Source organism: Cololabis saira, chromosome 24 (genome assembly GCF_033807715.1).
Source record: "Cololabis saira isolate AMF1-May2022 chromosome 24, fColSai1.1, whole genome shotgun sequence".
Lineage (NCBI taxonomy): Eukaryota > Metazoa > Chordata > Actinopteri > Beloniformes > Belonidae > Cololabis > Cololabis saira.
The window spans coordinates 1,733,253-1,877,431 of record NC_084610.1 but is presented as its reverse complement, the minus strand read 5'-3'; the positions used below and the strand labels follow the sequence as shown (position 1 = coordinate 1,877,431).

Here is a 144,179-nt window from a genome sequence, read left to right as displayed (position 1 = left end):
CTAGCGGAGAGTAAACGAGGACTAGCGGAGGGTAAACGAGGACTAGCGGAGAGTAAACGAGGACTAGCGGAGAGTAAACGAGGACTAGCGGAGAGTAAACCAGGACTAGCGGAGAGTAAACGAAGTCTAGCGGAGAGTAAACGAGGACTAGCGGAGAGTAAACGAGGACTAGCGGAGAGTAAACGAGGACTAGCGGAGGGTAAACGAGGACTAGCGGAGAGTAAACAAGGACTAGCGGAGGGTAAACGAGGACTAGCGGAGAGTAAACGAGGACTAGCGGAGAGTAAACGAGGACTAGCGGAGAGTAAACCAGGACTAGCGGAGAGTAAACGAAGTCTAGCGGAGAGTAAACGAGGACTAGCGGAGAGTAAACGAGGACTAGCGGAGAGTAAACGAGGACTAGCGGAGAGTAAACGAGGACTAGCAGAGAGTAAACGAGGACTAGCGGAGAGTAAACCAGGACTAGCGGAGAGTAAACGAAGTCTAGCGGAGAGTAAACGAGGACTAGCGGAGAGTAAACGAGGACTAGCGGAGAGTAAACGAGGACTAGCAGAGAGTAAACGAGGACTAGCGGAGAGTAAACGAGGACTAGCGGAGAGTAAACGAGGACTAGCGGAGAGTAAACGAGGACTAGCGGAGAGTAAACGAGGACTAGCAGAGGGTAAACTAGGACTAGCGGAGAGTAAACGAAGTCTAGCGGAGAGTAAACGAGGACTAGCGGAGGGTAAACGAAGTCTAGCGGAGGGTAAACCAGGACTAGCGGAGGGTAAACGAGGACTAGCGGAGAGTAAACGAGGACTAGCGGAGAGTAAACAAGGACTAGCGGAGAGTAAACGAGGACTAGCGGAGAGTAAACGAGGACTAGCAGAGGGTAAACTAGGACTAGCGGAGAGTAAACGAAGTCTAGCGGAGAGTAAACGAGGACTAGCGGAGGGTAAACGAAGTCTAGCGGAGGGTAAACGAGGACTAGCGGAGAGTAAACGAGGACTAGCAGAGAGTAAACGAGGACTAGCGGAGAGTAAACGAGGACTAGCGGAGAGTAAACGAGGACTAGCGGAGAGTAAATGAGGACTAGCGGAGAGTAAACGAGGACTAGCGGAGAGTAAACGAGGACTAGCGGAGGGTAAACGAGGACTAGCGGAGAGTAAACGAGGACTAGCGGAGAGTAAACGAGGACTAGCGGAGAGTAAACGAGGACTAGCGGAGAGTAAACGAGGACTAGCGGAGAGTAAACGAGGACTAGCGGAGGGTAAACCAGGACTAGCGGAGGGTATACGAGGACTAGCGGAGAGTAAACGAGGACTAGCAGAGGGTAAGCGAGGACTAGCGGAGAGTAAACGAGGACTAGCGGAGAGTAAACGAGGACTAGCGGAGAGTAAACGAGGACTAGCGGAGAGTAAACGAGGACTAGCGGAGAGTAAACGAGGACTAGCAGAGAGTAAACGAGGACTAGCGGAGAGTAAACGAGGACTAGCAGAGAGTAAACGAGGACTAGCGGAGAGTAAACGAGGACTAGCGGAGAGTAAACGAGGACTAGCGGAGGGTAAACGAGGACTAGCGGAGGGTAAACGAGGACTTGTGGAGAGTAAACGAGGACTAGGGGAGGGTAAACGAGGACTAATGGAGGGTAAACGAGGACTAGCGGAGAGTAAACGAGGACTAGCGGAGAGTAAACGAGGACTAGCGGAGAGTAAACGAGGACTAGCGGAGGGTAAACGAGGACTAGCGGAGGGTAAACGAGGACTAGCGGAGGGTAAACGAGGACTAGCGGAGGGTAAACGAGGACTAGCGGACAGTAAACGAGGACTAGCGGAGAGTAAACGAGGACTAGCGGAGAGTAAACGAGGACTAGCGGAGGGTAAACGAGGACTAGCGGAGAGTAAACGAGGACTAGGGGAGGGTAAACGAGGACTAACGGAGGGTAAACGAGGACTAGCGGAGAGTAAACGAGGACTAGCGGAGAGTAAACGAGGACTAGCAGAGAGTAAACGAGGACTAGCGGAGAGTAAACGAGGACTAGCGGAGAGTAAACGAGGACTAGTGGAGATTAAACGAGGACTAGCGGAGAGTAAACGAGGACTAGCGGAGAGTAAACGAGGACTAGCGGAGAGTAAACGAGGACTAGCAGAGAGTAAACGAGGACTAGCGGAGAGTAAACGAGGACTAGCGGAGAGTAAACGAGGACTAGCAGAGAGTAAACGAGGACTAGCGGAGAGTAAACGAGGACTAGCAGAGAGTAAACGAGGACTAGCGGAGGGTAAACGAGGACTAGCGGAAGGTAAACGAGGACTAGCAGAGAGTAAACGAGGACTAGCGGAGAGTAAACGAGGACTAGCGGAGAGTAAACGAGGACCAGCCAGGACATGCACAATTCCGCTGTGACCCGTGGTCCCTTGGCCTGTGGCTAACCAGGGTAAAACTCAGATATCTACTTGGAAGTGTCCTGAGAGGATCCGTCGTGGGTCCTGGGTCCCCCCAGTCTGGCCCTGGCAGGAGGGTCCCCCCTTATGATCCAGGTCCTGGTCCAGGTTTCTTCCCTCCCCTCCCCAATTGCGTTTTATATAAATAAAACTTTATATAAATAAAACTGAATTGAATTGAATTGAAACTGGGTCTTTCAGCTGTGCCATGTCGGCGGTGGCAGCTCCAGGCAAACATTTACAAGGGGAAAGTCACTGGCAACATCAGGAATGGCCAACACTTGTGCCTCCTTGGTGAGGTTTTTACGGGAACTGAAAAGAGTCCCCGGGGAAAACCCAGGACACCCTGGAGTGACTGTTCCTCATCTGGCCTGGGAACGCCATTTCACCTCCCCAGATGAGATGAATGAAGCGGCTGGGGGCAGGGAAGTCTGGGCCTCCCAGATTCAGGTACTGCCCCAGCGACCCAACCCCGGCTTTACAGTTGTAATCGCTCTATAATCCATCTATGGCGGGGGCCGGCAACCTGCGGCTCTAGAGCCGCATGCGGCTCTTTAGCGCCGCCCTAGTGGCTCCTGGAGCTTTTTCAAAAATGTTTGACCTTTTTTTTCCTTTTTTTTTTTTTTTCTCTTTTTTTTCTTCTTTTTTTCCTTTTTTCTTTTTTTCCTATTTTTCTCTTTTTTTCTTCTTTTTTTCCTTTTTCTTCTTTTTTTTCTTCTTTTTTTCTTTTTTTCTTCCTTTTTCCTTTCCTTTTTAATCTCAACATTTCGACTTTTTTCACAAAATTCAGACTATTTTCTTGACATTTCGACTTTGTTCTAAACATTTTGACTTTTTTCTCTGCATTTTGACTTTTTTCTCTGCATTTCGACTTTTTTCTCGACATTTCGACTTTTTTCTCGAAATTTTGACTTTTTTCTTTAAATTTTGACTTTTTTCTCGACATTTCGACTTTTTTCTCGAGCTTGTACTTCAACATTAATCTCGACATTTCGAATGTTTTCCTTGAAATTTTGACTTTTTTCTCGAAATTTCGACTTTTTTCTCAACATTTCGACTTTTTTTCTCAACATTTCGACTTTTTTTCTCAACATTTCGACTTTTTTTCTCAGCATTTCGAGTTTTTTCTCAACATTTCGACTTTTTTTTCTCAACATTTCGACTTTTTTCTCAACATTTCGACTTTTTTTCTCAACATTTCGACTTTTTTTCTCAACATTTCGACTTTTTTTCTCAACATTTCGACTTTTTTTCTCAACATTTCGACTTTTTTCTCAACATTTCGACTTTTTTTTCTCAACATTTCGACTTTTTTCTCAACATTTCGACTTTTTTTCTCAACATTTCGACTTTTTTTCTCAACATTTCGACTTTTTTTCTCAACATTTCGACTTTTTTTCTCAACATTTCGACTTTTTTCTCAACATTTCGACTTTTTTCTCAACATTTCGATTTTTTTTCTCAACATTTCGACTTTTTTCTCAACATTTCGCCTTTCGCCATTTGCCTTCATTCTAAGGCTTATATACAAGACTTTTCATTTTTTGCGGCTCCAGACATATTTGTTTTTTGTGTTTTTGGTCCAATATGGCTCTTTCAACATTTTGGGTTGCAGACCCCTGGTCTATGGACACCAAAACCGTCCATCTGAACCAGACAGTTAATAAATTTGTTTCTGCTGTAAAGCTCGAACATGGAGACCGACTCTCTTTTGGAACAAGCCTCCAGTGGTCAGTCGAGGAAATGCAGTTCTTCTTACTCGTCAACCAAGAAGTTTACGATTGACAAATGTGTTTGTAGAAATTACAATATTATCTCATGAAAAATGTTTGACAGGAAGTACAGACATGTACTTAAGCACATGACTTTAGAAGCAACTGTATCACCGAGGACTCCACCAATCACACACCTGCAGCAGCTGAAGACGAACGCTATTAATCGTTTACAGCTTCCACTTCACTCCGTTCTCGATCTCCAGTGTGTTTATTTGAAGTGAAAGGGTGGAGCAAAAGGCGGGTTAATCAAACCCAGCTGCACGCCGCTAAAAGGAAGAAGGACGGCCAGAGACAGGGGCCGAGTTGGAGCATAACACAACAAGAAAATCAAAAAAAATACAAACAAAACCAGCGATTTGCACACAAAAGAAAACTGAATCAGGGATGTTCTTGTAAACAAGTGGCCGCGCTAAAACAATACAGCTGGATTTCCTTTCGGGACGCGACGATAATCATCACTCGCTGTTTACACCAGCGGAGAGGAGTTGCAGCCCCAAACAACCTCAGGTTCCTCGCTAACACAAACCAAGCTGGATCCACTAACTCCATCTCTGTGGTGGCGCATTTAAACACACAGATTTGGCAGCGGGCACCTCGCTACTGTCCAAGCACATCAGGAAAAATGTGAATCATGTGTCCTCTCGGTGCAGAAAGACGAGGAAAGTTCGGCTTCAGTGGTTTTTTTTTTAAATCTGAAAACCTGAATTTAAACATTTTGGCATAACTTGTTCATAACTATGACAAAATTTCTCCAATTTTCGCTAATGTATTCTAAATGTCCTTAATATCCGAGAGTCCAAAACACTTCTTCCCCAACCGTTCCGCTGCTAATCATTTCTCTTTATGGAGAAAGAGCTTATCATATGCAAAGTACTCAACATCAATGTCTTCATATTCTCGTTTGAGAAATTCATTGCGCGGTGAATTCCCTCGGGAACGCCGCTGCCAAGTTTCTGCCTCGCAAAACTTTTTTTTTCTCCCCCCCTCCTCCCCTTATATATATATTTTTTTATTCTCTCGCTTTAATTCAACTTGGCACATTATTTCTCAGAAATACCGTCGGGCTCCGGGGAGAAACGTAGCCGTGGTCTCACTTGTTAGCGCGGGTTTTAGTGCTGAATGAGGATCAGACAATGGCTGAGGGGAGAGGCGCTGCAGTCTGGCGAGGTATTGACACAGGAGATATCGCCTGAACAAAGTGGATCCGTGAGAAAAGAGAGCCAGCGAGCGTGAAGGGAGGAAAAAAAAGAAAAGAAAGAAAGAAAGATTATCTTAATTATCATTCAGGAGCTGCTTAGTGCAGCACCTGTGCATGAATAATGTCATTTATAGGCACATTGAGATGTGCATAATTCCCTCTTAAATCATACACATTAGCGGCATAACAAGGGATGAACAAGTCGGCCTCTCGCAGGCTCGACGAGGAGCGAGGGGCTTCATTGTCAGCCCTTCACCTCCACAATGAGAATGTATTTCTCTATTCAAAGACTCCGCTCCTCTCTCATTTAACACTTGCCGTTTGGTCCAGGGGAGCTGTGAGGTTACACTTCCTGCTTCATATTACTGTGCTGCGCCGCCCGACTTCAAACCCGACGCCCTTTCAGGGCGTACCAGGCAGCAAGGAGCCCTGTCGTACATGCGGAGGCCGTGGATGAAAGAGGGGCGGCTCTCGTGCTTGACAAAGTGGATGTTAAAGATGTTTTCCACAGTTATATCCCAACAACGACAAGGTAAGATTGATTGTACTGAATTTAAAGGGGACCTATTATGGCATCTAATCCCTATTTTAAACAGGTCTTGAATGTCTTAAAAACAAGCTTTTGATTGTTTTTGCTCAATAAATTAGAAATTCAGCCTCTGATCCATGTCTTTATCTTCCCATTCTCTAACCTCATTATCTATGCAGGATTCTGAGTGGGCGGGGCTATGGTAAAGAGGCTCTGTGTTGATTGGCTGCGTTAATGACGCAATACACTGCAAAGAAAAAATGGCTGAAGCTCCGGCCGGTGGAGTTAGTTGTGGGCGTGGTTTCACGCATCGGAGGCCAAACTATGTAAATCGCTCCTGTCGTGACGTCACGACGGGAGCAGAATCTTATTGGCTCGTAGATCCACATCACACTGGACGGCTCATCCGGGCGGCTGTACAGACACTGCAGAATCTGGTTGTTTTCCTCCTTCTCTGAGTTGGCAGGCTGAGGGGAGACCACTTTATATATGATAAAGCAAGAAAAAACCTGTTTTTCATAATAGGTCCCCTTTAAATATCCTTTTTTCATCATTTCCTGAGCTGTCCGCCAGTCAGAGGTTTACTCGGATCTGAAGCATCCCTCAACTCTTAAATATTGTATCTTAAATGTCGCAAAGAAAAAACTTTTTTGCATTTTCACATCTCCGGCATCACCGGATACGATAGTAGTCGTATATAGATAGCTAGGTGGTCACATGACCAGATCAGGTGACCATTATTTTCCCAACAGGCAGTACTGGCAGTCACAATACCTCAATCTTTCCAAAACTGAAGACGTTTCCATCAACATCGTGTTCTTAATGTCTCGCAGGACGAGATCCCGCCAACCAGTGGAAACACCGGCCCCACAGCAGTGGAGGTGGATTTTCTCTTTTTTGCACGTTATCATACGTCACTGAATTCAACTTCTAGCACAGAAAACAATGAGGACCAGATTTAACTGCCACCTGAAAGTTTAAAGGAAGACTCCTTTGTTCAACTTTTTCATTTTAGTCCCCAAACAAACGCTTGTTATTATCCAACAATAAACCAAGGCTTGTTTTGAGTCCAAATGTTCCTTTAACTAAACAAAAACTAGTACCATGTTCACATGGACTGTATGAATTTTGGGTAACTAGTAGTTTAACCACGATTTGGTCGACGAAACCCGCTTGGACCGAATGGCAACAACAACATAATCCGTGCCTCCCTCCACAGCGTCGGTAATACCACCCGGCCAGGGTTTACCCAGCCCTCACAACTGTGTCCTGCGTCTTTTCTAGTTTCCCTCTGCTTTCTGCAGCCAAGTTGTCAAGGTTACAGATAATTTCATATGTGATCTCCTGTCAGGCTTGTTAACGTCATCTCCAGGGAGTCCAAATGTAAACATCATTTGTGTTAAGTTACAGTTGTGCCAGCGATCTCTGGTGTTTCACAGATGTTGGATTTTAAATCCCACCAGGAGGGGAGGTAATCAACGTGAAGCTCCTGCATCGCATTTTCTCTGAGAATTACTCACAGACGGTGTAAACACAAAAAACCCCTTTGTGATACCAGGAACAGGGTTTCTGTAGGTTTGGGGTCCAACCGTTGAAGGAGTTGATGTTTCATGAAGCATTGAGTGAACGGGCGGAACTAACAAGCCTGTTACCTTACCTTAAATCCCTTCTGGACAAACCATCCGTCAAGCTCTCCAACCTGGCCAGCACGCCCTGTACGGCATTGAGCCTCCCACTTGCACCAAAATCCACTGGTACAGAATGTACCGAACCAATAGGAAGAGGGTGGGAGTGGGCTTTGTTTATGGCGACTCTGCAGGACCCAACCAGGTCTGCTGCAGAACTGCTGACAACATCTCGGATCATCAGAGGAGTTCCTACTAAAAACTGCAACGTCAGAGTTGAAAACTGCAATAAAGATTGCTAGAGATTGCTGTTTCTTTTCCAGCAACACGGTTTTATTTCAAAAAATGAAAAAAGAAAAGAAACTCTCCAGATAATTTAAAATTGATGTTTAGTGCATGAAAAGAAGACGGGATAACAGACGATTATCGGCTTAAATTAAAGTCAGTTGGACTTGACAGTGACCCCAGTTACCCCAAGAACCAGTGGTCCATGGACCTTAATATTTGGTACAGTTACCAAGAACCAGTGGTCCATGGACCTTAATATTTGGTACAGTTACCAAGAACCAGTGGTCCATGGACATTAATATTTGGTACAGTTACCAAGAACCAGTGGTCCATGGACATTAATATTTGGTACAGTTACCAAGAACCAGTGGTCCATGGACATTAATATTTGGTACAGTTACCAAGAACCAGTGGTCCATGGACATTAATATTTGGTACAGTTACCAAGAACCAGTGGTCCATGGACATTAATATTTGGTACAGTTACCAAGAGCCAGTGGTCCATGGACATTAATATTTGGTACAGTTACCCCAAGAACCAGTGGTCCATGGACATTAATATTTGGTACAGTTACCCCAAGAACCAGTGGTCCATGGACATTAATATTTGGTACAGTTACCAAGAACCAGTGGTCCATGGACATTAATATTTGGTACAGTTACCCCAAGAACCAGTGGTCCATGGACATTAATATTTGGTACAGTTACCAAGAACCAGTGGTCCATGGACATTAATATTTGGTAAAGTTACCAAGAACCAGTGGTCCATGGACATTAATATTTGGTACAGTTACCAAGAACCAGTGGTCCATGGACATTAATATTTGGTACAGTTACCAAGAACCAGTGGTCCATGGACATTAATATTTGGTACAGTTACCAAGAGCCAGTGGTCCATGGACATTAATATTTGGTACAGTTACCCCAAGAACCAGTGGTTCATGGACATTAATATTTGGTACAGTTACCAAGAACCAGTGGTCCATGGACATTAATATTTGGTACAGTTACCAAGAACCAGTGGTCCATGGACTTTAATATTTGGCCACGAATCCATTTTCCTGATATTTATTTGTACTTAATTTCTACACCGGGGAAATACACGAAGCAAAGCTTGAAGGCTTACAAAAGTCTTGACTCTTGGTCCGACTTCAAGGCAGGATTTGTTGTAGAAATTAAAGTGATGAGGACACTGAACTTTCCGATTTGACCGTTTAACGTTAGCTACCCAAAAATCCAACATTACCTGATACAAAATGGGAACCGCAAATCCACGTTTCGGTGCCTGGAATCCAGTTGTTTCTGTGAATTGCAGCGATCCATTTGTCTCTCCTAAGCTTATTTTTCGGCAGTCTGTAAAACGATAACTCAGATTTCTTGCTAAATCTATGAGTACAGTCGATCGCACAACAGCTCTTTCCCATTTTAGATGTTTTCCAGTTGCTCAAACTGAAAGTTTACGCTGACACTCAGTCTTTCTGACACTCAGTCTTTCTGACACTCAGTCTTTCTGACACTCAGTCTTTCTGACACTCAGTCTTTCTGACACTCAGTCGTTATTCACTCAGTCTTTCTGACACTCAGTCTTTCTGACACTCAGTCTTTCTGACACTCAGTCTTTCTGACACTCAGTCTTTCTGACACTCAGTGGGCGAAACCTGCTGTGAAGTCGCATCTGTGACATCATGCGTATTCCCTCTATTGGGAAATAATTAACTACAATTTCCATATTCTTTGTATTGTGCGGCCTTGGTTCCTAATTCACCGGATGATTTGTTGAGTCGGGTCCTCGCTCAGCCGATGTCCCACGCTTGGTTTCTCCCTCAAAGGGCGGAGGTAAGACCCACCCGCCCTCCTCTGTTCACCTTTAGATCAACACTGCAGCTCTCACAAACGTCTCACCCAGAGCCTTCCCAGGCCGCTGGATCTCAAACCGAACTCCACACGAAGGCTTGCGGTTCTCCTCGTGCTTTTGACACTTCCAGCCGTGTTCGGCGCGTCCCAGAGGACCGGATTCACGCCCAGTGTGTGTCAAACTGTTCTGCTCGGGCTTCAACTGCACAACGCTGGGTGGAGTCTGCAGAAACAGCCTGAGCCGGAAAGTATTTGTCATCCGAAATCAGATTTCATGTTGCCACTGGAGATCGGCGCGGAGAGCTGAATGCAGCGAGTACACAACGGGAGTAGTAACAAGGCTGTCATCACGGAGAAATGTCAAGTATTCCACCCCGCTGCCGACTCCTCAGCGCAGTCCTCCGTTGCCGAGGCCCGGCCCACGCAGTCAAAAGTTCACAACAACAACAGAGGGCATTGTGGGTTCTCTCTAATCAGAGGGGCCTTCACGTTGCAGCCGAGTACTTGTGAATGCTAAGCATGCCAGCAGAGATATGCAGTAGGATTGAACTCGGAGAGTACGGGCCTCCTCTGTGCCGGGGTCAAACTGCAATTTTAAAACACTTTGAGCGCTGGGTGGAGGACCGGGTGGGTGAGCTTCGGGATTTGGGGAAAAATGTCAGTCGGTCACAGGGAGGGATGCCATTGGACGCAAGGCCGAACTCCGGGGCAGCAGGCATGCATTATCTTCCATGTGATTATCTGAACGGGGCTGCTGCCATCACCGTTACAGATCCAGCAACACTTTATTGAGAACTGGGAGTCTCAATAAAGGTGCTCCTCAGGCAGCACGATTAGAAGTGTCTGATAGTCTTTTGACACCAGTAAATCATCAACATATTCATTTCCAGACAACCACATGCTGACCGCAGCAGACTGGAGGATTTTCCTTTTTTTTAAAGGAAAACGAGCAATCAGTCAAAGATGGGAAATGGAAACAACATAAGACGGTGCTGCGGATTCTCCACTTTAACGACACAGAAGAAGTTAGAAATATTCACAATATGGAGGAAGTGGCAAAAAAACAAGAACATGAATAAAACAAAATAAGGAAACCAACGAAAAACTGCACTTGTTACAGTTAAGATGTGCACACGTTGATGGAAGTTAATAGAAACGAAAAATAAACTGCAAATAAAAAAGGCTTTATACTCAGTACTGGAGTTGAGGGGGGATGATTGGGGATGGCATCCCCCCCTGAAATAAAAACGGTCCAAATCATCCCCCCCTGAAATAAAAATGGTCCAAATCATCCCCCCCTGAAATAAAAACGGTCCAAATCATCCCCCCCTGAAATAAAAACGGTCCAAATCATCCCCCCCTGAAATAAAAACGGTCCAAATCATCCCCCCCTGAAATAAAAACGGTCCAAATCATCCCCCCTGTAAAACTGCCATCCCCCCTTTCCATCCCTTATGTCATTTCATCAATTAATGTGGTTTTACTGCTATTTTACTGCTTATTTGACAATTTTCACCTGTTTCAAGTAAATTTTCACTTGAAATAAGTAGGAAAATCTGCCAGTGGGACAAGATTTATCTTCTTATTACAAGCAAAAAAATCTTGTTCCACTGGCAGATTTTTCTACTTATTTCAAGTGAAAATCTACTTGAAACAGGTGAAAATTGATGTTTTTTCCAGTGATGAGTCTTGTTTTAAGTGTAATGAGATTTCTTTTACTAAAATGAGACATTTTAACTAGAAATAAGACAAATATTCTTGTTAAGATTGTGAGTTTTTGCAGTGATCCATGTTACTTATCCTGTGAAGGACAGAGTCATATTGATAAGTTCAGAAAAGTGTTTTTTATTGTTGTGTTTTGATGTATTTGATGTAAGCCCAGTGGATATTTAAAGCTTACAGAAGGTTGCATTTAACTGCTGCTATGTCATTCCTGCAGTATTTCTGCAGGTGTTTTGGTCACTGCTATTATTTGTAATATATTATATTATTTGTATTCAGCACAAATTATCTGTCCCCATATGATAAAATCCACCACCCCCCTGATATTTTTTACAACTCGAGTACTGTTTATACTACTTTAACAACTGGGCTGCACGTGCAAATACGTGATTTAAGTGACAAAAACCAGCGGCAGACTCCTGATTCCTGCTTTTATGTCTCATCAGATAGTTGAGACGAAGGGAAAATGTAAAAAATACAAGCACTGGGGCCGCTGGATGGTTGAAGCAAGCGGCCCGTGTACTGGGGCTACAGTCCTCCTGCAACGGTTGCAGGTTCCAATCCCGGCCTGCGGCCCTTTGCTGCACGTCATCCCCATTCTCTTTCTCTATCCCCTTCTGTCTACACCTTGAATAAAGGCCAATACAGCCACAATAAAATCTTTAAAAAAAATAAATAAATGCAAACATTCAAACACTTTAAGCCTCAAAAGTCAAATAACGTCAGTCTTTGTCGTTTTCCAAACCAAAGCGCCTGCATACCTTTGACATCTCAAGTTCAAATCTCCTCTCTCAGCTCATTGCCCCGCTTCATCCCCAACCTCAGCAGCAACATAATAATTCATATTCACATCATTATTCTTATTACCTCCGAGTATTCTGGTAATATTTGATAATTGCAGTGGAGTGACCTTAGGACAAATGCCATTATGAGTTTAAAGGATGACGGCTAATCTGAAGGATCTAATTCCCTCTGAATATTTGGAGGGGCCCCGTCAACGCCAGATATGTTTGAACTCAACTTTTATTTATCAAGCGCTATTTGAGATATTTAAGATACTGCAATACAAATAAATTATTCATGTCAATTAGCTTTTCATCTTCCAAGATACAAACTTGTGTGATCTTTTTAACAACTATTTATTTCATACTAAAACAGAGCTCTCCCTGGAAGCCCACTGCTATCGCCCGAGGACATGTCTTTTAAATAAAAGCATCAGAGCTTTGCATACCTACAATTTGCATATTAAAGGCGCTGTGAGACAGATGATAGAAGAATCGGGTGAAGCAGTTTATCATCCCTCAACTCTGACTGGAATCCCAAACTCTTCCAGTTCTGGCCTTCAGAGACGCGGCGGCGGCGGCGAGGAAACATTTGCAAATTAGCAAAAATCTTTTAAAGTCCTTACCGTCGGAGCTTCCTGGTTGTTCCCGGAAGCGATCCGCCGCAGTTGGGCCGCTTTTACTTTGTGTTCGAAAAACGTTTCTGACGACTCAATTGCTTCAGATCCCTCGGCTGTGAAGAATGAGGGTTAAAAAAAAGAAAAGAAGACGGACATGAAACCCATTTCCAGGATTTTTGAGGATACTGTATAGCCACCAAACCCAGTGAAAACTCAGCCATAAAAGCAGCCAATAAAGTAATAAAACTTCATAGATTTGATTATGATGGGTTAAGCAACAATAAAATGCAAGGGTGTGGCCCACGGTCCCAGTTTGGACTTTATCTCGTGATATACTGATCAAAACTTGAGATTGTTTGGAAGCACAAAAAAATGGGTCTGATTTTTTTGTGTCATGAACTAATTAAGATATATACCTATAAAAGCTGGAAATTATACCTGAAACTTTACAGATGGGAATGACTGACGTTTATTAAAAGAATTGATTTATCGGGAGGTCCCCTTAGTTACTGTTGCTAACTCTGACGATCCATCAGCAGTTTTTTACAGTTTCACAAAGATGACTGACTGTGTGAAAACATGTTTTGGACACATTTTTTGGAGAAAAAAAACATTAAAAATCAAGGAGCATTCAAATAAGTCTTAAATGTGCTATGGAGGGATACATAGAAAATATAAAAATAGGTAATAAGGCTAAATTGGGGGAGAGGGTTCACAGATAGCTCTATAATCTGAGGTAAACTCACGATGCTAGCGCTGATTAATGTTAACTAACTTTAGTGTGAGCCAGCTAACTTATCCAAGACCAGGTTTGTGCTGCTACATAACTTATAGCTACATAGCTCTGTTTTCTTTGGATTTTGGTAATTAAATCAAATTAATTCCTGTCATGGTCATTTTAAGTACGGCATACACAAACCTCCATAAAACACATGAGGGTTCAGGGTCCTCAGCGTTTTTCTATGGAAGCTGAAAACTACAGATGTCCAAGTTCTAGTCCCTGTGGAACTGATGGTCCACCGCTATTGGCCCATCTGCATTTTAGGGGTGGGTCTTACTACAATATGTAAAACTATTTCAAAAGTTAACCACCAACAACAGTTCAAAGATGTTAAAAAGTCTCAGAAAACGCCCTCCAAATTAGTGCACATTTCTCCACTGGGTGCAATCTTGGAGCCACTCAGTTGTGGGGGTGTCGTTGCTATAAATCTGCACTCCCAAAGCAGAGGTTGGTAAAGGGTTACATGCTGTTCAAATTTGCTAATTATTCTTCAACGTGCAGAAAAACAGCATGTTAAGTGTAAAAATCAAGTAGATATATCCAATCCTCGCCACATTCCAGACCTTCCTATAGACGGTGCCCTCGCCCACTCCTCCATTGGACATACTGTATTGTTGAGATCCAATACAAGTCTGTTTAATATCGATGGGGAATTAAATCCCAGCATGTTTTCACATCAGACATAAGCCAGAGATGTTCTTATTGTCTCCAGAGGTTGCAGAATTTGAACAGGATATGAGTCCAACTCTGTAACAAAGTAGATCCATGAGTGTGTGTTAATGGTTAGCGAGTGTGTGCGTCTTCTCAGCCCGAATCACGCTGATCACCTCTGATATGCTGCTGCCCCGTGGCCACACATGCCCCGCTTCGGCACAGACCAGAAGACACCAGCTACTAAGATCACAGTCTCAGACTTGCAGCTTTGCAGTTTTGTGGTAATTCCTACAGAAAGAAAGTGATCCTGAACGGATTCAGACGCAGGTTTAATGTTGCTCTGGTCGGTTCTGTTAAGGTGGATGAAGTAGGAATCACATTCAAGGAAACTATAAATGTTGGAGACTAACGAGTATGTCTAAAAGATTTATGTAACAACAGACTAAAGAGTAAACTAAAACAAAGATCAACCCTTCAGAGTCCTTTCCTTTAACCGAATGATGATTTAGGTTTAGCAAGACGAGTGTAGTCCCTTGTTACAAGAGGCGTTATTAATTTTATATGATGTAAGAGAAAGTAATATCACAAATAATATAGCAAATTACTTTTGGAGAGGAGGAATTAGTAGAGCAATAACATTATTATTATGAAGAGTAATGAGGAATATAATACTTTTAAGCCAATATTTGTAATATTATTGCTTAAATTAGGCCCTCTTACAACTTTTAAGGCAAAATACACAAAATGTGAACGCCAACAGTGTCCGTGTCTGAGAAAAAGGCCCGTCTCCTTTAAGAGGGGCGAGTGAGATGAAGGAATACAAAACTAGAAGAGAGAAGAAAGAACAATTATCTGAACAAAAAGTCACATATTTCAGAGAAACCCACAACAATTTGAAGAATGCGAAGCGGAGCTGCAGCGCGGAGCCTCTTCTTGGAGTACAGCGGAGTGCGGGGCAGTAAACTCAGCCAGCGTCACTCCGACTTGCCTTCATTTGTTTGCCCCGTGGCTACCAGCGTCCTGTATTGGCCAAGACGGACAGGACGAGAGCAGCCCCGAGTCCAACCACCCCACTGCTAACGGGTCACATCACACGCCGGTGTCACTCGCATGTCCACTCACTTCGGACCTGACCCACTTCATCCAGTCCACTCCAAGGCCGACGACATCCCCAACCGCCACCGTCGTCGTCATCGTCCCCGCTTCAGCCAATAGACCCTGACACCCTGCAATCTGAGCCTCGCAGCTAATTAAAGCCTTCATACGCGATCAGAGGCAGCAGCTACCGCCACAGACATCATCACCGACAGCAGAGTGATGCTTGGCGAGATCACGCAAATGAGGGTGGAGGGGCGTTTGTGAGAAACAGGCCGATGTAATGAAGAAAACTTTTCTGACTAACTTCCCCGCAGAGGAAGTCCATGTGTTCTGGGCCCCGAACGAGCTTCACTGGTGATTAATGCTCGTGAGGATGGAGACTCGCTAAATATTAATTCTGGAGGTTAATAGTTCTACTTCTCCATCTTTTGTCCCGAGTGACACGCACACTTCCTCAGCACACATGGCGAAGCCGGAGCTGCAAACAGCTCGTCACCACCCTCATTCCTCGGCGTCATCCTCCGCAGATCCAGTTCAGAGCCCCCCCCCTGGACGGTTGCACCTCGCTTCTCCCCGGAGGACAAATGCGAAGCGTTACACAGTCAGACCGGCTTTGTTACAAACACTGCGCTCTCGCTGCTAGCGCGCCGGCTGGGGCCTGCTGATAGCTCGGGCTACTGCCAAGGTGGCTCACACACACACACACACACACACACACACACACACACACACACACACACACACACACACACACACACACACACACACACACACACACACACACACACACACACACACACACACACACACACACACACACACACACACACACACACACACACACACACACACACACACACACACACACACACACACACACGTCGATCCTAACAAGGACCGAGTCGTTCTGGAGAGATGTTTCACTAAAAGAATGCAGGTAGGGTCCGTGGACTTCACGGCCATCCGTTTTTTGTTTTGAAATGACAAAATAAAAATACATCCAAATCCAAAATAATCAGTTTCCCGTTTTTTGTATTGATAATAAAAAACGGGGGCAGTATGTTAGAGTTCAGTACATGTTATTGATTGGACGCTGCTTTTTTTTGGACGCTGCAGCTGAACGGACTGTCACAACATCATGACGGAGTGAAGACAGATTACAGATTAAACTCATGTTTCACTCCCAGGTTTCATATTTGATTTATTTTCTGTTTCAACATTAAAAAAATCTAAAACTGTTCATTTTCAATCTGATCAACAAAAGAACCAGAAACAACTTTCTTCATTTATTACTGCGCATGTGCAATCCCCCCATTTGTCCAATCCTTGTTTTCTGTATCCTTGGAAACGAATAGGAAATAGAGAAAAGAGTTTTCCACTCACTGTTTTAATTCCCAATTTCAATTTTCAAACACATCAATGAAATCGGAGAACGGATAACGGATAACGGATAACAGATAATGGATAATGGATAACGATTCGTTTTCCGTTTTCCGTTTTTTATTATCAAAACAAAAAACGGGAAACTGATTATTTTGGATTATTTCTCTATTTTTATTTTGCCATTTCAAAACAAAAAACGGATGACCGCGAAGTACATGGACATGGTAGCAACAAAGAGAAAAACTGAAAAGCTTTCTTCAAAATAAGTGAACATACGATGTGATCAAACTGGAACCCCTCTTTTACGATTTAAACTAAACTACTTGTCTGACTTTGTTTTGTTAATTGTGTTAAACTCCTACGTGATAAAGGAAACACAAAGTTAAAGACTACACTTTAACACACTGGCAGTGTCATATACGAACATAAGCCTGAGATTAGGCCGGGCTTTTAAACTCCTTTTAAAAACAGGCTAACCAGTCAGATTTAAAGCTGCAGGCTAAATGCTAGGCGCTAACGACACGAGGTGTCTTTTCTATATTTCACATGGGGTTTATTCTTAATTTTGTAGCTGCATTTCCTGTATTTGCTTGATTTTTTGGTGTCATGGTATCATGCTGTCTTTGAATTGTATCAGCAGTTCGTTTTGTTATTTTTGTTGTTTGCAAGTGGCTAACTTAGCTGCCCCCACTGTGATGCTACCTAGACCGCAGCATTTTACAATTCAAGACCAGTTCATCCCGGTCCTGCTACCAACTCGCTTATTTACGGGAACTTAACTTTACATAAATTTAACATCAAATTTACACAATCAATAGTTTGTTATTATGGACATGTAAATAACTGTAAACATTCACAAAATTAGCGTGTAAAATGATCTCATATTATTTGGAAAATGATTAAACTCTTGTTAAGTTAACCTACCAAACCAAGCTAACTTTCAGCTGCAACAGCATTTACAAAGAAAAATCACATTAAACTTTACATGCCTGCCAAGACAGCAAGAGTGTAATGTTATTAGTTTATTTTCTTGTGCAGTTGTTTCGCTTTGTGATGTTACCATGGCTTTTCTTGGTTGTATCTGAAATCTTTCTGGATTTTCTTTTCTTCAAATATGTTTTCTATTTTATTTAGTCTTTTCTGTTTAATGACCCAAACTGTACTAAATGTGGTTTTAAAACTCAGTATGGCACTCTTTACGAGCACATCAAATTTTGTGAAATTCAGTCCGTACAGTATGAACAGTATGTGATGAACCATCTGAAATAAAAATCTAAAATTGTATTTATTTATACAAAGCTTTGGTTGTTTATTTACTTTATTTGCCAATTTACTGACTCCAAAAAACGGCTGCTTAGCAGCCAATCAGAGGATAGAAAATTTGATTTAGCCAGCAGGTTCTGTCTCATACCAACAATCATTCAGGATAAAAATGAAATAAAGTTGTTTTTCCTCTGATTCCTACATCGCTGCCAAATTAAGCCCAAAAGTTTCCATGTACTGTACTTTTGTTGGAAGTGAAGGTAAAACCTACTAATCCGAGGCTGTACGGACGATTTTCCTGAAAAGTGGTATACTTCATCTACATAACATATTGATTAAAAATAAATCTGATCAGACAATTCGTCTCAAACTTACGCTGCAATCAAAAATGTGGATTTGGCCTTGACTGCGAGTATCTTGAAAAGCAAACTAAATTGCCTCCAGGGGAGCTCAAAACCTCATGAACCAATGGAGATAAAAATCTGAACGTTTGTGTGTTATATGAGGCTTAAATTAATTTACGTATAAGATCATCCACCCAGGAGAAACCACTACTGCGTATCTACCGGCTCCCTGGACCAACCCGCACCCCAACCAATTCCACTTATTTTATGTATTTATCAGTTTTAGAGTGGTGCTATCAGTTTGACTTCTTTTATTTAATTTTTTTATTTCTGTTTGCTTTTTCCTTCTATTCTTTTGCTTTCATTGTGGTCTTTTTTCACCCCCTTTTTGAATGTTTTTCCAACACAGCGCCGTAGTTCATCTATAAACTGTATATCAGTAAGAACCAGCTGCTGCAGGATTTCTTCAAATGTTTCTGCAGCTTTTTTTGTGACCCCCACTTCCTGTGGGCTGTTCAACTTGTTGTTTACCAATTACCTACGAGCGAACACAACTCTGCATACTTTATGTACTTGTTACTTGGCAGTTGTAGTCTTTTCTCCTTCCTCGAGCCAATATTCACTTTTTAGTTGAAAGAGGACAGAGAGGAAGCATTTGTGAGGCTTCAGAAAGCTATTTGGATCTTGGGTATCTGAGATGGGCGGTAATCAAGAGCAAGTTTTGTAAGATGAAAAAAGCAAACAAAAAAAACAACAAAAAAAACAGACAACACCCACACAAGTTCACATGGCTCTCCCCTTCCCCCTGCCTTCCTGTGCAAATTTGGACATGATTACAAGTGAGAAAAGCCGAGGGGGGTCTGGCTTCACGGCAGAGATGGAAGATACAGCGAGTGAAGTGTTTTTGTCCATGCATAGTTTTACGTGGAAGCCTGTGAAGGGAAAAAAATCCTTATACACACACACACACACACACACACACACACACACACACACACACACACACACACACACACACACACACACACACACACACACACACACACACACACACACACACACACACACACACACACACACACACACACACACACACACACACAGAACAGACAGTCCCGGCAACGTTGAAATTCCAACTAGATTTAATATGCAGAGTTGCACAAATGGCATGACTTGGAAAGCCTCCAAACCTCCCTCTCTGAGGTGAAAACCCTCCTGTAAGTACTTCAACAATAGCATTTTGCTGGTTTAACATACCAGTTGTGATTGAATAATACCAGTTTGTGAGTCTTTGATCTGGAAAAAGCAAGGCGAACCTAAATTTTGTACAGATTAAGGGTTGTTCAAAGCTGCAAAATTATGGCGGTTCCCTCTCCCTCTCTCTCTCCCCCATCCTTCTTCCCCTCCACCTTTTAAGTTGCCTGAGTGGAGAATCATTACACTTCAAAAAGTACTGGCCCTCCTTGTAAAAGCCAATCATTAAATAAAAACTCAGGGAAGAAATACACCCAATTACGGCGCAGACAAATGGACATAATTCTCCCGCGGAGCTCAGAGATGCTTAAAAAACGCACGTCGTCAACCGTTTGGGGGATTAAAACCTGCAACAGCTCAAGCGCTTTTCACTTTTTTCACCGACTTGAAGAGAAGAAACTAATTCGAGACAGGAGGCGTTTGGAAAAGTGTCTCTGCAACACAGACGGCGGGGATCACTGCGGCGTGGCGTGGTCGACTCATCCCTTCATGCATTCGTGAACGCTGTCACAGAGGATCCAAGTTCTTGACATGAAGGAGGTCTTCTTCCTTCATCGAGTGTACTCCCGCTACCATCGCCCAACCGCAGAAAGAAATAGGCAAAGAAATTGTGACCTAAAGTTCCTTAATGTCAGATTTATTTGTACATCAGTGGTCTTGTAATACGATTTTGCTGCCCTAGATGTGATACGAATCGTCGTAGCGTTCAGAGTAATGTAACGTGTTCAGAGTAATGCCCATTTTGGACGACCTCATTGGCGAAGGGGGCAAGGTCGCCCTAGTAGCTCCAGCGTTCAAGGGCCTTTGTTTTGTTGATTGTAAGGGCCTAACACTTACGATGTGAACGATTCTGTTGCTGCTGAGTACTACGAGTACACTTGGCAAACCTTGGGAATGATGGGAAACACGGCGAACAAATCAGGGTCCATTCTCCTTCATTTATGATAAACAAAACGTCATATCTTGGGAAAATGGTTACGTAGTTCTTCCTGCTTTTGTACATTTATTCACCACGTTCTTGAATTCCCCACAAAAAACTAAATCTTTATATCACATTACTGCCTTTATCCAAGCACCATTAACCGCAGAACCCTTAAAAGTTCCCTTAACCCATTACTCCTGTCCCCACATGTTCATTTTCTTAAGATATTAAGCAATTTAATTACAGTTAAGAGCATTAAGGAGCAATTTTAAGTATAATTTGCAGTTCATGAACTGTTTTTGAAAATTACTCTTAATATAATTAACTTCTGTCATTAGGCCTAATCCCTGCAGGCTACAGAGGGAATGCTTCCTTTAAGAAACCACATACATGTAACGCCACGTTCATTCCTTTCTCAACGTCAAGGTTGGATTGCAAAGGTTCGCCTTCTCAATGGAGTAATTATCTATTTCCAGGGAGAGACTGGGTAAAAAAGTCCATTAATGGCTGGGAGGCTTTCCAGGACGAATAATTGCATCCCAAAATGTGGAATTGTTCGAGAATAAAAAACATTTGATAATCTGGATTCTTTGGAAAAAACGCCCTGAGAATGGAGGGCAAAGGGCGAGGAATCATGGATTTTTTATGACCACATTAACCCGGCGTTGTCTGTTCTTCCTCTGGTGAAGTATACCGATTAATTAGGGCAGATATTTCCTCGTCCACAATGGTGGGGGCCAACGTCTAATTAAATCAAGAGGACAGTGGGGCATTAGTGATGGGAACGCCCAGGCAGCAATCCACCATTGGCCATGATGCCTTCATAAAAAATGCATGCAGCACCCCAAGAAGAAGCTCTCATTTACAAGAAAGGAGACGGAGAGGGCGAGGGCCTCTGCAGGGCGAGCCTCGCACCTTGACGGGTAAGTGATGGTTTGCTTAACGTCTCCTCTGATGAGGTTAAGGACGTGTCACTCTGTCTTTGGCCAGGCTTTAATCAGGCTCCAGCCGGCCCTCTGGCATGAGTCGCGGCTTTGCCAGCGTGTTACTGACCGGTGATTTAGGATGATATGATTACACCTACACTGGCATGCTGTGCTGCACCGTGAATTAGTCCCCCCCCCACAACCCCCCTTACTCCTTCTCTTCAGAAAAATGTGTAATGAACGATGTTCCCTATGCCCAGCTGGGGCCCAGCAGACTCAGCCATGAGCCGGCATCCTAATCAGCCGTCAACTCAAAACGCTGCTGTTGCAGCCGCATTAGGATCTGTGTTTGTGCATATCAAAAGATTTCCACAAACGCATTGGCAAAACACATAATCACTCATCCCTTAGAGGAGGAGAGGGCCGGGAGGGGGGGGGTCTGGACCAGTGACGGGCAGACCGACTGGAATCATTTCCTTTGAATGTTGCAGGAAATCATTGTGGTCACATCACAGTCCTGCAGCTCGACCCGGACCAGTTTCACCCAAAGATTCAAGCTCCAGGAAAGTCTGAAATGATGAGCTGATCTGAGTGTCTCATAGAAACTTCTGGGTGAAAGAGGTAAGGCATAAAAAAAAAAGAAAAAAAAGACATTTGCACCAACAAAAACTGATTTGAAAAAATAAAAACGGTCAATACCAAGTATGGCCTTACTGCTTCCACAGGATTTAAGAGGGTAAATTGAACCCGGTTGTGCTTATCGCGAGTCCCCGGTGAATTAATCATCTATTAAAGCAGGTATTTATGCAGTCTGCTGATCGGGTGTGTGTTAACACAACGCCAAGAGGGTTAGACATAAGCAGTGCTCTAAGAGAAGGGACTGCTGCTGCACATCAGATTAGAAAGGCATTTCAAAACATTGCGGCGTTAATCCTTCTAAATTGAAACATCACAAGTGGAGGCCGTTCAAAACAGTCATCAGTCTTCCCAGGAGTGGAGATCCCAGCAAATTGAGCAGATGCCAGCAAATCGGCAGAACTAATTTCAAATACCATTTTGAGCAATGGTATTTGTCTCAGTGCGCCTCAGCGAACTCTGTTTGTTGCATGAAAGCTCCAAGATCTGGATTCAACCAGACCACCGGGTGCAACTCCACATGTTTGAACCATATAGGCTCCGTAGTCAGATGAACGATGCACTGTGGGTTGCTAGGGAGCACGTAAACAAACATGGCAAACGAAAATCGTGGACAAACGACTTCCAGCCTCATTCAGTTAGCCTATGCTAAATCAAACAATACAGAAAAAAAAGGCTAATTCTGGATGAAATGCACAGTTGTGTGCTATGATTGTCATCTCTTTGCTTCAGCCCAGTTGCCACGGAAACATGACGCTCCACAAACACTGATATTGACCAATGACAGCACTGGCTGTCGTCACATGGCTTGTGGTTCGGTGTCTGGACTGGAATGAGAAGAAAAATCTGATGTACCGTATTTTCCGCACTATAAGGCGCACCTCAAAGCCTTTAATTTTCTCAAAAACCGGCAGTGCGCCCTTATAATGCAGTGCACCTTATATATGATCATTACGGTAATTGTTACTGTAGTCAGGGGGATTGTGGGTAATGTAGTTGGTGTCGCCAATGTAACGGCGCTAAAAACTCGAATCGTCACAGATGTTCAAGACAACAGCAGAGACGCTGACTCGCATAATGGCGACTGTGACGAGACGGAGCAAAGCTGGTTTTTATTTTGTTAATAAAGTTTGACATACGGTACTTTTTTTTTGCATTTGCATTTGCTGATTTCCTGTAGCGCAGCTCCATCAGGTAGATACGTAACTCACCCCCAGCCACTATAGTACGGTATCTTACCGTAAATTCCGTGCGCCTTATAATGGCATATAATTATATATGGAGAGTTTTTTTAATAGGCCATTTATTAAAAGTGCGTCTTATAATAAATATATAAAATACGGTAAACTGGTGCACATGTGAAAACTGCCTTAGTTAGCATCATAGGTTAGCAGGAGCTAAGCTGACTTACCGTAACTGAGTTAACATGGTCTATACCCAACATCAAGCTGCCGTTAATGTCCCACGACTTTTGTGGCCAGTTGGGAGTCCAAGTCCCTGCTTTCCTTACATTAATCCCACAAGCAAAACAATCTCGCAGAGTTTTGGTATGTAGACAGATACGGCCAATGCGGGCAATACGGGTAATATGAGCAATACGGGCACCTCTGATCCACAAAAATCTTCAAAAAAAAAAAAAACAACATCCAGGAGATGTGGTCGGGGACTAACTCCCAAATACAAACCCACAAGGTTTTACTTTTTGCCTCATTTTTATTTTCAGCTGCTTTAAATAAAATTTAGGCAGCAACACTACTTTTCTCCAACTAAATACTTTCTGCCATTTTCACCAGCTGTACAGCATCTTACACATCTTCTGGACTGTCGAAAACTGTATTTATCGGTCTTCAATATTTAATCCACCATCCACCATCAAACACCATCTACCCATCAATTTCTCTTCTATTTTCTATTCCAGACCAGAAGAGGAGGAATATTGACCTGTGCTCCAAACATCTCGGCCTTCCATCTAAACGCACAAACTCGTCTCTAAACCAATGTAACATTTTCTTGGAGGTAATGTTGTGTTTTTCATACTTACAGGAGTTGGGATAGCTACTGTCTTCAGCACCACGGATGTTAACGGATGTTTTCAGCAGACGACCGGAGAAACCGGCCTGGGGATGATAGAAGAAAAACGTTGACGTGCTCAGAGACGACAATTGGGCAGCCAGCCGGGGATTGGGACAGGAACTTCATGAGTTTTTTTTTCTCTATTTGAACCAAAACTAAAACGTATTTAGTCCCGGATGTCCCACTGAAGTGTGGACTACCACCAAGGTGTAGCAAACCCCACCCTGTGGTGGTTTCCTCCTGGTACCCTTCAGAGTAAACGCTACTTTCTCTGATGGTACCAGCAGTTCTGGGATTAATCTCCCTGACGGGGATATATTTATCTCTTCTTTGGGAAAATAAGCAAATGTCCTCAATGCCCTGAACGACCCAAATGCCAGAACATCTGCTTGTACAGAGGTCTGCACATCTGCTCAGTTCAGAACCTGGCTGAAACGTACCCCCTTAAATCCTGTGGAGGCAATAAGGGGAAACTTTATGCTTTTTTTTCCTTTTCTTTTACATTTTTTGACTTAATTCTTTTGGAAAATAAACAATGGCACAATGAGTGATACACATTTCCACTAACACCTGATTAAGAGACGGCATATTCACGTTTGCACCTCACTGTGTGTGTATTTAAGTTGCAATATTTGGTGTAATATCAGAATAAAGCTGCGGTAAAAACCCACATGAGGCAAGGATGGATTTCTTTTATCATCGTCTTCTTCTCAGCCTCCTCTGTAGCACCGCTGGCACCGGGCTGCACCACCTGCTCCGGGGCTCTTTATTGCTCCAGCCAGAATGAACAGCTGGCGGCTCTTCTGACGCTCTGATTGGCTAATCCCTGCTGGTCACTCGCGCTCTTCCTCCCCGCATGTCATTGAACTTTCTCTCGCCGAGTGCCAGGTCCGAGCAGCGCTCCCCCCTGGCTCGCCTCTGCCCGGGCCCGGGCCCGTCCTTCATGTGCCCCCGCCACTGGTCCAGGTGGCATATGGGGATATGTAAATAATTTAATGAGGTCAAAAGTGTGAGGGGTCTCTTCGTCTTTCCCCCCTCATCCCTTTTCTCTGGCACCGGTGGATGCAGCGGGAACGTCCGTGCTGGCCAAACCTACATCCTATATATAGCTGCGTTTGACACCAAATTACTAAATATCTTGATGGCTGGGAGGGGAAGGTGTAAAAAACACATAAAAAGCTGCAGCTGCTGGTTTTCCCAGGTGCAGGAGGTGATGATTTCACAACTTAAAGTAAAAGTCCACAACCCAGAGCTGATTAGCCGGGCGGGTGGATGAGAATCAGCAGGAAAAGCGCAGTAAAACTGGAACCCCTGAAACAATCTGGCTCAAGTAAAGCGAACCACAGGGAGTAAATATACTAAGTAAATTATAAATAATTGAATGCAGGTGTGTGCGCCGGGAACCAGCAAAGAGGGAGGAAACAAACACACACAACGGAGGACTGACCACATATTTCAAAATAAAACAGGAAGTGACGTCCACTCTCCCATCACCCGCTGGCCCCAACCGCTAATTCTTTTGTTATAATTAATCTAATTCAGGGGTCGGCAACCCAAAATGTTTTAGAGCCATATTGGACCAAAAACACAAAAAACAAATATGTCTGGAGCCGCAAAAAATGAAAAGTCTTGTATAAGCCTTAGAATGAAGACAAAACATGCTGCATGTATCTATGTTAGTTAGAACCGGGGGAAGATTTTTTTTTCATTATGCACTTCGAGAAAAAAGTCAAAATGTCGAGAAAAAAGTCAACATTTTGAGAAAAAAAGTCAAAATATCGAGATTAAAAAGGAATGGAAAAAGGAAGAAAAAAAGAGAAAAAAAAGGAAAAAAAGAAAAAGGAAAAAAAGAAAAAAAAAAAGGAAAAAAAAGGAAAAAAAAGGTCAAACATTTTTGAAAAAGCTCCAGGAGCCACTAGGGCGGCGCTAAAGACCTGCGGGTTGCCGACCCCTGATCTAATTAAACATGGACATATTACCGTCCTTTAGCTCTTCTGCTGTTTCACTTGGATTAATTACACAACAGTTCAAACTTAACTGAGAGTCATAAATAGGTTCTCATTAGTGATGGGCGGATCAATACTGAAGTATTGATACTTCCGATACCAGGGGCCTCATGTTCGAAACGTGCGGCGCACAAAAAACGTGCGTACGCCACTTTCTACGCTCACGGTTGGATATACAAAAATTGATTTGAACGTAGAAAGTTGCGGTTCTTCACACCAAGTCTGGCGTACGCACTTTTCTGAGGTTTTGTCCGTTGGCGACACTCACTGGTGATGCAGTGAAGAGGAATATGAGGAAACATAATGTCAACAATAAGTTCACGACCACGAGAAGGACATGACAGTCCCCACATCACCAGATAAGTTACACAAGAGTGGACCTGGACCTGGACCTGGACCTGGACCTGGACCTGGACCTGGACCTGGACCTGGACCTGGACCTGGACCTGGACACGACAGTCCCCACATCACCAGATAAGTTACACAAGAGTGGAGCTGCAACAATCTCACAATCAACCACATGATCTGAACAAACAACTAAAGGAGCTCAACGATGGAACCAGCCAATCCTGATGGAGCTTTGGCTCCGTTAGAGGAACCTGCTGATGATCAGATCACACCGACCTGCTGGTCCAGGACTAAGACTGGACCATCAGCTGGTTTAGTCTGGACCTGCTGGTCCAGGACTAAGACTGGACCATCAGCTGGTTTAGTCTGGATCTGCTGGTCCAGGACTAAGACTGGACCATCAGCTGGTTTAGTCTGGATCTGCTGGTCCAGGACTAAGACTGGACCATCAGCTGGTTTAGTCTGGATCTGCTGGTCCAGGACTAAGACTGGACCATCAGCTGGTTTAGTCTGGACCTGCTGGTCCAGGACTAAGACTGGACCATCAGCTGGTTTAGTCTGGATCTGCTGGTCCAGGACTAAGACTGGACCATCAGCTGGTTTAGTCTGGACCTGCTGGTCCAGGAGTAAGACTGGACCATCAGCTGGTTTAGTCTGGACCTGCTGGTCCAGGACTAAGACTGGACCATCAGCTGGTTTAGTCTGGATCTGCTGGTCCAGGACTAAGACTGGACCATCAGCTGGTTTAGTCTGGATCTGCTGGTCCAGGACTAAGACTGGACCATCAGCTGGTTTAGTCTGGACCTGCTGGTCCAGGACTAAGACTGGACCATCAGCTGGTTTAGTCTGGACCTGCTGGTCCAGGACTAAGACTGGACCATCAGCTGGTTTAGTCTGGATCTGCTGGTCCAGGACTAAGACTGGACCATCAGCTGGTTTAGTCTGGACCTGCTGGTCCAGGACTAAGACTGGACCATCAGCTACAGGTCGGACATCTCTGTCACCATGACGACCGTATGGGACGAGGACTTGAGATAAAAGCCAGATCCTAAAACATCCATAACTGTGTCTGGACCATGGATGTATTATAGAACTGGATGGGACATCAAAAATGGCCGCCCATTCATTTCAATGCATTTTGCTCACTCAGCGCATACGCTGAAAAAGTTCCTGACTTCCGGGTTTACTTCCGCGTTGTGCGGCCCATAGAGCATGCTCAGTTGAGTCACCTCCCATGATGCTCTGGGGCCTCCCATCATGCCCCGGGGCAATGACGCGAATATTAATATAATATGTATTAATATAATATATTAATGAATGTATATAATTACATGTATAGTATTACATATATTATTAATGTATTAATATAATATAATTACATAATATATATTAATATAAAACATCCGTGGAATGCACGGACACGGCTGTGACGTCAGCCGTGTCGTCACGCCCAGAAAGAGACTTTTCTTTTACTTTTCTGGCCGTTATTAAACATTTTTGACGGATATAAAGTCCATGACTTAAAAATATCAAATAAAAAGATTAGTAATTGGCGGTGATTACAGCTGGAGGTGTCCTGTGAACAGTTTTAGAGGCTTCTACTTTTGCGGTCTATGGGAAAAAAGCTTTCTGGGCCACATGGGATTTTTTGTTGCAGTACCGCGGCTGGCCACTGGAAAAAATCGGCGTGCCTTCTGAGCGCGAGATTCGGGGGCTGGTCTGGACAGAAAAACATTAAAATACATTTTGCAGTGAAAAACCGGTTCTGTAAAGTTGTCTTTTAAAATAAAACTAAGATGTCACGGAAAGGTTGGTTGGTACGAACTGATGTGATTCAGCAATGATGAATAAAGTTTTTATTGAATGTTTAGGCAACTTTCAGAGTCTGATATTAGTCAGCTGCAGGTGCTGCAGGTCCAGAAAGTGTTTCTCCGGTGATGGACCGGGATCTAGACCGGTCTCTCCTCCCAGGACCGGGACCTGGACCTGGACCGGGACCTGGACCTGGACCTGGACCTGGACCTGGACCAGGACCTGGACCAGGATCTAGACCTGAACCTGGACCAGGACCTGGACCGGGATCTAGACCTGAACCTGGACCAGGACCTGGACCGGGATCTAGACCAGGACCTGGACCTGGGGTGAGTGTCGCCAACGGACAAAACCTCAGAAAAGTGCGTACAACAGCCTTGGTGTGTGAGTGAAGGACCGTAACTTTCTACGTTCAAGTCATTCTTTGTACATCCGACCGTGAGCATTGAAAGTGGCGAACGCACGTTTTTTGTGCGCCGCACGTTTTGTACATTAGGCCCCAGCTCTGGAAGCACCCATTTCAGATGTCGTTTCACTGCTCGAAACTATGATGTTTGCACAGAATTGATAAGCATGCATGTACGATCACATGAAATGTGATTGACGTGAGGTGGGTGTGTTCCAGCTGGCTTCCTGTTTGCAACATGGCACCACGCAGTATATCGAAAAAGAGGATTCAAAACCACTCTTCAGAAAACCTGTGGGTGACATCACAAAGGTTTTGGCCGGTAATTATACAGTCTATGTGGGCAACATGTAAATACGGTTTCCAGATCCAAATGTGTAAATGTGTGACTAAAGGAATCAAAAAAAATCTCATGTTCTGCCTCAGTATCCCGGGTTTTGTCTACTGGATTGGCTGTAAATATCAGATTACTTTGGTCCTGAGCAGTATATTCTTCCCTTAATTACATGCAAAACTCTTGTTTTAAAGCCTTATCTGTTCTCCGGAGGACCGCGGGCTGGATTCAATGTGGAAAAAACACTTGAAATCCTCAGTCAAAACCAAACCTCAAACCTATTTTCATCCACTGGCCTGCGCCATGTTCTGTCATGCCCTATCGCTCCTATTTTGTGCATTAAAGCAAGATCTTTTTTTCCCCTTACGTTTTCATTTTCTTGGGGATGTTCCATGCTCTGCCTCCCTTTTTCCGTACTCTAACCATCCTGTGCTTGATCCCTTTGTTTTTGTATTTTTTTTTAAACCGCTGCATGACTAATGGTGGCAACCGAGAGCCACTGCGCCTCCAACACTTTCACAATATATTTATTTTTGTCTTCAGGAGGATGAGAGGGCCAGGTAAAGATTAAAGTTAGACAAGATGAGTTAGAGAGAGAGAAAAAAAAGAAGGTGTTTATAAATGGAGTGGATTTTACTACTAAGTGTGTGTGAGGAGGCTGCAGAGGAGCCTGGGGCTAAATGTACACTTAGCTTTGGTGTATACGAGGCCCGGCACTGAATCACCGGAGCTCAGCTGTCCAGAACACACCACCAATCTGGCCCGGGCATATGGCTGCATGACACTCGGATGAATTACTGCTACACGCTCGTGTTGTTGTTTTTCCTGCCTTTTAAATGTTGTACAAGCCGAGCAAACACTCCCAAACTCCGTTTTACATCGGAGCAGATCAACATCACGATGCCTGAGAGGAGAGGCCGGACGGGTCTGCACTCCGGAGCTGCCGGTGCCGTCAGAGGCCTCATCGCCTTTTACCCTGGTACTGTCTTTGGGTCAAAATGAACTAATTCTCCTGTTCCTTCTTTCCTCCTGCTCTCTCCTTCCTTCTTGCTTCCTTCCTTCTTTTCTCCCCTCGTACATTCTTTCCTTGTTTTCTCCTTTCCTTCCTTCATTCTTTTTTCCTTTCCTTCTTTCCCTTTTCCCTTCCTTCTTTTCTCCCTTCCTTCCTTCCTTCCTTCCTTCCTTCCTTCCTTCCTTCCTTCCTTCCTTCCTTCCTTCCTTCCTTCCTTCCTTCCTCCCTTTTCCCTTCCTTCCTTCCTTCCTTCCTTCCTTCCTTCCTTCCTTCCTTCCTTCTTTTCTCCCTTCCTTCCTTCCTTCCTTCCTTCCTTCCTTCCTTCCTTCCTTCCTTCCTTCCTTCCTTCCTTCCTTCCTTCCTTCCTTCCTTCCTTCCTTCCTTCCTTCTTTTCTCCATTCCTTCCTTCCTCCCTCCCTTTTTCCTTCCTTCCTTCTTTCCTCCCTTCCTTCCTCCCTTTTTTTTCCCTTCCTCCCTTCTTTCCTTCCTTCCTTCCTTCTTTCCTCCCTTCCTTCCATTTTCCCTTCCTCCCTTCTTTTCTCCCTTCCTTCCTTCCTTCCTTCCTCCCTCCCTTTTTTCCCTCCCTCCCTTCTTTCCTTCCTTCCTCCCTTCCTTCCTTTCTTTTTTCCCTTCCTCCCTTCCTTCCTTCCTTCCTCCCTCCGTTCTTTCCTTCTTTCCTCCCTTCCTTTCTTTTTTCCCTTCCTCCCTTCTTTCCTTCCTTCCTTCCTTCTTTTCTCCCTTCCTTCCTTCTTTCCTCCCTTCCTTCTTTTCTCCATTCCTTCCTCCCTCCCTTCTTTCGTTCCTTCCTTCTTTCCTCCCTTCCTTCTTTTTTCCCTTCCTCCCTTCTTTACTTCCTTCCTTCCTTCCTTCTTCCCTCCCTTCTTTCCTTCCTTGCTTATTTTCTCCATTCCTTCCTTCCTCCCTCCCTTCTTTCCTTCCTCCCTTCTTTCCTCCCTTCTTTCCTCCCTTCCTTCCTTCCTTCTTTCCTCCCTTCCTTCCTTCCTTCCTTCCTTCCTTCCTTCCTTCCTTCCTTCCTTCCTTCCTTCCTTCCTTCCTTCCTTCCTTCCTTCCTTCCTTCCTTCCTTCCTTCCTTCACCCAAAGACAGCACAAGGGTTAAAGACTCTCTTACCATGTGCTTCGTGGCGGCATATGGGTTTCAAGTCAACTCTCTAACGCATTATTCAGACGGTTTGGTTTAAACGCGTGTCTGAGAAGTTTGAAAAGTCGACATCTGCAGTTTCCAGTCTTACAACAAGCAATTTCAGTCAAAGCGCCACTGAAACATATAGCACTGACACAAAACACAAAAATCAATAGAGGGGAACAGCATGCAGTTTGATTGCAATTAGAAGCCCGCCCTCCTCTCTCCGGCTAATAGTCGGAGACAGTATTGATCAGTAAATGTAAGACTCCAGTGGATCAACATCACAACATCAGCCAACATTTGAGAGTGACAACTGGAATTCAGGCCGACAGCAGAAAACCTGCTTTTCATCATATTTGCATTAAAAAAAACTCTTTATTCCAGACCTTTTTCCCCCCTAGTTTTCTCTGTGCAGTGTGGGGGTTAATAAATATGAATTTCCTCACTCTTTCCTTTCCTCTGTTTCCAAATTCAGCCATCCCTCGTCGGCGTGCTCCACTCAGAGGTTGCAGGAAGGTTTCATCACATCCATCTCCACCTTTGACCTCCCCATTAGTAGCTTGTGAAGTCAGAGAGTCAAAGTCTAACAGATGTAAAATATAAAAGAGGAGGAAGGTGAACATTTCTCACGTAATGATAGCATTAAACACCAGAGGATTCCCCTCCTCGCTCGTCCTGACACTAGCGTTCATTTTGTTTGCATGCTTAATGGTCCAGGCGGTTCACAGCACATTATAAAATTCATCAGCTAATCATTTAAGACCCCCACTTTTTATCTAAGAGTTGGTCCGCGAATGATCCAGAGGCACGCCGATCGATAGGAAAATCGGAATATGCAAAGCGTGTTCTGATGTTTGGCATGGCTCAACCTTTGCTGCTTTCATCTCGGCCCTTTTGATGTTGCTTTTAATCTATGCCGCGCGGTACGAGTGGCTGACGGAGTCGGCACCTCCTTCGACAGAAACGGCAGCTCGGTTGGAGTCCACCTGTCAGGGCTGAGGAACGTTTCCTACCAGGAGATTTGGAAAATGAGACATTGGTCCGTGGGGCTTTGAGATGAGAGCACTACTGACCATTTTAACCAAGTTTTTAGGGGGAAAATGTAGGAAACCTGTGAGCAATAATAATCCAGATCATTCGTCTTCATACTTCATACTTCGTACTTCATAAAGCTTTCATGAGGCCTCAAAATAAAAGCCTCTGGAAAGATTTTTTCCCCCCATGAAACACCTCAGGTTTTAAGAGCCTTTAAACATTTTCATCCTTGCTCTATCTTTTAAGGGAATCAATGTCTAAATCAATGTCTATAAACCTTGACCAGCTACTGACCATTTTAGGCAACTTTCAGAGGTGAAAAAAAATGTAGGAAACCTGTAGCGGGCAAATAAAAACCATAAAGAATTGGTAAAGTGGTCTAACTCCAACGATCTAAAGTAAAGACTGAGATAAAACCCAGCAAACACTCATATTTGACAGAGTCAAACATTTATTTCCCTAAATCCATTTTAACTTCTAAAACTCAAATGGGACTTTAAATATTCATCAAAATAAAAGCACCTTGGTTTTATTTTTGATTTAATACCATAACAATGTTTCCATTCTGCTTAAATTTATACACTGGCGGGTGGTGCATTTCACACTTAATCAATAAATACCTTTCATTATGCCAGCATTTATAACAGCAGGATTGGATAGTAGTTAGAAACACACTTAAGCACTACTAAGCATCGCATCACCTCAGGTGTGTACATTTTAAAATCAACAAACCTGCATCAGCAATTAAAACATAATTATCTGGTATGCTACTGTCAAAACTTAGAAATAAAAGGGTCTTTAAAATTATTTTTCCAAAAAGTTTTATCAAATGAGTCCACAAGGAAAATACAAGCTTTAACAAGATTGTACAATAAACAAGACGGCCATAGCGACACAATAAACAAATCTCTTTGTGAAACAACTTTTTCATGCGAAAACGTGACGTCACGGCTTTCTGCGACCTGCTGCTTTGATTACAACCACACTTTTTCATATTTTATTTATTCACTCGTTTATGTGTCATTCTCCCTACTTCTGTTAATTTCACTGGGATTTTATATTCATTTTTTTGTTACTTATATATATTGGAGCACTTGTCTGATGTTCTTTGTATATAACTTCTTCTCAATAAAAAAAAAAAAGATATTGATTACAGCCAGCTGCGCCGATGCGCCAGATTATTTACTTACAGCGCAAAAGGACGAGATTTTTTTGTTCCATTCTCAGTATATTTTTCATTCTAGTTCGTTATTATTGATTTGATAAGAACTAAATACATTATAAAAACATATTAAACGTGAAAAAAATAAATAAAATGTTTGCACTCACCACCGCCGTGGCTCAAACTAGTAAGTATCGATATCCAATCACAGGACGCGTAAATGTCACATTCACCGTGATCTGATTGGCTATCGCAACTGTCAATCAACTGTATTTACTTGTTCAGTTACAGTGCGCAGGCGCCCGCATTGTTGATTCTGAAGGCAGATTTCATACAGCCTGGCAACACATGAGAGCTGAATTCTGATTGGATAAAAACTAACCTAAAAACAACAGCACTGGAAGGAGCAGAATATGACATGAAGATAATATGAATACTTTGAGATATTTAGGGAAAGTAAATTAAAAATGTAGTTAATTATCATCATGATTTCTGGTTATGTTAGGCCAGAAGAGAAGGCATATATATATATATATATATATATATATATATATATATATATATATATATATATATATATATATATATATATATATATATATATATCAATAATTAAAAGATAAAATCTGACTTTCTTTTTTTACTACCTGACTGTCTGAGACCGAATCACAAATGTATAGAAATACCTGTTCATGATTTGAAAATGTGCCAGGAGGGAAGGAAAACCCGTACTACGGACCATTCAGCCAACTTAAAAAAAAAAAAATGTTCTGGATCAATCACAGACTATTTCTTATAAAGAACATGGAGGCCTATGAATGTTTTGTTTGGTCCAAGATCAAATCCCAAAGATCTTTGATTCAGAATGAGGTAGTGACCAACAAATAGCCACACTTTTTGCCCCATTAAATCTTCTATCAGTTGTAACATTCATCTATCCATGCCTTGGATCGCTTATACAGGGGAGGATGCTTTTACTTTGAAACCTTTTCAAAGCTTCAAAATAAAAGCTTTTTTGATTTACAAACCTTTTAATGTTTCTGTTTTTATGTAGTTATTATTTCAGTGATGAATCAGATGGGTTTTTGTTTCATCATCAGTTTAGAGTGAATGTCTATAAAAACGTTTCTCCGTGGCCGGACATGTGAAGAAATGAGTGGGAAAACTGTGAATAAAAGAAGATCTGGATCAACCGGATCATTTGTGTACCAGCTCACACAGTACACGTGGAGGCCTACGACTGTTTTGATTTGTTCATGCTAAAACTTTAATCTTCTTTCAGGTCTAAAACTCATATCATATATATACATACATCCGTATATATATATATATATATATATATATATATATATATATATATATATATGTATATATATATATATATATATATATATATATATATATATATATGTATATAGATATAGATACATATATAATATATATATCTATATGTAATATGTGTGTATATATATATATATATATATATATATATATATATATATATATATATACACACATATTACATATATATATATATATATATATATATATATATACATATATATATATGTGTGTATATATATCATTTTTATAAATGTTTCCTTTTTTTGCACCTATTAAACTCAAGATTTGCATAACAAATGTACTGATGTGTAAATGTATGTTCAAAGGGCACGGATATTTTGTTAAATCATTTCATAAAGCAGATGGTGAAGCTTACAAATGTTTTACTTTGTTCAAACTTAAATCCCAAAGATCTTCTATTCCGATCCCAGCAAATACTCACATCTGACATTTCTAAGATTTCGTCCAATATATAATTTAATTAAGTAATGTTTTGGGGAGGGAGGATAAAAAGCCCCCAAATTAAAAATCTTTTAAATGTTTCTTTTCTTTTTTATTTCTTGTGGAAATCAATATCTAAATGATGAATCAGGCATTTTTGTTATTATCCACGAAGGATGAAATACGAACGACTATAAATATGTCACATATACGTCCCGTGGCTCCGTTTAAACACTCCAATAATTCTCTAAACAGCTGAACACGGGGGTTTTTAGCAAAATATCTCAAACCGGAGGAAGGAGCACATTTTCACCGCTGAATTACGTCCTAGTTGGATCTGCGGTCCCGTTCTTTAAAACATACATTTATGTGATGGTGTGTGAATGATCCGGTTCACCCATGCAAAAAAAAAAAAGTGTAAAGACAGCAGTTTAATCTAAATGAGACATAATTAGCAGCAGAAGTCATTTCACTTTGATCCGTGTGAAAATGTGGAAACATTTTGTTCACACTAAAAAAAAAAAAAAAAAAAAAGCACATGAGAACAGAAAGATTCAAAGAAATTAAAGCTTCCAGTTCGTGAATAAACACGAAGCGCTGAGGGTTTGGTACTCTGTAATTTGGCTACTTTTATTCGAGCAGGGTCATTTTCAAGAGAAATTACAAATTAAGAATTCAATAATACTTTTACAAAGACATTTCAGGAAAGATTTCTTCTTCAGTCATGATATCATACATAGTATTTAACAGTCCCTCTTCATTTTTTTTAGCTTAAAAAAAGAAACAAAGATGAAGAAAGTGGAATTTTTTTCAGTCGAAAATACAGTGTTTTCACAATTGTATAAAAGTTCCCAAATTTGGAATTTTCTAGTAACTGAAAAATAAAGGAAATAAAATAAAATAAGATTAGACTTCGCATTTCACAATGTCTCAAAACACAATAAATGCTCTCTTTACTTAAAATTTGCCCCTATGATCGACACCATGTTCCTTTTTACTAAAATATATCTATATATTGAAGAACTATAGTACTGTACACAACAGTATGAAATAAATAAAATTAGGAAATATAAAATGGGCCACATAAATAATGTTTTTTTTTCCAACCTACAAATAAATGAATGCAATTTGCTGTTTTCAAAAAAAATGGTTTGGTGTAATACTGACAAGTTAAAAGATAAGAACTGAGAAAACATTGCACAACATAATGTAAACTAAGGAACTGCTGCCTATAAGTCTTAATACTGACACGGGTGCTTCAAAGAACAACTGTGAACCATTTCATAATACTGAAGCTGGTGAAAAAAAAAAAAGTATCCTTCCTTTTACACAATACGAGGGTGGCACTTGCAGAAAACACACAGGTTAAAAGGTTTGCATATAAGGCTTCTTTTTTCTTATCAAAAAACACCTTACAAAGGCTTCATCCTTCATTTTTTTTCCCGCCCTCCCCCAAAACACCATCAGTCCATAAACTGTAGTTTCCCTTAAAATGAAGGTCTCTTTAAAACTTCATCTTCTTAAAAAAAAAACAACAAAAAAACCTTCACACGGTTTAAAATTCCTTCATTTGATTGGAGAGGCCTAAAACAGTGTGGCTGGAGATGGAGGAACTAAAGACGACACTGTAGGTAGTCAGGTGATGACAAAGGGAATATCCAAGGACTGTAGTGCAGGTACTACTGCTCTTTTTCCAACACTGTATAAATATATACATAGGCAATACTTTTTATTATTTTTGTTCGTGATTATAGAAGCGGAGTGCAATTTGTACAAGTCACTAGTTGTGCTATAAATACTATGGAACACTGGGGGGGGTTTATTCGGAGGTTAGCACCACACATATTTTTAGGCCTTAGTACTGTACATTTTTTGAAATGTATTCATTTATTTGTTGTTCGGTTTGCATATTGCAGCTTATTTCACACAAACCCGTGCCTCCCTCCGTCCCTCAATGTCTCCTCCAGATTGATTTTTGAGTTCGAGACCCCCCCCACCCCGAATCCCACCCCCCCCCACCTGCCGAGGAGACCGTCCAAGGAAGCTTCCCGGAAGCTTCAGGCACGTGCAGCTTAAAACACGGCGTTTTAAACCGAGCAGGTAAGAATACTGAACCGAAAGAAACGTAAAAAGTTAAGATGGGAAGCTTCAGAAGTGTCACTGTGTCGCTGATTACATGCCGTCCTCCATCGCGTCCTCGTGCTCCGATTTGGTTTCCGTTTTGCCATCCAGCGAGCTATCGTCCATCGAGTGCTCTCCGTTCTCCTCCTCGTCCCTCAACGTGTCTGGGTCCGTGTCCATGCTCTTGCTCTCCTCCTCTTCCTCCTCGAACTCGTCCCTCCGTCCGATCTTTGCATACGTTCCTTCCACTTCCTTCCGTCCCTCTCTGATGCCGCCGTTGACGGCGTCGTGCCGCATGATGGCCTCGCGCTCCGCCAGCTCCGGGTAGCCCTGAGGAGTCATGCCCTGCAAGTAGGCCCGGCTCATGAGCAGCTCCGTGGGCTCCAGGTGGCCCTTCTCGCGCGCCTCCCGCTCGGCCGCCTCCCGCTCCTCCGCCTCCCGCTTGCAGTAGGAGTAGCGGTGGTTCATGTGCTGCGAGTACGAGCCCGAGTGGGAGAACCTCTTCCCGCACTTGTCGCACTGGTACGGCTTCTCCCCCGAGTGGAGTCTGGAGTGCTCGATGAGATGGTGTTTGTGTTTGAAGGCCTTCTTGCAGATCTGGCACTGGTGCGGCCTCTTCCCTGCGGAGACACAAAAGAAGAGAGCGGGCTCGTGAGTCGCCTGCCTCGATCGCCTTCCAGCCACAAAACAATCACACAAGTCAGAGGAAAGCACAATGTCAAGGAAAAAACTGGATGGCATGGACAAAAAAAACGACATCACAGAGCCTCGGCTCCGTCTCTGCAACTGTCCGATGATTGACGGCGGGAGCGCGACGGGAAAAGTGCGCGCACGCCTTCGCGGGCCTATGCTATGGAAACTCCCTCCTGCGGTGGAAAAGACTCAACCACAGCTACTTATTTCAGGCCTGCGAGCCAAACTGATGAATGCACCAGAAATAAACCTCTGCGAAGCAAACGAGGAGTAAACAAGTCGGAGGTGAGATGGAGGGAGGATCCCAGGGGTCGCCCTGATCGTCTAGCAACACAATTCAAGTTCATGCCGAAGTCAGGCCCTCCTTAAGGTTTGGGCCTGGGTGCCAAGGTTGTCTGGCTGTTCTTGAACTTGTCATGTGGCCGCTGCTCTCAGACCTCAAAACTACCTACATTCCTTTCAAAAAAGGAAAGGAAAAAAAGGACGAATGCGACCGCTCTTTGGAAACACGGCCATGGCCGCCTCCCTCGGATCACACGAGTCCCCTCTGACCCCCCGACCGTCCGACATCTGGCCGCTTCAATAGCACTTCTGAGCCTTGTATTACTGTTAAAAACAACAAGCGGCGACGCTGACATGAAAGAGCCGCGTCGGGTGCGAAGGAGCGGAGATAACGCAGCCGTCTTTTAAAGAATACTGTTCTGACGGTGCGCCCTCCCTCTCTTTTATGTCCGAGCAGATAACATGAAGGCTGCATAAAGCAGCCAGCGCTCTGCGACTGATAGTGGATAAAATAAATGATGCAACCTTGTGAAAGAGGATCTCCGTATAATAACTATAATAAAAGACTTGTTATCAGGCCTCTGAAGCTTCTGACCGCCACTCTGCTGATGGGATCTATCGCCAATAATGGGACCGATAAAGGCATTAGAGGCCTTTTTCTGGCCGTACACATCGAGGTAAATTGATGTGTGTCTTTTAAGATAGTAAAAAAAATATATATATAGTTATTAGAGCTGCGTATGATCGGGTAAATAAAAGGCGATAACTCCACGTTCGTGTGTACCTGCTTCAAAACACGTAACATGTGAACAAAGTCAAAATTTTAAATCAATTTCCATTTCAACCCTGTCAACAAAGAAGCAGGTTAGGCGTTGGGTTACATTACAAATCAAAGAAACAGAGAAGGAAAGAAGAAGGAAAAAGGGGGAAAGGAATTATAAATATTAAATAGAGTCAAACTACTAGGATTTGGCAACACAAAACATTGGAAACATAAAAAGCATGGGGTTTAAAATAATGGTCTAGAACAGTATATACCTGTGTGTTCATATTTGTGTCTTAGAAGGGAACTGCTCTTCTGGAATGTTTTGTCGCACAAGTCACACGCGTACATACCACTTTCGGTCTTCTTAATCTTCTTCCGCGACAGACAGGAGTCGGGGTCTGTCATGTCGTCCAGCCCTGACAAGTAATCGGGTGTACCGTCAAGCAGGTCCCCCTGGGAGAACACAAACGAAAAGAGAGGAGGGGGGAAAAGGAAACGGAAAAGAGAAAAGAGAGAAAAGAATAATCAGGAATGAGGCACATCATGAAACGGCAGCCATCTATTATTCCCAAAGGGGTTTTGTGCACTTAAATGTTCAAATGTTCCTCGTACTGCCTATTGGAAGGCTGTCTCATTATGGCCCCGCCCACCTGAAAGCCCGCCCTGCTGTGATTGGCTCAAAATGGTCAGACTACAAGCTGCTAATCCCAAAGCCAATGACATGGGGTCATTTCACCACTGAACTTCCTACTTATCACAGTGTATAAACCCCCCCTCCCTGCCCCCCCCAAAAAAAAAAAAAAACAACTGGTGCTACGCTGCTAAAATATTAGCAAGTACAGGCTAACATTTTGCCAATGAAGGCTGCCGCCGATCTTGCACCTCGTGGCACTCTTAAGTTCAAAGAGGTTTTCTGAAGGAAGTCCAAGATAAATCCGTTGGAAAATGTCTAACTGTAAACGTATTTAACGTAAAACTTTACTATCAAATCATCCATGAGAGCAGGCTGTGGTCTGAGCCCCTTTACGGACCATAAACCGACTCCTGATCTGTGGCGAAGGATATTTGTTCTGGATTCACCCGGGGAAACCAAAACTGCTGAAACTGAACCGGCTCTCCATAAATATGCTCCCGAATACGACTTACTGGATGTCAGTCGCCATTAAAACAAACAAAAACCAAAGAAGAAGAAGAAGAAAATGCTCTCTTTAGCATGTTTGCGGTGTGTGAGAGGAATCGCTTGGCGTAGATTTTGCTAATGTGTTCCACGTTTCCGTGTTGCAGCGGCTAACAGTGCCGGCTACACTGTGCTAGGCTATCATACATGTTTGTTTTTGTTTTTTCGCTCCGTAAAAACACCAATAAATGCAGGATAAGTAATAATACCTAAAAAAAAAAAAAAAAAAAAAACACATTGCTACCAAGCGGACCAATAGCATTTCTTATGGGGTTTAATTTGTTCTAAACTGAACAAGGAGTTAGCGACTATTTAGCTGATGTGCTACCTGCTAGATAACTGCTGTGACTATTTTTATAACTAATCATAACGGGAATCTTTTTGAGCTGACTTGGACCTTTTCTAACTGGACTTTATTTTAATCGTTTGTGTACTTGCTATGTTGACAGTTATCCCTAAATGAACTGCTAAAAGAAAGAATATTATGTCAGACACAAAATGTGATCCGACATTGTGAAACTATTTTTTCAGGGAGGTGTATAATCTCAAGACCGGCCCTCAGAGTGATCATCTGCTGCCAAGTTGAACAAGTTACTTATGCTAATTGCTAAACAATTGTTACGACTATTTCCAAAACTCAGGAAGCCAAACTGCTCACATCTTTCTTTAATTGGTGCATAAACTGGTTGTTTTTGGGTTGAATTCAACTTTTTTTTTTTAATTGGACTTGAATTTTATTTGTGTACTTTTAACGATTTTAACATACCATTTGTTATGAATTAGCACTATTCAGACAAACTATTTCAGAAATAGAGCTGGTTCCGCGAAGTGTTACCAACAACGTCTTCTTTGACAATTTATGAAGCTGTAAACTCACCACAATGCTACATGTCCTCATGCATTTTTAATTGCCAGCACAGCAGCGTTTATTTCTTATAAAAATTTTAGCCCTGGAATAATATCTCCCATCTATAACTGACAGCCTCCTCATTATGAGACGCAGGCGGTGCCGGCTAATTTTGCACACAAACCCGTGTTAATTCTGCACGTTCCTTTAAAAATTCTCTTTTATGATGAAGACCGGTCTTAAATATGAATTGATGGAGAACAATATTACAACATGAGAGGAAGTGTGATGGACCATTCTTGAAATTGTCGGCTCCTATCATGATTATAATCAGGAGGTGCACATTAATGGGCGATATTGAGCCACCAAAGCCTGTTTTAATGAATATACGCGTGATAATGTGAAGACAGTGCTTCACTGTGTTTTAAGAACGGACCACTATCACTCCACAATCAATTTGAACTAAACGCCTGTAGCTGTATTTTTAAAATCTAATTTAATAACTTAGAATAGGAAACATTATTAATACTTTTTTTCATCAAAATGGTTCCCTCTTTGTTAAACAGCCTTCAGCATTCAGTGGTAATGAACATGGAGACCGTGCATTATTAATCCACATGTACTAGAGAAGCTCATTTTGGCTCTGGCTCTCTTTAAAATGCAGCAAAGTTGCGATGGGGAAATTTCAGAGAAGTGCACAGCTCCGGGGCTCACCTTTGTCATTTTTACAAAGGCCTTCCACCCATATTTAATAACAAAATATGTGAGCGTGGGCCAGCTCCGCGGGAGGACGGGAGTCGGGAGCATTAATGTGCTCCACACACATGAGTGGAAAAAATTTACAGGGCAGTGAGAACGATTAGAGATTCTGTGATATTAAATTTCAGGGCATGTTATTTATTTGACCCTGACGCCTATTGATATGTTGGGGCAGCATTTGAGAGGATAAAAAGGATAAAAAAAATCTACATAGGAAACTCATTTTAGATCCTGTAAACATCTTGTTTCCACCTCCGGGTGGTGTCCAACCTGTTTATCTCCATTCCCTTTGCCAGTTCAGTCTTCCTCAGGTGAGCGTTTCTCTCTCCTGACTCTTTTAATTAGCACAGAAATGAGTTCAGATCATTTTAGAGAATCTAAGTGAGCCTGGGGCTTTTTACAAAACCACAGGTGGCTTATTTACCTGGAAACCCGGTTTCCGCTGGTACTTTCTCCTCTGCTGCATCTCGGCAAAGGTAGCTGCCCCTGCTGCGTAAGTGTAGGCCATGTGTGGTAGGAAGCCCATCTGATCCATGCCCGGATAGGGCCGCAGACCCGGTATGGTGGCCTGCATCGGGGGCATGAATGTGGCCGGTGGGAAAGCGCTCTGAGGTGGAAGTGACGTGTACAAGGGCTTGCCGGCAAATGGGTTAATGCCAAAGATGGGGCTAGTGCTTTTTTCAAGGCTTCCGTTGTTGGTCGAGCCAGAGAACTCCTTCTTGAGATAGGCCAAGTTCAAAGGCTCTTCGAAGTGCTCTCGGGGAGAGGGGACGTTGTTATGCTCTACGGTAATACTGTTGACCTTCGGTCGGCTTCTGACAGTCAGTGCATGCTTGGGTTCCCTCATGAGTCTGGGTAGGGAAAGGTCGAGCGGCTCGGCCTGCAGGTCCTCCGAAGTCAAGCTGTTTGGGGTGTAGGAGCTGCTGTGAGAGTTTTTGGAAGAGGTGGAGGACAGGTTTAGCGGGGAGGGGGTGTTGCTGCGGGAGTGGTCCAATTTTTCACCGGCGGGTTTGGCGCTGCCGCCAAACTGGTGGTTCTTCAGATGCCTCAGCGTGTTGTCACAGTTGTTGGCGTTGTTGTGGAGCTCTGAGATGGAGGGGGGCGTGATGCGGTCAGTAGGTTTGAAAAGAGACACGGGCGACCTAGCTGCCAAAGAGTCTTTTGGTGGAGTGTGGTGGTTGTTGGTTCCGACGACCATGTCTGAGTGGTTCCTGTGCTCCAGTGGGGGGCTCCTGGTGGTGGTGTACTCGTACAGCTTCCGCTGCTCGAACCACTCCTTGACGAATTCCTGAGGGAGGCCGACTGCTATGGAAATCTTGAGCAGCTCCTCCGAGTTGGGCTCCATGTTCATGGCGAAGTACGCCTTCAACACAGACATGTGGTCCCTGTAAGGGTTGATGGGCCCCGCGAATCCCTTCTCAGACAGCATGGAGGGGGGCAAGTGGTTGTTCTTCTCCATGTACATCCCCGGTTTGGGCATCAGATTCTCGCTGGGCTGTAGAACGGCCTTGATCTCCTCGTTCATTTTGCAAAGGTAGCGTTCATGTTGGTGCAGAGGTATTGGCCCGTTGAAGGTTTCTTTGCAATACTGACAAGCATAAGGTGTAAACATGTTGTTTTCCTGCGCCTTCTCGTCAAACCCTCCGTCAAGAATGTGGTTGGGTTTCTCTCGTTTGATATTGCTAATCTGTCTCTTTGAGTCCGTTGTCAAGCTCTGGAGGCAAGCTTTGGCTTCGTTCACCTTCTCTAAGGTGTAGTCAATGATGCTTTTGGTGGCGCCGTTGTGATTGACGAGTGGAAGACCGACCTGGCCCCCCCCTGCTGACGCCAGCCCCCGTTTCTGCTCCTCCACCTGGCTGCCCAGCTCCTTCATGTAGGCCTTGAGCTTGGAGAGCTCCTCCGGCTTGCAGTCCATTTTCTGCCTGCACACAGTGTTGTCAACGATCTGGAGGACCTTCTGGACCTCGCTCAGGTTGTTCCCCAGCGCAGCGGGGAAGCCCAGGAGCTGCGACTCCAGGCTGGCCATGCCCAGGTGCTGCATGGGGCTCTGACCCGTGGAGTTGTGATGGACCCCGAGCGGGCTGTTCCCTCCCACTCCTCCGTTCATAAAGGGCCCCGGAGCGCCGAACCCGTGAGTCGCCATCATCAGCTTGTAGTCGTTGAAGTCGAGCGGCTCCGTCTTGATGTGCAGGTGGTTGTTGTGGTCGGAGAGGCCCAGGGGCTTGCCGTTCTCCAGCTTCTGGCGCAGCTGGGTGATGGCGGTGTTGGTGGGGGAGGCGGAGGCGGAGGTGGGGGAGGAGCCCGGCTTCATGCTTCCCCGCATGCGGCCGTTGACGGCGATCAGGCCGATGCACTTCTTGCTGCTGATGTGGGAGCTATAGGAGCCGGAGTGCGAGAAGCGCTTCTTGCAGTTGGGGCACTCGTACGGTTTTTCACCTGCAGCAGAAAACAGATGTGTGATGAGACAGAGGAATTGGAAACGTAATGGTTTTCAGACCATCGGATTACATTAGCAGTAAAACTAAAGCTCTTGTAACCCTGACCCTATATTAGTTGTGTTAAACAAACATAATAGGTTTTAGCACAACCTCCTTAAGTAGCGCAGTACTGCTTTAGTAGTTTGCTATGGTGGACCATCCAGGTGTGTTAACAAAAAGGCCAATAGGGAAAAACAAAAGGGCTTAGAGAAGAAAGTAGACTGAGGTTTACAAACCAGCAGACTTTACAATGTCGTGGAGACTAAAGTGGAAGAATGTATGTATGGAGAAAACCAATTACAGCAGAATCCCCTCGTACCCAGTGTCAAGCACGGTGGGGGAGGGATGATGATCGGTGCTTGTTTTACAGCTAAAGGGCATCATTTGATCGATAAAGCTCCATCATAATGGCTGTAAAATTGTTGTAAAAAAGCGGTAAATAAGGAAATGTCCCAAATACTGACAACTGAAGCAATGTTGTAAAGAGGAAGGGACCAAAACTGCTCCACAACCACGTAGATCTAGGTTTTTTTTTTCTGGAAGTGTGAAAGATGTTTTTTCATTTGAGGTTTTCTAAAACAAAGATAATATGACTGAATAACACTCTCAAATTCATATTTTTTAATGTATTTCTGTTGATGAAAAAGTGATGAATGCATCAAAAGACCAACACTCCTCATAAAGGAAGTGGCTGGAAGTCTTTCCAACAGCGTCCTCCTCCTGTGAAGGATCCCTGAGATTCAATTCAATTCAATTACATTTTATTTATATAGCGTCTCATACAACAAAAGTTGTCTCTAGACGCTTTCCAGAGATGCCGGCGTGGGGACTCACCGCTGTGGATCCGGAGATGCTCCTTCAGATGGTGCTTGTACTTGAAGGCCTTTCCACACTCGGTGCATTTGAACTTGCGGTTTCCTGCCGCCTGGTTGAGCAGTTGGTGCTGTGACACACAGACAAACAGAGGGATTTAAAAAAGATGTACGACCATCGCGGGGGTGACAGTTCAGTAAATAACCACAACTGGTCGGCATGACAACGGGAGACGAGCCGGGAGAACGGTTTTCTACTCCCACCTAAGAGCAGCGGCGGTGGCGGTGATAACCAGCGGAGTCATATACCTTTTAATTTCCTGGTTTCGCAGCCAAAAGAGGCCTTTACAATCTGGCAGCCCAGAAAATAGAATAAATGAACAGAGGCTTTTTAGAGCTTCATTAAAAGTCTCGATCTTGATCTTCTTTTCATTAATTTGGGCCTAATCAGCCCAACCCTGCATACCTGTATTCACACCGGCTGAATGGATGTTTTTCAGGGAGGATTTTAATGCCTCACTCAGTAATTGGGTCTTTTTCAGGAGCTTCAAATGTCTCTAATAATCTTAGGACGCACAACTGAGCGTACAGGCCCGGCCTTGATTCGCCGTTCAAAGGTAAACATCAGTGGAAATCCATCGAATTTGCAATTCAAACACGGCTTTATTTTCAAAACATAATACAACGACAACAAGTCTGGGTGTGCGAACCTGGCTCGCCGCTCGCTTCAAAATGATTAATTCCAAATGGGAGGTGGGGGATGTTAAACGGTGAGTAAATAAAATGGAAAAAAAAAAAAAAAAAAAAAAAAGGAAGACATTTCCAGCCTTGACAAATGCTGGGGTGTGTGCTGACTCTCCCCACATTCCTGGGGAGACAGATGGTGGCGCGCAGGACACTGGGACGACTGGGAGGAATTGTTCAAACAGCCCCAACCTTCAAAGATCAAGCTGGAGGGGTGGGGGGTGGAGAACCAAGGCCCCGCCAAGCTCCGGAGAGGGACCCCACCGCTCGTATGTTGCTGAGTCGCATAAACAAACAGCAACAGCTGCTCCGGCCCCCCCCAATCCCCCCCATCCCCGCCACCTTCCTCCCACTCCTCCCCCCTCCAGGACCCCTGCCCGCTAAACTTTAGTCCCATCACTGCTAATAAGGCACAATGCAAGCGCACTCTTAATTGTGAATGGCACCGGCAAACGCTTCTCCATCGCGCCTGGTGGGCGGGGACTGTGTCGGACTGGATGTTTGCATATGTATAACCTCTAATTAGTCATATTTCCGCTAATTGGTTAAGAGGAGGAGGAGTATTAAGGCTTGTAAACACATAAGACAGAACAGCGCAGCACATGTTTACCTATCAGGACATTATTCTTTATGTAAATCTGACTGGGTCCTCCTCGGCGTGTTGGTTTAATACAAATGCATGTTTCCTGCATGTCTCCATTAATCAGGCCCATAATTAAGAGAAAGAGCGCCACCACCTCCAGAAGCTGCATCCTCCATCTCATCCGGAGGATTAAAACTTAAACAATCCGGCTCATTTACACATCCAGATAACCGGCTTTGTGGGAGAAGGGCCCGCGCTGAAGCCGAGCGGGCATTGTGGCGCCGGCGGCGGGTCGGCCCATCTGCTCCCGCCCAGCTGGGTCAGGTGAAGACGCCGGCGGCCGATCTGATCGAATCAGCCGCGGCCCGAGAGCACGACACCACGCCCACGAGCCGGGGCCGAGCAGCACGAGCAGCGCGGCGCGTCCGGGAAAGAGAGACGGAGCTAAACTAGGGCTTTCCCAGCGGAGGGGGCTCCGGAGGAAATAAGGAGTGATGAATTATTTTTCTGATTGCTTTTATTGGTTCTCTACCGTCGTGGTGAAGAGAAAAAAAAGCTTCAGCTGTAATGTAATCCAACAGGAACAGGAACTCCCCTGAGATTTTCCAGTTAGCTCTCCCAGAAAAGTTTGCAGTACATTGTTGAGATTAACTTGAAAGGTAATCCCTCCCGAGCACAGAAAACTTTAAACCCCTTACGAAAATGACAAACCTCATTTAAAATAGCTCAGGAGCTACAAGGTGAGGAGGCGAGGAGACGACAGGAGGAGTGGAAAACCTATTTCTACCAAAATCTCTCTGGATTCACGGAGTGAAAACATAAATACTCTGGAAAACCGTTCTTTAACACCTCACCATTGATTGTACCAAGATTGATTCTTCTATTGTCTCACCGGAAAAGAGATTTAAGAGGCTTTTGAAGAGGAATTTTGAGAGCAACTTTTCAAATTGGCCATTTACACACATTTAGCCACACATTTATGGATACCTATGCGACCAAATGTGCTTATCCTGTTCATATAGAACGGTATGAGGGCCATTGGATTTGTTCACCTCCTCTGTATCTGTCCTAAACTGTGGTTGTTTGCGTAAGTGCATATCTCAGGAAGTCTTTCTGAAACTCTCAGAGCCAATAGAAACCACCAAATTCACATCGTCCAATCAGAATGGGTAAAAAAATCACCAGATGGATAAAAATAATTTTCCATCGTCAAATCGAATGGAATCGAGTGGAGTTTATAAAGTTGAGACATCAAAACTAAGACCAAATTCAAGTTTTTTTTTGTTTTCGACATCTTAACAGCTGGTCACGATGGCTTTTCATGTTTCACTGCAAACATGCAGTGGCCGCTTGGTGTCTGAATTTTTTTGTTCAGGTGAAACCGGCCTTTATAAGCCCGAAGCTCATCTTTAAGTCCATAAAAGAAGAAGTCAAATTTACTGCTCCAATTTTACCTCGCTCACAAGTTACAATCCCCTCCCTCGATGCGCAAAAAACTTGAAGCCGTCGAGCGAGTTAAACAGCCGTGACCGGCGGATGCAGGACGTCACGGTGATTCATGCTAACTGCCAGCAGATCCAGTGGTATGTTTCCAGCATATACGGTCCAGTTGGCAGCAGAAACTCCAAGTATACACAGTTGTTTATGCAGTGCATGAAATTAGAAGTGGAGGGGTTTTTTTGGGGGGGGGGGGGTTGATGGACTGCCACCACTGCAGGCTGCACCAGAACAACATTAAAGGCCAGGAGTAAAGTGAAGTCAAGGAGCTGATAAAAATTTCCAAATTGGAAATTAACACAATCATTCGATCGTGAACACGAGACTGGAAAATCATATCAGAGAAGGCCATCAAAAAACCATTTAGGGCCTCAATTAAAGTTATTACCATTAAAGGATCAGCATCTTCAAAATGCCATGAAAAATTAATAATGATTGCCAATCAGAAAAATGATCTCTCTTCTCTGAGGGATCAGAGCACATTAGGAATGAAATGAAACAGGGGACAGCAGAAGGAGGAGGAAAAACAGAAATGAAAGGATGAGAAAGAGGGAAAAAAAAGGCCTCACCTGATCCCGGGCGGGCTTGTGCGTGGCCATATGCCGCTCCAGCTGAGTGCGGTACGCGAACGTGTAGTTGCACAGAGGGCAGGCGAAGTTCTCCTCGTTCTTCTCATGGCGGTACTTGATGTGCTCCTTCAGCGATGTCAAACGCTTGTAGCCGCGGTCGCAGTAGGGGCAGGTCAACAGTTGGGCGAAGGCATCTGGCGTTCCAGGTGGCAGGTCTGCACGGGAGGGAAGGGGAGGAGAAGGGGAAGGGGAAGTGGGCCAAAAGGTCAGCGAATCAATGGCAAGTAGCGGGCGGGCTGCCCAGAGTGGTATGGGAGCTATCTGTGCAATCTGCTCCACATGAGAGCCTCGGTGTCAGCCTGGCATCTCCTCACCCTCACTTTCCCCACAAACACAGACACAAACCTGCTGACACACTCTTCTCCTCCCTCCCTAATTGCTGTAAAGCAGCGCTCGCTCGCCCGCCGACCGACGCCCCTCCCTCCGAGCTCCGAGCCCATCGTCGTGTCTGCCGTATGAATCACGGACGCCCCCCCCCCCCCCCCGGGAGCTTCAGAGGTGAGCTATCTGATTTCAAGCCCCTGGCCAGCTGTTGCTTAAGACTGTAGGTAAACACCCAGGCATCCGGCGAATCCGTGGGACCAACAGCTGCCCGCTCATGTCAGCCCTCTCTACTTTCTTTTTTTCCCCCCCAAACATTCGCAGCAAGCTGTTGCTGCTGCAAAACAAGGCCACATGCACTTTCTTTCTCTGGTGATTTAAAGATTTGCAAAAGCTATTAAGTGCACTTGTGCAGCCGTGGACGGTTCTGCAGCCCTGCAAAGTCATGGTCGTTTAGCGGCGACAGGGTAGAAACCTGAGACAGATATTACCATGTTACCCATGCTTCTAACTCGGTTTTCACCATCATTCTTGCACTGTCGTAAAAATTATTTTCCTATCACAACAGAACATTTGAGAAAAAAAGAAAGGAAAACAGAGAATTAATCCAATTTTTCATTCATATCTGTATTAAAAGTTAAATTTAGGGCTACTGAAGGGATTATTTAATATCAAAGGACTGGAAAAAATAGAAGCTTTTCCAATTATTCGACAAATATCCCAACGAATGCAAGTAAAGGTGACGTCAGACATCACTAGACGAGCGGATGAATGACGCGATGGTGGAAGAAGCTCCTGTCACTCACTTCTTCTTAAATTCAGTTTTGTCGCCGAGCCAGTTCATACTTAAGAGTGTCCGCCCTGCAGTGAATTATTGGAGATTTGGAAAGACGTAATTGTTTCAATACTTCTCGCAGAGGAATGAAGGGAAGAAATAGGTCACCGATGTAAAATTCCAAAGTTTTAATTTAGTCAAGGCGGAAACAAAAGAAACTTTCAGAGAATTTAACTCAATTTTGTGTTTTTGTTTCCCCCCAACGTTTGGTTTCTAAAAAATACAACACTAATCCAGGATCTGCTGCAGCCGGCTCTGGTTGCACTTTTTCCAGCTTTTCCTACAAATCCATGCAGAAAAAACACCTTTTATGTGGTTTTCTGTAGGTTTTATGTAGGAGCTTGAGAATGTTCCTACCGTTCTCCTCCGGCCCCGTGGCCTCCGGCGTGCCCAGGCGGCTCAGCTCCTCCGGGGCTTCTGGGTAGATGATGGCGGTGTCGCCGCGCTGCAGGTACTCGGCGATGCTCACCACGTGGCTGTCGCCCTCGTCCAGCTTCCGCTTGGAGAAGAAGTCCTCCAGCTCCGAAGTGCAATCCATACTCTTGACTGAAGAAGAAGAAGAAGAAGAGGAGGAGGAGGAAGAGGAGAGAGATGGTGCAGGAGAAGGGGTGTAAATTTCATTGACTTCTTTCTCCAGAGAAATGTCTTACAGGAGGATATTGTGGTGGAAATGCGATGAGGATGGCCTCCCCTGAAACATTACAGCATCGCTTTGGGGAGAATATATCTAAATTACCGGGCTTGCTTGTCATGCCATTCCTGCTAAAACAAGAAGCGTAACCTAATCGGGCCAGAAGTCGGAGATAAATGCGCTACTATGAGCTGCAGAAGAGCAATGTGTAAGAAAACTTCTCTGACCTAATTTAGCCCGGGTAGAAAATCCGATTTGAAGTTTATGACTGGAACATAAAAAAAAAAAAAGAGGGGAAGAATAACACCCTCCCTCACATATACATGTGTATATACATGTGTACGTACACAGCTCGGGCTTAATCAGCAGCAGAGCCGGGTTTCTTTGTATCGGCTTTCACGTATAAGGTCAATCAAGAGGCTGCGGCTTTTGTTGATTCTGTGTTGAGGAGATTAGCGGGGCCAAAACCACCAAACTGGCGCCGAAAGAAGAAGAAGAAGAAAACAGAGCGGAGGCAGAGGCGGCGTGTCTTAAGCCGGCCGAAGTGCTGAGGCCACACAAATCTCAAAGTTGTGTCCCGGTCCCCTCTGCTCAGGGAAACTCAGGGAAACTCAGCCCACAAACACACCGTGCAACCCCAAGAGGTTCTGCACACTGTTTGGCAACACGGAACCAAAGAAAAGAAAAGAAAAATGAAAGAAATCAGGGGGTTTCCTCTACTGTTAATGAGGCTTTTAGACGGCGAGCCAAGGTGAGGTTTACGGAGCGATCCGCTCGGCCGTGATGACTCCGCGAGCCAATTTGCGAAAGGTCAAGGTAGCAGATATTTGGATGTCAAAAATGGCACTGAAATGTCATCGGTGCCAATGGATCATTTTTGATAGCAGTGATGGGAGAATTTACAGCCTTCTCATTAGGTGACTGTTTGAGGATTGCTAAGCTAATTGAGAGAGGCTGAATGTTGTGCTGATTGACTGATGATTGACCAGGGTGCGGCTCGCCGCAATCAGTCCCTGGCCTCAAATCTGAAAACACTCATGGTAATGAAATGCTATTTGTCTTCCACTGAACCTACCGAGCGTGGCCTACACGCCACATGTAGATACAAAAGAGCAAAAAGTGTTTCCTGAGGAGAGAAACGAGCAACTTTTGTTCCAGCGAGGGAGGAAATCACCTGGATCAAAGTGTGCTTTGGAACCCGGTACGTGATCAAAATGCTCATGGCCTTTAAACAGAATCACATGTGATCTGGTGGCAAAGGAACTTCCAACGGTATCGTTTCCAAAAGTCCTCCAGGCGGCCGAAATGGAAAACATTTGCAGCGCTGGAATTTTCAGCAGGAGAAGAGAGAAAACACCAGGACGAGCCGAGAGCGATCAGAAGTGAGGAGGCTTTTGAGGGCGGGGCGGCGTGGCGTTCCGTGGGGGGGGTTTGGTTTGCCAGAGCGGCGTCCGAGGCCAATAGTGGAGGTGGCCAGGATGATATCATGGAAGGGAGGGGAGCGTGGCTGCAGAGACGGCCACGCACTTCTAATGAAAACTGGCAGATGGGGTTGGGCTCCACCAGAAGAAACACTCAGCAAACGGGGAGGGCTGAGAGTAGCGTTTGTAATCAAAGGTTATGAAAATTAAAACCACTCTTGACTCCGTGTAAACACGTAAAGTTGTCCCAGTGGACATTGAGTCAGCAGAAGATTTCCTTTTAATTACGCCAAACCAATTTGTGGTTGGATTTGTTTGGCTTTTCCAGGTCAGGACCCACCTATGGGTGGTGAGAAGCTCTCAGATGAATATCTGCTTTACATCTGAGAGAGATGGATGAATTTTGCTTGGAAAAGAGGACGTCCCTCTCTGCTGTGCTTCAGCCCTGCCTCCCTTCTTGGCCCGTTACCATAGAGACTGTAAAAGTGTGAGTCCCTGAACAATCAGACGCTTGCTGGCTCTGATTGGTGGCTAAACATGTTGTACTATTTTCTATTTAAGATTATTTACTATTATCTATTTAAGAAAACGAGGTTTGGATCAGACGTTCTTTGAAAACATTTGAAAATCTGCACCTAACACAGTTTTAATCCCGTTTAGACTCAGATAAATAAAGCAGATGTATCTGCAGATATACAGGACTGTCTCGGAAAATTAGAATATTGTGATAAAGTTCTTTATTTTCTGAAATGCAATTAAAAAAACAAAAATGTCATACATTCTGGATTCATAACAAATCAACTGAAATATTGCAAGCCTTTTATTATTTTAATATTGCTGATTATGGTTTACAGTTTAAGATTAAGATTCCCAGAATATTCTAATTTTTTGAGATAGGATATTTGAGTTTTCTTAAACTGTAAGCCATGATCAGCAATATTAAAATAATAAAAGGCTTGCAATATTTCAGTTGATTTGTAATGAATCCAGAATGTATGACATTTTTGCATTACAGAAAATAAAGGACTTTATCACTATATTCTAATTTTGAGACAGTCCTGTACTGTATATGATTGATCTGAAAGAAAACAAACATGTTAACTCACCTGTACCGTTTCCAACCGCCTGCAAAGTGGCATCAGGCCCCATGACATCAAAATCATCTTTTATTTCATCTGCAGAGAAAGAGAAAAGGAGAAAGGAAGGGAGAGAAGGAGGGGGGGTGGGTGAGTAACGGTGACAATGAGGCCTTTAAGAAGAAGAAGAAGGTACGCAGGAAGCAATAAAGGCACCACTGTGCATGGCAGCGCGCTGCCGCTCACTTCAGCATGCTTAATGAATGCTATCATCGGGGCCAGACAGTGACTTATTTACCTTTAACATGACGACAAGCGGCGGGAGGGGATGAGAAAGCTCCAGTCGCCAAACACAGCGATTAAATACAACACGGAGCACATCCACCTGAGCAATCATAGAGCTCCAGCCAACACGCAGCCTGGGCTTATTACTCCCCGGCTGTGCCGCCGCTGCAATCCTCTGCATGCAGGATCACGCTTGTTTTATCATATGTCATTTGGTGGACGCTTTTATCCCGAGCATTTTTGTGGCAGCGAGTTGCTCCTGGAATGAAACTGAATAAAACCCCGGACCGCAAATGACAAGTTGTAGCTGCGCAAACATTTCTCAGGGGCGGACAATGCATGCATGTAAGTATCTCCGAGTCATGTCCAGGTTTAATTCTTCCACCTCGGCCCTTTTTTTTTTTTACCCGGCGGCTCCACCCACTTCACTCCGGCGGTTCTGCATTGAGCAAGTTCCTCCCGCCTAATCAGGGTAATGGCCCCCCCGCCCTGTGCAGACAGGCAGATATTGCCCTGGCACAGGTGAGGCGGCTGTAAATAAAACGGTGGATTGACAAGCTCATAAACCAGCCCTCTTCTGCCCTCACGGCCGACATTGGACGGGACAATCAGCTTAAGAAGCCGCCCGGTCCCTCCTTCCAGCTTTGTGGGTAAAAATCAAATCAAGGTGCTTCCGAGAACATGTGGAGGAAAAGAAACATAAAAAACAAACGGCATTGTGCCCCCTTGCATGTTTCAAGAGTTGTATTTTTCTGATTGTCCCCCGGGGCGGCCGCATTAAGAGACCTGGCGGAGATAATACAGGAAAGGCCGTGGGTGTACTGTTGATAATAATGCTATCCTGCTTACATTGCTGCACACAAAAGCCAGAAGCAACAAGAATTTTTATTTTCAGTTGAAAACAATGGGCTCAAAAGTGGTGGAATGCTCTCCGAGTCTTGTAATTCGGGGTTTTGCTTGAAATAAAAGATTTGGCCGCTGCGGTGAAATGATAAATACCCCCGTCGATGGCTGCGCGGAATAATGACAGACTCCGTCGGAGGGGTAGGTTAACTACCTCTTTGCCAGGACTCTGTGCATTTGATTGCACGTCTGCCAAGCGGCATCTAAACCACAGTGGCAGTATGGGAAAATAAAGAGTTTTTCAGTGGCATAAATTAAACTGTGACAGAAGAAAACAGGCCTGGATTAAAATATACCCACAAGTATCAGATATCACACTTGTGTGTCCTCGTAGGCACCGTGTTTGCTTTGGGTAATCAAGTTTGACTGCATGCTTTTGGCCTGACGCAAAAAAGGGGGAGGAAGGGAAGGGGGATGACCGGTGGGATTAACTGGCCCTTCACTCTCCCTCCTATTTACCTTGGAAAACTTTTGTTATCTGTGGTCTGGAGGGAGGGAGGGACGGCTGCTTCCAGTAGGAGGTGGACTAACACCGCTAACAACGCGTACACCTCGCTCTGTATGCACATCCATTACTCAGGTAGAAGTATAGATACTACAGTTTAAAAATACTGAAGTATCAACTCAAGTTTTTTACTTAAGTAAAAGTATAAAAGTACTGGTTTCAAAACTACTTAAAGTATAAAAGTAAAAGTAATGTAAGGGGGAAAAAAGCCATTGAAAATGAATGCATCTTAGTATAATGTAAATATATTAAAGAAGCATATATGTGTACTATTGAGCATTAACATGTGTTTCAGAGAGCAGGAGATATGATGACTAGTTGTCTATAAGTATTGTAATGGTGCAAAAAGTCAAACTTCATGTTCATGTTATCATTTATCCTAACCTTTATTGGAATGTACATCCAAGTTTAGTTGCAGGAATCTGAGGGAACGGATGTAAGAACAAAACTGGACAAGAACATCTGAAACAACCACAACCAAATTCACTCTATCCGGATGGAGCAATTTAACTGGATAGTTTTTATTTAAAGGCCCAAATGAAATAGAGTAACGAGGCTGTTTTTAAAATGTAAGGAGTAAAAAGTACAGATAATTGCGTGAAAATGTAAGGAGTAAAAGTAAAAAGTCGTCTGAAAAATAATTACTCCAGTGAAGTATAGATAACCAAAATTTCTACTTAAGTAAGGTAACGAAGTATTTGTACTTTGTTACTTGACACCTCTGCTGGCACGCATGCATGCATGCATGCACGGACCTGGGCAGCTTTCAAATGGGACAAAGTGCCTTTGTGGCTCCCCGGGTCCCCGCTCGCTCCGCGGTTCTGAAGTGGGCGAGGCCGGGCTCTGTTTACGTGCAGGTTTCTGCAGAAAAACGATGCGGCTCCGTCCCCCGTCGTCGCTCATGGGAAGCGTTTCAGAGGTGAGCGTCCAGCGCGCGGCGGGGAAGCGTGTTTTCCCAGCAGTAAATCACAGAGGACCTGAGGCGGTAAGGTACACACCTCCTTGAAGACTGATGTTGAGGTCGGAGTCCAGACTGCCTCGGCCCGACTGTAATTCCACCTATTTTCATAGCGGCTCTGATGCTGTTTATTGTGAAAACATTCCTATTTTTACGGCCGGCCACCGCAGACTCAGACGCTTTAAAGTTCCGCCTTTGTGCTTTTTACCCTCATTTATCCCACATTTATATTGTTTGAGCAACAGTTTCAGAAGATTGGATTAAAAGGTCGTGGAAAGCGGGTCCAGATATTTTTAGACGGGAGCTGTCAATAGGAGATATTCTGTTTTCACAACCGTTTTCCTCTCAATCCGGCTCCTGGCAGCGCCGGCTAACGGATGCAGGAGGTGGCTCGACTGCAACTGCAAAAAAGTTGCAAGATCCTCCGCAGGAGTCAGGAATCCTCCGTAGATAAATCAGAGACGGACAAAGGCAGGTGATTTATTCAAAAGTGTCCGTCAGAGATAGTGATGTCACACTTTCCTAGCACATCGCGTCCAGCTCCTCGTCAAGGACGGAGGCCAGATTGTGCCCTGGAATCAGGAGGAGCCCGGAGATAAACCTCCTCTTTTGTGCAGGAAATACACTCAGATCTTTTCCTTTTTTCCGATTTCGCTTTCAATATGATTAGTTTTGTATCCAAAGTAGAAGTTTGCAGATTTAATTCAAGAGGTTTCACAAAAATATGCAATTTCGCATTTCGACACCTCAATTTTCACATGGCTTAAAAGCATTTAGACAAAGTGACATACAGCAGTAATTGCAGTCAACGACTGAGGGAAGTCTGAAGTTTCCTCTCCGGGGACGCTTTTTCCAGACTTTCACTGTCGCTGCCTGCTTGTGGGTCTTTTTGCCCCCAGTTTCGTCTGCAGTTACTGAAAAAAGCTTGCCCGACTGAGTCCAAACTTTACCCTTAAAATGTCTCGCGCTGCTTCCTCGCTGCGTTCAGGGTCGTTCAGTGCTGCCGCGTTTATCTAAGTACACCCCAGAATCCGTGTGATCTGCTTTGGGTCTTGAGAAGAGGCCGAGCTGAGGACGTCCCTCTCTGCTGTGCTTCAGCTGCACCTCACGCTCTTTTTTTTAAAATGATTTTTAAGCCTAATAATGACCTCTTTCACTCGTATTGAGATCTCCTTGGACTTCATATCCACTCAACACCTGATGTCTGCTCTGGAACTTGCATATCTCTTGAAGTAACGAGGGAATAGACGTCGCCCGAGCCCGTTATGTCCAATCGGCTGAGGTGGGGGGTAAAGGTAAAGGTCGTGCACATGTGGACACAGCTTTACGTCTCAGTCGTCCAGAGTTCACCTCCGGGCTTCGTCTACAATCTTTCCCCTCCGTTCCAAGACCTGTGCAACAACTCCCGATAGTGGGAGTGACGACCGAATCGTGTAGGAAGAAGGGAGGGTGCGAACTTATCTCAGGCCCGAGTTATGTGCTGAGGTATCACTGCAGACACGAAGGCACCGCCGAGGAAAAGGAAAAAAAGAGAAGGAGAGAGAGAGAAAACAGGCTGGGAACACGGCACCCGCAAGATTGGGAAAGAGACTCCCAAACGCTTTAATGAACTTGACTTGCTCTCCGAAATATGTCAGACGCTTTATCACACAAGAAGCGTATTATCTGGAAATTGCAACATAGTTGAATTACAGACATTATGGCACCGCAGGTCTTTATCAAATAAACAATTACCGTATGCAATGACAGCTTGTTTATCCTTTATCTTGATTTATTTACCAAACTGTCTCCTCTTTCTTCCACCCCTTAAAGGATCCGATATGAAGTGTTGTTTAGGAGAAGTGAATGTTGATCCCGGCTCCCTAATAAATGTGCAATTTTCCCCCGTATTAAAATTTAAGACTGCTGAACGTTCCCCCCGTTTTTCGGCGCCGTGCACAGCCAGTTCATTAACAGAAATGAATAGCAAAGCCCGGCTCATTTAAATGGGCTGTCTTACATGACTTCTCGCCGTACTCTGTTCCTGTCACATGCTTCCAAGAATCATTGACTCTTATTATACATGTAAATGGCTATCATAAAAATAAAAATTTCATTTAAGATTGTTAATGACTTTTTGCAGCAGTCTGGCTTCCTTTAATGATTATACCCTGCCCCCTAATTAAAAGTATTTATCTTTCAAGCATCCATGACTGGCGGCTCTGCAATGGGGGGGTTGCTCAGACGAGAAGAGAAGAGAGAGGAGAAAAAAAAAGATAAGCAGTAGTCAAGTTTGAGACTAAATCACCTGCCTGAGTTGCATCTGAGGCTCAGATTCTTGCTTTTAAATGTAAATACATCCCTCTCGGAGTGGGACTTTTCTCTAAGCGTGAACCAAATGGTCGCCGCCGATCGTGGAGAAAGCTGCAGTCTACTCGGGGCTCCACCGCCAGACCAGGCTCCGGCAGTGTTTGCAAAATGCTCCCTGGTATTTGCTCGGAGCGTGCACCGACAGCAGATGGGTGGGGTTTACGGCGTAAGACGGTGCCACGAGTGGCAGCATGCGCACACAAAGTGTCTGAGAGCGAGCTTAGCGGTGGCCGTCGTGATTGGCGGCTCACCTGAATCCCACAAACGAGGAAAAACAGACACAGCCACGTGTAAAAGTTGGTACACCTCGTATAATCCTACCCTGTTTTTTTGTCTTTATCTGTCGAAAATATAAATCAATTGTAGATGAACTTTTAGAAACTCCTAATTGCCTAGAAATTAAAAACTTTTGCAGATTTATGTGCAGCAGCAACTGCTTCTCTAAGACCATTGCTGACGTCTTTCCCTTTTGACATTGTGTTAAAACACACCTGAATGCTGCATGGCTCTGCAAAGCTGCTTTATATCCATTAATCCTGTGAGGGGTACTTAGTATTGCCCTCATGAATAAAGGCACGATGAAAAACTACCATGTTGTTATTCGTCAGATGTTTGTTCACTTGAACTTCTTTGATCAGCTGATTCTTTTCCTTTTAAAGAAGATTTTTTCAAATTTTTATTTTTTAAATTTATAGATAATGGATGGATGGATTTTTGCAAATTTTTTCGCCTGCTCTCAGTAGCCAATGGACAATAACTTGTGCAATAACATAAGATGTGCAATATCATATGTGCAATATCTGCCAGTCTACCTCACAACACTCTACCTGCTTTTTTCGCACTGTTTCTTTTCTTTCAATCTACTGTATATACTGCTCATATTTATGTAATTATACATATTTTATATATATTTTTTACTTTTTAGTCTCTTTTTACCCCTCCCCTGCATGTGTGTGCTAAGTGTACTGCTGCCAACAAAATACGTTTCCCCTCTGAGGGAGAAAATAAAGGATTATCTTATCTGATCTTATCTTATCTTCACCTTATTTCTGAACAAATGTGTCTGTTTTTAGACGACCAGGTCGTATCTGATCAGAGGAACTCACCGGTGCCGTCCACGGAGGCGCTGAGCATGTCGTTGTCGGGCCAGATGTGCTCCACGCCGCTGTCCCGCATCTCGTCGTCCTCCTCCTCCTTGCTGAGCGGGCCGCGGCTCTCGGCGCGCGGCGAGGCCTCGGGGTTGGTGAGGCTGGCCGGGCTGCCCGAGCCGTTGATCAGCGGGTCCTCCTCGGACACCGGCAGCTTGTCCTCCTCCTCGGTCTCCGAGCCCGTCTCCACCACATTCTCGTAGTTGAGGGCTGCAGAAAAGACAAGGAGGGAAGAGAAGCAGGCCGTGAAACTTCAGTGTGACTAAACGCTGGATCCAGGGAGGAATCAGACGTCGCTACATGGCGTAGCTCCTCGTTTTCTTTCTTTTTTTTTTTTTTCTTTGGGCGAGTTACACCCCAATTACAGCATCTGTGACTGGAATTTGTGACTGCACCACAGTGGTGGGCGGGCAGCTGTCGAGGAGATGCGGGCCAAAATAGCCACTAATTTTCAGTGCCGCTCACATGCCTCAGATGCCAACGGGCTGCACCTTTCAGGACGGCTCTGCTCCGGAGGGTTGAGATGCTCCACATAGCACGTGCAACATCGCTAACGCTGTTGCCATGCACACAAAAACACATCACCTATAATACTTTAGATTGTTGACTGCATTTAGCCCAGGGATGCCTCCGCATTTGCATCGGCGGTGTTAGCATGAAGGTAAATATTGGAGGGAAACGGATAGGCCTGTGTTGAAAAAATCGATTTCCCAATTCTAAATCGATTCTCATATTAATTCCTAAAGATCGATTCATATGTCTTAAGATCGATTTTTATTTTTTATTTTTTGTGTTTTTTTCTTCTTTTTTCTTTCTTTTATTTATTTAAGTATGTATTTTTTTCATCATTACATTACAACTTTTGGTTATTTTTTTGTTTATCCCCAAAAAAGGAATGTTTTGTTGGACACGAGAATACCTGGTGCCATGTTTTTGCCTTTAAATATGTTTAAAGGTATGAAAACATTAAAGTGTTAGGTTGTAATTGCATAAATTGTCTATATTTCATTACTTTATAAACTGTCTTGGGGTTACATTTGCAAAAAATGCTAAAAACCAAATGCTCAAAAATTAAAAACCAAAAAAGACCGAAAATGCAACAAATAAAAACGGAATATGGGAAAAAATAAAACTGATTTCCTCCGTCTCTGTTTCTTCCCTGGATCTGTTTGGTAATTCTGACCCACGATGTTTCCTAAAGCAGTTCTATCAGCATTCTGGGAGCTGATTGGTCCTTACAGCATCATTAGCTGCAATACTTGCTGTTTAATCTCAATATAATACTAGTAGTAATATGTTGCAGAACTACAGTCATGTAATTCATGCAACAGCTCAAAAAACAGTTTTAATAACACTAACCCAAATCAATATCGGAATCAAATCTTGATAATCGATTCTGAATCTTAAGAATCGGAATCGAATCGATTCTTGACATTTGAATGGATCCCCAGCCCTCGAAACGGAGCCGTTAGCCTGCCGAGTGAGCACATTCACCGGCATCAGCTTCCACAACACCCAGGTCCCAGACATATGCCTGCCTGGCTTAAAATAGCCGGCCTGTAAATAAGGGCTGTGAACTCAATCAAAGGTGGCTCTCGTGCAAATTAGTCACCGCCATCAGCTGGTTCTCTGTGAATATGCGCCGCCGCGTAAATCACCGGCGATACGGACGTCAGAGGACTTATTGGAGCGGTGCAGACGGAGCGCCGGGCGAGCCAGCCAGGAGCGCGGCATCACATGGGGACACACCTCGCTGGCAGGAATGCTCGTGCAGGAATCTGCAGCGGTGGTGGGAGCCAATCGTTTGGGAAGGGGGGGGGGGTTGTCTTTTGTTTTTGCTTTAGCTCAATTAATTTCTGCGTTTCCATGCATCAATAACCCTTTTAAAACCCGAATATTGACAATAACCAGAAAAAACCTGAATATGAGCCCTGGGTTACTCCTTTTAAAACCTGAATATTGGCAATAACCCGAATTTGCACGGCCATGTAAACACCAATAACCCCTTTGAATAACCGGAATTTGCTCATATTGGGGTTTTTAAAAACCTCAATATGAGCCCTGGGTTACTCCTTTTAAAACCTGAATATTGGGTCATGGAAACACCAAACAGAATATCCCCATCAAACGGAACAGGAATCTGTTTTCTGCACATGCTCTGTTCACAAGGAATCCTGGTCTTTTGAGTCCAGGAAGTTCTTATAAACACGGAGAAACCAAGACCAGGAGGAGACTAATCACTTCATAAATGTAATGAAGGATATGAACATTTCTGCATTTGTAGACGGTAGAAAGTACCGGGATAGAAGATTTACAAGAAAGTGAGAGAAAAGTTGTGCGAAGCAGCATTTGTTTTCAATTTGGATACAGGAAGAAGAAGCAGAAATGACGGGAATTGCGTCATCACGTTCTCCGTGCGTCGCTGGTTTGATCCAGATATCCCAAATGATTAATAACCATGTAAACAGAATATTCCCAATGTTTCAGTAACCAGATTATTAGCAAAAACCCAAATTTTGACTGCATGGAAACGCAGTCATTGTTTCAGGAAGATGATTAAGAAGTGAAAAGATGGGCGTTAAAGCCGTTGCAAGTGCTCCAGTCCCCCGACTCCGTAGTGACCCCGGCCTCTTAAACCCTCCCCGACTCGAGGGTGCCGAGCAGACCAAGTCCGTGTGCGACATTTCTGAAAAACGCCACACAAATCAAAAGATAAGCCTCCCCACACCTCCTCCTGACACGTCTCTGTTCCACTGACTGGCCCGTACTCGCCTTCAGCGAACAACTGCACAACAGGTGCAAATTAAAATGAAAACAGGGCTTTGAGTCGTGGGAGGGGGGGCGGCGGGGGGGGCGGGGGGGCTGGAGGTGGCGGGGGAGGCCGGGGCGGGAGTGGGGGAGAGGGTGGGAGAGCGGTGACCTGCCTCGAATACCAATCGGCGGAGGAAACAAAACCTTTTCAAGAGGTGTGATCACAAGGGTTTAGGCAAGTTCAGACTCAGTAATGCTCTTTATGGACGACAGAAAAGGCAAGCGGGGCTGCAGACCCGGGGGAGAGGGTTCCTGGGTGGTCCTGGGGGGGCCAGCACCGGTCCACCTTGCTGGGGAAGGAGGAGAGGTCTGAACCTCGGTGGCCGAGTCGCTCTCCACTAGGAATGGGTGATATTTTACCGTTCACGATAAACCGCCAAAATAATTCCCCACGGTAAGAATTTGTATCTCACGGTAAAAGTGATAAATTCCTGTTGATGACGTTTTTGTGTAAAACTGATTTATGGATCTGTGTTAAATCCACGCAACGTATGTGAAGGAAGGAAGGAAGGAAGGAAGGAAGGAAGGAAGGAAGGAAGGAAGGAAGGAAGGAAGGAAGGAAGGAAGGAAGGAAGGAAGGAAGGAAGGGAGGAAGGAAGGAAGGTAGGAAGGAAGGAAGGAAGGAAGGAAGGAAGGAAGGAAGGAAGGAAGGAAGTAAAGAAGGAAGGAAGGAAGGAAGGAAGGAAGGAAGGAAGGAAGGAAGGAAGGAAGGAAGGAAGGGAGAAAAGAAGGAAGGAAGGAAGGAAGGAAGGAAGGAAGGAAGGAAGGAAGAAAAGAAGGAAGGAAGGAAGGAAGGAAGGGAGGAAGGAAGTAAAGAAGGAAGGAAGGAAGGAAGGAAGGAAGGAAGGAAGGAAGGAAGGAAGGAAGGAAGGAAGGAAAGAAGGAAGGAAGGAAGGAAGGAAGGAAGGAAGGAAGGAAGGAAGGAAGGAAGGAAGGAAGGAAGGAAGGAACGAAGGAAGGAAGGAAGGAAGGAAGGAAGGAAGGAAGGAAGGAAGGAAGGAAGGAAGGAAGGAAGGAAGGAAGGAAAGGAACGAAGGAAGGAAGGAAGGAAGGAAGGAAGGAGCCTGAAAGAAAGAAAGAAAGAAAGAAAGAAAGAAAGAAAGAAAGAAAGAAAGAAAGAAAGAAAGAAAGAAAGAAAGAAAGAAAGAAGGATAAATTCCCGTTGATGACATTTCTGTATTGGTATTTTTTCATGGTTATCAGGATAAACTCCAGAAATGATGGTGATAATGTTTTAGTCCACACCACCCATCCCTACTCTCCACTTGGTTCACTTAGTGAATTCACCTCCCCGTCCCATCACTCCTGAGGGGGTTTGAACTTTTCTCACCACCATCAGCTCCGTGTCCCCCCCCCCGCCCCCCAACGCCCCCCACCAGCCTCCACTAGAGGAGGGGGACCGGTAGAACAAAAGGCCAAGAGGCTTGGGAAGCTATCAACCCATCCCTGTGAACCTGATCCCTGGATGCAGATTGAATGACGGCGGAGCAAGGGGCCGGCTGAATGAAATTATCTAAGGCTGGACAGGTTTTAAAGGGCCCATTCTTCCCCCATAAAGGCAGCCAGGGCGCTTCTTTTTGTTTCGCAACACATCCACCGCGGCACAAGCACACCGTTCTGACTTCCCACATAGGGAATGAGGGAACGCCGCCTGACGCAGACGCACTCTCACAACCAGAGGTGTAACAAAGTACAAATACTACGTTACCTTACTTAAGTACACATTTTGGTTATCTATACTTCACTGGAGTAATTATTTTTCAGACTTTTTACTTTTACTCCTTACATTTTCACGCAATTATCTGTACTTTTTACTCCTTACATTTTAAAAACAGCCTCGTTACTCTATTTCATTTCGGCCTTTGAAATTCCCCACGAAGGAATTTGTATCTCGCGGTAAAAACGATAAATTCCCGTTGATGACGTTTTTGTGTAAAACTGATTTATGGTTCTGTGTTAAATCTATGGAAGGAAGGAAGGAAGGAAGGAAGGAAGGAAGGAAGGAAGGAAGGAAGGAAGGAAGGAAGGAAGGAAGGAAGGAAGGAAGGAAGGAAGGAAGGAAGGAAGGAAGGAAGGACGGAAGGAAGGAAGGAAGGAAGGAAGGAAGGAAGGAAGGAAGGAAAGAAGGAAGGAAGGAAGGAAGGACGGAAGGAAGGAAGGAAGGAAGGAAAGAAGGAAGGAAGGAAGGAAGGAAGGAAAGAAGGAAGGAAGGAAGGAAGGAAGGAAGGAAAGAAGGAAGGAAGGAAGGAAGGAAGGAAGGAAGGAAGGAAAGAAGGAAGGAAGGAAGGAAGGAAGGAAGGAAGGAAGGAAGGACGGAAGGAAGGAAGGAAGGAAGGAAGGAAGGAAGGAAGGAAGGAAGGAAGGAAAGAAGGAAGGAAGGAAGGAAGGAAGGAAGGAAGGAAGGAAAGAAGGAAGGAAGGAAGGAAGGAAGGAAGGAAGGAAGGAAGGAAGGAAGGAAGGAAGGAAGGAAGGAAGGAAGGAAGGAAGAAATGAGCCTGAAAGAAAGAAAGAAAGAAAGAAAGAAAGAAAGAAAGAAAGAAAGAAAGAAAGAAAGAAAGAAAGAAAGAAAGAAAGAAAGAAAGAAAGAAAGAAAGAAAGAAAGAAAGAAAGAAAGAAAGAAAGAAAGAAAGAAAGAAAGAAAGAAAGAAAGAAATGAGCCTTTCAATGGCTTTTGTCCTTAATGGCTTTTTCCCCCTTACATTACTTTTACTTTTATACTTTAAGTAGTTTTGAAACCAGTACTTTTATACTTTTACTTGAGTAAAAAACTTGAGTTGATACTTCAACTTGTACAGGAGTATTTTTAAACTCTAGTATCTATACTTCTACCTGAGTAATCAATGTGAATACTGAAGACACCTCTGCACAACTAACTGTCTTTTCAGGACGGGACGGAGAATAAACGGCTGCAAAGTTTCAAAGTTTCAAAGTAAAGCCCGGCCCCGGTGCCGGGTTTAAGACACTTTTTTAAAAATAATTCTTGTAAAAATCTTGTCCTGAAGTTAGTGAATATATTGGAGCGCGGGGGCGTCGGAGCTGTCTGCGGCAGACGCAGCCTTCTCTCCGAGCGTCAGCTGTCAGGCGTATACCTCCAAGGAGGCAAGAAATGACAGCGGGGTGCTCGTCAAGTCAAATACGTAGCATTAACGTGGAGAAAGCCGGCATTGTTGAGGTGCCACCGCTGACAAGAGCCTCTCCCTCCCCGAGCACGAGGCATCTTCTGGTATTGTGTCATCCAACAAAGTAATTCTAACCTACTAATATTTCGCAGGCAGCCATTTCATCCCCCTAAACCTCACTCTTAATCAGCCTTTTGTGTTTGTGAGGGGAGAAGGGAGACAAAGAGGAGATAATGTTTACTCCTCAAATGCCTCCTCCATCCTGCTCGTACCTTGAGTGTCATCCTCCACAAAAGCAATTACCACGTTTTAGTCGACCGCTGCTACCTGTTTCGCTGTTCGCTGTCTTCTTCTTCTTTGCAGATAGCTAAATTGACACATGTAACGGCTGCGATTCTTGTCTAATATCGGGTTTTAACCGCCTGACGTAACCCTTTCATGGGCCCGGCTTTATTCTGTCACTCACCGGCGAGAACAGAGCAAAGACTATACGAAAAGACTAGATCGTATATTGATTAGGGCGGCCGGGAGCCTCAACTAAAGTCATCTATTTTTATAAAGATAAAGAAGAAGAAACAGAAAACAATGGCACAAGCAATACTTCAGATGTGACAGTCGTACTGCAAGTGGAATCAATCTGGTGACGGGAACCAACCCCAAATCTGCAGAGATTGGACAGTGGACCAACAGCAACCGTGATCAAAAGTGTTTTTAATGCCACAGTTATCATCCACTGCCTCAAAACCCAACCATTAGTCCTTTTTGGTGACAATAATCGCTGGACCGCAGGCGTTTGAAGACGTGCAGTCGTATTTATCTATTGACAAGGCTTGTTTGGCGACATAACTGAGATGTAAATGTTTGGCAACAGACTGCTAACGGAGGTAAAAGTTCAACTTCAACTTCTGCTGACGACGGCTCGTGTTCGGTTCAAAGTCGCCCTGAGGTTCATCAGGGGAATAAACTACCGGTTTCTGGCTCTAATGAAGACCAGCGATACCTGGAATGTTCCAAACCAAATCTTCAAATACCGTCTCGTTTCTGTCGTGCACCAGAGGTGTCTTCAGTATTCACATCCATTACTCAGGTAGAAGTATAGATACTAGAGTTTAAAATACTCCTGTAGAAGTTGAAGTATCAACTCAAGTTTTTTACTCAAGTAAAAGTATAAAAGTACTGGTTTCAAAACTACTTAAAGTATAAAAGTAAAAGTAATGTAAGGGGGAAAAAGCCATTAAGGACAAAAGCCATTGAAAATGAATGTATCTTAGTATAATGTAAATATATTAAAGAAGCATATATGTGTACTATTGAGCATTAACATGTGTTTCAGAGAGCAGCAGATATGATGACTAGTTGCCTATAAGTATTGTAATGGTGCAAAAAGTCAAACTTCATGTTCATGTTATCATTTATCCTAACCTTTATTGGAATGTACATCCAAGTTTAGTTGCAGGAATCTGAGGGAACGGATGTAAGAACAAAACTGGACAAGAACATCTGAAACAACCACAACCAAATTCACTCTATCCGGATGGAGCAATTTAACTGGATAGTTTTATTTAAAGGCCCAAATGAAATAGAGTAACGAGGCTGTTTTTAAAATGTAAGGAGTAAAAAGTACAGATAATTGTGTGAAAATGTAAGGAGTAAAAGTAAAAAGTCGTCTGGAAAATAATTACTCCAGTGAAGTATAGATAACCAAAATTTCTACTTAAGTAAGGTAACAAAGTATTTGTACTTCGTTACTTGACACCTCTGTCGTGCGGATGGTTTTTCTTCTCCTTAGAAGAGTTCAGCGCTGCAACAAATGCTCGGAGACAACCCGCGTTTGAGAGAAAAAGGGACGTTTTCTCCATACTTTACATAAAAATCCTTCCGTCTGAACTTGAAAACCCGAGTTCAGAGGTGCTACACCTGCAGGCTGCCGGGGAAAACAGCAGGTATAATCACATTTACTCAACAATCCCCAAGTATCCGTGCAGCACCCACAGGAGTCTGCAGGAAAAGGCCTTTCCTGCGTGAGCAGAGAGAGAACCAGAGCTGCTCGGGCTGCTCCGGTGGAGGTGATGGCTGCAGGGGGGGATGACTAACACCCACGTCGGCGCCTCCACGCTAACCCTGGCTGACTCTTGTAGTCAAGTGTCGAGGCTTTAGCTCCAGGTGACACGCTCGGCCTCCTACGCCGATAATGAGCCGGGACATTCTCCCTATTGGACGGTAACTGCTCGCGCTCGCTCCCTGTCTCATGAATGTGAGGCTGGCGGATCACCTGGATGGCTGCGAGGGAGCCGGGGGAGCCGGGGAAGCTGTTGGTGAGTGTTTGTGTGTTGGTGTGTGTCTGAGTGTGTGTTTGTGTGTGTCTGAGTGTGGGAGGGCATTAAGGTGGAAGCGAGGTCGCTGCCTCGTGGCTACGGACGCCGGTAGCCGATTCTCATCCTGACCTTTTGTCTGCCATTGTTCCCGTCTGCAGCAGTTTAAGCACTTCCCCGGGTAAGTCTGATAGAAACCTCAACACCAGTTCCCTCATTTACACCCAGTCCTAGTCCACCTTGATGTCCCATTTATCACTTATCCACTAATTCAACGTTTAAAAACCGAGAAAAGACTCGTTTTAAAAGCGACCACTTCCTATTTTCTTGAGGAAAAAGAGTTATTTTTTTGGGGGGGCTTATAAATATGAATCTAAATAAAGCATCTTAAGGAAATCATTTCTCTGAAAAGGCTCCGGCAGAGTCGCCCCGGCAGACAAAAGGAGAAAAAAAAGCAGACGTGTTTGGACATTTTGCGCTATCTTGTCTGGGTATAATGGCGTGATGGAGCACAAGGGGCCAAATCGGGGCCAAGTCGGTGAAAGGACGGTGGCAGAGGGCAAACAAAAGCTCTGAAAAGAGACAGAGCGAGAGTGAGGGGTGAGGGCTGGGAGGACGGGGGGAGGGACGATGAATGGTGAAGACTCAGTGAAGTGTAAACGCAACCTGGATATGTATGTGTGTCTGTCTGGGCAGAGTGTGTGTGTGTGTGTGTGTGTGTGGGGGGGGGGGGGGGGGTGTTGCTGAAAAGTGAAGTGAATAAGTGTTTGTTTGACAGATATAAGTTGTTGAGGGCAACACTTTGTCCTTTTTCCTGGTTTAGGTGCTTAAACACCAACCTGCCTGCAAGGCTCGACGGGGAAATCAGTCATAAAAATCTGAAATTAAAAGCTCAGCAGAACCCCGAAAAAGAGGAGAAAGTTCTGCAGGAACATGGTGAAAACTCTGCATGCAACTTCAGAGCTCAACGAGGTTTGACTTTTCAAAATAAAAGTCCCATGCACAAATTACACGATCAAATGAAGCTAGAGCACCAGTTATCAAACTTTAAAACCTTTTTAAATGAACTAAATCCTGTAAAATGTTACGTCCGTGCGGCGTTTGCAGCAGCCGACCGGGGCCGTATCTCAGGAACAGTTGGACGGATTTGGCCGGTTGAAACCTCTCTGGAAGCTTCACAGCCACAACAATCCAATCCAACCAATAGAAAAAGGTAACGGCTGAATCTAGAGGAAGGTAAGACCACAGAAAGGTCTTGGTCTGCACCTTTGGATGACAGCATGCTTTCATTCCTGTCATTTCTCATTCGTTCGGTTTAGCTTCAAATGAGAAAAAGGTTTGGAAAGGCTGCTCATTAGGGAGCTTAATTTCAAACCTATACACATAGATGTTTCTCTTTAATCCACCGGGGGCCGGCGTGAGAAAAAACCACATCACAGAGAAAGAGGTTGTTCCCATAATGTGAGAAAAAAAAAAACTGCAAAGAATGAAACAAAATCATGTTTATTTAATTTCCTGAATCTAATTTTGGGGCTTAATATCATTAAAAAAAAACAAAACAGGAAGAAGTTCAGATTGGGAATCATTGGCCGTCGTTTAGGGCCGATGGGAAACTTCCAGCTCGTCGCCGCGCATCCGTCATGTCGCCGGCTGGTTTTGTCCGAGAGGAGACCCCCGCCGCAGCGCTGACTCTAATTCAATTAAAGTCCCATTTATTTGCAGAGGAGGCCCGAGCAACAGGCTGACGTGGGCCGGCGGGGGGGACGGGGGGGGGGGACGGGGGGGACGGAGGTTCACCACACCGCTCAGGGGTCCCACCTTCGCCGGGTCCTGCACGGATCCACCATCTGGGCCCCCTCCTCCTCCTCCTCTTCCTCCCCCAGCTCACACATGTTCCTGCCTCCAACAAATGTTCGGAGTAAACCCTCCTTCCTCCTCCTCCTCCTCCTCCTCCTCCTCCTCCTCGTCACACAAGCCAAAGAAGAAGAATAAAAAAGACACACAAAAGCTTCCCCTGGCTGCCCTCAGGACTCCCAGGCCAGGAGAGAGGGAGGGAGGACTCGCAGACGAAGAAGAGGAGGGGAAGTGAGGCCGGGGAGGAAGAAGAGGAGGGGAAGTGAGGGGAGGAAGAAGAGGAGGGGGTTACGGAGCATATATGTTTTTATCCAGGTTTTACTCAGGTGAGCTTCCCAACGCCACCCTGGCACACGTCAAGCAACAGAAACCAGGGTGGGGGGGTGGGGAGAAAACGGTTAAAATTAGAAAATTTAATTTATTTGATAATTTCCCAGAATAATTAGAGTTAATATGGGTTAATTAATATGCAAATCTCTCAGCAGATGTTCAGCAGAGAGGCTGCGCGAAGCCGAGGAAAAACAGCCCCCTTCTACTTTCTCCTGCCTGGTTTTGGCTGTCAGTTATTGGGCCGTAATTACTGTAACTAACCAAACACACACACTCTCTCTCAAACACACGGAGGTGAAGGGAAAAAAAAAAGGGAGAGAAACATAAAGAAGCGCTGGCTGGATGAACTGCTTCCAGTCGGGGAGTCGTCGCAGGAAAAGCCAGGCTTCTCGCTCACATAAAGGGAGACCATCGCTAATTTCCCCCCCTGCTACAAAAGGCCCTTTTTACGCCGCCAGCTAAGCGAATGCAGCAAGTGCTTTAAAGTATGCGACATTTGCGAGGCTTTGTCTCCGCGCGTGCGTCTGTGTGCAGAAATGGAAATGGTGAAGAAGAAAATGCGGCGACTTCTGCGACGCGACTGCACCTGCAGGTTTAGGTGCAGTCGTCCCCGGAAAGAGAGACAAAAACGCCTGCTTGAGTTTGCATGTGTGCCCTCCAGATCAATATAGATTTAATACAATTATTATTTAAATTAACAAAATGTTTGTGACAGAGATAAAGTAGCAAAGCTCCATTTTCAATCGTGTCTTTACAGCTATGTTCAAAGCAGGCAGTTTATTTAGTAGCTGCACTTGAGACTCCTTACAAAAATTAATCATCTATCAGGTCATTTAACGTCTCAACATTCAGCCAAAGTTATCTTCAAATTACACCAAAATGCTCCAAATTGTGCAGAAACTTTAAAAAAGAACAAAGAATTACAGGATTGGCTGTAAATTCAGATATTCAGTTAAATGCTTTCGATTGCAGAAATGTGTTTTTTTCTCATTTTGGATCAATTTCTGGCTACGTATTCTGCTTATTTAATTTAAAACCAGAATAGCGAGTGTGGAAGAGGAAGAGGTTAGTGTTAATAAAATAAAATATATATTGACAGAAAGACATTTAATTCATGAGTTGTTCCCCGGGGATGGAGGAGAGTATCAGAGCCGGGTTCTCCTGTGGTCAGATCTCTCTACAACAGCAGAGCTGTGTGTGTGTGTGTGTGTGTGAGACGGTTATCTAAATCATTCCTCTTTCTCTAGTTTCTCTCTCTTCATCTCACCCTCCTCCTCTGAGCCGGTCTCAGAGGGACACGGTGGCTCAATGCCATCAGTCCACGCCCCGGCCGACCAAACACACACACTCACACACACACACACCTGCACGTAGCCCTCGGCAACACGCATCCTCAAACACAGATGACAAAGTGGCGTGTGGAAGATTTTTATAAATAGTTTTGTGTATTTAAAAACACACAGGTGGAGGAATCTGCTGACGTGGCCTTGTGGGTAGAAGTGGAGGTGGTGGGGGCATTAGGGGCCGTTATCAGGTCTGACTGTTTAATATGGATCCTGACTGTGTGTGTGTGTGTGTGTGTGTGTGTGTGTGTGAGGGCCCCAGAGAGCTGGTGTGGCCTTGCAGCACTTTGTGCGCAGCGCCACCGTGATAACACATCTGCTTTGGGTTCATCTGTTTATGAATCATTCTTATCTGCCTTGGAAGCGCTACACCACTCCTGTCTGTGTGTGTGTGTGTGTGTGTGTGTGTGTGTGTGCTATGTACCTCAGTATGTGCTTCTCTGTGGGCTTGTGTTGTATTTACAAGGGAGGCTAAAAAACAGAGCCGGTGATGAGGAGGAGGAGGAGGAGGAGGAAGGTGGTACGGGGGGGGCTGAGCTTTGATCACAGATGAAGATCTAATCACCGCACAGCTAAAATAAACCCACATTTACACTTCTATTCCTCTGCATAAACAGGTCAGTTAGCACACAGTTAGTCACAAACTCTCTCCAAATCAGAGCGGCCGAGTCACAAGTTCAGCCTTAAACGTCCCATAATATGAAAACTCGTCAAAAACGAGTAGAAAAACTATTAAATTTCATTCGTCATCATCTTCATCCACACCCAATGTCATATGGCACCACCCAACCTCAATAGCAGCTAATGTTTTAGGGGGTGGAGCCAATTGGCCGACTCCGCCCCCTAAAACTGGCTGCTATTAACTGCTGTAAATGTATAACTGAAAAGAGAGCTTTTTAAAAGTGGAAGAACTTATCTCGCTTACAACTTTTTCCACAGTTTAACCCACACAATTGAACTTGTGCATCACCACATGGTTTAATCCCAGAGAATCCCAGGATTTACTGATCTGACATTGAACAGAGGAATTTTACCCCCCACTTCCTGGCTGTTGCATCACTTCAGCATTCCCATCTGCAGTAAAAACTCTGCCACCAAATAGAAACAGCACATGAAAGTATTATCTATCCTGTAGACAAACCGAGAATATTACTGTCTGGATATTAACTTTAAACCTAAGAAACTCACGATAGTAAACTAAAGAAATGGACTTAAATCAAAGGGAACAGCTCTGGTCCGACACCTTTCCCACCATCTCGGGTGATTTAGTGACGGTAAAAGCCGACTAAAGGAGTCCAGGTGGGGAAACGCCTAAAAACTCCCTCCTTTTGCAGCACAGAGAAGCAAAATCCTGCAATTCCTCATCTCTGACGGCCCCCGTGTGCCTCGATTTAATAAAAAAAGAATCTATAAAAATAAATTACTCGTGCTAAGTATATGCAAATTCAAATGTAAGCAATCATTGCAAAATTAATTTTGCCAGAACTGATTAAAAGCTTTAATAAATCTATATACAGTATTGCGCCAATCTGATATTGTAAATTTATTACGCTCCCTGTAAGATTAATTAGAAAGCGACGGTAACATATTGCACTGCCAGGCCAGATTACAGTACTTTTTTTTGTGTGAGTAACAGTTTAAGCAGAACCTGAGCTGTAATTACCAGCTAACGGCGGCGTGTGACGCGGGGCTCCTTCACCAGGAGGAGACCCGGAAGAAGTGGAAGATTAATCACTGCCTGACGAATCCCTAAAAACACCAGCAAAACAAGCATTTCAGGACTTCCTTCGGCCCCGGAGTTGAGAAAGACGCCACCGTCGCCGTGGTTACGCTCCCACTTAAGCAACTCTAGACACTTTGGGTTACTTGGGTAACACTCGCCGCCGTTAAAAAAAGCATCACAGAGGTTACAGGCATTTATCCCAGACTCTTTCACCTTTTTCTTTCTTTTTTTTTTCCCTCCCCTCTCAGACGCACAAGCCGAGCAGGACGGCAGATAGCAGAGAAAACAACCGGTTTGATCTGGCCAAGGTTGTTTTGCATTCTTGTCCGCAGTGATGGGGCCATGGCCACGTTTATCTGGGAAAAACAGCACCTGAGAGTTAAAACAACCCAATCCTCCGCCCTCAGAACTACTCAACAGCAACGGAGGGGGAGGTTTGGCGCCTCTGACGTCATCCCTGGTGACCGCGTGATGAGCTGCCCATGTTCCCCTCCGTACGTTCGTTTTACACTTAAAAGCGGTCAAAAAAAAAAAAATGTAGGAGACCTCCTGCTGTTATAAAACCCCACCAGCTGCTTAAAGGTCGATGTGTGTGTGAGTGTGTGAGTGTGTGTGTGTGTGTGTGTGTGATCAGGGGGTCCAGGTGAAGGGCCACTGGAGGATGAGGATGAGGAGGAGGGCTGGTTCCTCGTCTTCCTCCTCTCTGGTCTGAGCCAATCTGGGGGTCTGGGGCCTCATTCAAATGCTAATGAGGGTGTAAAAATCACATCTGTTCCCCCGCCGACACACCCACCCACACACACACACACACACACACACACACACTGATCTTTGCCACCTGAATAGCATCCCCATCAGGTATCAAACAAGAACCAGACAACCACCAGTGTGTAAATCACACACACACATTAGAGGAAAAGCATCTATCTCCCGCTGGAGGAGAGGGGTCTTCCTGGACCGATTGGGGGCGGGGGGGTGTCTTATTGTCACGGCAACGACCTGAGTGTCCAAAACCAGCTCGGTGCAATTTTTTGGCCACCGACTCCCACGTAAGCTGCTTTAACGCCACTGAGAAGTGCGCGGGTGCAGCGCTCACATTGGGAGGTAAGACACGCAGGATTAGAGGGGACGGAGGTTTCCATGGATGTAAATGTGTGTTTCACCCCCCTCCCCCCCGACTGATTTCAGCTCACGTTCTGGTCTGGACTCTCAGACGTGTCAGACGGAGCCGGCAGCAAGGTGGGCCAGGTGTGAGGGAGCAGCGAGGTGACGTAACTTAACCCCTGGCTGGGTGTCTGTAAACGGGCAGCGCTGCAGTCGGAGGCCCCGGAGCCCGTGGCTTATACACGGCGTGGGAGGGACACTTGTTTGGTCTTTTCTTCCTCGTTTCTTTATTTTTTTCACACCGTACCTGCCTTTCTTTTCCAGCCGCAGGTGGGCGAAAGCTACACTTGTAATTACGTGGTAGGAGTTGATAGCGGGAGTGGGAGCTGACTGAAACTCCGCAGTCGGACGACCTTTAGTCGAGAAGCAGCATCCTACACGGTTTACGTCGTATCAGTTTAACCTTTGGCCTCGTAATAAACTGTAATTATGCAGCTCGGAATCCTCTCCCAACATCAGATTTTTCTTTATTCACTTGTGAAGACTCCCACAATGTCATCCAGTCCCAACCTTAAACCTTTACCGCCAGACGTGCAATAGACAACTCTGCCAAAACTTTAGAGATAAAGATTTGTTGTTAAAGTGCTAAAGTCGTCCAGCCAGACGGACACGTTTGGGCCCCACTTGGGCTACTATTGGCTCAGCTACGGCACGGTGGCCCACATGTGTCCCCACGTCCGTGAGCTGCCTCATACTTGGGTTTTTGAGCCAGAAGAAATGTCAGAAGCTAGTTTTGACCCGGAATACGACAAATGTTACGAGGGCCAGACTGGACCAAAAAGGACCAAAGAGAAGGAGGTTAAGGAGGCCACTCCCTCCATGAGCGGATGTTGTAGGTCAAACTACAACCACAGGGTCAAAGGTGGGTCGCTCGGTGGCTCCAGATACATCACAGAACGACAGAGTCTGCATGAGACAAGACAAGACTCATTTTGCTTGAATTGGGGTCTTAGGTAAAAAAAATGGCAATCAGAGGCAGTCAGATATTCTTGTAAGTCTTTAAGGGTTATCTCATGTAAACTGGGCCCCAATTTACTCTTAAAAAATCCCTTCCAGTCACATACATATCTACCGGTACAGAACGTACCGAGCCAATCACGACAAGGTGGTGGCAGGCTTTTGAACTTTGACTCGTTCTCGTCCAAAAACGACTATCTTGAATGATTTTTGTTGAAAAATCTGTCACTCTGACTGAGATCAAGTGCTTATCTCCTCTCATTGGTCGTATGTCTATCCAACGGCATCCAAGGGGAGTTTATTCTGCGTCAGCAGGTACCGCCACCTCCAAATCAGAGTGGACTCCGGAGGAACCAGATGAATTATTTGTGTCAGAACTGCTGACCAGGCTATAAAGGTCCATACTCTCTTTATCTTTAAGTGTGTTTTGGTCTCTTAAAGAGGTTTTTTCGGTCGTTTTTTAGCACTTCCTGCCGCGGCGACCGGGTATTTTGTACGTGTACTTCTTGAATTTGTGAAACAGTACCGCGTCACTGGAAAGAGTTTGTGCGACTCTTCACTTCAAGCCAGAAATTCAGATTTCTCTCTACAGACGGCTTACATAATTGAGCGTCTCCATCAGCATGACGCGAGCGGCTGCAACACAGACTCTCCACATACAGTAAAAAGTAAAAAGGAAATTTTGATCTAAGGCTCCCAGCCCTCCTCCCCCGTACCACCCACCCACCCCTGGGTTCTGCCTCCCAGTGTTTCTGTCAGTCCTCTCCCCTCTCTTTTTTTTGATCAGTGGCATGAAAGAGCGGAGCATGTGTGAGTGCTCAGGTACCTGGGGTATGCAGAGGTGCTAATTAGCTCGGCAGGATAATTGATGTGTAGATTACACCGCCGAACAAATGCTCCGACTTGTTTGTTCTTTGCACTTCTTCCAGGAAAAAAAAAAAAAAGAAATACCTCGACAGCACCTCCCACCCCCCTCTTTCTACCTCGACCCTAATGAACAATTTACCTGGCTTGTAAAGGAGGTGGTTGAGCTTGCCAAGGCGGGGGGAAAACAAAGAGGGGGTTGCGCTGGAGTTCATTTCCCACAGGTGGAACGAGCGTCTCCCGCCTCAGCTCCCCGGTGTTAGCCATGCTGCCTGTGCAACACGAGTATGTGTATATACACTTTGCCAAACCCTGAAGGAGAGGATGGCGAGCATACATAATTCCAAAAGGGAAACAATTTTCAAAATGAAAGAGCATGCCATTAAGTGTGCCGGTAGGCCTCCATTGTTCTGTCTCTACCCCCCCCCCCCCCCTCTCTTCCTATAATGCTATTTCCTCAATCTTTTGTCTTTGGGACGCTATTATTAGCCAAGCACGCATGCGAATAACCTCCCCCTCCCACCGGCGTCCGTTCAATAGGGTTTGAATTTGCTCATTAACGGCTAACAATCCGCAAACACATTCGCCGGAGCTTTTGCTACTGCTAATAAACTAATCATGCCCTCTCGTCTAATTGGGAAATAGAATGAGGGGAGGAATGAGAGCTTCGCCTGAGGATTTGGGGAGCCGGGTTTCTAACGCGCCGGAGCCCATTAGGAGGACAGATGTAGAGGCAAAAGGTGAACGGCGGAGACGTGGGCTCCTCGCGACGCTCCTGGACCGCTCGTAATCCGTCACCCGCACTAGTTTACAAGTTAAACACATTATTGTGTTTATTGAGTCTCATTTCGAGGATGCATAGCTCCGGCGGGCTCCTTCCTCCCTCCCTTCGGAGCACTTACGAACCTGCCAGGGCACTGTCACTGCATGAAAGCTATTAGCATTTTTTCCTAGCGGCCCTGGTGAGTGGAGCAGGCGGGGGAACGTGGAGGTAGGGCCGCTCAGCCAAGACGGCTCGGATCTCTCAGGGAGGCTCGCCACTCATTGTTTCCCGATACTTCCGTGTTGCTGAACGAGCCTCCCGGAGGACTTCACAGGTCTGCAATCCTCATAGTTCCCGGAAGTCATATCACTTTTATTTTCCAGTGTAAAGGGCAAATGATTTGCAGGGTGTAAGTGGAAGGAAACGCGCGTTGCCAGCTCCGTATTTAGCGGTGAATTGAAGCCTACTCGGACATAGTTCAGCCATGATAAATGTACTCAATACAGCCCTGCTCAAGAACATCTTTTTATTTAGTTGTTATTGCGTTAGTGGCCTCAGGCACCTCCAGTCCGCCATGTCGATGTGATAAGAGCGGAAAGAGATGAGTTCTCTGTTTTAGATCAACACTGAAGCAGATAACCGTGTCATCGAAAACCAGCGGCGCATGTTTGGACTACACCGGATTGGGAGTCTTGCTGACTAACTGGCAGTTTCCGTCGCCAACACGATAACTCTCCTCCAACATCCCTCACCCCGGCTCGGCGGGCCGGCCAGCCCGCTCGGGAGGCATGTAGCTTTTTCTTTGCTTTTTTTTGCTTTTTTGTTTTTCCTCCCTGCCTTCTTCCTGTCGCCATCTCGGTATTTAATCTAACACCGGCAGGCGGCAAGAAGGGTTTACTTTTCCCCCTCTCAAAGACAGCTTGGTTGAGGCACAGAAGGCAAAAGTGGGAGGAAGAGAGCCGAGCACTCAGGCGGGGAGGGACAGGGGAGTCTCGGCAAGGCACAGGAAACCTGGGCCCAGCGTCACTTTTAACAAAAGCCTTTCATCTTCCTCTCTGCTTTCCCCCAAGACAGTGCGCTTCCAGCACTGGGATCCTTTTAAGTACATACCTGATAAGGAAACTTTTCCCCCCTCGTCTTTCAAGAGAGCATGAAGGAAAAGTATCCCTCTCCCACACACAAATACACACCCCAGTGTGGTGAAAACTCTCTGATCGCTTTGAACGCCAGATACCGTCCCTTTTATCCCCGTTAAACGGGTTTCCTACGGCTATTAGCTCATTCAAAACAGGTAATTACGGCGGGCGGACTGAGACGCCGCGGATCAGAGCCAGCCACTCCACCTTTTGCCATCAGACCTCGGCAGAGAGGTACTGAAGGATCCATTTGTGGATAACTGCAGCTAATCCATTTCAGCCAGGAGTCGCTGCGGCAGGGACCCATGGGATGTATCTGATGGAGAGGTCATAAATCACGGGGAAGAAGTTGGAAAAGTCGGGCTCCCACAGAGGCAGCGTGAAGACAGGGTGGGGGTGGGAACGACCAAACCAGGGCTATCATCACCTCCGTTAAAACATCAGCAAGGGTGGGGCGACCATACAATACCCTCACCCCGGTGGTTGCAGAGGAGAAAGATTCATGGAGAACCTCTGGCGGGGGGATGTTTGTGCAGGACAATGCAACTCAACTGCAGAAGCTCGTTGGTGCACTTTTTTATTAAAAGCACTTTGGCTGCAGACATTTTTAGCAAAGCTTATCTTAGTGGGAGTTGGACCGGGGGGGAACTGACCCTCTAAGGACGGAGGAGTTCCTCTCAGGGCTGGATGAAACCACTGACCTCGAGCCCAAGGAAGAATCCGGCAACTCGTGAGAATATGTTGAAAGTGGAAATGTGAACATGTAGGAGAAAATTAAGTGAAAGAAATGTTTCTTTAAACTCGGCCTCCAGAACCGGCTCTTGTGAAATTTACCTCCAAACATTTCTGGAATAATAGTCGACGTTGCAAATCTTTGCAACAGTTTGGAAATGACCTCTAACGGTGAGGTGAGCAACGGGCCGAGAGTAGCGCCCTCCGAGACCGGGGGACGAGGAGCAGGACGGTGAAGACGGGGAACCCGAACCCGTGAGCGGAGCCGTCCCTCTCTCACCTATCTCCTCATCTGCACAGGAAGTGAATGGCGGCCCAGGGGAGCACTCACTCTTTCCTTCCTCGTCTCCTCTATGTTCTCCGCTGTTTGTTGTTTCAGGTAATGAAAACAGAGTGGCTGACAGAGACGTTTTCATGTTGTTTTCGTGACCCGGACGACTCGCCAGAGTCTCCCGCATCGCTTGTTCGAGCCAGAGGTGAAGTTTGACAAGATCCTTAAACATCCCCCCCCACCTCCTTCTCGTTTTTTTTTTCCTTCCTCTGAAATTTCGAAGCAAGCTGTTGCGTAAGGAACTCTCTGTCTATGGTAATGGGCAGCTAATTGATCCCATGGGGCTTCGCTGGCATGGGGAGAACTTATTTACTCTTGCGACACAGGAATATTTCAGCTCAGACATTTTTTTTACCCCCCTCCTCCTCTAATGTGACTATAACTCTCAAATTCCCTTATCTGTTCAGGGCTCGGGTAGGTGCAAAGGGAGGTGGAGGCGGGCAGTGTCTACACATTTTCCCATTTGAGAAACATGTGTTCATGGGGTGACAGAGAGAAACCAATCAGGCTTTGACACCTTTACCCTGGACGTGGCTCTGGAGCGGTGACACCCGCCCCGCCGGCGGCGCAACAAATTGGCTTCCAACAGGAATCCGAGGTGCCAAAGAGCCGTTAGATGGACGAAGGCTTGAAGGCAACCCAGCGGTTAATGTGTCAAAATCCTTCAGCACGCGGCCATCGGCCCTCTTCATTAAGAAGAAGCAGATCTCCTCCCCAACCAATATTGCTTTCAAACTCTAGACGGCTCGAGGATTCGCTGGATCCAGGTAGGCTGGTGTCACATGGTACCGGAGCATCACGACGGTGACGAGCGCCGACGGAAACACCTGCACCGCCGAGCAACAACGGGCTCCAATCTCCAATTTAACAAAGTCGTAATCTGCCCCTGACAGAGAGGATTAGGTTTTGTCCTGGTGGGGCCCTCGCGAGGAGGAGGAGGAGGAGGAGAAAGGAGGAAGGGGGGGTTGAACTGAGGTTGGTAACTTCATTTCCTGTGAACACATCCTCCCGCAGTTACCTGAGTCAGCTCAGACCGGGCGGCTGGCGGACGGTCAGCTGACTTCTCCTGGCAGGAATTAAATCCTGTCCGAGATAGCGGCTAATCATTTGTCACCCCGAGAAGCAATTCCCCGCAATCACCCCCCGAGAAGAGAGCGCCACTTTATTCCCAGGCGCTGTCAAGGATGCCAAGAAATTGCATCCAGCCAATGCTTTCACGTCCCCCGTCCTCCCCACCCCTCCGGATCCCCCCCGAGTCCCGTCAGGAATGACAGAAACAACAGCTGACGCGACGGGAAAAGATCGTCCTCATGTTCCTGGGACTCCACCTGCCTCGTACCGAACCCCGAACCCGCCCGGACACCTGGGCCCCGGGAAAAACATAAGAACACATAATCGCTCAGAAGCTTTGGGGAACTCTGGGAAAACACATGCTGGCAGCGTTCACGTATGAAGCTCTCGCCGGGCCGTGCAGCTGTTTCCTTCTGGGATTCGTCGGGCCGCTCTCTCGGTTAGGCAACCACTCGGACAAAAGGCCGAGCCTCAAAGCGCCACCACCCCTACGGTCCCTAAGCATGACAACCAAGATATTCAGGAAAAGATCAAGCCCTCTGCACGGCATTGTGGGCAACGTGGCAGGGATCACGTATATCTACACGTTTCTTCTTTGCAACAGGAAGCAGTTGTCACAACTTCAGTTTTCCCCCCAGACAGAAGGAAACAGCTCTCATAGCTCTCTGGTGAACTCTGTCCTCTCTTTCATTCTTGGGCAAGAGGAGCGATTTCACCAGCGTTTTCCAGCTTTTTGAACTTTGTGTTGCTTGTCATGAAAACATCTCCAACTTCTTTGTCCTCTTTGACAAGTTGTTAGGGGTTCATGAACTGAGAAGTGAACAAACCCGGGTCAGGGGTGGACGGAAGCAGGCGCGGCAGAAAGAGAGCATGTATCACCATGGCAACCAACTCCATCACTCCCGGACCAGGGACAGGACCTGAACCAGGGACCTGAACCAGGGACCTGAACCAGAGACCGGGACCAGGAACCTGAGCCAGGGACCTGAACCAGGGACCGGGACCAGGGACCTGAACCAGGGACCTGAACCAGAGACCGGGACCAGGAACCTGAGCCAGGGACCTGAACCAGGGACCTGAACCAGGGACCGGGACCAGGGACCTGAACCAGGGACCGGGACCAGGAACCTGAGCCAGGGATCTGAGCCAGGGACCTGAACCAGGGACCTGAACCAGGGACCATCCATCCATCCATCCATGCCCTTCCGTCACCTTGATTCTCTTCAACTAATCCACCATGGAAGAGGGGGTGGAGTCACGACGAGACCCCGCCCCCTAGAGCTGGAGTCAAGACCAGACTCCGCCCCCTAGAGCTGGAGTCAAGACCAGACTCCGCCCCCTAGAGCTGGAGTCAAGACCAGACTCCGCCCCCTAGAGCTGGAGTCAAGACTCCGCCCCCTAGAGCTGGAGTCAGGACAAGACTCCGCCCCCTAGAGCTAAAGCTGGCTGCTCAAAGCAGAGAAGCCAAAAAAGAATGTTGTAATTGTTGTAATCTGACTAAAACATGTCACAAACATTTCATTTAGAGCTCAGGAAACTGCCAGCTTTGGACAAGAAGTCACAATATGCCTCTTTTAAGAATCTACATAAAAAAAAACATGGAAAAATTGACCTTTTCTGAAGTGAACGTGGCTGGTAGTCGTGCTTTACTCCAGCAGGAGCTCAGCGGCGGCAGCTCTTCAGGTTTTACACTCGGAGTTTGTGAAGTGACTGGCTCTGGGACGGCTGCCCACATAGCATTGGTCATACTTAATTACATTATGCACGGCGTGGGATATTCATAGCATACATGAACAGCCAATTAAAAAGAAAAAGAAAAAAAGAGAGACAATACTGCCAGTGTGGAAAAAGACCTCTGACACTGAACGAATTTGGTGATTTGTTTATAAAAAGACACCATCCTATTTGATTAGCAATGCTAAATTAATTTAGGAAGAGGAGTCCAACCTGAGAGGAGATGAGCGCGGCGGCGGCGGCGGCGGCGGGAGACACCAGCTCCTTGATGGCATAATGCTAAGTCTGTGCGCTGCAGATAAGCCGGGCGTACAGTAGAGGTGTTTGTGTGTGTTCAGATGCGTCTTATGTGTCACAGAGTTGGGGAGGAGGGTGTTTGTACACAGATATATGTGAGTGCATGTGTGTCAGCGCGCAAGACAAATGAGAAAGGTGCTTGACGGCGTGAAGCGACTTATCTCTCATTATGTGGAACGGCAGGATGAATAAAGCAGCCGATGGAAGGGAGAAACAATTAGAGGAGAGAGGGTGGAGGGTTTCAGATTCAGACGTGCACGCCCCTCCGATAAACTCAGAGAGGTGCAAAAATGTCCGTCAAGGTTTACCTGGGCGGCCAGAGACTGAATAATGTATGCACACCTTCACTTTAGCATGATGGAGCAATTTTGGCCTTTTACAACCTGCAAGAGCAGCGGTGAGATTCGCTTCCTGCACGCCTGAATAATTCAGCGCGGCCAGGTGGAGAGTCTCAGAATACTCGCCGCTATCTTTTCTGACACGTAAAAGGACTTAATTCTTTTCCCAAATGGCCTCATAAAAGATTAAAGCGGAGCGTCAAGGCTGGAGGTGCGCTGCGCTTTGACGCCGGGATTCTTTTTTCTTTCTTGAAACCGTGTCAAGGATCAAAACTTAACCCCCAAATTGTAATAAAAACAGACGACGCTGACACTCCGGGCGCGAACGGCTTCACCTACGAGCGAACGTTCAGGTTCAGCCCGCCGTCACGCTCGCTGTAAGTCACCCTGGATGAGAGCGTCAGCTAAATGGCTGAAATGTAAATGTAAAATGACAGGCCCTGGAGATCCGCCTGCCCTCCGCCCGGCTGTGTGTGTGTGTGTGTGTGTGTTTTCACTTTGCCCTTGATAAAAGAAGGAGGGGGAGAAAAAAAAAAAGAAAAATATATTTTGCCGAAGAGCAGAAAAATGAATAGAGGGATTTGGCGTCACAAAAGTGTGTCTGACAGGTTGAGGCGCTGGAACCGGGAGCGAGCGGACACCTTGGTGGGCTCCCTGACGCAGATATGAAAGGGCGGATATACCACGCTGGATGTGCACAAACTGCCCCGACCATCTTTTGAAAAGTAGAAGCAACAACTGAATGCTCTCAGTTTTTAATTCGCCGTGTCAAACCGCCGGTACCGGTCCCTGCAGAACCTTCAGACCACTTGGAACCGATGCAGTGAAGTGAAGCGATAGCGATGCTGCAGAGAGAGGAGGATCGAGAGGCCGCTAGCGCTGCCGGTTCTCTCTCCCTGCAACTGCAAACACCCCACGCTGCTCGCCGCCACCGTGGCTCAACGTGGCCAAACAAAGAGGAGGATGTTTGTCGGAGAAGCAGCGAAAATCAATAACGGCACGACCCCACCAGCAACCACCTGGCCAACGGCTCGCCGCTCGTTCTACTTCCTACGTGAGCTGAGGTTGGGCGGAGGAGCGGCTGGTCCTCCCACCACGTCTCTAGTGAGCTGCTGGACGCTAGTCCAACTGATACAGATGATTAAAGATAAGATATTGACTACGTTTACATGCATGTAACCCAGGGCTCATATTGGGGCTTTAGGGTTAGGGTTAGGGTTAGGGTTAGGGTTAGGGTTAGGGTTAGGGCTAACCCTAACCCTAACCCTAACCCTAAAACCCCAATATGAGCAAATTCGGGTTATTCAAAGGGGTTATTGGTGTTTACATGGCCGTGCAAATTCGGGTTATTGTCAATATTGGGGTTTTAAAAGGGTTATTGATGCATGGAAACGCAGTCTCTGTTGTTTTTTGTCTGCCTTCAGTAGAGGTACAACAAAAAGGTTCTCAGATCATACATTCAATGGGCAGCTTGGCCAGCCAGACCCATTCACTGGTTTCCACCGGTACAGAACGTACCAAGCCAATCACCACGGGGGCTGGATGGGGCAGTTTCCTCCTAGACATCAAATCTGATTCTCTAAATCTCTGTTTCAAGGAGGGAAAGGATGTTAATTCAACTGACCGGGCTTTTTTATATTTGCCACTTTTATAAAATGACAGTTTCAGGTAGATCTGTTCAGAAAGCTCTTTGTTGCCTCTTGGAGCTCGCTGAACCCCTCTCTCACGGGCTCTTTCACTCTGACATCATCCATGAGCTCCTCTGGACCCGGCATCAGCTGAAATAAGAAAATGACTCAACACTCGCTCCCTCCCAGCCTCTCTCTCGCTGGCTCTGACACACAGTTCTGGCAACGTATGGGAGAAAACATGAAAACCCCCTAATGCACTCCAACTGTGACTCGCCCTAAAACGCCGCTGCGCCCTGCAAAGGGAACACTCGTTACCTCCCACACAACGCCGGGGCCGCTTGATCTCAATTACATCCAGAGGTGAGCGGCGTTTCACTTCCCCACCCCAACGTCCCGCCCCCTCCTCCAGAGGAAGAAACCAACCCAACATCTTCACTGCTTTTTCCTCATCAATGATTGCAATCCTGCAGCACATTCCAGGAAGACGTCGCTACCAGGGATTTTATTACCAGTGAGGAGGTGAAAGAAACTAAATAATGAGGCGTCCACCTCAAGATGGAGAACCGTCATTCATCAATAAGCTGATATAACCACAAGGATTATTTTAAATCGCTGACATCTCTGGCCTCGGAGGCGTCTGGTAAATCAGTAACTTGCATCTCTTTTGAAGTGGACACCAGTTTCTCAATATTACCAAGTGCAAAAACTAAACTCTTAACAGCAACAATATAAACTTTTTTGGAATATATATATTGTACCGGTGGGCAGTTTTCAAAATAAAAGCCTCCAGTTTTTCCCTGGTGGATCAGAAGCTCAAGTGTCGAAGTTGGGTTTTTTTTCTACTTTATCAACACGGAGGACGTAGGTGTGAGGGACGGACAAGGACAGGCGTCTGATTCTGTATTTTAAATAAACACGACCCGTGTGGTTTCTGTCAAGGAGAGACTTTAAAAAAAAAGAAAAAAAAGAAAAAGGGAAGGGCTCTCAACAACAACGCCTGAACAAAAAGAGACGAGAGGAGTTATCGCAGGGAGGTTGTGGGGAGGGGGGGGGTCTCTGGGCGAGGATGAAGTGCCATTCACCCCCACTTACATCTACACCCTCCACTCAGACTAAAAATAGCGGCGAGTTAACCTGATGACACTCAGGAGATGTGAGGAATTAAGAAAATAAAAGCGTGGGCCTGGGAAGGGTTTGTTTGAGCGACTGTTTAGCCTCCCCGTGCAGCGGGGAGGACAGCGTGCCCGCAGATAGAGCGTCTGCAAGCGCTTCAGACTAAATAACAATCACAGTTCAACAGGTAAAAGTTCAGCTTTGTCTCTGCTGATTAGTTTAATCTGCTTTTCAGGGACATTTGTTGCATCTTCTGCCGTTTGTGTTGTATTTGAGAGCAACGCTAGCGCTGGAGCGCTGGAGAAACGAGCAGCTCGGAGAGTAAAAAACCTCCACTGGAGCCATCCGGTAACGGATTGTGACACAGATCATAAATATACTCAACCTTATAAATATTTGAGCTTGGCTACTCCCCTTGCTTAATGTGCTGTACAGGCCCTAATTAAGCCGGTATCTGATAGATGCTGCGGCGTAATGATGTGCGGGTGTCTGGGGGGGGGGCGGCAGCAGCCGGGGATACGAGTATCATCGGAACCGCTCGCTTTGTAATAATGATAGCGATGTTAATGAAGGCGCCGCAGCTTCAATTAAAAGTACTTAGCTCCGGCGACGGCTGACCCCGGCCGAGCCGGGGAGAGAGCAGAGGCGAGCTGCCGGCGCCGCGCTAGCGCTCTAGCCGCTCACATCCTGCTTTTATCAGGTCATTTCTCTCTTTTGTCGAGCCGAGTGAGAATATCAGGCTCCAGTTAAGGCGTATTTTAGATTATTTTACCGTATCTCTGTGGTATTTTGAATAAAACAAGCGTCATTTCAACTTCAGGAATTGTGATGTTTTTAAAAAAAAAGGTCCAAATATGTTGAGCTTTGCAACTAAATAACAGAAATAAGCAGTTGAAGGAAGGAAGGAAGGAAGGAAGGAAGGAAGGAAGGAAGGAAGGAAGGAAGGAAGGAAGGAAGGAAGGAAGGAAGGAAGGAAGGAAGGAAGGAAGGAAGGGAGGAAGGATGGAAGGATGGAAGGGAGAAAAGAAGGAAGGAATGGAGGAAAGAAGGATGGAAGGAAGGAAGGAAGGAAGGGAGAAAAGAAGGAAAGAAGGAAGGAAGGATGGAAGGGAGAAAAGAAGGAAGGAATGGAGGAAAGAAGGATGGAAGGAAGGAAGGAAGGAAGGAAGGAAAGAAGGAAGGAATGGAGGAAAGAAGGATGGAAGGAAGGAAGGAAGGGAGAAAAGAAGGAAAGAAGGAAGGAAGGGAGAAAAGAAGGAAAGAAGGAAGGAAGGGAGGAAGGGAGAAAAGAAGGAAGGGAGGAAAGAAGGAAGGAATGAAAGAAGGAAGGAAGGAATGGAGGAAAGAAGGATGGAAGGAAGATGGAGGAAGGAAGGAAGGAAGGAAGGAAGGAAGGAAGGAAGGAAGGAAGGAAGGAAGGAAGGAAGGAAGGAAGGAAGGAAGGAAGGAAGGAAGGAAGGAAGGAATGGAGGAAAGAAGGATGGAAGGAAGATGAAGGAAACTCCTTTAGTGCATCATTTTGTTCTCTAAAACTACATTTACGATGAGGCATGAAAAAGGGCCCGGCTTTGGTTTAAATGTGCAGCAATGATTAGCTCCGCCCCCTAAAACCGGCCTCTTTAAACAGAGCTGTAGATTAAAAAGGAGCCAGATATTTGCACAAAAACAAGTTGTGAAGTCAAATATAGAATTCACTAATTCAGGATTAATCCACGTCTGCCTGCGAGCCGGGTTTATTTGCTCTCCGTCCTCGTCACGGCTCCTCTCTGCAGTCCATCGGCCAGACATCGATTCGCACATCTCACTTTCCCTCCCTTTGCCTCCCGTCTGCTCAGGGCCGGGGATACTCCTCTGCATCTATTTGTAAACTTCCTGCCAGATTGTGCAGCGGCGAACGCAGCTCTGAGTGTTTCTGCTGATCGGGTCGCTCCGCCACGCCAGACTTGCTTGGCCAAGCACTATTTGAGCCGTGATTCACTCCGGCTACCCCGGTCTCAGTCTGAACACACACAGAGGAAATTTCTCACTCTTGAACTAATGTTCCACGAGTAAATTATTCTAATAAAAGAGCGATAAAAGGTTATGAGACAATATACGTTGCCATTTTTAAACTTTTACTGCACGCGGTGAAAGCTCCCAACAATCAAAATAAAGAGAGGAAACCTGGCCTCGGTTTGGGTCTTGAGGCGGTTTATAATAAGAAAATAGATGCAGAAAAGCTGCATTTTTACGGTTCTCTGGGGAGCAGCGCAGTCTGGACCCGACCGATTCTTCTGAGCTTCCCCTAATTTAACCGCTGAACCCGTAACCTCATTAAAACCTGACGCTGACTTCTCACCTCCAGTTCAAAAAGCCACGGTATTGTCTGGCGAACTTCTGCCGCTGCGACTCGGCGGGGGCTAGCAGCCGTCAAACTTGTAGAGGACAGTCCCCCCCCCCTTCTCCGCTAGGGCTGGGGTTTTATTTTATTTGTAAAAGCAGAATAAAAATCATCTAATCATAGTGATGTCAGTGTGTGGGCAATACTAAGTACCCCTCTACAGGCCCAGATCATCACACCTCCACCTCCATCAAACATGATGCTGAACATTTAGACCAAACTACTTCTTTCCTAATCTTTTTAGACAGAAGAGTATTTCTTCTGGAAACTCCTCCAAACAAATTGTACAACTTTTTCCAACGGTGGCTTCTCTCAGACTGCTGCTTACATCGTTCCCTCTTGGCGTTGTGTTAACAGAAAACTTGATATTATGGTTTTGGACTTTTGATATTGGGTTGATTTTTGTTCTTTTTCCAGTTTTCGGTCCCTATCCTCCTTTTGCTTCTGTTATTGTGTTTAGCTTTGCTGCCCAACTTCCTGTTTTATTTTGGAAGCGTTAATCCTTTTAGTTTGACTTTGCATTGTCTTGATTGCCAACACCTGTGTCTTGTCAGCCCTTCTGCCTATATACTGCTATTCCTAGGCAAGCATCATTGGTTATATATATATATATATATATATATATATATATATATATATATATATATATATATATATATATATATATATATATATATACATATACATATATATATATATATATATATATATATATATATATATATATATATATATATATATTATTGATTAATGCAATAATCCCGCCCAATGGTCTCCTGGTAATCGGACCAATTGCCAAACTGTCAAAACATCTGCTTTCATAAAGGCACCTAAGCGACTTATGGTTTATATTTATATTTTTCTTTCTCTTCATTTGTCTAAAACCAAGAACCACTTTGATCGTGTTTATTTAAATGTTGTAGCTGTCGGGGTTAAAAGAGCGGTACCAGATCTGCACTCAGAGCAGAATATCTGGGTTTTAGTCTGGTACATTTGCCCCGGCCCCCCCGGGCCCCCCCCTCCAGGGCCCCCCCTCCAGGGCCCCCCCCTGCCCTTCATTGACCTGCTTCTGACAGGCTCTTATTACAGAGCAAACACGCCGCCGAGCAGCCATGAAGCAGAGCCTAATGAGCGCATGATTGTATTTACCTTAGATAAGGTGAGCCGCCCGGCCGATAAGAGCAGATAAGGCCGTGTTTGGACGGCGGAGGTGAACGCGCCGAGGGTCCTTCGCTATTTTCACCGCCGTGTCTAAACATGGCAGCGAGAGGACGGACGAGCGCGGCTCTGACGGACAGGAAGTGAGCTCACGGCGTGGCGTGGAGGAGGTCAAAGACGATCACGGGCCAGTTCTGCAGACGACGGGGGGAAAACAAAGACACGGCTCGGTGCGTGGCACCTATAGAGTGTAGGCCTGGGTTGAAAAAAATTGATTTCCAAATTCTAAATCGATTCTCATATTAATTCCTAAAAATCGATTCATACGTCTAAAGATCGATTTAAAAAAAAAATGTATTTATGTATTTTTTTTTTTTTCATCATTACAACTTTTGGTTATTTTTTTGTTTATCCCCAAAAAAGGAATGTTTTGTTGGACACGAGAATAACTGGTGCCATGTTTTTGCCTTTAAATATGTTTAAAGGTATTTAAACATTAAAGTGTTAGGTTATAATTGCATAAATTGTCTATATTTCATTACTTTATAAACTGTCTTGGGGTTACATTTGCAAAAAATGATAAAAACCAAATGCTCAAAAATTAAAAACCAAAATAGACCGAAAAAGGAACAAATAAAAACGGAATGCGGGAAAAAATTCTGGTCCACACGATGTTTCTGTTTCAGTTCTATCAGCATTCTGGGAGCTGATTGGTCCTTACAGCATCATTAGCTGCAATACTTGCTGTTTAATCTCAATATAATACTAGTACTAATATTTTGCAGAACTACAGTCATATAATTCATGCAACAGCTGAAAAACTGTTTTAATAACACTAACCCAAATCAATATCGGAATCAAATCGAATCGAATCAAATCTTGATAATCGATTCTGAATCTTAAGAATCAGAATCAAATCGATTCTTGACACTTGAATGGATCCCCAGCCCTAATAGAGCGCCAGATGCGTGTCATGTGTGCGTCATCCCGGCTCCCCTTCATCCTGTATGTGACCTGAGACGGGCCCGGGGGAGGATTCTGGGTAATTTCTCGCACACATCCCACACCGTCGATCGCGGCGCCTTTTTGAGGTGAGGGAAAGTGACAGCGCCGATTCTCCGGGGCAGAGCTTCCCAGTCGAGTGGATCTGCGGACTGAAAACCGCTTATGAATAGTCATTAGGCCGTCATTACGGCGCCCCTCGCTACCCACTCCTTCTTCCCGCGCAGCCAAATGCCTCCTGTCATCCTCGCAAGGTGTATCATTTAATTGCCAATTGATTTTTCTCCCCCCTCTACGTGACAACATGTCGCAGAGCAAAACGCAGCCTCCATCAGCCCAGGGCTGCCACATGTTCCTGGCATCCTGAACCGCCCCTGAATATTCTTCAAAAAGAGACGCAGCGAGAGCTTAAGCGCCTCAAACAATAATTAAACTCAGCGCATGTGAAGGCAGCAAAAGAGGGGAAGAAGCAGTCTTTGTGCGACGACTGGCCATTGTTTCTTTGTGACCCATTTTTTTCTGATACAGAAGCCACAAAACTCTGAGAGCTCTGCTTTTAACGCGCCGGCCGGCCGGGCGACTTTAAAATCGCTGCTTTTCCGTCGGCAGAAGTGGCACACCTTTGTCATCTCGGAGCAAAAAGTGGGACAGGAGTGGCAGGATCCGTGGACGGCCGTCCGTCCGTCCGCTCGGATCTCCTCCTCCGGAGGCCAGAGAGGCGTCACGTGTCAAGCGTATTTACGGAGTAATTTCGCCGCAGAACTGCACGCGCGGAGTACTGGAAGCCTCGTCTCGTCTTCAAATGTGGCAAATCAGCACAGTCGCCCCCTTTGACACGAAATGCGGCGCGATTATCGAGTTGGTGCAGCCTTAATAAGCTGAATAATGAGGGAATTTCAGAAATGCCCCGGCGCCATTATACCCCAACAATAAGAGCTAGGAGTGAGTAAACGGGCGCGGGGCAGAAGGTAGGCGTCGGGGACATAATGAGGCTACTGTGGAAGTAATGTAGTCTCTATTGTATACCCCTGTAAATGCCCATTTCTTCACATGCGCAGCGGCGACGACGGCATTAAGCCAGTCACAGATTTCTGGAAGAATGGCACACACAGTGGCGCTCTTTTTTCTGCTTCACCCCTCTCTCTCCGTCCCCCCCCTCGCTCCCTCGTTCCCTCCCCGCTCCCTCGTCTCCGTGACAGCCGGTGACGGTGGCTGGCAGCCGCCGCCGCCGTTCTTGAAGGCAAACATTACAGCGAAGGATGAGCTGCAGGTGCGCCAGGCTTGTAAACACGAGCTAATTACACATTTTTCCAGCAGATGACAATGAGGTCACTGAAATAATTGCTGTTTTTGTTTTGTGTTATTCTTTTTTTTTTTTTTTCCTTTCCCGTTCCTGACTCCGCGCCGTAATCTAGACTCATGTGAAAGTTAGTCCCCCTTTTATTTCACACGATCCGCTCACAGCGGGTTTTAGCACTAGTTCCACCCCGTCGTGTCACAAAAACGATACGATACTAAGTACCGTTCGTCGTAGCGTTGGAGAGGGTCGAGTGCTGCTGAACATCGCTAATAAATCCATCCACTTCTGTAAAAGCAGATGTTTCTGGTCCACATTCAAGTTCACTTCATCAGTAAGGAAAGACATAAGCAAAAGCCTAAGACAACGGTTCCCAACCTTTTTTTCTTGTTTCCCCCTACTCGTGTCTAAGACCAGCCGGGCCCCCGACCCGTACGTACTAGCACCAAAATAATCTTTAATTGAAAAAATAAACATTAATTATGTTTTTTTGATACATTTCTCTTTGGTTTACTCTGTATACATATGACTTTGTTTTTCTCCAATGTCACCAATGTATAAAATACGCACAAAAGGACATAAAAGGACATAAAAATATTTCTGAAAAATGTCTCTTTCAATATGAGACCAACATTTTTTAACATTTTTCCTTTAACAACCAGTGTATAAAAAAAACACAAAAAATATTCAAGATATTCATAAATTATTTCTAACAATTTATTATGAATGACTTATTCTCAAATATAATTTTTACAACTGCATAATTTTAAAGCAGGCAAAGTTTCGCGCCCCCCCAGAGATCTCTGGTGCCCCCCCAGGGGGGGGGGGGACCCCAGGTTGGGAGACACTGGCCTAAGAGAAGCAGGACCTATCTCTCTGGAAAAGGTCAAAAAAGCATTTTCTGAACATGTTGGAGATGTTTCTGTGTCCGGGCACGGGGGAGGAGGAGTGATGGTGTGGGCTCAACCGTGAGCTCATCTGTGGCTGCATTTGCCTCAAACTCACTACAATCACATGAGTTTTATTATGTTTTAATGACACAAAAAAACAAAACATGTTGAATTCTTGCCCTTTCACCAGCTTTTGTAAACTTTGCACAAACGATGTAAGACGGCGATTGATTTCCACGCGATCGTGCTCACCGTTAATTACAGCGGCGGCGCATTCTGAGATATAAGTCAGCCGGCTGGTATATTACATCACAAATCATCTAGTCTACATTGCTCCAGCTGCAAGACAGCGACGGGGTAGAGGGGGTTGGGGGGGTCAGTTTCAGGAAAACAATCTCTCCCCTGCACCGTCAGACCGGAGCACGGCGAATATTCACATCCATCAACACAAATGCCAAACAATTGTCCTTTTTTTTTTCATCTTTAACACCAATAAGCTGCAATGTTGCCGCCGGACAAGGCCGGGAGAAGTGCCGCGCTTGCACTTTCCCCCGCAGAAACGATACAGGTGCAGAATTGAAGCGTCTGCGTCGGCCTGTCATATAAAGAGGCTTGTAAAGAGCTGTAATCCGTCAGGCTGAGGCCCCGGCTCCGTCCAGACAGGACCATCCTTCGCTGCTTTTCAAGCCGAGGTCACAGAAATCCAGGTGGATCGCAACCACGAGCCAAGTCTGGACTTTTACCCCCCCCACCCAAGAGGTGTCAAGTAACGAAGTACAAATACTTTGTTACCTTACTTAAATAGAAATTTTGGTTATCTATACTTCACTGGAGTCATTATTTTTCAGACGACTTTTTACTTTTACTTTAATTTTGGCCTTTAAATAAAAACTATCCAGTTAAATTGCTCCATCCGGATAGAGTGAATTTGGTTGTGGTTGTTTCAGATGTTCTTGTCCAGTTTTGTTCTTACATCCGTTCCCTCAGATTCCTGCAACTAAACTTGGATGTACATTCCAATAAAGGTTAGGATAAATGATAACATGAACATGAAGTTTGACTTTTTGCACCATTACAATACTTATAGGCAACTAGTCATCATATCTGCTGCTCTCTGAAACACATGTTAATGCTCAATAGTACACATATATGCTTCTTTAATATATTTGCATTATACTAAGATACATTCATTTTCAATGGCTTTTGTCCTTAATGGCTTTTTTCCCCCTTACATTACTTTTACTTTTATACTTTAAGTAGTTTTGAAACCAGTACTTTTATACTTTTACTTGAGTAAAAAACTGAGTTGATACTTCAACTTCTACAGGAGTATTTTTAAACTCTAGTATCTATACTAGATCTCCCTCCGCTCCGCCAGGCTGGCAAACCTCCACCAAGTGAACAATCTATCCGCCGAAAAGGACCTGACACCAGTTTATGAGGTTTAAAGATATGCTGGAGGTCAAATGGGAGCGGTTTATATAAGTTATCCCATAAAAATGAACATATACTTTACAATTCGACCACCTTTCACGGCCTGTTTGAGCTCTGGTTGGCTGTGATTGATCAGGGTGTAAAGAAACTCCCAAACCTGCTTTTTTTGGGGGGTTTTTTTCCACGAAAATCTCATTTGGTAAATAAAGAAACTCTGATTTGTACATTTAATCCATGCTCGTGGCTCGATCAACAACCACAGACACTGAACTGCAGCTCTATCTGCAGCACTTTGTTTAAGCATCTCTTTATTTGTTGGGGGGGGTCGCCGTACTTTTTACAAGCCGTTAATATTGATTGCCGGCGCGGATGAAGGAGGCGGCTCAATCTCAATAACAGCATTCCATTATACGACGGGCGACAGCCGTGCCGAGTGTGCATCTTCCACGCAGCCGCGCATTCGCAGCATTATCAAATTGATAGTGACTCAAATTGATTTGGATAATGAAGGTCGCTGCACCTTGAAATATAATGGCCACTTATTGTAATTACCGTCACAATTATCAAGGTCACCGCATCAAAAACAAAAGGGGCTGACATTGTGACCGCCACAATGGCGTCTGATGAACCTTTATTAGCCATTCTGATCACAGGGAGCCGGGTCTGAACGCAGACGGAGGCTCGTATGAGCTTCACATGACACCCACTCCTGCAGGAGTTTCACCTGCCCCTTCACTAGGGATGGGCGGTATGGACTAAAAAATTTATCACGATCATTTCTGGCATTTACCCCGATAACGATAAAAATGGCGATAAAAAAATACCAATTCAACTCCACCTTTGTAACTATAAATCTATTAGATCCGCCATGTTTGTTACACAAAAACTCATCAACCGGAATTTATCTATCTATCTATCTATCTATCTATCTATCTATCTATCTATCTATCTATCTATCTATCTATCTATCTATCTATCTATCTATCTATCTATCTATCTATCTATCTATCTTTCTTTCTTTCTTTCTTTCTTTCTTTCTTTCTTTCTTTCTTTCTTTCTCTCTCTCTCTCCCTCCCTCCCTCCCTCCCTCCCTCCCTGCCTGCCTGCCTGCCTGCCTGCCTGCCTTCCTTCCTTCCTTCCTTCCTTCCTTCCTTCCTTCCTTCCTTCCTTCCTTCCTTCCTTCCTTCCTTCCTTCCTTCCTTCCTTCCTTCCTTCCTTCCTTCCTCCCTCCATCTTCCTTCCTTCCTTCCTTCCTTCCTTCCTTCCTTCCTTCCTTCCTTCCTTCCTTCCTTCCTTCCTTCCTTCCTTCCTTCCTTCCTTCCTTCCTTCCTCCCTCCATCTTCCTTCCTTCCTTCCTTCCTTCCTTCCTTCCTTCCTTCCTTCCTTCCTTCCTTCCTTCCTTCCTTCCTTCCTTCCTTCCTTCCTTCCTTCCTCCCTCCATCTTCCTTCCTTCCTTCCTTCCTTCCTTCCTTCCTTCCTTCCTTCCTTCCTTCCTTCCTTCCTTCCTTCCTTCCTTCCTTCCTTCCTTCCTTCCTTAAATCAGTTTTACACAAAAATATCGTCAACGGGAATTTATCGTTTTTACCGCAAGATGACAAATTCTTACCGTGGGGAATTTTTTTGACGGTTTATCGTGAACGGTAAAATATCACCCATTCCTACCCTTCACCTTCTTTTTTTCTTTCCCCCCCCCCCTCCTCGCTGCCTGTTACTGCATTTCCATGCATCAATAACCCTTTTAAAACCCGAATATTGGCAATAACCCGAATTTGCACGGCCATGTAAACACCAATAACCCCTTTGAATAACCAGAATTTGCTCATATTCAGGTTTTTAAAAACCCCAATATGAGCCCTGGGTTAGTCCTTTTAAAACCTGAATATTGGGTCATGTAAACACCAAACGGAATATCCCCATCAAACGGAACAGGAATTAGTTTTCTGCACATGCTCTGTTCACAAGGAATCCTGAACACGGAGAAACCAAGACCAGGAGGAGACTAATCACTTCATAAATGTAATGAAGGATATGAACATTTCTGCATTTGTAGACGCTAGAAAGTACCGGGATAGCCAGATTTACAAGAAGGTGAGAGAAAAGTTGCGCGAAGCAGCATTTGTTTTGGATTTGGATACAGGAAGAAGAAGCAGAAATGACGGGAATTGCGTCATGATGTTCTCCGTGCATCACTGGTTTGATCCAGATATCCTGAATGATTGATTACCATGTAAACGGAATATTCTGAATGTTTCAGTAACCGGAATATTAGCAATAACCCCAATTCTGACTGCATGTAAACGTAGTCTGTGATGCCCGTCAACATGTCACACGACTCCTTTGTGCAGAAAGATTCATAAAAATAAGAAAACCTGGCCGGTGGCGGGCCTGGCGGCGCGGGGAGGAAACAGCAGGGATGCCTGCCTACTATCTCCCAGAATCAAACAATGTTGGAGTGTGTTTCCTTTCACACAGTTGAGCCTGCAATAAACCCTTGGCCTTTGTTTCGACTGCGCTGAGCAGAAGGGATGACCTCAGCTCTGAAACAATAAAGGGCCTGTAACGGCCTCTCCAGAGGCCAAAAACTTTGTTTCTCCTCAAAAGTGCGAAGAGAAGAGGGCGAGAAAAAGCCGGGGCCGGTGAGCCGAGCAGGTGACGGGAGGTGGACGAGGGAACGGCGGAGAGGGAAGCGTGCTATACGGCGGAGGCTACCGAGGGGGCGGGGGCATGGCGAACCGCTAAGAGGATCAAATATGGAAGCACAACAAAAGCCGTGTCACAGGGGCGTTTGAGTCACAAGTCTCCCCGTACCTCTAACCTCCTGTTACCACGACAGCGCCCCGCCACAAAGACAGCCCCGATATGACAAAGAACAAAACGGCAGACAGATGTAGGTATTGTCATGCAGAACCCCCCCCCTCTCTCTCTTTCTCCCTCCTCCTTCTCCTCCTCCTCCTTTTCTTTTCCTCCCACAGAGGGGGAAGAAAAACTGCTCTTGTGTCTCAAACACCTCTGAAAAAGAGCAGCCGTGGCAGAGATGCCACCGCTGAACCGCTGCCGGCCAGCGGGCCGGCGGGCCAAAGCCTCCGGTCACATCCCTGAGTGACACGGAGGTGAAGCCTGAGTTCTCAAAAACCCACACCGGTTTTGGGCTGTTTTTGAAGCCGGCCGGGTTTATTTTCAACAGCAAAGGTGGTAGTTTGCGCTGATATTTTGGTGCATAAAATGCCGGCGCTCTTCGGAGCCAAAAACATCCTGGTTTGTTTTATTCCTGTCGGGCAGGGGAAAGCCGCAGCCGTGCTATCAGGGCTCTGGACCGGCTTGGTCTGGACGCCGGAGCCGGGAGGAGGAGGTGAAGCTCCTCCGGGCCGGCTGGTCCAGTTTCAGCACCAACCGGCTTTTATTTTTAGCCCCGACCGGAGTGATAGCGACCTGTTGCGGTCTGCTCTTCCGGCTGCGTCTCTTATCTCAGGCCCCGTTTCCACGTAGCAAAAACGGTGGCGTTTTCATGCGTTTTGGCCGTTCGTTTACACGAAAACGAAGCTCAAAGTCTCCAAAAACTATCATTTCTGAAAACTCCGGCCAAAGTGGAGATTTTCAAAAACTCCGTCTTCACGTTTGCTTGTAAACGGAAGGAAACGGACATTTAGGCTTCAGAACGTCACATTATGCAACAGAAACGTCACCAGCGTCATGTGTGCGACCTGTGTTTACAATTAGTTTGTTCACCGTCAATATTTTCTTGTATTTTACCTGTTTTATATTCTAAAGTCACACTTAAAAGTAACTCCACTTCTCTGTCACTCCAAACGAAAGACTCTCGTTCATCTTGGAAGTAACTGGCAGTCAAGGCTGATTTATGGTTCCGCGTTACACCAACGCAGAGCTACGGCGTAGGCTACGCGGCGACGCCCACCGTACGTAGGCTACGCCGTCGATTTAACGCGGAACCATATTATTCAGGCTTCACACGTGTCATTTGTTGATGTTTTTTTCCAGGATTCTGATTGGCTAGCATGACTTTATCTTCTCGTTACACTGCCCCCTGTAGGTTTGGATGCTCATAGCACCTTAACAGCGTATTTATGCCAGTTCGTGTAAACGAGGGTATTTTTCAAAACGTAGAGGGGGAAATATCCGTTTTTGTAAATACCCGGCTATGTGGAAACGTGGCCTCAGGTGCGTCCGCGGTGGTTCTCCCGGTGAAGCCGGCCCGGGCCCGTGTTGTGGCAGCTGGGAGACCCGCCCGCGGAGACGCCGGCCCGGGGACCCGGCCTGATTGATTCAGACCAGATGGGCGTCCCGACAGGTTTGTGACCGAAATAGCTGCACGCCGTCTCGCTGCATTCCTGGAGAATACATTGAGCGTGAACTTCAGGGCAGACGTGGAGGATCTGCAGCGTCCGTGAGAGAGAGAGAGGGGAACCGGAATCGCTTCTTCATGAAGGCGTAGCTCCCTAAACACCAACAAACGGAGGATTGAACAACACATTTATCTCTAAAAGGAACTTTTCCTGTCCTTGATTACGGTGTCGTTTGGATCTGCACCTTTGCAGCGCCTGAACTTGTTTCACCCCCCCATCCAGAAGGCTTTGTCACTTCCTCCGGATAGTAAGTCAAACTAAGTAAAAAAACCAGTTGGGTTGCGTCTGATTCAGCCCCGGAGGATTTACCACCTCGAATTAACCGGGGCTTTAGTCTAATTGGTGAAAGTCATCTGCTTCAACCTTCACCGTGCTAAATCCCCCTCGCTCCCCTGGTCTAGACTGAATTCTTGCCGGTCCTCCACTAATGTCCCGGGCCGGCAGAAGGAGGAGAGGGGGGGAACAGAAGAGCGACGTGAGGCCCATCTCTGGGGTTTTAATGCAGGGTGGCAGCGCAGGCCTCTTTTTTAGGGGAGGGAATCAATTAAGGTTGAAAAAGGTGATTCCTGGATGCAGCGTCTGGCTTTATCCCCGTCTGGTCCCGCGGGGGGAAACAGAACCCACACACACATAATCACACACCTCCATTGTCCAAAGCAAACCACATAAATGGAGAAGTTGATAGCTGGTTTTTGAAGGTTTACGTGGTGGTTTTAGTTGTTTTAGCGGCGCGCTAACTCCTCTCCTGCTCCTGAAATCTCTCTAACAGAAACAGAAAGAGGCTCCGGGAGAAACTCGCTCTGAAAACCAGAGATAATTCCAATCTACAATTCATTTCTGCTCAAGTCTTCCGCTCTAATTCCTGATGAACTTTCCTTCACCCCGTCAGTCTCCTTTCAGAGCCGCTAGCCGCTAGCTGCTCCTGGAACGCCCCCCGGTCCGGCCCGTCTCCCCGCCGTGACTGATAACGCTCTATCATCCACCACAGAAACTTTCTAACCTGTGGGAAAGGGCGAGGGGCTCCCAGCTAGGGATGGGCGGTATGGACTAAAAAATGTATCACGATAATTTCTGGCATTTATCCCGATAACGATAAAAATGAGGATAAAAAAAATACCAATTCAACTCCACCTTTGTAACTATAAATATATCACCACATTCAGTCTTTGGAGCCAAATCACTGCTCTAAAAGATACTAAATACTAAACTACACCAATTACATTGAACTGATAAAAAACAATTAAATAAGTTACACCTGTACTGCAAAACTGGAATGACTCAGACACGTTACACATTACACAAACACGTATCAACGGGAATTTATCTTTCTTTCTTTCTTTCTTTCTTTCTTTCTTTCTTTCTTTCTTTCTTTCTTTCTTTATTTATTTATTTATTTATTTATTTATTTATTTATTTATTTATTTATTTATTTTCTGGCTCATTTCCTTCCTTCCTTCCTTCCTTCCTTCCTTCCTTCCTTCCTTCCTTATTTACTCCTTTCTTCCCTTCCTCTTTTCTCCCTTCCTTCCTTCTTTCCTTGTTTTCTCCCTTCCTTCCTTTCTTCCGTCCTTCCTTCTTTACTCCCTTCTTCCCTTCCTCTTTTCTCCCTTCCTTCCTTCTTTCCTTGTTTCCTTCCTTCCTTCCTTCCTTCCTTCCTTCCTTCCTTCCTTCCTTCCTTCCTTCCTTCCTTCCTTCCTTCCTTCCTTCCTTCCTTCCTTCCTTCCTTCCTTCCTTCATTCCCTCCTTCCTTCCTTCCTTCCTTCATTCCCTCCTTCCTTCCTTCCTTCCTTCCTTCCTTCCTTCCTTCCTTCCTTCCTTCCTTCCTTCCTTCCTTCCTTCCTTCCTTCCTTCCTTCCTTCCTTCCTTCCTTCCTTCCTTCCTTCCTTCCATAAATCAGTTTTACACAAAAACATCATCAACCTGAATTTATCATTTTTACCGTGAGATACAAATTCTTATCCTGCAGAATTTTTTTGTCGGTTTATCGTGAACGGTAAAATATCACCCATGCCTACTCCCAGCCCGTTTCTGCACCGTTTAGTGTTGATCTAGTTCGATTTCACCCCGTTACACCACGTTATCAAAGGGAAGGAGTCTTAAACACACAAAGGTGCCTCTACACCTTAGCGTCGACTTTAATCTCTGCCCCGAGGCGCCAGACGAACTATTCTCTCCTGAGCGAGGCACCTTGCATAAGATGTCGAAATCAGCTTACGACATGATCTTTTAAGAAAGCTCGCTCTTGTGTGCAGGTTTAACAAGGTGTGCACGCTGCGCGACACGCTAGAGCAGAGCGAACGCCATTGTGATCTATTAAAGCCGAGCATCCTCACCTCCTGATCACACGCACTCAGATACATAAACAGATCCGAGCAGTGAGGCTTAATGCACAACTCTTCTTTATGCCATTCAATTTAGCTCCATGCGCTTGGCAATTCATTCTCATGATCAATTACTAAACCTTAAGGCTTCTGTAATGCATTTGGCCTGACAGGGAGCGCTCGCCGGCTCCAGCACACAGCCGTAAACTAGCCGGAGCGGCTCTGAGAACAGGTTGGCTGATTTTTCCTGATCTTCAGAGGGTGTTTGTGAGGATTCATCCCCCGGGAGTCCGTTACCTACACCTTTCATGCTAACAGCAGGCTTTGTTTAGTGTTGCACTCGCACATCTGCGCGCTTGCAGATGAGAAACAGGTTGCTAAGTGGTAATTTGTTCGGAGGAGAAAGCGTTTCCTGGCATCGTAATAAACAACCCGTAGACTTTTAGTTTCACGGAGTTGGTTTTGAGTGTCCGTCTCAAGATAAACAGATGGATAAAACAGCCTCTTCAGGAGAAAACACTGAGGTTTTCAGTGTTGAAACATCTTGAAAGTGTTATTTCACCGACAGGACGATGATACGACTCCAGCCTGGTTGTAGCATCGATGCAGCTACTGCTTTGACCAAAACACAGAAGCAGAAATTGCTTGTAAGTTAAGCTTTAAGTATGGTCCTTGTCGGAGTTTATGAGCGATGGGAACACAATCAAATTACTGACTGAAGTAATTAATGCCAATAAACGATTTACCCGCTCCGCTATCATCGGTATTAAGAGTTAGAAAGAGTTTCAAACAGTTCAAACATGCTAATTTCTCTATATTGGTATGCCAATAAACACACCTTACATTGCCTTTTAACGTTGATTTTTTTTTTCAGAATCTGAATATTCAAGTCTTTTTGGAGGAAATTGCTAAACTTTTAAACTATTTTTCGTCTTTTTTAGATTTTATCCCACTTTGTCCACTGAAGTTACCAAAAATTCCCAATTCCCTTCTTTCCTTCCTTCCTTCCTTCCTTCCTTCCTTCCTTCCTTCCTTCCTTCCTTCCTTCCTTCCTTCCTTCCTTCCTTCCTTCCTTCCTTCTTTCCTTGTTTTCTTCCTTCCTTCCTTCCTTCCTTCCTTCCTTCCTTCCTTGTTTTCTCCCTTCCTCCTTCCTTCCTTCCTTCCTTCCTTCCTTCCTTCCTTCCTTCCTTCCTTCCTTCCTTCCTTCCTTCCTTCCTTCCTTCTTTAGTCCCTTCTTCCCTTCCTCTTTTCTCCCTTCCTTCCTTCTTTCCTTGTTTTCTCCCTTCTTTCTTCCTTCCTTCCTTCCTTCCTTCCTTCCTTCCTTCCTTCCTTCCTTCCTTCCTTCCTTCCTTCCTTCCTTCCTTCCTTCCTTCCTTCCTTCCTTCCTTCCTTCCTTCCTTCCTTCCTTCCTTCCTTCCTTGAAAGTGTTATTTCACCGATAGGACGATGATACGATTCCAGCCTTTTTTCAATCCAACTTTTAAACTATTTTTCTTCACTTTGTCCACTGAAGTTACCAAAAATGCCCAATTGAAATTCACCGAATCCCCTGAAAATCTAGTAATCTAGCAAAAAAAAAGTATTTAACTTATAACATTATTTCAATCTGCAGCTTTAGATCAATGTTGCCGCTGCTGACTGGTTTTACTGAGGCTTAGTGCCAAATGTTCGGGGCCGAGCACTCAAGAAAAAAGAAAATCCAAAGGGAACATTTTGCAGTTTAAGTCAAATCAACAACACGGGTTGAATTACCTCACGGCTGCAACTACAGGAACAAAAGTTTCCCCGTATGAAAGGCCAAGAGGTGCCGACGCTGAACAGCAGATGCAGAAAACAAACAAAGCAGTGGAATAAGCACAAGTTTGTCCTCCGCTGCTTCTCCATCCTCTCATCGCCGACTTCCTCCTTCAAACATGTTCGATTTTATGAATCACCGCTCGCTCCTCCAGGGAGAGCATTCTGCATTCCTGCAGCGGCGGCCTCTGCTCATATACAGGGATAATTCATTTCAATATTTATCTCTATGAATATTTTTCTTCTTCCTTTTCTTTCTTTTGTGGGGTGAAAAATAAGGTGGAAATCACAACAGAGCGGCTGGGTGGGGGTGGCTGCGTGCCCGGGCTGTGCGGCGCAGGAGGAGGAGGAGGGAGATCATCAGAAAGGGAAATTGTGCACAGCGGGAAGAAAAATCATTGTGTTACCCCAGGTGAAAAATATTGTTGCTTTGCTTAAAAGTGCATGCAAGGCGAGCTACATTATTAGAATGTTTAAATATTAATTCTTCTGCTGGGTAGTAAAGATGATGGAGTCGCCGAGTCAACTACTTTGTTTTTCCTCCCCCTGCTTGTCGGCCACAGCCGCATTATTTCTCCCATCTAACCTCGCTTTGTTCCTGCAGGAAAACACTCCTCCCTCTTCGCCATCAGGGTCGTCGTGGTGTTAATTTTTGATGTTTTAACGACAGATATTACAGATATTACACCTGAAGGGGATGACTTAACGCTTTGGATCTGAGGCCACGATCTTAGACGGAATAAAGCAGAGATGTTTCAACGGAAACGGCTGAAATGAAGGCTGCAAGAGCAGACGCAATGCACCCAACTTCCAGTTTTGCAGTACAGGTGTAACTCATTTAATTGGTTTTTATTAATTCAATTTAATTGGTGTAGTTTAGTAGCATTTAGTATCTTTTAGAGCAGTGATTTGGGGGCTCCAAAGACTGAATGTGGTGATAGATTTATAGTTACAAAGGTGGAGTTGAATTGGTATTTTTTTTATCGTCATTTTTATCGTTATCAGGATAAATGCCAGAAATGATCGTGATACATTTTTTAGTCCATACCGCCCATCCCTAAGCTCCAGGATGGAAATGTCTGGCGCCCCCAGTGGTCGGGTGAGGAACTGCACACGCTTACCCCGGAGGAGCAGGCAGTTAAAAGACACGAAAGAAAGCAGCTGCAGATGAAAAATGTTTGAAAAGTGCTATTTGTCAAGCTGGATATGAAGTGGATTCGCTCCCAAAACACTATGAATACATCTCAGGAACTAATTATCACCTGAAGCTCATTTCCACACCCTCACTTCTGCAGACATGATTCAGTAAAACTCAGCTTGAGCCCGCCGTCGTTACCACACAGTTTTTCTTAAAAGCACGGGGAAGTGTTTGCCCAACAAAGCCAGGTGGGATTTACAAGGATCTGCAGGTAAAGTGGGGGGGGAAAGGAGGGATTTCAAAGCTTACAGGTGGGGGATTAAGCTGCTTATATTTGAACTACTTTGGGATCCTTCACACTGGAAAGTACAAAGGTACAAAGAAGCAGGAGGAGGGAGAGGAGGCGGAGACGATCACATGTTAGCTTATATCAGGGGTCGGAAACCCAAAATGTTTTAGAGCCATATTGGACCAAAAACACAAAAAACAAATATGTCTGGAGCCGCAAAAAATGAAAAGTCTTGTATCAGCCTTAGAATGAAGGAAACACATGCTGCATGTTTCTATTTTAGTTAGAACTGGGGGGAGATTTATTTTTTCATTATGCAAAGTCGAAATGTCGAAAAAAAAGTCAAAATTTCGAGAAAAAAAGTTGAAATGTCAAGATTAATGTTGAAGTACAATCTTGAGAAAAAAGTCGAAATGTCGAGAAAAAAGTAAAAATGTGGAAAAAAAGTTGAAATGTCGAGGAAAAAGTCGAAATGTCAAGATCAAAAAGGAAAAAGGAAGAAAAAAAGAGAAAAAAGAAGAAAAAATAAAAAAAGAGAAAACATTTTTTTGAAAGCACTGTACTGGCTGTTGATGTAGCAAACCGAAACACGGGACACTTTTCTAGCCCTCGTGGCTCAGCGCTGGGATCCAGACGGGGGTTTTGGCGAGTGTCGCGTGAGCCAGATGTGGCCCAGATTTCCTGGTGGATACGAGGTTAAATGTGGGCCAAAGAAAACTGCAGATCTGGTCCGAGGCCGGGCCAAACCTAAAAATCAAGGCTGGCACCCGGAGATCCGGGAGCATCCTCCTGCATCCCTCAGCTCTAAAATCCAAATCTAAGTACCGTATTTTCTGGACTATAAGCTGCACCTGCATACAAGCCGCATCCGCTCTATTTAAAAAAAAAGATATGCAAGCCGCAGATATTTATGTTGTTAGATTAGATATTTACTACATGTATGAACTGTAAATGATGTACATGTTTGTACCTAAATAGATCCTTTCCTAACAGTGTCTTTTAACACGGCAGCAACTTTGCAACTTTGCAACTTTGCTTCTACCTACTTCTATCTGCTTAAGAAGAAGTAGCGTATTCTTCTTTGCATTTATTTTGTCTTAGTTTTGATTCTAATTCCGGTTAGAGCGCCCCCTAGTGGTGGAAGAAAAACCACAGAATAGCTGCACCTTTGTATAAGCTGCATGGTTGAAAACCTATGAAAGTAGAGGCTTATAGTCCAGAAAATACTTTTATTTCAATTTCATTACTTTTTTTTAGTATCAATTGTGCTTGTGTCTTGAATGTCAATACGGTTTAAAAGTCAAGCTTTTATCCAAACATTTCCTCCTGAAAGGGATATTTTGGACTCCAGACACAAATGACACGCCAAGATGAAAGCAAACCCCTCACACGGTGGAGAGCGAGAGTGCTGTCACTCCTTCTCCTCTCCTCTCCTCCACCCCCCCCACCCCGACCAAAACCCCCTCTCCACCTGAGAGCGATTGCGATGCATGTTCTCGTCCCTCATGCAGAAGAAGCAACACACGAGTCCGGTGTAGAGCCACTTTAAAAGCTCATCAGGCGCGTACTTCTGCTTGTAGGAAATACCTTATTCATGACGGCGCTGGCTGAGGCTTAGGTAATTACTCGAATCAAGGTGGCCTCGGAAATGTTTAAATCTACAAGGACCGGGAGAATGCATGAATAATGCAAAATAATTTGCATCTAAATTTTTTAAATGTGCTTTATTCAAAAAAAAAAAAAAAAAAAAAAAAAAACTAAAACGCAGGCTTCGATTAAACTTTGATGAGTGAAAGCTGAGCACCGACCACACGCGGCACAGGAAAACCTCCTCATTTGAAGAAATTGTTTAGAAAAGCGATGTAGAGGACAGAGGAGGCGAGGTAGAGCCAATAAATAATAATTAAGAGAGAGGTATTACAGCAGCAGGGTGTCCACTGCAGCGCCAAACAGGTTGCAACATTCACGCCGGCGCTGAGCATCTCGTTTGGAGGGTTGTCCCCCCCCCACCCCCGCCTCATACACACATTTTTACAGCTTCAACTCCTTAAATATTTATGAGAATGTGTTGTTCACAAAGCAATGTTTGCCTCTTTGTTGTAGCTTTCACCAGGTCTGAATGTTCGCCACCCTCGGCATGCGTGATGTGAAGTGATGGCTGGTGATGTGAGGATGTGAGGATGTGAGGGGGGACAGGTGGGTTTACATCACACAGAGAGACGGAGGACCAGTGCTTACCTGCTTTGGAGAGAAGAATGAAGAGGCAGGAGGAGGGCCCACCATGAAAAGAGAAAAAGAGAAATTGATTAATGTGTGTGTTTGATTTACAATTGCACAAGTTTTTGATTTATGGCCCTGAAAGCTGTTAGAGAGCAAACAGATGAATTATACCAAAAGACTTGTGCTTTAAAGGGAACGTTTTATGAAAAATAAAACTTTATTATATCTTGAAAGCACTTGTTTGGGATCTAAAGTGACTACCAAATCATAAAGTGGGAGATAACACGACCTTGTTATTTGGTTCAGACTTAACTACGTCAGTGAGTGAGTGGTTTAGATTTAAAGGTCACTGTGACATCACAGACCCAGATCAGATCTGTATCACCTCTTAGCATCTTTAGCACATCAGAACTGGGTAACACATAAAAACAGTTTCAGAAGAAGCCCCGCCCACAACATGAAGGGAGGAGTCTGTAGCTGACTCCGCCCATGACTCCGCCCCTGACTCCGCCCATGACTCCGCCTCCTCCAACTCAACCAAACTGAAAACATGTTGAAAAGTGTCGTTGTGTACTTACTCGTACTTACTTACTAAATGTTTTACTCAAAAATGTTTTTACTCTGGTAAAAAATGTTTTACTCTGGTAAAAAATGTTTTACTCTGGTACAAATGTTTTATTCGGGTATACATTTTTTATTCGGGTATAAATGTTTTACTCGGGTATAAATATTTTACTCGGGTATAAATGTTTTACTCGGGTATAAATGTTTTACTCGGGTAAAAAAAAATGTACTCGGGTATAAATGTTTTACTCGGTTAGAAATGTTTTACTTATAATCGGGTACAAATGTTTTACTCAGGTATAAATATATTACTCGGGTATAAATGTTTTACTCTGGTAAAAAATGTTTCACTCGGGTATAAATGTTTTACTCGGGTTAAAAAAAAATTTACTCTGGTGTAAATGTTTTACTTGGGTAAAAAAAAATGTACTCGGGGAAAAACATTTTACTTGGGCAAAAAAAATGTACTCGGGTATAAATGTTTTACTCAGGTACAAATGTTTTAATCAGGTATAAATGTTTTACTCGGGTACAAATATTTTACTTGGGTATAAATGTTGAAGAACACTCTTCAAGTCAGTGTTTTGCAGCCAGATCCAGTCTCATTCCTCCCAGATCCAGGCAGTGGGTGCAGCAGCAGGAGGAGGAGGACGTGGTCCATATCTGGTTAGATTGTGGCTACATTCAAATCCAGCCTTCACCAGCCAAAACACATCCCAGTTTGCCAACACTTGGCCCAATTGGACCCGATTCAACCTGGCTATCCCCGGCCAGAACATTCTCCAGCCAAAGCACGTAAAAGACAAAGATCTAAAAATCTCCCTTCAACAAATTTGCCTCTTCAGATAAAAAAAAAACAAAACACACACAGCAACACCAACACACACACACCTCTCTCTTTGTTAAACAAACCATATATCTCTCCTTTTCTCTGGGGCTTGGCCTGGACTGGGAGGGCAGGGAGGTGATGGAGGAGAGGGTGGTGAAGAGGAGGAGGAGGTGCACGCTGGGTATTTTTAAACGGAGCTGGAAACAAAGGCCCCTCCTGAGGCCGGCCCCCTGCCCGGAGGATCACCTAGTCCCCGGCTACCCTGCTCCACTTTTCCCACGCTAACCTCCGGCTTCATTTGCATCCCCTGCCGCCCCGCCGGGCCATTATGTTCAGGTGAGCTGCTCTGTATAGCAGCTTAAGCGTGGCCGCGGCCGCTCATGTGTGCGTGCGCGTATCTCTGTGATTTTACATCCCCGGCTCCACCCGGGGGTCCCGGTGTGTATGTCCACCCCCTGATCCTGCTCTTAATTACGACTGACTGGCACCAGACACAATCGTCTCCGTTGATTCGTCAGCTCGTAGCTCCCCTCCACCTCCTCGCCGCCAGGCGGCCCGCGCTGACCCGAATCATCCCCCGGCAGCTGGAGGAGGACAACCTTGACCACAGACAGAGCGGTGCTGTCTTCATCCTCCGCCATCGCGGCCCGGACCGTCGCTGCTATTATCCCGGGTTTGTATAGGTCACAGCGGCGCTCTGTACGGGCCCCGGCACGGCCAGAGTGGGTTCTATTCACACTTCAGCACAGCTGCTAACTGGTTACTGCAACATGTGTGTATAAATGCACGCTCAAACGCTCATCTGTTACACAACCCCAATCACAAAAACGCGTCGTAGGTTCATCAGCTTCCCTTCATGGATCTGCTCAGGACCGGTCTGGCTGGGCCCAAACGTGGTTTTGAAATGTCCTTTGGAAAGATTCATGGATGTTCCTGGAGAAGATGTGGTCTTAGGCCCCGTTTACACGTAGCAAAAACGGTGGTGTTTTCATGCGTTTTGGCCGTTCGTTTACACGAAAACGAAGCTCAAAGTCACTAAAAATCATAATTTCTGAAAACTCCGGCCAAAGTGGAAATTTGCAAAAACTCTGTCTTCACGTTTGCTTGTAAACAGAGAGAAACAGACATTTAGGCTTCAGAACGTCACATTATGCAACGGAAACGTCACCAGCATCATTTGTGCGACCTGTGTTTACAATTTGTTTGGCCACCGTCAATATTTTCTTGTATTTTACCTGTTTTATATTCTAAAGTCACACTTAAAAGTAACTCCACTTCTCTGTCACTCCAAACCAAAGACTCTTGTTCATCTTGGAAGTAACTGGCAGTCAAGGCTGATTTATGGTTCCGCGTTACACCAACGCAGAGCTACGGCGTAGGCTACGCGGCGACGCGCACTGTACGTAGGCTACGCCGTCGATTTAATGTGGAACCATATTATTCAGGCTTCACACGTGTCATTTGTTGATGTTTTTTCCAGGATTCTGATTGGCTAGCATGACTTTATCTTCTCGTTACACTGCCCCCTGTAGGTTTGGATGCTCATAGCACCTTAACAGATATTTATGCGGGTTCGTGTAAATGATGGAATTTTTCAAAACGTAGAGGGGGAAATATCTGTTTTTGTAAATACCCGGCTCTGTGTAAAAGTGGCCTTAAAGAGGGCAGATTTAACTCTAAAGTCTCTCTGTCACGTGACCACATGTCCATGAGACCAGAGACGTCAGCGCCACCACCGAAGGTCGACATCAGCTCCGTATGCTGGCGCTTCGGGGGGGAATCCACTCAAAAATGGATGTATATTTACACATAAATGATACAAAAACACACAACCCTTTTTGAGTTTTGGGGTCTTAAACAGTTATTAGGCTCTTTACTTTGTATCTTTATATATTTCTGCAGAAGTACGACCCCAAATGAGGAAGTTGGTTCAGTTATACGGTGAATGTGCCTCCAACACCTGACTTTAAGTCTCAAAGTTTTTCAAGGATGATTCATGTTTGACGGTAGGCACAAAGCTCTCACACCTCTAATATCCACTCATTTTCCTTCATAAATACATAAATGAAGACACATATCCTCCTTTAGTGTTGTTTTTAACTCGGATTTGGGTGGAAATCAGATGTCTGAGTCAGGATTTGATGAAACATTCACATTCTCGCCGTTACGTACCAAAAACAGGAGACTCATCCCAGTGATGATAAGGGCTCGGTCTTTGACAAAACGATCTACACCAATGCATTTAGGATAAAACTGTTGGCATGGTTCCCCCCTGCAGACCTGAACTCCCAGCTGTGTCCGTGTTCCTCCCACTGATCTCAGCCACGGAGACGGCAAACACACAGAAACAATGTTTGTCCTGCTGCAGCCGGGAGCCGCGCTCATAACTACACCTTATTATTCCACATCATCATGAGCTGCAAACTCTGCGGCCAAGGAGTGTGGAGGGGAGGGGGAAAGAAAGACAGAAAGAAAGAAGGAAAGGTGGCTGGCAGGCAGGAAACAAACACACATGCCTAATATAATTGTCGGCGTCCGTCCCTCCCCGTCTCTGAGCGAAGGCCCGGCGTTCTCAGAGAAGGGTAATTATCGAGCATCCGAAGGGGAGGATGCAACTGACTCTGGCTCTGATTAAAGGGGACAGGGGAGGTGGGTCGCTTCCCTTTAGCAAGCCGGCGTTTACGCGGAGGCGAAAACCTTTCACCGGCCAAACGATGCCCGCCGCTAACAGTACAGGCTGAAACGCTGACCACAACATCCAACTTTCTGCACCGCGTCATTATGTGTTCAACCGAAATGAGGCCAAAAGGAAAAATCCTTCAGCGGCAACAACTTGTAGTAATCATCTCTTACATGACCTCGTATCCTCAGCATCATCATCACCGCCGTGCCTCACGGTGGCCATGAGGCCTCCTGATTGAGCCACCGCCTTTAAAATCATCTCCAGTGTACAACTGTGCAGCAACTAAGGCCCCGTTTACACGTAGCAAAAACGCTGGTGTTTTCATGCGTTTTGGCTTTTTTTACACGAAAACTGCACTCCGAGAGCGGAGAGCTCTGACAGGAACATAAGGCACTATCAGGTCTTGCAAATAATGCAAAGCTAAGCCGTTTTGGGCTTTATACGCAAGTAATAACATTTTAAATTGGATTCTGAATTTTACGGGTCAGGTTGTTAAAGAAACATGTAAAAAAATGTTAAAAGAGACATTTTTCAGAAATATTTTTATGTCCTTTTATGTCCTTTTGTGCGTATTTTATACATTGGTGACATTGGAGAAAAACAAAGTCATATGTATACAGAGTAAACCAAAGAGAAATGTATCAAAAAAACATAATTAATGTTTATTTTTTCAATTAAGGACTATTTTGGTGCTAGTACGTACGGGTCGGGGGGCCCGGCTGGTCTTAGACACAAGTAGGGAGGAAACAAGGAGGAAAACAGGTTGGGAACCACTGCTCTAGTCTATATGAGGCTGTATTTATTTGCCTGATGATGAACCCACTGCTGTAACTGATGACGTTCCATGTTATTTACATAAAAAAAACGCTGTGGTTTTGGAGGAGAGGGGAGAATAGAGCATCGTCTCAGAACATGTCACAGCTCTCCGTCGTGAATCTCAGATTATGTTGTACCTGACAGCCTTTTTGCAGAAACGCAACAGCAGAAATAATAATGTCTCACGTGAAGAAGAAAGGAGAACATTCTGTCAAAGCGGGTCTCGTCAGAGATTTTTCCTCGTCCTGCTTCACTCCCTTCACCTCATTTCTCGTCCCCAGAGGTTAGTCCCCCCCCCGTCCTCCCCCCATCCCTCCGTCTCCGCTTCACAGTTCAGCCTCACCTCTCCCCCGTTCGGCAGCGTTTCAACCACCTCTAACAAACCAAGGTAAACCCCATAAAACGCATATAAAATAATAAATAAAAAAGCCCGTAATGTGCCGCCTGCTCCTGGAGTTGAAGGGAAGGAAGTTGGCTGCCACTTGAGATGTCAGAGCTAATTGTCCATTGCAAATGAAAGTCTGATCATACAGCAAAGAGACGGGAGAAACAGATGCAGAGGTCTCATTTAGTAAATAAATGAGGTAAAAAGGGGAGGAAAAAAAAGAGAGAGAAAGAAATCCGTCTTCCCTGCTCCCCTCGCCCCCCCCGAGCCGCGGCGCCGCATCGGGGAAGATGATCGACTCAATTTCTGAAAATTGTCACCCCCCCCCCATCCCTCTTTCCCCCCCCAAATGGAGAGAGACAGGGTGAAGGGGAAATAAAAAAAAACTTATCAGCAGTTACTCCTCCTTCATTTTATTTCATTTATGAATTACAAGGGAAGATGCCATTATATATTATTAATTCTTGCTGTTGCTTTGGCTCTGGCTGCGGCAGCGGCGAGCTGCGGATGTCGGCGGCGGTGTAATTACGTTCTAGCCGGGCAGCCATCCGTTTCCTTTCAAAAATTTACAGGATTCTTAATCACGTTGCTCATTTGGGTGCACGGTGGCGGGGATGGCGAAACACAAACAGGGGCACGTCTGTTTGCAGGGGAACACCTGCTTAGCATTGATAGCAGATGTCAGTCAGTGAACTGAACAAAAAAAAAAAGAGAAAAAGAAAAGTACGCGGAGGGGAGGGGGTGGAATTAAAAATGCAAGCATCACCAACTTCTTATTATTTACTTACTCTGAAAATGAACTACTGGAATGGGAGAAGGAAAATCCTGGCAAACGCCGGGGAAGCTGGGCCTCCTCCTCCTCCTCCTCCTCCTCTTCCCACCATCCCTCCTTCCTGCCAATCTCTTTCTCCATTTCTTTCAAATCCAACAAAGTAGTGAGCATCAAGGGGCATTTTTTTTAACCTTTTCCCTTTCCTTTTCCCCTTTCTCGTCCCCCTCCACGCACCGCGCGCTGCAGTTTTATATTTCTATCCGTTTGCATCAGTCTTTTGCTGCATTATTCATTTGCATTATAGCGCTGGATGGTAATTAAATCTTGCCTGGGATGCTGTTGTATTTAAATGAAATGTGAATATTTTAGCGGGGGAAAAGGCAGAATGCTTAATCTGCCCCCCCCCCCCCCTTTTGCACCCCCACCCTGCCTGTTTTTGACTTTAAGAGCCCGACTATTGGCTGAGCCTTCAAACTGTTTATCGCTCCTGCTATTACTAAACAGCTTTTTCCCCTCAGAATAATAGTGTTGAGTCAACAGCTGCATTGACGAACATATTTCAGCTGATGCCTTTGCCCGGACGGGGATATTTGATACCACACACACACACACACACACACACACACACACACACACACACACACACACACACACACACACACGTATGCAAAGTCTCGCCCACAAAATGTCCACGAAGGACCTTTGCCTCCCCAACAGAGGCCGACCTCGCCGATGAACACATCGTTGTGAAAGACGGAGACGAGGAACAAGCGAAGGGGGGGAATCTGATGGAGGTGACGAGGCCGACGAGAAAGTTCAGCCGGGTCCGAGCTGAGCTACATCCTCCCGTCCTTAGTTGCTTCACAACTTCAGCTTTTTCTAATAAAATATGTTATTTTCAAATCATTTCAACAAGTGAGAGCATTTTCCAACCTCTCTTTATTGTCATTACCCTTATTTCTGGACAAGGGCGTAGGTTTGGTCTCAACATTGGTAGGGACGATATAACAGCATAACCTGCATGTACTTTTTGCTGGGGACGGGACATTAATAAGACCAGATTGGGTGAACGGGGGTCAGGGCTACGTTTGTCACGAATATGAACCTAATTAATTGATAGGCTAAATGATCAATGCAAAATAAATCTGTTAAAAAAAAGTTAAAATTGTTATTTTCATGGGAGAAAGTCATCAGCCAATCAAACGTGCGTTTGAAGAAAAAAAATGCACATTCAGCAAGTGAAAAGGGGTAAATGTGAGTCTGAACATAATGAAAATAATTCACTTCTATCCTTACAACATTTGGGAAGACAATCTAAATTACCTTTATATCTGAACTCAGTATATAATGCAAATAAGGTTGCTTAAAAGTTGGTGGGGACAATTTGAGCCTCCTTAAAAGTTGGTAGTGTTATGTCCCTACGGTCCCTATGCAAACCTCCGCCCTTGTTTCTGGACTATTCAGCCATCCCAAGAATGATTCTGGTTCCTCTGGACTCAGCAGTACCAACGGACCCAGAAGAAACAACCAAACTAGCATCAATGTAGACATTCCCCTCCATCCCTCTCTGCTGTGCTTCAGCAAAAATAAAGATACCAGCAATCAGCATGAAGAAGGGGGCAAAATGTCTCCATCCTGCAAAAAACTGTTTGCTGCTGGAAATAAATGAACCACATGAGCCGATCTTGACTTGTGAATGCATCCCCCGGCACTGATTAAAGGACAGTAGAAGGAATAACAGAGTCAAAAATAAAATCAATTCACCATATTCTGTTAAAAACAACCAGGAATGAAGAAAGGATTGCCTGGTATTAATACCTCGCAGAGCATTGGGTTTATATTCTCCTCGCTGCGTGTGCTTGCTCTTACATTGGCAGAAAGACACTAAAATGCAGAGGAAGACGGAGGACAATGGACTTGTGTCACATATTTGCAGATGGGGAGAGGAAGGAGAGCGGGGTGAGGACGGCGAGGTGAGCGAGGTGAGCGAGGTGGCGGAGCATCGAGCTTGAGCGGCAGAGGGATGAGCGGCGCCTTTAACGCCCATCTGGCCCGGAGATGTAATAAAATTGACATATTGATTCCTTTGAATTTACGAATGCCTGTTTCATAAACTCCGTCTCCAAAGCCGGGGCCTCTTTAGAGCCCTGTCATTTTTTCCCCAAATGGATCAATTATGTGCCCACGTAATCCTGTTACCTGAGGAGCCCACGCATACTTCTCCCATTTGCGGCGCTTCACCGGGCGCACAGACTCGCATTATGAGCACATAAACAAACTCCAGGTTTTTTTTTCCTCTTCTCTGTTTGTGTGAGAGTGTGTCTCCAACTCCCCCCCCAACCCCCTTTCATCCTAATATTAGCGATTGTTTCCTCCCCCCTGGTGTCGTCGTGTGAGTCTCTCCCGGAGGGCTTCACGGAGGCTTTTCCTCTGTTTCTTGTGTTTGAAGTTGTAGAAATCCCTTTTACCCCTAACAAACTGCCATCCTTGCCACTCCGACATCGGCGCTAACGTCACATGACAGCCTCCTTTAAAAGCCACGCAGACGTATGTTTTCATTACCAGCAGGAAACCTCCTCACCTCCTCTTAACAAACACGCCGGAGACACTTAACAGGCTACGGGACGGTTCTCTTTGATAAATACACCTCCTTCTCTCGGCTCAGCTTCCAGTCAAAACCCATCTGAGATAAAAACACTGATGTGGCAATGATTAGGGACAGCGAGGCGCGAGCTGAGCCGGTGTTTGGGGGTTACACCAATTAAGACTGTCCTGGCCAATTCTGATCTCTGCTTTTCTTTAAAAAACTGAATAAAACGTGTATTTCTTTCCATTTGAAGCTTTTACATTGATGCATTTATTATTTATTGCCGCCCCCCACCCATCAGCTGATGCCATTCATGGCTCAAAATGAAGTCTTATGGCATCTTAGATATAAACAAAGTCTAGTGCCAACCAAACCTTGGTCACCGAACCTCGTTGGTCCCTAAACAAGCTGTAAATGCACCAAAGCATCCGCCGTATGTCCAAAACCTGCACTTCTTCCTGCATTTTCATGGTCCAGCAGAAGGAAACTAGGACTTCCCCACAAGCAAAACCGATGGAAAAGCCCCTTGTTTCCCTGGATGTTGAAGGCGTCACCTGCAGAGCCAAATATTCGAGCGGGGATCCTCAAAAAGAGGCGGTGCCACACGGAGCCACAACAGGATTAAAAGCAAGAATCCCATGAGTTGAGTCACTGAATTAATGGCAGTATTTTATTTGCGTGGGATTAACACTGCGAAAGCAGTTTTCAGTTTTGTAAGATGAATAAAACCCTAAACGGTGTTGTTGTCAGGTCTTTAGTGACTTGAGTACACCAGAGCGTTGCAGCTTCATGAGCACAACAACTAATCTTCACGGGTTTTGCCGCATCGCTTGGAGGAGCGGGACGATACCGGTTCTGTTCTCTCAGCAGGAAAACCAAACCAGCAGTCATTTCTGCTGCTGGATCTGGTGCTGACGGACCCACGTCAACACAAAACCTCACTAAGGGTATCAAACTGGCACCATTTGGGCATCTTTGGCCCAAAGAATCAGAACTCCAACCAGAACTGGAACCAGAACTGGAGCCAGAACTGGAACCAGAACTGGAATCAGAACTGGAACCAGAACTGGAGCCAGAATTGGAACCAGAACTGGAACCAGAACTGGAGGCACAATTGGAGGCAGAATTGGAACCACAACTGGAACCAGAACTGGAACCAGAACTGGAGCCAGAACTGGACCACGTCTCTCCAGTGTTAGCGTCGCTCCATTGGCTACCCGTAAAATTCAGAATCCAATTTAAAATATTATTACTTGCGTATAAAGCCCAAAACGGCTTAGCTCCGCATTATTTGCAAGACCTGATAGTGCCTTATGTTCCTGGCAGAGCTCTCCGCTCTCGGAGTGCAGGTTTACTCGTAGTTCCTAGATGTATCTAAATGTAGAACTGGAACTGGAGCGCTTCTCAGCGGCTCAGAAAACATGCCGACACCCCGAACGAGTTGCTGCCCGGTCCTGCCGGTCCAGGCAGGGCTCACACGTGTGACCCGGATGAAAACAGAGGAGGCGGTACCGGCATAATAGGCAGCTACAATTGGTCGCGGGTCAGACCGGGGCGAGTGTAAACGCTGGAGCGGGTCAGACCGGGGCGGATGTAAACGTTGGAGCGGGGCAGCCGGGCTGTCGGGCGGAACGGAAATGTATGAAGAGCGACAGCAACGCCGGCGCTCGGGAGCTCCTGCTCAGACACTGGATATCTATTTTACTATCACACACGGTTGTAAAGCCAACAGAGGAGAGAGGGGATGGGGAGGGAGGGAGATGGGAGGAAAAATCAGTCCTCGATCTTATTTTCCACACTCTGGCGAGCTACAAGTGGCTCAGTTACACTACACTTGCACTGAACAATCAGTCTGGCAAAGGTTCACAAAACGACGAAATACCTTGTCACTTACTGCCTGACCTGTTCAGTGGAGTGACTCGGGGGGGGAGGAGAGGGAACCTCATAAAACAATCATGAAGGACCTCTGCTGCTTGAGTTTTGGATGAATTCCTCTGTATTCCTGCATGCTGCTGCAGAAAATACGACCCTGCAACACCTGAGGACGCTTCTGCGTCCCGGAGGAAAAACCAGAAGAGCCACGGAGCATCTCTGTTCCCCCAAAACACTTTGAGGAGGCAAAGATTTGTCACATAGCAGCTGCAGAAAGTTCCTGCAGCACTGAGACGATTGTTAAAACCTGCCGAGGAGGAGGAGGAGGAGGAGGAGGAAGGGGAGGAAGGGGGGCGGCTTGTTGGGCTTAACGGGCTGACAGCCGGCTGAGTTCTGCTCACTGGACTTAATCTAAAAGAAAAAGGCCCCAGTTATGATGAAAGGTCGACAGAGTATGTCTCAGCAAATTGGCTTTTCCTTTTTTCTCCCCTCTCCTCTAACCTCGTGCTGTCGGATGCTTCAGCTCCGGCGCCGTGGAGGTCTAATGATCTACGGCCTGCCGGCTTCCTCCCACCTGTCCTGCCCGCCACCCGGTCCTCCCAGTCCACCCAGTCCTCCCGGGGGAAACTCGGGCTGCTGCTACCGGCGCCGTTCAGGTCGGATCCACTGAGGTTTTTGTAAAAAAAAATCAATCCGAGGCGGTTCGGCCCCTCCCTGATACCATGACAGGCCAATCCCCATCATTCTGCCTTGTGAAATCTGTCTCGTACCCCCAAGTCCCACCGGTCCAGAACGTACCGGACCTATCACAGCAGGACGGCTTTATGTGACGACTCACACAGGAGCATCTGATTCAAATCTACATTTGTAGATTTGAATCTACAATTCCCATCCCTACTCGCGAGTGACTCAAAGTTTAACGTTTCCCTCCGTTTTCCTGAACCAGAACCTGGGTTTCCCTTCCTCAACAGCTCGTCTCATTGGAAGTGACTTTTCCCCCCCGACTGCTTTCTATCTCTTCAGAGCAAAAGTGTGTGTATTTACGTGTGATGTCATCATCAAGTCTCGCGTGTTTGTGTTTCGGGGGCATGAATGAACTCCAAAAGCGCCGCTAACGAAGACAGAATGCCAAATAGCTTCAATATTTTGCAAACAGCTTCACCTGCATGCTGGGAGACCAGGGATGAGCGGGGAGGCGGTGGGGGGAGGGAGGCGGCGTTGCAATCTCTCGCGTTGCACAGACTCCCCCCTTTATAAATTACCTCATCAGTGAGTGAAATTAACACCGATTCTTGCAGGCAATTTCTCAATTTCCAATGCTAATTAGCTTTCTCTCTTTACTTTTAAATTCTGTAGCACCTGTTTAGGGGGAAGACATCTTAGACAGTGCAGGCGCATTTAATCACAATTTTAATTAACCATCCCCGTAGATGTGAAAGAGAAGCAATTATAATGCAGATGAGTGATGATTTTTCCACATTAAATTGTTTTGTTTCTTCGTTATGTTGATTGCATAAATACTGCCGCCGTTCGGTTTTTATCTACTGTAATTTTCTAATTGTTTTGCAGGAGGAGAAGAAGGAGAAGAAGAAGGGGAAACCGGCAGCAGAAAGGGGTTTTGGGTAAACTGACAAACAGTTTCATTTAGTTAACCCGTTAATCGCCGCAGCAGCAGGGAGAGGATTTGGCAGGAAGTGCTTTCTTCAGCAGCCGCCGGGCTGCTCGTTTGTCAGTCATCCGGAGCTCTTAAGGCTCGCCGTTAGGCGGGATTACGCCCCCTGTATCTCGTTTGACCTTAACAAACTATTAAAGCAAATGAAAGTCATCTGGCGCCTTTGCTCTTCCTCCACTTTAACTACTGAGCGCGTTCGCGCCGATGAAAGCACAGATGGGCGCTACTGGGATGGACTCATAATCTTTATGCGCTCGTGAAAATATCATCGCGTTCGATGAAAGGCGCTTCCCGCCGCGTTTATTGCACCTTGTTCCCGCGAAACTTTGCTTTTATTTTAATGTCCGAGTTGTAAAAAGAGGAAACAAGAACAACAGCGGCGGCGGCGTCTCCTTCAAACGCAGCTAGCACTAGGGCTGCCACCTTTCAGAAATAGAAATAAGGGACGCCCCGATTTCAGCAGCCCAGGCGCCAAAAAAAGGGACATCCCCAAAACTTCTAAACTGCATAGAAATGTATTTTATATGAAAGAACAACATGCTTTGATTTAAAGTTAAAAGTGCTTTAATAGCATTGAATTTGCATGACTGTACAGACAGACAACCATGCTAGCAACTAAACTAGCCTCCCATAGCTACAGGTGAAGGTCGGAAAATTAGAATATGGTGTAAAAGTTAATTTATTTCAATAATTCAACTTAAAAGGTGAAACTAATACATTACATAGTCTCATTACATGCAAAGCAAAATGTGTTAAACCTTTATTTGTTATAATTTTGATGATTGAATTGTTTATTGATTTCATAATATAGAGATTTTTTTATTTGGGGTTTTCATAAACTGTGAGCCATAATCACCAAAATTATAACAAATAAAGGCTTGAAATATTTCACTTTGCATGTAGTCGGAAATAATATATTTGTTTCACCTTTAGTTGAATTTACTACAAATGAAGTTTTTGCAATATATTAAAATGTTCCGACCTTCACCTGTATATTATGACATCAATAAATAAGAGCATAATATGTCTCTGTATTGGTTCAATACGGAACGCAACTTTTCATTCCCAATTACGGAACAATTCCGTATTTCAAGGGACGGGTGGCAACCCTTGCTAGCGCGGTTAGCAGCTAGCTGGCGTCCCGCTGTTTGCCGGAGGTTTGATGGGGAAAGGTGCTCCAAAAGGCCTGCAACAGGGCAGAAAAACAAGTGGGCGAGTCCTCTGGTGCCCTGCCCTCCGCCCTCCGCCCTCCGCCCTCCGCCCTCCACCCCCAGTAACACCCGCTCTCTAATCCCACTGAGCGCCGCTTTCAGTTTGCCCAAAGACCATGCAGAAAACTCCAGCAGCCCCAACTCATGCTCTCTTTGTGTTGTTTTTCCAGTGACACAGTTATCTTCACCTGACTTTCTCCATTTTAGCTTCTTTTTACGGGACTCAGAGTCACTAAAATAAAACTTAAGGCTCAGGTTGACTATTTACTCAGCGCGATGACGCAGGACTGCCCGGCCCTCGGACTCAGTCCTCCATGTTTTTATGGATCCGTCTTATATCACCCCGAGGTGGCATCTGAAAAGCAAGAAGCTCCTCTTTGAATGCTTGTGGCGATTGGCTGGAGGTAAACAGAGCATTAAATCCTGCAAAAACGGTAGCAGGGCCAATACGGGCGCGGGACAATGGCTTGGCCCCGGCGTCTCCGAGCCTTTGTTCTCGGCTTAACAAAACTCTGCCGTCACACCGTTTTACCTCAATGCCGCCCCGTGGAAACGGCCGTCAGCCCCGTCAGAGCACAGGCAGAAACGGGCCGGGAGAGGGGGGAGGAGGTGGAGCATGATGGGAGAAAATATGAAACCGGGGGGGGGGGGGCAGATTAAGATAGAAGGTGGGGAAAAGAAAGAAAGCAGGAGAAAAAAGGGGGCAAATATGACGAATACACGCTCTCATGGATGCTCAGGAGGGGGATGAAATGAATAAAGACACGACGATACCCACAACTACCACTCAACCTTAATGAGAGTACACGTCAGCTGACGGGGGGGGGGGGGGTCAGGGTGGAGTCCCGGGCTTGGTGACGTGGCAGCGACAGAACTGGAGCAGCCAGATTCACTAAAAGTTTCATCACAAAGTGCCTATCTGCTCTATCTGCTCCTCCGAGGGCCACGGCGATGGAGAGAGGAGGAAAGAGAGAAAAAAGTGCACGTCTGCGTCCGCGGCGACCTGTCAGCCCGCCAATTAGTCTGCAAACGTGACGAGTGTGTGAGTGTGTGTGTGTGTGATATCGAAGGCAATATGTTGGGTTTTTTTCTACGTCTTGGATTCACGAGGATGTTTTGAGGTTTTGAACCTCGTAGCTCCGCCTAGATAAAAGATAAAAGCCTCTTTTAATTGTGATTAATATGTTTGCTTGTTGTTTTCTGAGTGAGGAAAAACCTTGCATAAGAGTCAGCTGCAACCTAAATGATGACCGGCAGTGGAAAAAGCGGCAAAAACACGGTCCAGGAATCTGCTGATGGTGGCGGATCGTAAAAAATTAAATGACCAGTTCTGGATCCTCCGAGCTGATTTTGAAGTTACAGCGTCGGGTCCGGCCGGCCTGCTCCGGCTCCGGCTCGCCTCCCTGCCTCCCTGCCTTCCTCCCTCCTCCTAGGGTTCTGGCCTGCCAATTTCCACTGGAAGCTTGACTGGGCCTGATTTGATGCAGACGACCGCGGGGGGCGAGGCGGGAGCAGAAAGGGAGGGAGGGAGGGAGGGAGCTGATGAACAGTGATGTCAAGTCGATTTTGCACCGTTGGGAAAAGGTAACCTCTCCGTCGGGGAGGAGACGGTTTGGGAGGAGGAGATAAAGGTAACAAAAAGAAAAAGCAAGGTTAGTGGAGGCTGGGTGAAGGAGGGGGGGGGTCCAGCCAGACCAGGGTGAAACCCACCCACCCGTCGCCGCCTCACCCTCTGCTCAGCACCCAACTGTCAGCGCCGGGGCTAATTGCAGATGTGCCAGTCTGCCGTCATAATAAAATCAGAGGCAGGGCGGACATTAAGCACGGCTGGCTCATTTGTGGAACTGCTGAAAAGGTAGCATAAATGAATATTTCATTACCTTAATTACTAAGGAATACTCCTTTCCGCCAGTCGTCGAATGAGTGTTGCAGTAACTAATTATGAAAAGTAATAACATTAGGGATACCGTGATTGCCAGTTTATAAGGCGGCGTTTGCTTGCTGTTGAGGTCTGAACCTCGCAGGGGAACGTGGAGCGAGGAGCACAGAGCTCCGGTCGCTCCCTCCTGCAGAGGTATATGTGTATATATATATATATTTATATATATATATATATATATATGTGTGTGTGTGTGCTCCAGCTACCTGGACTTGACGAATCCATTTCCACGCAGCCCTCAAGTACCTGCACGGCTGTAAACTAAGAGCCAGCTACAGTAGAGCGCCGCCAGCCCGGCATTAGCATCGCTTCATCATCCTGCAGCCCTTGATGTCAGACGCCGCGCGGCTCAATACCTCTGTCGGTTATTCACCTCTGCAAGCCCGCGGGTACGGTCCGTGCCCCGGCTGTAATGTACGACCACTGATAAGGTCGTAAGGAGGGGTGTGAGAAAAAAGGCAGAGTACAAGGTCTGGCTTTGATGGCCATGCTAATTCCAATACCCCTAAGTAGTAAGAATAACAAAGTGGTGGGGAATTTATCTCAGGAATGCCGGAGCACGACAGCGGGGCGATAAGGAAGTAGCTTCCCTTGGGTGGTGGAGAAGTAATTAGAGTGGGCTGACTGGCTGGATGACTGGTTGGCTGGCTGCTGGGATGGATGGCAGCAGAGGTGGGGAGGGGGGGGGGGGCGCAGGGAAGGCTAAGTTTGAGGCAGAAGGGCCGGAGAACGGCGGCTACTCCCTCTGCAGATCCTGACGGAGGACAGTACGAGACGCGTGAGACGAACTGTGTTGCTAAACAACATCCCCGGGCTCCCGAGTCACGAAGCCTTGACCTCACCAGAAACTGAGCTGCGTGTCAGGCTGAGTCACAAGTTGCAACTCGAGTTTTCTGTTTCCTGCAAACTTTTCTAGGTCAGGAAATACCCTTCCCTCCGACAGACAGGCCGGCCCGCCGTCCCGCCGGCCCGCCGGCCGCTCCGCTCCCATCAGTTATCTCTCCCGGTCACTTTTATCACCTCATCGTGACTTTAATAACGACGTCCTGAAAAATCCTGCCTCGGATCCAAAACCAGAGTCCTTCTGGTGCCAAACCAGAACTGCAACCGCAACCACAGACATCTCTTGCTGTCACACTCGACCGCCTCCCCCCCCCCGGAGTACCCGGAGCCGAGCGGGCCTGGAAGGAAGAGCATCGGTCCCGCGTGTCAGAAAGGCTGAGGACAGGCACGTCGGTGTGATTATCCCCCCCGCTACCTGAGGAGGTGTTTGTTTGACATTCGTGTCTGACAGCGACGGGACATGAAGCGTCCAGGAAGGAGGGGGGGCTTGGTTTCCAGTCAGAAGCCATTAACCGACGAGTTCACCTCTCAGACTCTTGAGCGGGGCCGACGTGGCCACACATGTCCGCTGACGGCACCGCGGATGACATTTAAAGGGGAAGATGTTTCAGCTCTCCTTGACTCACTCTCGCCAAAGGTTAAACACACGTTGGAATAACGAGCAGTTTCTGACCGCTTCCTTTATAAGGGGGGGGGTACGGGGCTGCAGCCTCCGGTTAGGAAGGTGCTTGATCAACGGCGAGATGAAAAGCCTGGAAGCGAGTGAAATTCGTGCAACCGCAAAATGACCTAATTTTGCCCTAATCTCGCTTGGCAATCGGCTGCAATTAAACTGAGATAACACATCTGAATTTACTTCCGCGCAAGACGGGGCGGACATCGGGGGGGGAGAGCAGAACAAAGCGGAGCAGACAAGCCCTCGTTAAGGGGTGCACTTAGGTGGCAGGGAAGCGGGACACCTCCTGAATAATGAAGCGCCGTATGAAAGTGAGTGCTGATCAAATAGCGTGTTCTTGTTCTGCAGAATTAAAGGTGGGCCGGTGCGCAACAAGGCCCACATTTCCAGATGTCACCGAGCCTTAATCTGCCGATCTGTTATTGATTGTTCCACGGCGGCCCTGACCTTGCCAGGAGAGCTCTTCCACCCGACAATCAAACATACATCAAAGAGTGTGTGCATTTCCCTAAATCTGTGTGTGTGTGTGTGTGTGTGTGTGTGTGTGTGTGTGTGTGTGTGCTGGCAGAGAGGCAGCACCGACATCAGAGCAGAAAACTGGAGGCTGCTTTCAGCACTTGTTTGCACAAAGGTGTCATCTCTGAAGCAGCTGCCGCGCCGAGAAGGAGGAAGAAGAAAAAAAAAAAGATTATTTTAATGGCCGGCCGAGGGGACTGCTTCTTCTTCTTCCCGTCCGACTCCAGAAGTCACGCAAGCAGCTGCTTTGCTCTTAAAGACTGAATCTACATTTAAGGCCTTCGCTTCTGTTGTGATCAACAGCACAGAGCAAAGAACTAAGACCTAAATGAATAAATGAAGAATGCATTTTTTTAAAAAGCATCTGCATGCCACGAGAGGTGAATAAAATCATTTTTAATTTTGTGGGAGAGCTGCCATCCGGAAACAAGTAAAAGCTTTTTTTTTTTTTTTTTAAATAAATATTTCTGCGTTCAAAAATCTGGACGTTGCGTCACACCTGCTCGGCAACCTGTCGCACCCGGACTCCCCTCGCCAACAAAAAATACAACAAAAAATTAAAATCTATGCACGGAAAAAAAAAAAGTCGAAAAAATCACGGGCGAGACGCGACGCGGCAACCGAATAAGTGCAAACAGCAGGACAAAGATGGGCCAAATAAAGACTTTGCATTTTCAGTCGAGGAGGGCTCAAATGAGGCATGATATTTCCGAAGGCATCCTCCTCCTACGACATGCATAAAACATGCCGGCTTAGGGTAAAGAGTGTACACACGTAAAATGGAAAGTCCAAATGCATGCAATTATTTACCGGACCACTGAAGTTTCAATTTCTGTGTTTGCCTTTTTTTTTTTTTTTTTTTGTGGTTAAAATCACAAGGAGTGAAAAGAGAAAACAAAGGGGATGAGAGGAAGATGCTGGGAGAGAAAACAAGCAAGAAGGCATGAAATAAAGTCAGGGAAGCAGGAGAAAGACATCTGACTGTATTAGAAGTTTACAGGGTGTCACAAACGGGTGGTGGTTCTGGTGGGGGTGTGGAGGGGGATGCAACCTGTCAAATCCTGAGGACGAAGACAGGAGGGATGGAGGATGGAGGGATGGAGATGGAGGATGGAGGGATGAGGGATGGAGGGATGGAGGGATGAGGGATGGAGGATGGAGGGATGAGGGATGGAGGTATGAGGGATGGAGGGATGGAGGGAGGGGAGTCTGCCACCTTTGCACCTTCACACCTCCCAGAGTCGTCATCGCACCGACTCTTCTGAGGTGAGTTCAGGAGCAGCCCGGGGCAATGCATGCTGGGAAACGTCCGGGCCCTCGCCGGCCAACACCGAGACAGAATCATGGGGGGGTTTGGGGGGGAGGTCAGTTCTGGACTTGACCCCTCCAGGTACACCTGCACGGGTTTGGACCTCTCCCAACCAACACATCCAATCAGGAGCAGAGCCAAGCCCTGCCACGGAGCTCCACCATAAGGACCCCCCCCCCCCCCCCAATCACACTCTGGGGGGGGGGACCAGCAACAGCCCCCCCCCCCCTCCGGAGCACGGGTTAATATCACGGCTCTCTGGTAAGGCTTTATCCAGAACCCCTCCGAACAAAAGGCCCCTTTTGCAAACAGACTCCCGCCCCCCCCACAAGCCCCCCTCAGTGTCCAAAGGTGTTTGCTGAAGTAAATCTGCCTAAATCCTGCGCAGCTTGGCCAAAGCAAGGCAGGGTGGGGGGGACGGAGGGAGGGAAGGTGTACTGATAATCCCTCTTTCTTAACCAAAGAAGAAAAAAAGTTCTGGGTGAGGAACAGAAAGAGAAGAAAGGAAACTGGAATCCATATCACATGATGCCCCCCCCCCTCGACCCCGACCCCCGACCCCCCCACCATCCCTACTTAGCATTTGCATGCGTACGGCTACGGCCTCCCCAGGAATGCTGATGTCACCCGTCAGTCCCGGCAGGAAAACTGTGTCAGGTACATTTTGCAGATTCACGCGCAAGCCCGTCGGCCGCGGCCGGGTTACTTTTTCTTCTTCTTCTTCTTAAGTGTGAGTGGCCACAAATAGTGTGGGCATGCCATCTCGTAACACTATCTGTCTGCCGGGGGGGTGGGGGGGTCCCTACTAGAGTGGGGAGGCTATAAAAGGCTTGTAACCAGGGGACAACCAACAAACAACCACAAACACCCTGCTTATTTCTCTGCAGCACCCACCCACCTCTTTCTGCCACTATTTCTCCCTTCCTCTTCTTCTTCTTCTTCTTCTTTAACTCCTTTTTTCATGCCCCCCTTTTCATCTCAGGCCCTTTTTCTGATGCTGAATGCAAATGCACAGCCCTGCTGCTGCTGCTGCTGCTGCTGCTGCTGCTGCTGCTGCTGCTGCTGCTGCTGCTGCTGCTGGCGGCCAAAGGGGCTGAATTGTGATTAAGAGGGAGAAGAAGAAGAAGTGGAAGAAGAAGAAGGAGAGGGAGAAGAAGAGGAGCTCCTTTTTTCTTTGTTCTCCCCCCCGGGGGATGTTTACCAGGAGAGACACGGCGGATCAGATATGAAAGGCATTCAGGTCAGCATTGATGTGAGCGAAAGTGAAATCGTACCTAAGGCATTCCAAAGACCCGCGGTGTCAGGGGTCCGGGCTCGCGGTGCCTCTGCGAGTGTGTGTTCTGTGGCCGGCAGGCACCAAAATATCTTCACACAAGCAGGGCGGTCGAGGAAGGAAGAGCGAAAAAAAAAAATGTAAAAAAGAAATCTTTTTTTTCTTTTCCTTTTTCTTTCAAAAAAAAAAAGGAGGAAAATGTGTTAAAAAATGTTTTTTGGGCTATTTTTTCACGAGTGATGAAAGTTCTCTGACCAGAACCGAGTTGATCATTAGTTTCCTTATTTATTTTATTATATTCCGACATATGTGGGAATGGTGGGGGGGGCTGGGGGGTAATACAGCCACAAGCCATGCTATTTGCTTTTATCTCCCTTATTAAAGCGTGAAAAAAAAAAAAAAAAAAAGGAAAAAGCGCCTGCTCTGGTTGTGTACTGAGCTTCATTCCTGATTTAATTCCTCGTGGAAATCACATATTAGAGGGTTTGCTGGAGAACGCATCAGCTCAAGAGCCGAGGACACTGCACACATGCAAACCACCGAATAAAATAAAACCATGCCAGTGACGGAAAAAAAACAACAAAAAAACCCAACGGGAGCATCCTTTCCTGTCCCTCTGCACCAGAGTCGATCTCGCGAGGAAAGTCCTTTCGATTTTGCGTGCTTGACTCACACACTTTGATATATTTAGCTGCAGTTGAGGAGGAAGGAAAAGACGCAGAAAGCTATAAGGCCTCACGCAGCATGCAGAGTTGTGACAGGACGAATATGCCTCCTTATTAGCCTGCATCCATATCTCTCTCTTTTTTTTTTTTCCTTCCCTTTCACATGGGGATAATTGGGATGCATCTTGTTTGATTCGACCACAGGCTCAGAAAAATCATCCCTGGCCATCCGCGGGTCTACGCGCCACCACGCTCTGATATCTCTGTAATTATTTCACTTGCTTAAACAAAATAATCCTCGTTTCCCTCAGCAGCAACATTTTTTCCTTCTGCGGGGAAAAATGGCGCAAAAAAATAAAATATCATTTGAAGAAAACAAGACAAAAAATGTGCGGGAATGGCAGCGGTGGACGGCGTGGCGGACGACCCCCCGCCACTATTGACGGTATAAACATGTAAATGAAACACATTACCGCTGACAATCAATTGTCCGTGAGCGCCCTGCGAAACCTGCCCTCCTCCTTCCCCCCCTGGATTTTCTCACTGACGATGTCAAAAAATAAAAACATACTTTGAGGAGGAGGGGGGGAAAAGCAGAACACCTAACCCCTCCTGAATCTTTAAAAAAAAAGCGGAGGAATAATAGAGATGGACAAATTGTTTGGATTGGCAGAAATCGGGCATTGTCTGGCTCTGAAAGAACCCCCCTCCATCCCTCCATCCCTCGCTCATTCACACACAAACACCCCCGTCCTGCCCCCCATTTTCTCCACTTCAGTCTGTGATAGCCTTAACAAGCAGATTATATCAAACTCCGGCAGAAACAGAGACGAAGAGCGGGCCTTTCTGCCTCCTCTTCTGCTGCTGCTTCAGATTATGTAATCAGTGTGTTTCTGACGGTACGTCCCCAACCCGGGACTGGCGTGCAGGGGGAGGGAGGACCAAAACCTAAAGCTGTAGCAGTCTCTGCGGAGCAAAGGTTTGGGGTTTTTTTGGATGTCAGGAATATCTGTTTCGGTTAGCATCCCCTGGCTTGTCTTTTGCCGGAACCGAAAGTTGTTCTCTGGGCTTTGAGGGCGAGCGGTGTCGTGCAGGAGGCTGGGATCAGTCAGGAGCGCCGCTTAAACGCCACATGACAGAGCGAGTGAAGACACGGTCGCACCTCCGACCCTGAAGGCCAACAGTCATCCGGAGCAGGACGTCATCGCTTGGACAACTTGGAGAGCAAATGCCTCATTAATGCTAATTGGAACGCATCCATCTACCCATCCATCCATCCATCCATCCATTTTTAAAACAATCTCTCTCTCAAGCTTCACATCTGATCTAAATATAATCAGACAGGGGCAGATTTCTCAACAAAAATACAGACAGAAGGCACATAAATTGGAATTAGCATGAAAACTTGTCACCACCTCCAGTGAAATTAGCTGCGATTGTAATTCTGTCACATTTGTGGAAATTCATCAGATTTGTCAGTTAGAGGAAGGGACGAGCTGCGTCTCTCCGCGTGGAGAAAAGACTAAAGAAAGAGTGTAAAATCCCCTTCTTTTTTTAAGATTTTTTGTTTTTGTTTTTGGGTGTTGGTGGGAGCCGGAGGAGCCGGTGGCCGCACACGCCTCGCCCCGACCCGACATCCCTCCAGCCGATCGAGCCGGGCAGGAAGAGGACAGAGCAGGGGAGAGTGGCCAAGCCTCAATGAGCCTCTGCATTCCCAGAGGGGGGGAGGAAGGGAGGGAGGGATGGGTGAGGAGGGGCGGCTGGGGGGTAGGGAGGCAGGGGGGGTCACAGCTTGTTGTCATGGTGGAAAAAAATAATATTAACCTCCTTCTATTATTCCTAATCCTGCAAATGTAAAAAGGAGGCTCCATCAGAGCTGAGATAAAAATATTCTTTCCACACTTCTGCCACCTCTTTTCAGCTTTGAGGGTGTGAACGTTTTATTTGCTTTGCTAATATTATTTTATCATTTGCTACAAAAGCCAAGTGTGCCTTTACGAAACAGGTGGCCTGAGCTAAACAGGCTGCCATGTCGTTTTTTCCCCCCTTTTCATATCCAGCAGATGCAGCAACACACGCAGATCTGCGCAGCTACGCGCCTCTCCCATTAAATGCTTGTCTGCTATTGATTTTTATGAAATCAATAAATGAAATCTGATCTAGATAAATAACCTGTGGGGGCAAAGATTAAAAAACTGGAGTGGGGGGAAAGCAAACACACGCGCACACACTCACACACACACATTGCTCAGTTGTCTGGAGCTCGCCTGGACTTATCAGGAATAACGGGCCCAGGAAATGTCACTGCAGATTTGCCTCTTGTGGGGATCGGTGCAGCGAAACGGAGAAAGAAAAGCAAGAAATCTCCACCTCCAGCGTCCCAGTCAGTCCAGACCCTGTTCAAGCCCATTTATTTACGGCCACACTAAACTTGTGACACGTGGGGGATAAAAACGCACGAAAAACGGAGCTTTTGAAGAAAGAGGTTGCATGCGGTTAAAGCGAAATAAAACTCAAAACAGTGGACTTTTTTCTAAAGGGGGGGCTTTTTCAGTCCCTGCACCGCAACTCTTCAACATCCACAAAATGATTGAAAAAAAAAAAAAAAAAGACACATTTGTAGGTTTGAGCTGGTGTTTTGTGCAGCGCGGCACCGTTACGCACGGAGCCCGTCCTGTCCGGACTCGGTGCGTCTTCTCCTGCGTAAAAGAGGGCGCAGCTCTGCGCACCAGCCCGGACCCTCAGCCCGAACCCTCAGCCAGCCCTGATCCGCAGAGGAAGCCTCCTCTGCCAGCCTCCCCATCCACAACCACCACCCCCCTCTCTCCAAACACGCCGTGCTTTTCTTACCGTTTTTCCGTCTCGGGTTGGCTTGTTTTCGCCTCTTACACCTGGGGCCATCCGCCATGATCTCTTCCTTCATTGATAAGTGTGTGTGGGGATCAGATGGCAGCTCGCATGGACTCGATTCCTTGATTTCAGTCTGATATCTGACGGGAAACACACACACACACACACGCCGGCAGTGTTAGCGTGGAGGATCCAGTTGCGCCGGACGAGAAAATGTGATCGGGTTGGAGAAAAAGGGAAAGGGTGAAAGTCTGAGCCGGAGCCATCTAACGCTGTTTTTTTTTTTTTTTTTTACTTGATCAGCTTTTAACAGCGGCAGCAGAAGGACCAGATCATTTCTCTTATTATTCCTTCCGCCAGTGAGGGTGAAAACACCACCCTGAAACTTCCACCATCCATTTTCCTCCACTTATTAAAACAGTCAGCAATTTCCTTGTATTTATTCAAGTTTACTGTTTGAGAACAGTCCGTTTAATAAATCTAATTCCCGTTAAATTCCAGGGGGCCAGAGCTTTCCGACGCGGAAAGAGCGAGAATAAGTCCAAAGTTGGAGCAAAGCCGGGCTGGTTAACCTTCACTGGGGCGCTCAAAGAAATACGCTCAATTTAAAAAAGAGAAAAAAAATAACTCTTTCACTGGGAAATATTACAAACTCATTTTACTTTTTAAAACTTTTTTCCCTTAATTTTTCATTGTATTTATATCTCCCGAAGTTTTAAACATAATTTCTCCAGTAAAGGGTTAAAAGTCATACAAGTTCCATAAACAGTTGTCTTGTTTGCAGCTGATGGGGAATAATTGTTCAAATAAGGGAAATTAGAAACAAAAGAATCAAATCGCTCGTTTCTCGGTGGGATCTCCTCATTATTTATCGCCCTTTATTCGCCTGCAAGGGTGACTGGATTTCTGCTGGAGGTTTTTGTGCTGCTGGATTGTAAAATCGGACACAAGAAGGGAGAACCGTTCTCTCCAGGCGACAGCGGCGCCGCGCAGCGACAGACGCCCAGGAAGGAGGCTCGTTCCCCGGCTGCCACAGCCAGAGCGGACGCCCCCACGCGGAGCCGCTTTATTTCTGATTTTCAGTAAGAAATCAAAAATACCAACAGCACACGGAGGCAGCGCGAACGCACCTATCTCCACCTGCGCAGGTGAGGCAAAGTTAAGTTCCAACTCTGAGGCGTGCGCACGGAAGTTTAATATCCAACAATTCTCCTTAAAAAAAAAGAAAAAAAAAGAAAAAGGAAAAAAAAAGAAAAACAAATAAAAGCCAAAATGGTTATGATTTTTTTTTTTTAAGTGAGGAGGCACGTACCTGTTTTTAAAGAGGCGTTTGGAGGTTTTGTTACGGATAGGAGCCGCGAGGAGGGATGATACCGGAGCGCGTCGGTGAGCGGATCCTTTTCCACCGGTGATGATAAAGCCTTAGAAATAAAGCCTCAGAAATAGTTGGGAGGAGGGAGGGACCGCTATTCCTGCTAGGGCAGGTTTACAACTGATGTCTTACACCCACTCCAGGAAACAAACCTGGGTAGGGACTGACGTGTTACGCCTCTTCTAATGACATTTTTTTTCTTTCCACCTCCTTTTCTTTGCCGTGTAACACAGAGGAGAAGCCCCCTGAAACGCACGCCACCTATCTTCACGGGAGGGGATAATTGAAGAGAGCCAAACGTGAGCATCTTTTGGGTTCAAGTTTTTTTTTTCCTCCCTTTTCCCTCCCTCTCTCCTTTCTCCCCCCTTTCCTCGCCTCTCTCCTCGCTCGCTTGTGTCTCTTTCGGAGTGAACTATGTCGGGCTTCGACGCGCAGCGGAGAACAGCCCGAGTGAGTGCGGCTTTTTCTTTCTCTTTCCTCCCGTTGGAAAAAAAAAAAACTTCACCCACGCCGCTCGCAATCATGTAAGGATTTATTTTCTGTATACATTTCATTATTTTAGGAGGGGTTTTCCGTTAGATGGAGAAGCAGAGGAGAGGATGCGGGAGCCGGGGTCGGGAGGATTCATTATTCTAATTGTAGCTACTGCAAAAAGTGTCCGGGTGGGCATTTTGGATTTGGCGCAGCGCGATGCCTTTTTGCTTCAGAGGATCAGCCTAATGTGGGGCTATAGTTGAATCAGTTTCTACTCAGAATTAACTATTTGTTTCATTAGCATAATTGTATAAATGCCTTCTCTGAAGAAATTTGAAATAGCTTAATTACTCTTTCTGGCGTCCTTCTTGATATTTTCTGAAGAAAATATAATAAAAAAGAGCTTTGCATCATAGCTCATTTTGGTTTGGCTGTTTTTTATAAGTGCAAGCAATAAACTCATCATTATTAGAGAAAAAACAACAACAAAAACTAAACAAACTCTTACCCACTTCTATTTCTTTTGCCTTTTCCGTAATTTGCAATTCTTGCAATTGCACCCCCTAACGAAAAAAGTGGAACCAGAGTAGATGTGTGACATTAAACAATAGTTAACCTCCACAGAAACGTCCCGAGGGAGCAGGAAAAACCACCGTGAAGACAAAAAACGGGCTTTGCAGGAGTGTTACAGGAACATTATGGGATGTTTAGAGGCATTTTCGCTCTCAGAATCCTGCATTTGTTAAAGAATCTCTGTGTGTCTGAGGAAAGAAGAGAAAACAGGCGGAGAGGAAGCTCCACCTTTGCAGCACCCTGATTGGTTATGTAAATAAAGCTTTAGTTTGGGTCCTGTCCTCCTGCAGTTCCTCACTGTATGGCTAATTAAATCATCAATCAAGAGGATGAACTGGAACCCCCCCCCAAACACCCCGACACAGGAAAAAAGCCAATAAGATGCAACAAAAAGAAATAAGAGACAGACATGTTTAATTATTATTATTGACATAACCATTGTGCATTACTTCATACTATTTTTGTTTTTCTCCCACCGGCCTTCAAGGACGGGGGGGACGTGGACGAGCACGTCCGTGGCGTGGGTGAGTTCACTTCTTCTTTTTGAAATGTTTTACTGATTTTAGTCATGAAATCCTGTCATTTTTTTGTATCTTCCTTTTTTCTGGCCCCAAAACGAACGAGGAGGAGGAGGAAGAGGAAGAAAAAAAACAAGGGGGGGGGTTAAAAGGGGGTTAAAAAGGCGATAGGGGGGCCGCTTTTTTTTTTTTTTTTTTTTTTTTTTACTGGGCTCCAAGAAAAAGTGGATCCAGCCCTGGCTGAATTATTGTCACGCGTAATTTACCGCCACGGAGCGAGTGTGTAAACCAAGCAGTCGACCCCCCCCCCCCCAAACACACACACACACCCCTCTCTGTGTCTCTCTGTCACCCCCCCCCCACCCCTCCATCCACAGGGAGCTGAGTTTCACCTCTCACGCGCCGCTTTTCCTCCGTGGAGCCGCGGATCCGCCGTGAAACCGGATTACAGCCGGTGTGTGACCTAAAGGGAGGACCGCGTACTCAATGAATATATTGGTTTAAATGAAAGGCAGGGCAGGGGGGGTGGGGGGGGCAGCTGCTTATTTATTTGCAATCGATTTCTTTCTTCATTGATTTAAATTTAAAAGCGCAGATTCTTCCAGTTGTTCATGTCGGATTAAGAATGCTTGTTTGTTCTGATGCCTCCTGTTTGTAACTCTTCTCCTCCTTAATAAAAAAGTCAAGGTTTTACGGCACATTATCCACCTGTTTTTCCCCTCTTTTATTTGTTAAATATTTGACAACTTGAAATGTTTTTGCCCCCCCCCCCCCCTTAAAAAATAAATAAAAATAATCAATAAGTGGATACTCAGTTGGGTTTAATGGTTTTTAGCATCAAATTATAATTATAATAATAATAATAATAATTTTTCTGCCCAAAAAGAAGAAAAAAAAATCCTATTATTTGCACGTATTTTTGTTCTTGATGGTGTAAACGCAGACGGACGGAGACGCTGCTGGAATGTTTCTGAGTATTTGGAGAATCTGTCAGCTTCTGTGTGTGTGTGTGTGTGTGTGTGTGTGTGTGTGTGTGTGTGTGTGTGTGTGTGTGTGTGTGTGTGTGTGTGTGTGTGTGTGAGCGTCGGGTTACACTTGCTGCTTCACTGTCAGCTGCCGTTACACCACTGAAGCATTCAGATCTCTGGCAAAGAGAGAAAACAAAGTAATTCTTGGTGCAAAATAAATTATGATGCTCCTGTAAAAAAAAACAAAAAAAACCCAACAACTTAACTTTCACCATTTTTATTTAAAAAATAACCACACATTTCTGGGATCCGTCTGTCAGATAGGACCATCGATGATGGGGCACATGCACGCTTGTGTATCTGATAGATCACCACCGTTTCTCCTAAAACTCCTCTTCCCCCCCGCTGTAATTTGTTGCTGGTGTGCAGTGAAATGCAGTTGCAGAACGCGCCTGGAGACTGAGACACAGTCGCATGTTCGTGTTCATGTTGTGCATTCATCAGCCCGGCCGCCAGGCGTCCCTGATTATTGGCCTAATTTAGATCTGTGGGAGTCACGTGACGCGGCGGTGGTGCATCCATGATGAGCCTGACACCCAGTCACAGCAGCTCCAGCAGCTCCCCCAGACCCGCTACGACGCGAGGGGCTTTCAGTCCGACCGGGGGGACGCCGCTCCTGCACCGGCGGGGGAAAAACGGACTGAAATGAGCCTTGAACGTTGCATCCATGAGGCTGAGCCGTTTCCACGGCAGCAAAACATCCATTTAGTGGTAAAGAAACAGAGAGAAAAGCAGCAACTTCTCACATAAGCTGAGTTCACACGTCGTCAGACCACAATAAGAGGAGTTCTGTTCCTTCACGTGGGGGGAAATGTGACAACCGGGAGATCATGAGAGGGAAACAATGTGGTTCCAGAGCGGCTTGACGTCACGCGGTGATGAGGTCAGAGGACCGCGGAGCTGCACCGGCGAGGCCGCCGCTCACACAAGCGGGGCCGCTAAAAGCTCACGCTCCGTGCCAAACATTAATTCTTTAATTGCTGGCACAAACAAACCTGACAGTTTTCCAAGCAAAACAATGAGTCAGCGTTTCCCCCCGTGGGGTCCGGGGAAGTGGGACGGGGTCTCCGGCAGGCGACCTCTTCACCCCTGCAGACCGAGGGACTGGTGGGGTTCTCTCTGCAGAACCAGAACCAGCAGAGCCGCTCCAGCAGCATCGGCAGCTCGCTCTGGCCCCCGGTCCGTGCACCTTCACGCCGGGCCGGCAGCAAACCCCTCGCCCCGTCGCAGCTCTGCCAAAAGATGAAGATAAAGTAATCCAGCTTTTATTTTTAGCTTCTCGCTGCGGTCGAGTGCTGCAGCTTCAAAACCGGACCTAGGGATGGGTGATATTTTACCGTTCACGATAAACCGTCAAAAAAATTCCCCACGGTAAGAATTTGTATCTCACGGTAAAAACGATAAATTCCCGTTGATGATGTTTTTGTGTAAAACTGATTTATGATTCTGTGTTAAATCCACGCACGACGTACGTGAAGGAAGGAAGGAAGGAAGGAAGGAAGGAAGGAAGGAAGGAAGGAAGGAAGGAAGGAAGGAAGGAAGGAAGGAAGGAAGGAAGGAAGGAATAAAATGAGCCAGAAAGAAAGAAAGAAAGAGAGAAAGAAATGAACCTGAAAGAAAGAAAGAAAGAAAGAAAGAAAGAAAGAAAGAAAGAAAGAAAGAAAGAAAAAAAATGAGCCTGAAAGAAAGAAAGAAAGAAAGAAAGAAATGAGCCTGAAAGAAAGAAAGAAAGAAAGAAAGAAAGAAAGAAAGAAAGAAAGAAAGAAAGAAAGAAAGAAAGAAAGAAAGAAAGAAAGAAAGAAAATAAATGAGCCTGAAAGAAAGAAAGAAAGAAAGAAAGAAAGAAAGAAAGGAAATGAGCCTGAAAGAAAGAAAGAAAGAAAGAAAGAAAGAAAGAAAGAAAGAAAGAAAGAAAGAAAGAAAGAAAGAAAGAAAGAAAGAAAGAAAGAAAGAAAGAAAGAAAGAAAGAAAGAAAAAGAAGGATAAATTCCCATTGATTACATTTTCGTATTGGTATTTTTTTTATCGTTATCGAGATAAATGCCAGAAATTATGGTGATAAATGTTTTAGTCCACACCGCCCATCTCTAACCGGACCTTCACTTTCAGCTCTCTGCAGGACTGTTCATTCGTCTTGTGCCGTTATAAGAATAACCAGCTGACCGGTTAACCGGTCAGTGCTGATATTATGGCTGTATTTTAAAGAACTGAGCGAGTGCATCCTCCAGCAGCGCCCGTGCTGCAGCTCCGCCGTCCCCGAGTCAGATCCAAGCCCGTAATGGCTCCTCGCTCTGTTCGCTCTGTTTGCGCTCCAACTTTCCACCAGGTTTCATGGAAATGGTCTGCGCGGCTTTCGCGTAATCCCGCTTGTAACAACACAAACAGCAGCAACAACACACTTGGCTCCAGCCCTGACCGGTGGAATTTAAAGCTTCTGAAGGGTCACTTAATCCCAAACTTAAATCCAAAATTTAGATCCAAAACTTTAATGGCTCCAACTTTCCAGCGGGTTTCATGAAAATCATCTGGGCAGCTTTGGTGTAATCTCTCTGGAAATAACAGAAACAGGAGCGACAACACGCTGGGCCCTCAGACCCATCACTCGCTCTCACTTTCCCAATATTCGGAGGCCATTTAGAGAAATACCGACAGTACATTTTGATTTTCTTCAAACCTTAAACCATATTTTTCCTTCCTGCAGTGCATCACTATCTCGGTGACAATCTTAATGCGGAAACGGCTCCAAACTCGTCGTCGTTTTACATTCACAGTGCATGTAAGCTGTTGCTTTTCTTTATTTTCCCTGGCTCGACATCGCCGTGCATCAGACTCGCAGTCTGCAAGGCTTGCCATTTCACTATTTGGTACCGAGTTATAAGGATATACAAAGTTTGAACAACATGGCAGCAGTGGAAGGAGTTGGTGTAAACACAATTATAACGACTTTATGTGATGTAGAAAAACCAAACAAAGCTGGTTCGACCACAAAGCGAGTCTCCAAAGAAAAGGGAGGGACATCTTGAAAACGTACAATTCAAAGCAGCTGTCAAGCGGCTGCAGCTCCGAGTGTAAGACCCTCAGCGAGCGAGCGGCAACTTCTTGCCTCTTTTTAATTAAAATAACAGTTATTGTTGGCGTTCAGAGGCTTTGAATGTACGACAGAAGCATCCCCGGTCAGATCTCCTCTCCACGCTTGTTTGTGACTCTTCCAGCTCTGCGACATCAAACCCAACATCTCTCGCCGGGGCTCGGCTCTGTGATGGCCGCGGCGAGAGCCCGGACGCCGCCAAACACTCCAGAGATTGACGGACAATTAAAGACAGAGAGGCGAATGCGTGAGCGTGTGATCTGCGAGGACTCCTCAAACATGCAAAATGAATTTGGTTTGCATTCGCCACGAGCAAAAGGAGGGTGGAAAAAAGCGGCCGCTCTCTCAGCATTTCTGATCTCTCTCAGTTGGATAAGAAAGCTCGCTGGGAGAACAAGATCCCTGCACGACGGCGAGCTGCAGAAACAAATGCTCGCTCCGAAAAAAAAGTATTGATTTCTCATGTTGTTCTTGTTAACTGAAAACTGAGTGGAGGCTTCTGCAAATGACCACTTATCAGACGGAGAGAGCGCGGCAGAAAGACAAGCTTATCACGGACTGGGCTTTTTTTCTCTTTTATTCTTTTGTTCTCCTGCAAAGAGGGCAGATGTTTTGGGGTTTGTAAAATAAAATAAAAACAACCCAACATGGTTAGAAAGACAGCTGAATAATAACTCAAACTTTTCCGGGAGTATTACCACACACACACGCACACACACACACATTTCTATCACTGCTGTCCGTACCTGATCATTCATTTGTTTATGGTGTTTCTGCTCAGATCAATCCATCTAAAGATCCAACGATGATGCCCTACAGGTTTTTATTTATTCTTTCTTTCTTTTTTTTTAACCAAATGACTCCTTCACAAACCAATGAAGAGCTTTCCATGACCGCTTCTGTCTGCAGTCACTTCCTGTCCATGCAGACGTGAAAGAAAACGTGCATACATATGTCTGAGCTCATCGCTGAAGAGGCTGAACGATCCAACACCATCCGACGCGTGGCCGATGTCGCGAGAACGTCCACTTCCAGGCTCGTAACGAAGTTTTAGTTGCCTTAACACAACTATTTGCAAGTCTTTGGGTCTCTGTATTTGGTCAATGCCCTAACTCTAACCCCTAACCCCTACACATCTTGCCCAGTAAGACCCGCCCAAAAAATCTTCCCCATGTAGATGGGAAAAAAAAGAAAGTGTCCTCAAGAAGACTTAACATGTTGAGAGAATTTATTTGGGTGTTTGAACACAATCATTTATTCTGGGGTTCATCAAGCTCTGGAAATATATCGTTTAAGGAACCGTGTCTTTGGTTGTTGACCTCTCAATGTGCTTGACGTTAGGAGCCACATCCATCCGTTCATGTCCAACATTTAGCTACATGACAAGGGGTTAACGTGAAAATATATATATATATATATATATGTTTTGGTCCATTTTTTTTACTCATATGTTAAGGTTTAGTTGGGGAAACAGGAAAAAAAACGTGTTTAAGGACAAACCTTTCTACCGTTTAAATGGCTCCTGCCATGTTATATGGATTCAAAACAACGATTCAGAAACCTTTTACCTTTTACTGTCTCACAATTTCCAACCGTGGCTTGTGACACCTTTTGTAGATAGGGGTACACATACTTGTTGCACATTTTCATGAGCCTTCTGACTGATGGATGGATACATAGTCCCTAGAAGGGTTTAATACAAAGCTGACTCCCCAACAGACCCTACATTCCTCTGGGGCATCAGTGCCTCACCTGGGATCAATTATACACATTTATCAAAGCATCTATATCATCACTATAAGCAAAAACCTCTTTAGAGAAACAAATGTTTGGTCATTTTGACCCATTTACACAATTGTCAACCCCTAAAAGCATATATTTGAACCTTAAATCTGAACTTTTCTCCAAAGTGAACGCCTTAAGGCCAGTTTACGGTTGGTGCATCTGAGTGAAGACTTGCGTAAAGTTCTAGCCACACCAGTTTGGGTAACCTGTATTCAAGTCTTTCACACATGTGCATAAGTCGATCTACTGTTTTGCACTTCAGTCTGGTAGGTGGCAGCAACGTCCTGACGAGCTGGTGGTTTTGGGAACGGAGCCCAACGAAGAGGTTTCAACCTTTCAGTCACCGTCCAGGTGAGGCGTTTCAGACCGTTGGAATCCACCAATTCCTGAGAAGACTCAGGCGTTGGTGCATTTATCTCTTGGTGGGCTTGGGCGCCCCGCCATGTGCAGATGGGAGCGGTGGGGATGAGGGAGGTCTGGGGATCGCCATGACCTGGTCCTGGATAACAGGAAATGGGTTGATGGGAAGGGCGTAACTTTAGTTTCAGAGGTGGGGGGGACACAAGTAGGAACGGCAAATTTGTGCGTTTAGCTGTAGCGTGGATGTGCAGTGTGGCTTTGTGAGATTATGTGTGTGTGAATGACAACAATCAAACAATTTTAATATGCATTTACTTTTTTAGACACTTCTTAACTTTTTTTTCCTGATATAGAAACCGTTTTGGGAAAATGCTGGATCTGCATTCTTGGCCAGGCTGGATTTTTCTTCTTTTTTTTTTTTTTTTTTTTCTTCACCTTGATTTTTCATTTTCAAAATCTTGGGCACAGAAAAAACATAGGATTCCATTGACTCCTTGTTTATAATGGAGCCAAGGAAATTCACAGTACCACTTCTCTTGATCTTAAGGGTTTGTTGCTGAGATGCTGTTCTACAATCACTTTTGGGCTAACATGGTTGGGTTCCTGCCTGCACTTCTTCACGTGCGCCCGTCTCCACATATTTCTCCTATGAAATATGAAAATAGATCATGTTCATTCCTTCCTTTCCTTATAAACAAACTAAAAGCGGGGCTGCCGTACTGTCAGTACCTACGAGTGTCTTGATGATTTGCAATTACAGGCTTAGCCTACCGTTAGTTTTTAAACTGTAAAAAGTGGGGGGGACAAACCCCCCCCCCCCCCAAAAAAAAAAAAAAAAAAATCACTGGGTTTGTATGTGTATATTTATGTATGTGTACGCATATGTATGCGTATATATATGTACATATATTAAATATAGTAATAATGCACATATATATATACCTTTGGTTTCTATCGTCATGGTATCAATCATTAATATGTGTGCAGACAAGGTATAAAAAAAAAAAAAAAAAAAAAAAAAAAAAAAAGTGGGGAGGACATTTCCACAATTTCCACTGGGGAAATTGCGCACAATCATCTCTTCCATCTTGTGTTTTTGGTGTAACCTGATGACTGAAGGGGTCACCTGCGTAGGTTTGCCTCCGGTAACGGTACCAGTGACCAAATTCCACCTTCATCGCCTCAACTTCCAAATATAAACTTGAATCTTTTTCAGGAGCCGTTACCTCATGAGCATAAGTGTTCACCTCAGGAACTGAGGACGGAATAACCCAGTATTTATTCTGATCAACTGATAACATTATTTGCCGTTTTTTGCCCTTATTTGACAACATGGCCATAAAAAGCTTTGCCTTGGGGCGACAAGCAACAAAAGCCAGAGACGATCATGGGATATTTTCTTTTCAATCAGCTGCTGTTTGGAAACGTTTTGATCAGATCTGACATCATCTGCTTGAATCAGGCTGGAATCAGTTTAAGTGGTCATTACTTTTACTAAACAATAGCAGGGATGATCTAAGCTCCCTGGAACCAGACACAAAGACACGGCACACATACAGAATAGCTGATGTGTACAGTCCGTCTACGGCACATTTACTGTACTGCACAAATAAAATGGTTTTGATTGGGATGCTGATGGATCCCTGAAGAAAACTTTTTACTCTGAGAAGGGAAAAAAAAGGGGGACTTATTGCTCACTGGGATGAATAATTGACGGCGTCTCCGATGAATAATTAATCAAACATTTGAATAATTGTTGTAGCTCTAATTTCAACAGACATTTGCATATCTGTGTCTCCTTAATATCTGCGTCTGCTTATGAGGTTACATCCTCTCAGGACAAAGAGAGCCGAGATGTGGATGATGCATCTGCAGAAACCTCTGAGAGGGACATGCCTGACTTGATCTGGACCAACCCTGGACAGGTTAGGAGAACCTTTAGTACAACGGTGGGACGAGAGAGCACGTGACTCCGACACTAAATCGCTTTTTGACCTGTGCTTCACACTTGGTCGCGGTTAGAGGCGAGGGAAGCTCAAAGTACAGGCGCTTTTGGTTAAATATTGAAGAAATCAAGGCATCTTTGTCAGAAAGGACAAAATTTAACCAAAACTACAACTGATCCTCACATTTAAATAACGCTCTGAGCTGCCTTAAACACCAAATAATCAAGCTTTTTATTGTCTTTGAGGTCAAAGACATTTCTGTTGTCCACATTAAGTGGAAGAAGTTTATTATAAATGGTAGAAAAGTGATAGAAAGTGTGATGGAATCAGTTTTATGCGACAAAAAAAACTCAAATTAGAAGAAGCAGTCGCTGAAAACTGAACTTCAGACACCATCTCTTCTTCTACTATGATGTGATGCAGTTCTTTATATTATACCAAAAGTTTGGACTTGATGTAAAATGTAAATCAAAATAAAATGCAAGGATTTGCAGATGTCATAAACCCCAATTTAATTTTTTTTCACAACAGAACTCAATAAAATGTATCAAATATTGAAATCCCATGAGGAATATTAGCTCATCTTTACATGTCTCAACAGCGTTTGGAACAAAAGGCCTGAAAAGTAAGTGTTACTGAGAGAAAACACCTGAGACGTCCTGCAGCTAACCCGGTTCATTAGCAGCAGATCCGCGGCAATACTGGCTTTAAAAAACAATATCTTAAAGAAGCAGAGGCTCTTAGAAGACCTGGTGGTTGTCCACGAGTCCGTCAAAACTGTCTACAAATCATCAAACACATTGGAATAATGTTCCTCAGTGACTTAAAATCTCGTCATCATTATTGAAAGACTCAGAGAATTTGGAGGAATCTCTGTGCACACGGGACAGGAGCAAAACTCCTGCTTAATGCCTTCAGGTGGTTCTGTATTTTAAGGAAAAAAAGTCAGACTGCAATAGAAAACAGTGACTTTGCAGAGCCAGAACCCTGTGGTCCCGTTTACACCTGGTACTGACATCTGTCCCAGTGATCCCACCACACGTGGACGGCCTCGGGTTCAGACGTAAATGCAACCAGCACGCTTTGACTTCCATAGTTTTTCTAGGGCCGTCAAAAAGTGGCTTTTAGATAGTCAGTCCTGTTCTCATTGAAAATACCGGACGGGTATTTGGCCGTCAGACCCTTGTGAGAACCATCTGATGGCATTTGGATTTTCTGATTTATTTATCTTGACCCAACCTTATTTTAGGTTCAATTATTCTAATCTATGTCATTTTAATCAGTCAGTATTTTGTACTTGTACTAAGTGCTTTAAATGTTAACCTTTTATTGTGGTTTCAGGACATTGTACAAATAGTCTGTTTCTTGTATTTGCATTTGAATACTGTCATTATTGTAAACCCTAATGTGTACTATTTATGTTTGTCAAGGACTACAGATGGAAATTACCTTGTGGCTAACTCTGGTGCAGCCATCTTTTTAATGTACCTGCACATTGTCCTTTAAATAAATAAATAAAATAAGATAAATAAAATCCAATCACTACACATTCCGCCCACATATCTGACGTCAGCGGTGCAGGCAGAAGGATGCACTCATTTTTTGGGGGGAACCACATGCAGTTAAGTGTATGTTTGCCTCTTTCAGGTAAAAAAACTAACAATATTTGACCTTTGTAACTGGAAATCATGCATTTGCTTTTTATCAGAGGTGTCAAGTAACAAAGTACAAATACTTTGTTACCTTACTTAAGTAGAAATTTTGGTTATCTATACTTCACTGGAGTAATTATTTTTCAGACGACTTTTTACTTTTACTCCTTACATTTTCACGCAATTATCTGTACTTTTTACTCCTTACATTTTAAAAACAGCCTCGTTACTCTATTTCATTTGGGCCTTTAAATAAAAACTATCCAGTTAAATTGCTCCATCCGGATAGAGTGAATTTGGTTGTGGTTGTTTCAGATGTTCTTGTCCAGTTTTGTTCTTACATCCGTTCCCTCAGATTCCTGCAACTAAACTTGGATGTACATTCCAATAAAGGTTAGGATAAATGATAACATGAACATGAAGTTTGACTTTTTGCACCATTACAATACTTATAGGAAACTAGTCATCATATCTGCTGCTCTCTGAAACACATGTTAATGCTCAATAGTACACATATATGCTTCTTTAATATATTTGCATTATACTAAGATACATTCATTTTCAATGGCTTTTGTCCTTAATGTCTTTTTTCCCCCTTACATTACTTTTACTTTTATACTTTAAGTAGTTTTGAAACCAGTACTTTTATACTTTTACTTGATTAAAAAACTTGAGTTGATACTTCAACTTCTACAGGAGTATTTTTAAACTCTAGTATCTATACTTCTACCTGAGTAATGAATGTGAATACTTTTACCTCTGCTTTTTATGCATATAGGGAGGGAATGAGATCAAATCACAAGTGTCTGCTTGAGACACCTGTGGAGGCGCATGTCAATGCCAGTTGTGAACAGATGAGGTTCAAGCTGTCCGCTTGTGATTGGATTACCCAGGACGTTTGTTAATACCAGTTAATATCATCTAATTCAATTCTGATTTATTTATTCCTTTAAAAATGGTACATTTCATGTATATTTTACACATCCTGAGTCTATACTGGAGTTTTGCCTCCAGAAACAGCTAACACCAGCACAAGGAGGGGTTTTTGGATCGGCCCAAAGGACTGTAACGAGACAGGAGCACCATTTCTCTCCCACAACTGCGGTAGAACTTCACACAGATGTCAGGTTTGAGCCCTTCGCCGTTGTTGTTTTTTCTTAATAAAACTCGAGAAGTTGCAGTTTGTTCGTTTGGTGCTCCAAATGTTTTCATTAGGCAACCATATCTGTTTCTTTTTCTGCCGAGGTTTCTGTGCCCGTAGGACTGAGAGTGAGTCAGTTCACGGTCTGCTGAACCCACTGTATACCACCACTGCTAACTCGCTCCTGCATTGTCATCCACTGGTGTTTGTTATCCCGACACTTAAAGGATTTTGATCTGGTGCAGGCAACAAATTGTGTTCAGCACGTCCTTCCATCCCTCCGTCCTTCCAGAGTAAAGCTATCACTCTCACGTCTTGCTTCAGGCCATTTTCCTTTGCAGACAAAAGTGCATGTGTGTGTGTGTGTGTGTGTGTGTGTGTGTGTGTGTGTGTGTGTGTGTGTGTGTGTGTGTGTGTGTGTGTGTGTTGGTAGGCGAGTCAATGATTCCTCTTTTGATCCTAGCGTGCTTGTTGTCAAAAGCTGCCTGGATTGAAGAGGACTGTTGGCCACAATTGACTGTGACAATTAGGGCACGATCACAGTCCCTGAGTGGAGCACTTAAAGGCTAATTTACATGTCACTTTGCTGAATTAAAGAAAGGGAAAAAAAATGTGGAAGAAAAGATATTCGGCTTTGCACACCCTCCCCTCCACCTCCTCTTTTTTCTATCTATCTACTCTTTTTTTTTTTTTTTTTTTTTTATTCCTCCATGCCTTGTAAACTGTAATTTGTACACTGCTTAAGGGAACCGACAGAAGAGAGGCAACTGGCATTTCCATTTGAAAGGAGGCAATCACCAGGCCACTGCTGAGCCTTTTGTCCGACGGTGGTAGCAGGGGGTGGCGGCAATTTACGGGCAGCGGAGTTAACCTTCTGGTGAGGTACATTACATGCAGGGCTTAAGCCAGCGTGTATGCAGATCAATCTCGTGTTTGCTGAGATACTGCTCTGATATGGTTCTTATCTAAAAACCTGGGTATGTTTTAGTGGAGGAGCACCACCTCTCCGTCTGGATCCTTCAGGAGACTGACATGTTGGTCCCAGTTTCAGGGCTTTCTGATGGCATGATCAAAGAATAGTTTGTGGTCACCGCCACTGCCTTATACACAGTAAACATGTTGCCAACGGCACAGCGTTCTTGGCCAGTCCTAGACTGTACGTTTTGGAAGCTCATCTATGCAACTCATGCACATGGGATTCCCACAATCAAAGAGAGTTCATGGACAAGAATTCACACTAAATATGTTTCCGTGCATCTCCTTCTTAAAGTTAATATCTTTTCCATTGTTTTGAAGTCTTGCAGGATGAGATTCTAGGAAAGCTTGTGAAATGTTGTCAAGTACACTCATTCACAAATCCCTGCTCAATGGAAACATGGTTAGTTTTAGTATCCAAAACTACATAGTTGAGGTTCAGTATCCAAAACTACATAGTTAGGTTTAGTATCCAAATCTACCTAATGGTTTGGTTCAAGTTTCCAAAACTACATGGTTAGGTTCAGTATGCAAAACTACATGGTTAGATTTAGCATCTAAAACCTACATGGTTAGATCTACTATCCAAAAGTACATGGTTAGATTTAGCATCCAAAACTACATGGTTAGGTCTAGTATCCAAAACTACATGGTTATATTTAGCATCCAAAAACTACATAGTTAGGTTCAGTATCCAAAACTACATGGTTAGGTGCAGTATCCAAAACTACTTGGTTAGGTTTAGTATCTAAAACTACATGGTTAGGTCTAGCATCGAAAACTACATAGTTAGGTTCAGAATCTAAAACTACATAGTTAGGTTTAGCATCCAAAACTACATAGTTAGGTCTAGTATCTAAAACTACATGGTTAGGTTTAGTATCCAA

General features: G+C 45.3%; 1 protein-coding gene and 1 long non-coding RNA gene across 3 annotated transcripts; one reads left to right on the top strand and one right to left on the bottom strand.

Moving 5' to 3' along the window:
* Window positions 1–36,715: 36,715 nt before the first annotated feature.
* zeb2b (zinc finger E-box binding homeobox 2b) lies at window positions 36,716–129,920 on the bottom strand. 2 transcript variants are annotated; one of them, XM_061716118.1, is made up of 10 exons: window positions 129,693–129,920; window positions 128,381–128,520; window positions 58,970–59,221; window positions 52,894–52,962; window positions 50,093–50,281; window positions 48,520–48,734; window positions 45,149–45,257; window positions 42,262–44,273; window positions 39,327–39,507; window positions 36,716–37,933 (listed from the first exon to the last, which is right to left on the bottom strand). In XM_061716118.1, exons 2-10 carry the CDS (start codon window positions 128,451–128,453, stop codon window positions 37,365–37,367), a joined length of 3,669 nt encoding a protein of 1,222 aa, XP_061572102.1. In that variant the 5' UTR covers window positions 128,454–128,520; window positions 129,693–129,920; the 3' UTR covers window positions 36,716–37,364. The 2 variants fall into 2 exon arrangements, with proteins under 2 accessions (XP_061572102.1, XP_061572103.1); XM_061716119.1 differs by having other exon boundaries at window positions 39,405–39,507.
* Window positions 129,921–130,101: 181 nt separating this feature from the next.
* On the top strand, window positions 130,102–132,192 carry LOC133425328 (uncharacterized). Its single transcript, XR_009770963.1, has 3 exons — window positions 130,102–130,276; window positions 131,287–131,323; window positions 131,695–132,192. It is a non-coding gene; the product is annotated as an uncharacterized LOC133425328 (long non-coding RNA).
* The last annotated feature ends 11,987 nt before the right edge of the window (window positions 132,193–144,179 follow it).

Bases quoted from the DNA above. Each gene is read 5' to 3' on its own strand.
- zeb2b (XM_061716118.1), bottom strand. From the start codon at position 128,453: ATGAAGGAAGAGATCATGGCGGATGGCCCCAGGTGTAAGAGGCGAAAA. The intron at 45,258-48,519 runs GTGAGGCCTTTT...TGTGTGTCACAG, and splicing joins ACAAGCCCGCCCGGGATCAG to CACCAACTGCTCAACCAGGC. The intron at 44,274-45,148 runs GTGAGTCCCCAC...TTTCTGCTGCAG, and splicing joins GCATCTCCGGATCCACAGCG to GTGAAAAACCGTACGAGTGC.